Source organism: Nuphar pumila, chromosome 17 (genome assembly GCF_984573655.1).
Source record: "Nuphar pumila chromosome 17, dmNupPumi1.hap1.1, whole genome shotgun sequence".
NCBI classification, from domain to species: domain Eukaryota; kingdom Viridiplantae; phylum Streptophyta; class Magnoliopsida; order Nymphaeales; family Nymphaeaceae; genus Nuphar; species Nuphar pumila.
The window spans coordinates 73,510,665-73,629,257 of NC_143265.1; the positions used below are offsets into that span (position 1 = coordinate 73,510,665).

At 38.6% G+C, this 118,593-nt stretch overlaps 2 protein-coding genes across 5 annotated transcripts; one reads left to right on the forward strand and one right to left on the reverse strand.

Annotated features, from left to right (window-relative positions):
* Positions 1–10,436: 10,436 nt before the first annotated feature.
* LOC149812219 (Late embryogenesis abundant (LEA) hydroxyproline-rich glycoprotein family) lies at positions 10,437–13,341 on the reverse strand. Its single transcript, XM_089993578.1, has 2 exons — positions 12,700–13,341; positions 10,437–10,802 (listed from the first exon to the last, which is right to left on the reverse strand). Exons 1-2 carry the CDS (start codon positions 13,219–13,221, stop codon positions 10,719–10,721), a joined length of 606 nt encoding a protein of 201 aa, XP_089849704.1. The 5' UTR covers positions 13,222–13,341; the 3' UTR covers positions 10,437–10,718.
* A 31,499-nt stretch (positions 13,342–44,840) lies between these two features.
* Positions 44,841–105,331, forward strand: LOC149812220 (uncharacterized). 4 transcript variants are annotated; one of them, XM_089993752.1, is made up of 18 exons: positions 44,841–46,886; positions 49,350–49,435; positions 49,538–49,954; positions 50,883–51,140; positions 68,246–68,300; positions 81,414–81,531; positions 81,697–81,806; positions 81,901–82,167; positions 82,331–82,587; positions 82,671–82,880; positions 82,963–83,175; positions 92,191–92,244; positions 92,419–92,490; positions 92,596–92,736; positions 92,830–92,883; positions 96,251–96,310; positions 104,210–104,614; positions 104,687–105,331. In XM_089993752.1, the coding sequence occupies exons 1-18, from the start codon at positions 45,251–45,253 to the stop codon at positions 104,843–104,845; spliced, it is 4,572 nt and encodes a 1,523-aa protein (XP_089849878.1). In that variant the 5' UTR covers positions 44,841–45,250; the 3' UTR covers positions 104,846–105,331. The 4 variants fall into 4 exon arrangements, with proteins under 4 accessions (XP_089849878.1, XP_089849879.1, XP_089849880.1 ...); XM_089993753.1 differs by having other exon boundaries at positions 81,423–81,531; XM_089993754.1 differs by having other exon boundaries at positions 50,883–51,059.
* The last annotated feature ends 13,262 nt before the right edge of the window (positions 105,332–118,593 follow it).

The window sequence follows — 118,593 nt, forward strand, 5'->3', positions numbered from 1 at the left end:
AGGCGCGAAATTTTTCCTTTCTCCCCGTGCAAAATTTAAACCGATGTCGACGAAGATCGGCTCTCTTTTCAACCCCAGCGTAAGCCTCTCCGACAACGGCGATCGGGGCTTTTACGTCCCCCGCCTGTCGGTGACGTCCCCTAGTGAATACCCTCAGCCAATGAAGGGGCTCCACCCTTCGGCCACTAGCTTCAGAGGCTAGCCTAAACACCGCTAGCGATGGTAGTTCTCCGGCGACCGTGCATCTCACCGGCACCTCCCCGACATACAGTAGCTGGATTGCCGGTAGAGCCGAAAAGCACCCAACTGTGCCAACCTTCTCTGTTCCTGTAATCGACTGCTGCCCCTCATTCCTCAGTGATCCAGTTGTTGTTCAGTCCCCCCCCTATGAATCATCATACCTCTGTCGGTGAGGGTAAGGGAAAAATAGGACCATCGGCGAGACTAAATGTGTGGTTTTTTTTATATATCTGTTTGCAGGCAGCCACCATCCTTCGTCAGATGTCATTGTCATCGGTGGTCGGCTACTACAGCCGATGGCGGGCCAGGCAAGACAAGCGGAGAACCAAGTCGAGAGGGTGTCAGAGAGCGCGCATAAGAGTGCACTGGTTCGGCGATGCACTTTCCTGCGTTGTGCAGAAGACCCTGCAACGGCGGGCCGGGCCGAAAAAGCAGGGAACCAAGTCGGGAGGGCGCTGGAGAGCGTTCCAGAGAGTGCACCAGTTCGGCGATGCACTCTCCTGTGTTGTGCAGAAGACCCTGCAATGGCGGGCCGGGCCGGAAAAGCAGGGAACCAAGTCGGGAGGGCGCTGGAGAGCGTTCCGGAGAGTGCACCGAAGAGTGTGTTGGTTCTTTGAAAAAGACCCCGCAGTGGCGGGTCGGGCCGCTCGGGTGCAACGCATGTGTGGTGCGGTACAAGTCTGACCTATTGCTGCCGAAATACCGCTCGACAGGGAGCAATTTTTTTTTTTTAAAAAAAAAATAGCGATGGATTAGTGACGGATATTATCCTTCGCTAATTTAAAATAGTGACAGACTCGCGATGAATTTTATCCGTCACTAATTTAAAATAGAGACGGACTCGCGATGGATCATGGTCGTCGCTAATCCATCATAAATTAGCGACGGAAGTAGTGACAGATACATTCTGTCACTAATTAGCGACCAAGATTATGCGACGAACGCTATCCATCGTTAATTCATCTTTAATCCATCGCTAAACAGTTTAGCAACAGATTAGCGACGGATAGCCTCTGTCGCTAATCCACATTTTTGTTGTAGTGCTAGTCCATGGCGTATGGGTCGTGGTGAGCTACTAATTTTTTTAGATAACCAAAGAAAAATGGCCTTACTCACTAAGTTCATTAGCATAAAGCTTTAGGAGCTTCGGTCTTGTGGCAAGTGGCACATTGTTGGATTTTGGATCGGATAGAATTCAACTTGAATGTGACCCATATTGACATGGGCACATCAAGGGATATACATGGGAGAGGCTCTTGGGTTTAAGGGGTTACAGTCTATGTATGCACATTATGAACCTCCATGGGTGCCCGACTTTCACTAGATCTCATTATGAATAGGCGATGAGTGTCATCCTCGTATTGTTGGTTGCTCACTATTTTTTGGTTTAAAGGGTTCTCTTCACCTCTCAATATCATGGCTTGGGCTCATTGTGGGCATCGATTGGCTGAGGAGACCCACATCCACAGCAGCGTCGTTCGGATTGTTCATGATTGCATCCGGTAAGTAGCTCTTTTGCGACCCATTTTAAGTTGGCATTAGGTTATGTGTCCACACACCACGCATCCGCTACACATGTATGGGTTGTGGGTGCACTAGCAACCAGGTCGTACATGCCAAAAAAAATTGCCAAAATTCGAGTTTTCAATCGAGGTTATAGAAACCCCCTTAAGGAGCCCCTGTCACCAATGACCTGTTGTCGCAGCCATCGAAAAGTCGGGTCAGGCTATGCTGGACAACGATTAGTCGTCTAAGGTAGACCGTCGTCAGTGGCCACTAAGGTCAGCCCCTTGTTGCATCTACAGTGCATCCTGACTGGTACGGAGACCCAATCTGAACCCAAAACCATTTTCATGGTTTCAGGTGGATCGGCTCTACGCCCAACCCGACTGGACCCAATCTTGACATGGACTCATTGGCAGGACCAGGTAAATCGAATCTGCATCCAACCTGACATGATTCAATCCAGATCCATCAATAGGTTATGGGTGGATCAGGTCTATACCTGACCCGATGAGACCTGATCTAGACCCAGACCCATTGGTGAGACCTGGTGGATCGGGTCTATGCCCGACTCGATAGGAGCCATTCCAGGACCCAGTATCCTGTTTAAACCAAGTCTGAGTCCAACCTAGTGGCGCTATTCTGTTTAAATTAGGTCTTAGACCAACATTGGGTATGATAAGATTTGGATCTAGACCCCGTCAACTATATGGCACTGAATTGGTTCATGAACCGATTTGTCCATCTAGGACCAGTCCAGGTCATTCTTAAATTGGTTTTGGTCCTTTTAGTACCAATTCAATAGATTCTAAAACTGGTTTGAGTGTTCTAAGACCGGTTTGAGGGTTATAAAATCAATTTAGTGATTTCCTAGGCCAATTCAAGGTTTTTATGACCGAATTAGGGCATTTCAAGACTGATTCAATGGTTTTGGAACCGGTTTAAGACTTTCTGGGACTAGTTCATGCTTTCTGAGACTAGTTCAAGAGTTTTCATGACAGATTCAGTGATTTCCTGGATAGGTTCAGAGTTTTTGTGATTGATTCAAGGCCTTTAGTGACCGGTTCTAGGTCTTTAAGGAACTGTTTAGGGCAAACTTTAATATCGGATATGACTAGTAAATGCATGTTTTTATCATTAATCTCATACTTTTGATGACTTTAGCATGATATAAGGTGTGTGTCATACTAATTTTGAGTTATTCGTGATTATTTAAGCATGAGATTATTAATGAAAGCACTATTTTTGTGTTGTGACATGTTTTATACATACTTACGTAAAGATCTCGATCAACTCACTCTTAGAATCACCAAAGTGATTTGAGTTGTGTTGATTGAGGGTTATTTTGGCCATGTTAAGAGTGATATTGCGTACTATGATTGTGCGTGATTTTATGAAACAATGATTCTAACCAAAGGTAAGCCATTCTATTCCAAATTCACATAGAGTATAATAGTAGGTGTATACACCAGTCTATAAGCATGATTGTACCTAAATGTACATTACTGAATTACTTTTGGTTACATGATCAACTAGTTTCACCAAGTGAAGTCAATTCCTTGAGAATTGTGGAAGTAAAGCAACTTTGAGTGCTATTGTTTTCACTAAAGTGAAACGATAATGACTTTATTATGTTTGCCATATAAAAAGTGAATAATAAAGGGTATCACATTCACCTTTTCAATATGAATCTTTTATAAGTAATAATTTAGTATTTTTCCTTCGTACTTGCAATATCAGGTCTCTTGATCACTAACGATTCTAATAATGTCATCATTTTAGACAAATCTAATTTTTATGATTGAAAAGAAATAGTGTTATTCACTTTGGGACACATGGACCTAGATTTAGCGTTCAGAATTGACAAACCTTTCGCTCTATAAATCAAAGTATAGCCGATCAAAAGGCTGCCTTTGAGAAGTGGGAGCTCTAATATGCTTAGCATGTTGCTTTTGTAAATCTAGAGGGGCTAAGAATATTAGAAGCGCCATCCCTTATTGCAGGATAATGAAACAAAATTTAAGAGTTATTGAGACTCAGTTCGTCAGTTCTAATAAGGCTATGGGAAGTACTTTCATGTTCAAATTAGTATTTATAAAATATTACGGAGATAACAACATCCGACAACACATTTTAAAAATGAAGAACATTGCATCTCAATTAAATGATATAAAGATCTCCATTTCCAATTCTTTCTTAATCCATCTTATTTTGACCTCATTTTCTATAGAATACAGACCCTTCAAAATCTCCTACAATATACATAATGATGAGTAGTCTTTTAATAACCTCTTGACCAAGTGTGCTGAAAAGGAAGAAAGATTGAAGGGTCAGAATATGCAGAGTTCATATTTAGATTCTCATCAGGTAAGGAATAGGCTTAGGGCAAAGAAAAGTTCTTTCAAGAAGAAAACTTTTGAGGAGAGTTTTAACTCTTAGGCAAATGTTAAATCCCAGTTGTGAGGTTGTTCTATAAAGTGTTCTTCTGTAATAAAAAGAGACATAAGAAGGTGAATTGTCTTAAGCATAAGAAATGACTTTAAAAAAAAGGTAATAAATCATTTATTTTTCATGAGTACAATTTGATTCATGTTTTATTACATAGTCGGTAGATTGATTTTTGTGTCATGGTACACATTGCAATTTCTTGCATATATTTCTGAACAAATGAGAATCAACATAACATGAAAGAAGCATCTTCTTAGAAAATAACATGTGTTCACATGTAAAGAACGTCAGGACCTGCAGAGTTGTGTTAGAGTCTGGATTCATTTTGAATTTAGTCGATACATTTTATGTTTCATCTTAAAGTCGAAACCATATTTTAATTTCAAAACATGATAAGTTTGGTTTTATATTTAATTTTGAAAACTCCAAGCTTATTATTGTTAAAAATTATATTTCTTTTGGTTCTACATATGTATGTGATGGTTTGTATTGTTTGATAACCAAACTTCATATCCATGAATCTCTCTACATTGAAAATACAGTGATTATCAATAAATATGGTTTAAAAGATGATCGATCATATTTACTTTGGCAATGAAGATTATGACAAATCTCTAAAGGGAGGATTAAAAGACTTCTGAAAGAAGAGATTCTTGATTCTCTTAATTTTATAAATACAGAATCATATGTTAACTGCATAAAGGAGGAAGGCATAGTGTCTCAATATACCATGTCAAGTAGTGACAACCAAAATGATGTAATGAAAGAAGAAATCGTGTGCTTAATAAAATGTTTTGAGTGATGTTAAATCACTTAAACCTTTTCTTGACCTTACAGAGTGAAGCGCTTAGGACAGCAATGAACATATTAAACAAAGTTTATACAAAATATGTTCAAACAACTTTTTATGAGTTATAGACTAGTAGAAAACCTTCTTGATCATATATGCACGTATGAGAATGTCTGACTGAAGCTAAATTGTATAACACACATATAAAATTCTTTGATCCTATGACAACTAGTAGATTTTTTATTGGTTATTTAGAAAGGTTAATAGGTTTTAAGTTTTATTGTTTATCTCATACACCATATTTTGTAAAAATAAATAAAGCGAGATTTCTTGAAAATATTTTTGTTGGGTTAGATACATCTCAAAGTCTTGTATTTGAGGAATTGCAAGATTCAGTTTTTATACCTACGAAGGAAAAAGACTTAGTTTTCTTGATCATTGTCCCTTTGAATAATGTTAGGAAAAATCATGTCAATAAACCTCAATCCCAAGTAGAACAAGTTATTGATGATGATATACAACAATAAGATGCAGGGGTTCAATTTAAACTACCAGTAACTCATGTATGGAGGTTCACGAGGGACAAGAGATTCGCTATTCACCCTAATTATGTAGTATATTTATAAGAGCTCAATGATTTCATAGATATTGAAAATAATCTCTTAACCTTTGCAAATGTTATTGATGGTGATAAATCATCAGATTTAATTAATGTCATAAAAGAAGAGTTTGTCTCTATGACAAAAAATCAAGTGTGAAATTTAGTACCACGACCAAGTGGAGTCAAACCTGTAGGTAGAAAATAGGTGTTTAAGTCCAAAATAAAATCTAAAGGGTGAGTAGAGAAGTACACGGCTAAGCATATTACAAAGGGATTCAATAAGATAAAAGGCATTAATTATAATGAAACATTTTTCTTATGTCTCAATAAAGAATTATTGAGAATAATCATAGCCCTCGTAGCTCATTTTTATTTAGAGCTACATCAAATTGATATAAAAATAACTTTTCTGAATGGGGATTTGAAAGAAGATGTATATATATAACAACCTCCTAATTTCAATGTAGATAACTCAAACAATTTAATTTGCAAATTGAATAAATTAATCTATGAATTTAAACAAGCCTCCTGCTAGTGGTATAAAAAGTTCAATCATGTGATTTTGAATTTTGGATTCACAGAAAACATTGTTATCAGTGCATATATCTTAAGGCTAGTAGGAGTAACTTCATAATTTTGGTTTTATATGTTGATGACATTCTTCTTGCAACTAATGATTTGAGTATGCTATATGAGATAAAATATTTTCTTTCTCCTCATTTTGATATGAAGTACATGGGTGGGGCCACTTATGTCAGTAAAATTAAGATTTATCATGATAAAACTAAAGGTACCATTGGCCTCTCTAAAAAATCATATATCTTTAAGGTTCTTAAAAGATATGGAATAAAGATTTGTTCTCTTGCATCAACACTCATAGTAAAAGAGGATAAATTGAGCTTAAAAGACTTATCTTCCGGATGATATCAAAAAGGCTCAGATAACAAGCGTTATGAATGCTTCGGCGGTTAAGAGTTTGCAATATATGCAGACTTGCATACGACTAGATATCGCATTTGTTATTGAGATGCTTGGTAGATATCAGTTTAATATAGGCATTGCACACTAGAAAGTGACGAAAAAGGTCATGCGTTATTTACACCTATTTACAATAAACAAAAGACTATGTGTTGACTTATAGAAAAATTGATCACCTAGAGGTCGTTGAATACTCTAATGTGAATTTAGGAGGATGTCTCAATAGTAAAAAGTTCACTACTGAATATATCTTCTTATTGGCAGATGGTGTCGTCTCATAGAGAAGCAAAAATTTGTTTACAACTGCAGGTCACACCATGAAGGCAGAATTTATTTCTTTATACAAGACTTCATCTTATGTCATGTGGATAAGGAACTTTATTATAGGTCTTCGTGTTGTGGACTCTATTGAAAGATCACTGAAGATCTTTTGTGAAAATGAAGTTTTTGTGTCATTCTCAAATAGCAACAAAAGTTTCATCTCATGTCAACATATAGAGTTAAATTACTTTATTGTTAAAGAAAGAACTGAGAATCATTTACTATGTATTGATACAATCAGTACGAAAGAAATGATTATGAATCCGCTTACTAAAGGGCTAACACCGGGATTATATTCCCAATATATAATGATGATGGGTCTATTTGATTCCTTGTAATATATGACAATACATTATGGTTATATATGATCACATTTATAAAACTAAATAGATTCTCTATGGTTCTGTGTATTATTGATTTTATGTAAAGTGTCTTTCGTTTTGAAGAGAGAATATCATAATAATAATATTAAAATGACCAATAAGATGGGTTAGAGACTAATGAGTTCATAAATATATTTTTAATATGTTAAACATTGAAAATAAATAATATTATAGTACTGAAAAATATAATATCTCATATAAATGTGTTCATCATCATGACTCGTAAGATTCTTTCTTGTGATACAAGATAGCATGTAAACTCACATAAAAATTGAATCAAGATCATAGCAATAAACCTCAATCAAGTATTTTTTTATGTCAATGGGTTAATTGGAAAATTGTTGAATTTTGGATCGGATTAGATTCAACCTGGATATGACCCATATTAACATGGGCACATCAAGGGACATACATGGAGAGGCTTTTAGGTTTTGAAGGTTACAGGACTATTATGAGGCCTCATAATTGTCCATGTATACCCATTATAGACCTCCACCATTGCCATTATGGATCTCCAGCAGATCTTCCTATAACTATGAGACTTGTAGTAGTGTGATGAGTGTCATCTACGTATTGTCGGTTTCTCTCACTGCTTTTTGGTTCAAAAGTTCCTTATCACCTATCGACATTCTGGCTTGGTCTCATTGTGGGCATCGATTGAGTGAGGAGAATGCCAACCACACACATCTATTGAAAATCGTTTGGATCCTCCATGGCAGCATCCGATAGGTAGCTCTTCTACGATCCATTTTAAGTTGACACACATACCCATGAATTTTGAACTTGTGACCTCATGTCAACTAAGTGGTATCCCAAGGTCGTCCCTACCAAATGAGCAGGGCCGCTCATAGGTGCGAGTTACTCGCTAATTAAGACTTTTCATAATGTTAAGATAAAAAACTATGCAGTACATGACCTAAGACTGGTAAACTAGCCAAACAACCCGAACTTGGCTCGTTAAGGGTACACCCCAGCTTGAGATTGGCTTGTCAGCACGCCACGGGCCGAGCCGAGCCAAGGCAAAGCTCGTTATGATCAGCTGATCATGAGCTAGCTCATTTTCTTTAAAAAAAAAATATTTAAAGTATTTTTTAAGCTTGATAATATATAAAATACATATAATAAATTATATAAAACACATTATATATATAATGTTTAAAACGAGCCTATATAAGCCAAGCCAAAATTGCCACATTCATACTTGGCTCCCTTACCTAAATGAGCTGGCTTGTAGCTCGGTTAGTCGAGCTCAATTTCCAAGCTAAGCCTAGCTGAACATTGAGCTACTCACCCTGTTTCTCAGCCCTAGCTATGATGGGCTAAGATTTCATTAATTATCAAAAATAATGCCTAAAGTTTGAAGTCAGAAAAGGATTGCCAGGGATATGAAACCCGATGTGAAACCTTCTTCCAGATAAGGAAAACGAAAAATAGGGTTCTTGCTTTTAATCGTAGCCCTGTGTTTGTTTTGGTCATGTAGGCCCACATAAACGGTGCATTTCCATAGCACCAAATGCTCTCTAAGGAGCCCCATGGAGTTTGGTGTAGGGCCTTGGCCACTAGACCGGCGGTCAGGTTTCCATTTCCACGGGCATCAGCCCCTTGTACATAAGAAGGGGCATGGGCATTATGTCCCTTACTGATGCCAAAGCAAGGCGACTCCTTCGGGGCAAGGGGTGGACTATAGGTTTACATCGTCGAGAAAGCGACTGTAAGTATGGTAGGCATAGCTAGCACGACTAGGTCTCTGATCTCGGGATTGATTTTTCCCTATGCTGATAAATAGACTCTCTAAGGGGGGCCTTTGAATCACTCATATCTTTGATCCCTAGGATCTCGAAGCAGAGATCACAGGATCTATATCGCTTATCCAAGGATCTCTATACCGACCAACCTCCCATTGTAATAGAGATCCTCAAAAAATGACTGATTTTTAGCCTGTAGTGGGATGATCTCAGACCCTAAACATATTCACAAATATTGACGAAAATACCGTGATTTTATCGCAATATGCTCAAAGGCCACTGCATAATTTTAAAATATCTTTACAATTTCTATGATTTTTTTATATTATTATTTTATAAATACCAATATTTTCTCCAAAACATCAAGAAATTTTTTTATTCAAAGTGAGATTTTTGTCACTGAGATTTTCCCAAGAACGATATTTGTGACATCGAGGCCCATTTGTTCCATAGAAAAATCGACCGTTTTTTTTGTGTGAAAACGGTTTTTCTCCCCGTGTCTGAAAATGAACGCAACCCGCGAGAAAACAAGTTACCCACGTGGGCCCTTTCTGCAATACTCAATGCCTTTTCACATGAAAACCCTTTCATAGCACCGTGAGAAAGCATTTTCCTGCAAAAATAAAAATAAAAAAGCATGGGACCCTTGCAGGCCCATGTTGTTTCTCGCGGGCCGTGCACCATTGAGACCAACGAAATTTTGCGCATGCTCCCCTGAAACAAACGGGGCCCAGATGTCCATATAGTCCAACAGTGGACCCCATTGCCGGAATCTAGTGGGCATCAAATGTGTGTACATGATGTAAACGGTTCAGATTCAGGTCGGAAGTGGCCAATACCATATCCGACTAATCCAATAACGGCTAAAGAGATCTAAATTCATATTCGAATTCTAAAGGTGAAAAAAAAAGTTCATATCATATCTGGTTTTCTCAATGAAACCAGACTCTCAGATATCCATCAAATCCGGATATTTCGATATCAAAAAACCAAAAACCATATCCATAGACAATTATAATTGAATATAGTTTTTGGCTTACCAAATCTGACTAAACAGAATCAGATCCGATCCAATATCGGATAAAATCCCATCCGTTAACATCCCTAATAGTGCGAGAGCAGAACCATAGCAAATTCTCCGGCTTATCCTATTTTGCAAGATAAGTGGGTGCATTGCCCTTAAATCCCAAAATTGATTGGTTGGTTTCCACCAAACGCTAAAGGCTACTGCATCTCTCATTGCCACGCATAAAGTGCCGGTGTACTTTTCCTGACGTTACCCAAATATTTTTTTTAATTACCACATAATCCTCCCCCACCGTACACACGTAGCTGAGCCACACTGCGCTGTCTGGACCTTTACGTAGTGGTCAGAGTCAGCGTATCAATAACCTTACTTAGCCAGCACGGCGTCAAAACCACTCTGAAATGGAAAGCACACTTCCAGTAAAAGCAACAAAATCAAGCCACCTTTCTCGCTGGCAACCACGTGGACAGGAAATTGAAATTTTCCGTATTCGCTGTCCTTTTCTTTCCCGGGCCAAAAAGAAAGAAAGAGAAGAAGGAAGAAAAATGAATACATCAAAAATACCGTTTGCGTTTGGGAACCTCCTCCAGGGTGGGAACTGAGTTCCGGTTCGTTCCTGTGCGTGCCGACTCTGACCAGGAGCCCGCTTCCGATTCTTATTCACGCGAACCCGGTTCGTCTTTCACACGTTCAACCCCAACCCGCACTGCTTGTACGTCACCGACTGCTTCCTGGGGCTGATGACGATCACGCAATCCGCCGAGACCTAACGTTAGCAAACCATCAACCACTGACGTCAGATGAACGTTAAGGCACATCTCAGATGAATGTTTATTTACAAAATTACCCTTACATCCCGATGCGTGTCCAACAAAAGATGAGTAACCACCACCACTGCCGCAATGATTACTCCATGTGGTCAGCAGGGTCTGTATCAAAGCTGAAGACCCAAGATCGAATCCCGCTGGGACTTCAACTCGGAGTTTTACCTCGCATGAAAGCGGCCCACTATGTGACCCGGTTCTCAGTGAGGTTTTCCTTGTTAAAAATAGCGTTGGTAGTAAGCTAATGCCATTCAGTAAATTTCGTAGATCCTATGGGCATGTCTGGGAAGATTTCGTGGCTAGTAATGAGAGTACGACATATTACAAAATAGCCCTTACTCGCTAAAGATGATGACGAGGATGTCCCCGGCGTTTAGCTGCCCGTTTTTCTCTCTATGCATTGCAGCCTTCATGTGGGTTTTTGTTTAGTTTAACGGAATGACGAAAATGCCCTTCCGTAGCCTTTCAACGGCTATTTGCCAGAGCCGGAAAAAGCGAATGGCACCAAGAGAAGCTAAATCCCACAAAAAAAAGGAGCAGGGAAAAAATTGCATCATGAGTATGGCTTTCCGATGAAGAATTTTAAGGGAGGAGGGTGTTTGGATGACAGGCTTATGGGAAAGTTTTTTGAGAACCCAGCTTTTTAACTGGTTCGAAATGCTGGTTTCTGGGAAACTATGAAACTTGGTTTTGCTGTTGCCCTGCTGTTAACATGAAGGTAACTTGGTTATCCAGAAAAGGACATCATATGTTTGAAAACCCCATCTTCTTCCTGTCCAGATTCGAAAATGTAACATTGCCCCCCTCCCCCCAATGTTGAATTTTAACTGTATTATATCTAGAAAAAGTGGGATAAGTTATGAATATTGCATTATGCTCACCAGTTACTGGTAGCATCACACTAGCAGCACCACTAGTCGTTTAAAACATGACAGCGGATTTACAGAAAAAACTACCACAACCAACTAAGGATTATCTAAGAAATTCTAAGAACAGTTTTTTTTTTTCTGAAAAGCATGTGTCGGGTTTACATCAATCGTTCTCACCATCATCGTCAAACATTATTTCAATGTATACGGAGTCTTCACCAGTGAACTGGCATTCAAATGAATTCACTTTATCTAAAGAACCGGGATGGCATGGGATATTGCATTGCAGAGCATAAATCAACATCCCAAACTTACCCTGGATCCTAGTGGAGTGGGTGCTACCAAACACATCCCAGAGTGAACTATACAGCAAGTTTGTTTCCAAAACCAAACCAAGTCAATGGCTATAATTAGTGCAACTAATTTTCCACACTGTGCTCCTTACCAAACGCAGAGAAACAAAATCTTTCACAACTAGAGAGTTACAGAAGACCTTATATTTGGAAAACGGTACTGAAATGGAAATCGACACCAATAAAACCCACAAACTAGAGGCAGCTTTGGTATTCCGAAGAAAACTAGTGAATCCATGGAGACCCCATTTCTTCCCCTTAACCCCTGTACCCTGGGGCTTAAGTTCAATACAGTATGTAAGGGAAAAGGAGGTCTCGTTTGGTTCTCCACCAAGATCACGGAACTCCCACGATATTGAACCATAAAAACCCCACGAAAAGGTTTTGGCGTTTATCCTGAAATCAGGGTAACTTGGGGGGAACAATTGCATTGTGAAGCACAATTGCAATCTCTCCGAATCTATCCCGTTTTATCCGGATATTCGGATGTGCATAACAACAAATTCAAAAAGAAAAAAACCAGAAAAAGGAAATCCCCATTGCCCACAAAAGAAAAAACAAGCAAAGAGAGAGAGAAGCAGGATCTTGGTCGGGACACCAAACGGGGATTTTCTCACCTGGACGTTGGGGAGAGTGATGCCGAGGGCTCGGATCCGGGCGCCGACGTCGCCCTTGACGGAGAGCTCGACCCGATCGTTGACGGTGGCGTCTCGGACGAGGTCGGCTGCTGCGGCCTGCATCACGTTGACCCGCTGGACGCTGAGCCGGATCTCGACCGGGGTCCGGCTGTAGGCGGGCTGGTAGAACCCGGGGAACTCGGCCAGGCCCAGTGGCACCCCTTCGTACATGACGTAGAAGGTAGAGGGGGCGTACTTGATGCCCACCTTGTTTGGGTTGGAGGCCGAGAAGAGCATGCTGATGTTGAGGGAGAGGTAGGCGATCCCCCCGCCGGAGCCCGGCGGCGTCTCCACCAGCAGGTACTGAACGGTAGCCGCCTGCAGGTCCAGCTGCGGCTTGCGGGGCTTTACCGCAAGCAACACCACCACCACCAGTGCCACCACCACCAGCGCCAGGAAGGTCAGCAGCAGGAAGAAGCAGCAGCAGCAGCCCTTCAGCGTCGCCGACGACGACGACGACATCGGTGAAGGAGGCCGATAGTGGTGGTCGCGATTAGTCGCTGTTATGACCGTCTGATTGCTATCCTGGCCGGCGTGAACACATCCCGCCGGAAGTTGGCCGTCTCCTCTCTCTCTCTCTCTCTTCTCTCTAAAGTCTAAAGAAACCGTCCTTTTTGGTGGACAGCCAGTGGTGGTTTTGTGTTTTTTTGCTTTTTAATATTACTATAATACCCTTTACAGAAAGAAAGAGCTTCGGCAGCGCTTTGTTTTGGAAACGGAGGACCTTTTCGTCATTTGTGATATAAGGTAGGAGGTTTTGAGTAATTTAGTGGTGGGCACATTTTAGGATTTAAGGGCACAGTAAGTGCCGTAGTGGGCAATGATCTCTCTCTTAGCATGAGTTCCTGATGTGGATTACATTTACGAAGATTCAAATCATGTATTATGAAGAATCTATGCCATTTATATATCTGGTACAGTCCCCGACCGTTTTTTGTGTTTAAACTCATTTTTTTTACTAAAAAAAAAACAATGACTCATATTACACAAAAGAAAACATCATTAACAGGTAGTCAAGAATTATTATTAAATTGATTCCGTGCAAAGAATGGTTTTTAGTGAATAAGTAACGATCAATGAAATCATCCCTTTGTTCAAGAGTCTGGCTGTGGGCTAAGTTTGCATGCAGAGGTGTGGTGAATCTCATCCTTAAACCAAATCAACAAGAAAAAAATGAAAAGTTGATGAAAATAAGAATGCCAATCGTGACTTGGAAGATGATGAACAAACAGAGATAGATAGAAACCCAAATGAATGAAATATTTTCTTTTTCTTATTGATTATAAGAGCTACTTTTGCGATTTGGCCTAAGGTATTGTTTCTTCAGTGATAAGGTTTGGTGGTAGCGTGTTCATAGAGTCGCAATAAAGCCTTAGTTTATACCCTTTTCAAAAATCATAGTTGGTATAGGACGGTTATGCACTAAGTGGCATAGACTAAATAGAATGCATATTTAAAGATATGTTTGATCAGCTTTCCTTAAACAGAACTGTGCATGAGATGGTATGCGGGGCATGGACTAGATAGAATACACATTTAAAGATATGTTTGATCCGTTTTCGCTAGATAGAGCTACGCACAAGGTGATATGCGGGGCCAATGAAATGATTCAGCACATGAAAAAGTGTTGGTGCATGGCCTTTGGCTGTTAGGTTGGTCAGACTGGGCAGTCTGACGCCATCACGGGTTTACAAAAAATTTTATATCAATGACAAATTGGTATCAGAACAGAAATATTCATGGAGACCTTGTTATTAATTGAGTGCAATATTGAAGGAGGCAATAATGATTTATACTGGTTACTTAAATTTGCACAGCTGAAGTATTGTTAACTAAATACATAAGCAATATGTTGGCAGGGTGGTATGGGTATCTTGTTAATAGTAAGCAGAAGTATACAATTATTGTTCAATTGGCTAAGAGAACGTGGATATGCCAAAGATTTTTATCAGTTGTGCATTAGGCTCACAGTTGGAGCGTAACTTTTGCTTTGTGCATGCAGAGAATGCACGTTGAATTTGACTGAATGGATTTGCACATTTGGGTATGGAAGACTCAACTAAATTTCTATATTTTCTTTCAAGATTGTGGGTTAGTAGAGTGTCCATCTTGAGCAAAATGCTCATTGTTTTGGTTCCTTAAGTTGACAGTTTTTTTGTGGATTGTGTATGCAGAAAAAGTTATTGTTTGTGGCTTGTCGGTTTGGTTCCTGTGGAAATATTTTGATGGCTTCAGATGAAAGTTGCATTATACTGACTTCGGATGAGAGTTGCAGCGTTAGGGCGTGTTGCCCCTTTTGTGAACGAGTGCCCAAGAAGACGCTTTAAGGACTGTTTTGGGGTGATACGCAACTAGGTGTCCCTCACTTGAGGACTAGTTTGAACCATTGAAAAACCGCAAGTTGGTGCCTTAAGAGAGTTGATATCCCTGCGGCACGCATTGGTGAACGTCATTCTCTACGAAGACCACGAAGGGTAGTCTTAACTGATATACACGTTTCTCATTGTACTTATCTTTGGTTTACTTCTTTTCTTTACCCTACTCAGCTTATTCTTGTTTTCATCCTCTATCGCCGCAACCTTTAATATGCCAAGTCTTATTCTTTAATGCACCTCCGATCACTTAGATAACGATCTTTTGTTCCATCAACATCGAGTATTCTTTGCTCGTGGGACCCCAGTGCAGTCCTATATACAAGCGGATCATCCTCGCCCGCAAGACAAACTTATTATCTCCATGCTCATGGCTAGGGTGCCTTCTAACTCCAATAAGGATGGTTTGGGTGGAGGAGAATGTTTCAGACCGAACCTTCAAAATGGGATAGGTGCAGTGTGAAACTCAATGATCGGTGATGTGTGGTGGTAGCACGGCACACGATAGCCAATGGTATCGTCGTTAGTGCATCATTGTATAGCGACACAGACGTGAAGCATTGTTTTGGCTAAATAGTGTTAGCGGATCAGAAGATGTTGCATTTGGAGATTTGGTTAAGGACTTCTCGACTTGCATGAGTTTTCCACGCGTAGCGTTTGGACGCACGGAGGTGCATGTGGGTTAGAGCTAATTCTTCTAAGAATCACCTTAGGTGATTCCAACCAAGTATGGTGACTCGGGGTTAGGCGAGTAAATGCCTAGGTGCCGATGAATGAGTCTGGGTGGTGTTCTTCACTATAATGTCCAATCATTAACTGATCTTCGGATTGAGCGTCGTAAGGTCTTGTTTCTTCAGTAATGAGGTTTGGCTGTAGCGTGTGCATGGAGTCGCACTACGCTCCATGGCATGCAAGGCTAAGGCAAGTTTGTGCTATTTTTGAAAGTGATAGTTAGTATGAGATGACTATGAACTAACTGACATGAATTATATAAAATACACATTTGAAGATGCACTTGATCATATTTCGCTAAGCAGTTGCGCACGAGGTGGCAGAACCAATGAAATAATTCAACACATAAAAAAGTATTGATGTGCGGCGTTTGGCCGTTAGGCTGGCCCTATCGTGAGTTTGCAAAAAAATTTATACCCATAACAAAGACGGTATAGTAGATAAATAGTGTAAGAAGCTACACATTACTCTCTATATTAAATACCAAAAAATAACTCTCTCTCTCTCTCTCACTCACTACCTCTTTCTCTTGCACAAGAGTTCCTGTTTTGGACCATGGAGAATTTGAGTTTGAAATCTTGTAGCATGGATCTATCACCTTAAGGCCTAAACTTTCACGTAGAAAGATGTTCGGTTCAAATCTCGAGCAATATACAAATGTGAGATGAATGCATTATTTCATCAAGGGGCTTATAGCTTAAGATCAATAGCCTATGCACATAGAGTGGACATCATTCGAGATAAATCGGTTCCGGACCCGCAGAGTAACCGTTGCACTTGGCATCACACGGAGAATGATGAAGTCGGTGAATGATGATGGATCTGCCCCCAAAAGCAAGCATCTTGCACATGTTAATCAGAACCATATCCGTTTGGCATATGTTTGAAGTGCTCCACGAGAAGCAACCGAGTTCATCAACTCCAACACCATCTTGGAGTTCATGTAAAAATAAAAAAGTTTAAAAAAAAATGCAAAAGGAAAAAAGATATTGATCTTTTGACTCATTAAGCAATCAATATGGTGCAGCCTTACAGGGACTGCCAGGAGGCCATAGTGACAAAAGTTAAAAACCACAAAATATCGGTATTAAAAAGCTCGTGAGATTTTGAATTTTTTTTTAAATCTCGTGTTTTTTTGGAAGATCTTGGCGATAGAGAATAAATTAAGAATAAAAATTATTTTTATAAGAAAATATAAATATAATTATTTAAAAATAAAAACCATAAATTTTCATGATAAATAGCCATTAAAAAATAAATATCATGTTTAAATCATGATGTATATGTTTTGACCAAAAATCATGATATTTTGAATATATCACAAGAAAATTATGTTTAAAACGTTTAAGTAATTTCTCACAATATTATGGCGAGATTTTCATAAATCTCATAATATTTATACTATGCAAGAGGCTTCACTAAATTTAAAAGAAAAAAGAGAAAAACCGCCTGACTACCCATGTGGTGAGGGGCATCCTGCATATTCAAGATGAAAGCCCAGGATCAAATCTCCCTGGTGCATGAGGGCTGCCTTTTTTTCTAAATTTTCCTTGTATAAATCGGCTTCACTAATTCGGCTTGAATCGGGCCAATTTTATCCTGAATCAATTCACTTGAATGGTTTAAAAAAAATGTATTCATAAGAAATAAAATTGAATAAGAATTCATCTTTGAACAGGTCCATTTCAATTCGATTCAGCGGATTTTATCGTTTTCTTGGGAAACCGATTTTAACAACATTGCTTTTACCATTTCAAATATATAAGAAAATGGGTCCATGCTAAACCCATTTGTGCTAAACCGCATGCTAAATGGGTTTTCGGGTGCTTTTTTTTGCGGTTTTGGCCCCATAAATGTGTTGGGGCATGGTAGATTTACTAAGAATCCAACCCGGATCATGGTTTTGATAAAAAAAAAATTGATGTTTGGAGCCTCCAAAATTTACAAAGATTTTGGACTGCTGATTTTTTGAACCTTATAAAAACCCACTCATGTGTCAGAATCAAACTCTTCAAGAGCTGATCCCTATAAAATCAAGTACATAAATCACATCTTTATGATCAGAATTTTAAAATAAAATGAAAAAAGCTCGAGAAACTCATTTAGCACCTGGTTTAGCACCAAATGGGTTTAGCACCAACCCATTACTATATATATATATATAATAATTGTAAGCCGGCAATTTTTAAATAGGGCATTTTTTTGCTGCAGGTTCACATTGTCAGCCGTTGTTGTAAACTAGCCGTTACTCCAAAACAACAAAGAGTGAAAATAATGATTTTGTTCCTTGAATTCTGAAGGGTAGAGAAGAACAGCCAAGGTGCATATAAGCTTTTTGGTCGGCATATTTTTTTTTTTTTTGCCCTTTTCCAAGTGTACTTTTTCCCTTGGAGTTTACTTTTCAAATGGCCTCCTCTAGTTTTAAAAAAAAAAAAAATGGGAAGCCCTAAACCCCCTTCCCTTTCTTGGAACTTTTCCGTTCTTCCCACACATGGCTTCCTAAAAGTGTAGGTTTTTTTTTTTAGGTTGTGAAACTTCCAGGGCATTTGGTAGTTCCAAGAATAAATGACAAAAGACAGCTCAAATTATCAGTATTTACAAAGATCCACCCAATATTTTTGTTTTGACATTTAACCACTTATACCTTTTTGCATTTCTTTTTGTCATCGACCAGCAAATAAGGGTGGGCATCGGGCCAGCCCGGCCCGATCCATTTACTAACGGGTAAAGTTTTGACCCGGTTATTAACGGACTCGGGTTTGAAGAGAAGCTCATGGCCCCGTCCCATTAGCCCAATGAACCAATGTGAAGCGAGCCAGGTTCATCCTGACCCCAAATCTATTTGTAGGTTATTTTTTAATTAATACAATAATTTTTATAATACCAAAAAAATAAATTAAATGAACTTGGTGGTAAGCAAAACCATCACATATGATACGATACACTTTCTGGACCCATCCAGAGGCAGCAGGACTGGAAACCATCAGAGGCAGAACCATCTGGGCATCAGCCCTGCTATTTTCTAGCTCACTTAATTAGTACAACTAATTAGGTAAATAATAATAATTAACAAATAGCAAGTTCTCATGCAACTAATTAACTAAATAGTAATAGTTATATATAAGTTACTATGTAATAGTTAAATTTTAAAAAAATTATATTAATAAATAACTCAGGCACATGTGTGACGGGCTGGAGCCTGGCCCATGTATATAACGGGCCAAGTTTGGACCCGGTAGCTAATGGGCTCGAGCCTAAAATCATATCTCATGGAGGGCCGGTTTGGCTTGGCCCATGGGGCGGCCTGGACCGTTGCCCACCCCTACCAGCAGTCATTTATTTGGCCACCGTTTGGCCAAACAAAATGGTTAAAACGCCCCCTTTAAAAGAATAAATGATAGAAAGCTCCCCCTAAGTATCAGATATTTACAAAGATCCACTCAGCATTTTGGTTATGTAATTTAACCGCTTAATTTTGGCCTTTTTGTTTCATTGACCCTTTTGAACGGCTTAAAATTAGGGGTGTCAATTGGTTGGGTTTACTTGGACCCGACTCGGACCAAACCTTATAGGGTCCAGGTATAGTGATAAATAAGAAGACCCAATTAAGACCTGGGTTCAAACTCGAAGGTCCGATTAATATGGATTCAAGTATAGTTTGTGATTTTTTTTTTCAATGTAAAAAATGATAAACAATACCATTTTATCGGGTATAATCTGGGTCTGTTTCATGTAGTTTTTATCGGGTTCGGGTATGATTTTTTTTTATAGTAGACCTGATTAGACCTAGCTCCGTACCCGATACTATACCCAAAAATCGGGTCCAAGTCTGGTTTCACTGGGTCTGAACCAAACCCGACCCGTTGACACCCCTACTTAAAATGGTATATACACAGGGAGTAAGTGCTAGGTGTGCACAACTATCCCTGAGCAGGAAAACACACATAATTTTTTACTAATGATTTTTTCCATTTTTTTTTTAATTCTAGCTCTGTATAAATGTGTTCTGCATCAAAAGGTCTTTTTAAGGGTTGAAAATCAACTACCCATCATTTTTAAAATTTAAAAATATTATAAAATCATGATTTTTTCAAATATTTGGGATCTATCATTCAAAAGTATAGAGAAATTGATGGAGATGTAAATCACAGGATAAAGGTTGGGTGGATGAAATGGAAGAGTGCAACTGGAGTGTTGTGCGATCGTAGAATGTCATTGCGGTTGAAAGGAAAGTTTTATAGGACGACTATTAGGCCCGCTTTACTATATAGTACGGAATGTTGGGCTGCCAAGAGACATCATATTCAAAAAATGAGTGTAGTTGAGATGCGTATGCTGAGATGGATGTGTGGAAATACAATAAAAGATAAGATTCGGAACGAGGAGATACGTAAGAAGGTAGGCGTTGCACCCATTGAAAATAAGATGAGAGAGAATCGTTTACGGTGGTTTGGACATATTCGACGAAGGCCTAATGATGCTCCAATTAGAAGGATGGAGAAATGGGAAAATATATTAGTTAAAAGAGGTCGGGGCAGGCCTATGAAGACATGGATGGAGGTGATAAGAAAGGATATGAATGCTTTGAACCTCACCGAGGACATGACATTGGATAGAAATGAATGGAGGAGAAGGATTCATGTGGAAGACCCATAATGATTTTCTTTGTTGGTTCATATCGCCGACCCCAATTGTTTTGGGATGAAGGCGTATTTGTTGTTGTTGTTGTTGTTTGTATAAAATCATGATTTTGCGGCAAAAAAAAAAAAACATAAACTAAAGGCTGGTTACTAGCAAATGGAACATGCTGAACACATTCATATGGTCAAATCACTGAAAAACTGTCTAACACCAGTGCACTAGGGGCCTGCACACCCACTCTTGCTTAATTTATACTTTTCTTCGTAACCAACTAGGGGCCTGCACACCCACTCCGTTTGTTTGGTAGGAGTAGTTAGTGCACGTCACCTTGTGTTGGGACGTTGCAAGTTCAAAACCCAATGGTATGAGTTGTATAATTGGCGGGGTCTGCCTTTCTTCCTAAAAAAAACTTTCTTTATGACAAACAGAAACCCTCTATTTTTTTCTTATCCACTGTCTAGAACTTCATGTGTACTCCCCACCACTCCCTCTCTAGCCTACCGAGAAAGGTCTTTTTGGCTTCAGCTTGCCTAGAAGATGCACCCCTTAGGTTTCGAACTCAGATCATCCCTTCAATTCAAGATAATCGAGTCGCCTGTTAGCCAATTGTGTGAACCTCACGTGGGCTTACTTAATTTGACATAGTCTATATAACTTATTTAATAGAAAACTTGCTTTAGATGTATATCTTTAATGTTTAGAAGTGCTTTTAGAGCAAATGACTCGTATCTCATTAAAACTCGATGGTGAAAAAGAGTGAAATCTTTTGGTTAAGTTGATTTTTTTATATAAAAAGCACTGTTTTTTTAGTACATAAACAATGATAAACACACATTCAGGCTCCATTCAGAAGCCTTGAATCGGAGGTGTTTTGCAGTTTCCCCCGGTAATCCCATGCTCTTTGCTGTTTGAGGGCAGTAGTGTCGCTAAAACACTGCATTGCAGGGACGGACCCAGAAACTTTTATTGGGGTGGGGGGCCAAACATAAACCAAATATTTTTTTTCTTAGGGAGGCCGAGGGGCCAAGAAATAGGCTCCAATATAAGTTTTAAATTCTTGGGCCCCCAGTTCTAACGTAGGTCCATCTCTGCTGCGTTGGGAATGGAGTTGGCAGCTACAACACCATATTTCTGACACCATATTTGCTGTTTCCATCTCAATGCAAGGCTTCCAAACATAGCCTTACATGTTTCGGTTAAGCAAAGAAATGGGCTCTTTGTGGTTGGTAGAAGTTGTTCTCCCTGCTCGTCTCTTTCTCTCCCTGCTCTCGTCTCACACCGAGAATTCGTAAAATCGAACGCTCGGTGGAGAACACGAGCGCGTGGTTCGTCGTGATTCTTTGCGGGATTCGATGAAGAATCGAACGCTCGGGCAACAGAAAAAGAAGCTGAAATTTGTGCCTTCTGAAAGCTCTGCAATGATATTACTCATTTTTTTTACTATAATACTTATTGGAACAACGTAAATGGTGTTTCTTTGCCTTTTGTTTCACAGTTTTAGCTTTCTTTCTTTCTCAGAAGACTTTTTTTTTGTTATTTATGCTCATTGTGGTCAATATTGGGGCAACTATACTTGTGACGTGTTATTCATGCTTAGATGAATTTGGTTTATTTGACCAAATTTTCTTTGATTATGAGTTTGATCAGTGAATAGAGAAAGTGATTTTCTAAGGCAAAATGTGTAGCGTGTTTCACAAGCTGAGCTGAAGGAGCATGGTTGGAAGTACTCGGGCCACACAAAATACAGAAAATCGCTACTGTGTTGCAGTTTTCTGTGCAAAGCACAAAACACAGAAAATCTCTATATGCACAGTGATTTGTCCAGACTTGAAAGGGCAAAGGATGCCAGCGTTAGATAGTCTTGACTCTTGAGTGATTTATATTGAAATTACTATTATTATTATTGTTTAACTTTTGTGTTTAATGTTGTTCATGGAAGTAAAAGAAAAAGAAAAGAAAACAGATCTGAGGAATGTCATATTTTTAGATTTGCTTTTCTGTTCATTTTTTTTGGGTTCTTTTGATTTTATGCTCGAATTTCTTTTTCTTAATTTTGATGAAAATGGTGTGTTAGCATTGCATCCATACTAACGTTTCTTTCATAGCTACTCAACTGCAATTGTGACAGAAAACCTATTGTAAGTGTGATTTTCAACTTTCTGGTATTAGAGCATTTGAGTGATATAGATTAAGACTTTCCTGGATTTTTACTTGAGTTATTATATTGGCAGCATATCAGGAATTATATATCTCCATTTAACTTCATTTAGGATTTTGGAGGATCTCTAGGTAGAGATGCAATTACTGGCGAGGGTCCTCTTTGTTACCGAGGTACTACTTGCTGAGTATGGAAAAGACATTGCATATCTACAATTTGTGATATAGGTGAAGATCCGTTCTTTTCATACCCCTTTCAGTTGTGGTACAATGTAAAGTTGTTCAAGAATTGGCTGACTTACTAGTTATTTAGCATGAACTAGGCATTAAGATTAGGGGTGGGGAACGGGCCGGGCGGCCTGATGGGCCAAGCAAACCTGGCCTGCCATGGGCCGGGTTTGGGCCATGATTTTAGGCTCGGGCTCGTGTTAGGTAAAGGGCCGAAACCTGGCCTGTTAGATACATGGGCCAGGCCCTGGCCGGCCCGCGGGCTACCGGACCAGCCCGATGGGCTTGAGTTATTTATTAATTTATTTAATAATATAAATATTTTATAAATTAACTATTACATGGTAACTTGGATAATTATTATTATTTATCTAATTAGTTGCATGATAACTTGCTGTTTGTTAATTATTACTATTTATCTAATTAGTTGCACTAATTAAGAATTAGGTTTTTGTGTCGTATCTTGAAAATAAAGGAAAATAAATGGGTTTGGGCCGGGCCAGTTCCGGCCAGCTTCACATTGTCTCATTGGGCCAATGGGCCAAGCCATGGGATTTTCTTCAAATTTGAGCCCGTTAAGAATCAGGCCGGCCCGGTGCCTACCCTTAATTAAGATAAAACAGGGGAAGTAATTTTTCTACTAATATAAAATTGTTAGTTTTCTAAGAACCTGTCAAACACATAGTGGAAGTAAAATTGTTAATTGAAGTTCATAAGAGAAGGATAAAACAATGAAAGTTTCTTGTGCTGACCTTCAGATATATCAAAAGGTGCAATAGTTGGAGCAAAAATTTGAGCAAAATGGCAATTGGTTGCTACTAATTTTTTTATTTTTTTTTAAATATGAGTGGTCGTTTCTCTTGGAAACCAGTGAATGACAATTTTTTTTCTATCAATAGTATAACAGGATCAGGCAGAGAAAACCCAAAACTGTTTAAAAGCCTTAGATTCTCATCAACAGTTTATTGTGCTTGCTTATTTTTTCAGGATTTGTTTATTGAAAGCAGTGATTGTAGTTTCAGTTGTCTTTTCTTTTCTTTTTTGACTTTGTTGTGGTGGTTTTGATTATTGTGATTTCAATAGATGATGGTCCCGCCACTCAAAGGGCCTTGACAGAGTATGTTGCAATCTTTAATAACATTCTTCATCATTTGCGGTTTTCCAAGTTTTTTGGCACTCATTAGTGAAAGGTATCATATCTTCACTTGTAAGAGTTAGAGTCTTTTATATCATTAATTGACCTCACTAGTTCGTTGTATTGTTCTTTATTTTGGCTTGTAAGATAATTTTTTGGCGTCCAACTTAAGATTTGCAACAATTGGTTATAAATACCATTTTTAGTTATTCCTAGAATATTGATTCTTTTGATATTTTTATCAATTCACTTCATGAGTTGACTCAGGGATTATTGATAGTTTTTAAGAAAACATTTACTTGACTTGGTGTCATATAACTTGATTGACACAGTCAAGTTCCATATGCAACCTGGCCATCTCTCCTTGGGACTTCATGATGTTATTTTTAATCTGTCTTGCACAATTAAGTCACAATTTTTAAAGCAACTTTGTCGAAGTCCTATCAATTTTTATTAGAATTTATTGTCATAGTTTTAATTATCCTAGAATTTTATGTATCTATTGTAACCTTTGGCGCACCCCTCCTCTCTTTTTCTCTCTCTTTTATATATATATATATATATATATATATATATATATATATTGTTGTGCAACTTTGTCAGACCAGGGAGTATTTATCCGATGATATTTTTTGTTTGCAGGTTTATAACCTATAACGATGAGTCAATTCTCTCTATTATAACCTATAACGGTGAGTCAAGGATCTGACCGTTATATCCTATCTCACCGTTAAAACAACCTCATTGTTAAAGATTCTCACATCGCTATTAATGTTCCCAGTTCTAACATGATTCATCACGGGTGGTGATTCACCTTTTAACAACGAGTTATAAATGATGTCTCTGTTATTACTCAACAAAAGTCATTTTCTTTCGGTGACTTATCGGCGAGAAATATGTCAATAGCGGCGAGATATATCCTTGTAGTGTGTCAGTGCACGTCTCCTTGTGGTGGGACGTTGCATGTTCAAACCCCAGTGGTACGTTGAATAATAACTGGTGAGGGTCTGCCTAAACCCAGCTTGCCTTTCGAAAAAAAAATGATTGCAGCAAGATGTTTTGACCATTTTTAAGCCATCCTTTTTATCATAAATTGTCATCTTAAAAACTGAATGTTATAGCATATTGGACAAGATTAAACCTTTTACATTTTTTTCCGTTACATTTGATGGCTAGATCCATTCAAACAGGAGAGATATATACTAGAGTCCGAAGCCATAATAAAGATTGTATACAGGGAAAATATTGCTATCATCATGGGTTCCTAGCTGATACTCATAGTTGGAAGTTCAATCCAAATCTGACACCATGAATGTGTTCAGCATGGTCAAAATCGTAAGAATCGGCCTCTGAATAATATTTCTTTTATGTAAAAAAATGACTTTTGAGAGTTAAAATTTCAAATAATAAACCATTGATTTTTCAACCCGTAGAAAACCTAACATACTTGTCAGGAAAATATGATCCAAGAGTCTCTTTTCCACTAGCCAAACATGTAGATCTTAAATGTGCAAAAATAATAAGAAAAACAAAAGGTATGCTCCATTAATGGGGTTTGGAACCCACGAGGGTAACAAAAGTTGTCCCTTGCCTGGAATGAACAATAAAATGAATAAGGTGTGTGAATGTAATAACCAAAAAAGTTTGCCACATTTGTATAAATATCTCATAAGGTGGGCTGCTTTTCCACTCTCACATGCATGCATGCATGCATTCATGTCCACATCACAGCCATGTCACTCGGATACTTTTAAGGTGCGATTGGATTCATGTGAGAATTCACTTTCCTAATGCCCCATTGATAATTCAGATTCTTGTGTTTGTATCCAATTGCAGTTTTGGGAAAAAGAATTCTAATTTATTTAAATTCACCTTCTACTGTTCCCACCTCCCCATGTGGGAGAGCTCTAATTCTTGCTCCCACCTGTGGTATTGAAGAACCCTCAAATTTCTTTTCTACAGGACTCAACTCTCTGTATTCACTGCAACCAACAACAGCTAGGTACTCTCTCTCTCTCTCTCTCTCTCTATATATATATATATATATATATATATATATATATATATATTTTATATATATATGTATATATTTCTTGTCATCTCCTTATTTGCTTGACCTCACCCAATTTTTGTACTATAGCCAAATAATGAGAGGGTTCTCAAGCACAAACATAAGAACACACTAGAGGCATTCAAACAAAGGAAAGTTAGAGATCAGAATTTTTTTTTTTTTACATTTCTTTGGATTGAGAATACATCTTTCTATGAGAATTCTCCTCCAAAATATCCAAATACACCCTAAGTTTTTTTCTCTTTTTCATTCCCAATGATAAAGAAACCAAAGGTATGCTCGCGTACCGTCCGATGCCACTCATCCATGTAAATGAACGGCATTCAAAAAACAACCTTTTATCTTTAGGGCATGTTTGAATGCCGTGACGCACTCGAGCAAGGACTGACCAACCGGTCCCTGGCTGTCTCGTGTTTGATACGTGGGAACCAACTGGTCCGTTGTGGACCCGTCCCCTTTATATTTAAAATGGTTGGGATGGAACCATTGAGTCGCACCCCAGCTTGTCATGTCCAGGCCATGTTTGTTCAGTGAAGCAAACACGCCCTCATTTACAGCCATCTATTATGCATGCTCTAGATGCCGTTCATCTAGAGCATGAATGGCCAAGAAGAAAATTGTGGAGGCCCATTTATGAAGTAAGCATTTAAACTGTGGTGTTTTGGATGCTGATCACATGTTTAAACGACATCAGAGGAACTACTAATGATAGGACTTTAAGGGTGCCCCTGATTTGATCCGCTCCATATCAGGAATACCGAAGCAGGTTATATGTTCTCCCCCCCCCCGAACAGGGGAGTTAGCTACATCTCATGTTCGGGGGTCCCAAAGAGCACCACGTATGTAAGCATGTGCGTCTCGTATCCCCATGTTTGTCAGCATTAATTAGCGTTGGGGTTTGATGTGATTGCAAAGACTTAAGTACCCTCTTCTCCATTGGTGCAAAAAAAAAATGATGATTCTTGAAAAAGAGTGGTTGTAAAGACTTAAGTGTCCCGAAGATGATTATTTAAGACCCAGTCTCTACACTGCAGGATTATCCGAGAAAGAAATCTCCTCTGGAGAAGGCCATGAACATCAACTCTCTCACTCTCTCTCTCCCTTCTATTTCTGCTTTTGTCCACATCCAGCAGAAGATCCTACATTGCTCCATCAAGCACCGACTGACCTGCACATTGACTGTTATGGAGCCTGATTCAGAGTTTTTACCCTTACAGGATAAGGGTTTGGGGGCTCATCCCAGCGTGGGTAGCATCATTCAACTAAATGAGTTGTAGATCCTGAATCAGAGTTTTTACCCTTACAGGAGAGGGGTTTGGGGGCTCCTCTCAGCGTGGGTAGCATCGTTCAACTTGATTCGTTGTGGAGCCTGATTCAGAGTTTTTGCCCTTACAGGAGAAGGGTTTGGGGGCTCCTCTCAGCGTGGGTAGCATCGTTCAACTTGATTCGTTGTGGAGCCTGATTCCAAGTTTTTGCCCTTACAGGAGAAGGGTTTGGGGGCTCCTCCCAACGTGGGTAGCATCGTTCAACTTGATTCGTTGTGGAGCATGATTCAGAGTTTTTGCCCTTACAAGAGAAGGGTTTGGGGGCTCCTCCCAGCGTGGGTAGCATCGTTCAACTTGATTAGTTGTGGAGTCTGATTCAGAGTTTTTGCCCTTACAGGAGAAGGGTTTGGGGGATCCTCTCAGCGTGGGTAGCATCGTTCAACTTAATTTGTTGTGGAGCCTGATTCAGAGTTTTTGCCCTTACAAGAGAAGGGTTTGGGGGCTCCTCCCAGCGTGGGTAGCATCGTTCAACTTGATGAGTTGTGGAGCTTGATTCAGAGTTTTTGCCCTTACAGGAGAAGGGTTTGGGGGCTCCTCCCAGCATGGGTAGCATCGTTCAACTTGATTCATTGTGGAGCCTGATTTAGAGTTTTTGCCCTTACAAAAGGGGGGTCTAGGGGCTCCTCCCGACACGGGTTCCGGGTGTCGTGGTCAAAAAATGCACAGGGTGTCGTGGTGAGAAAGACATATGTTTTTTCCAAGCAAGGTTGGAAGAAATCAATGGAAAATCCAAGAAGGAGCATGCCAGAATCAAGATGTGGATGTCAAGCGAGATTCAAAAACACTATAAATCACTATAGCGATTTGTGGAAGACACTACAAATCGCTATAGTGAGATCCAAAAACACTATAAATCGCTATAGCGATTTGCGGAAGACACTACAAATCGCTATAGTGAGATCCAAAAACATTATAAATCGCTATAGCGATTTGCGGGAGACACTACAAATCGCTATTGTGAGATCCAAAAATATTATAAATCGCTATAGCGATTTGTGGAAGACACTACAAATCGCTATAGTGAGATCCAAAAACACTATAAATCGCTATAGCGATTTGCGGAAGACACTACAAATCGCTGTTGAAAAGCCCGATAACACTATAAATCGTTGTGGGGCTCGTTGGAGACCCGAAAATACTACAAATTATTGTAGGAAAGCCCGATAATACTACAAATCGCTGTTGGAAGGCCCCAAAAAAATTTGGTCCGGAGGGCGCTGCCCCCCGAGCCCCCCGTGGACCCCCGCCCGCTGACCGCGCAGCGGGATCCGCGCCGGGGGAGCCCCAGACCCCCCTCCTGTAAGGGCAAAAACTCTAAATCAGGCTCCACAACTCATCAAGTTGAATGATGTTACCCACGCTGGGAGGAGCCCCCAAACCTCCTCTTGTAAGGGCAAAAACTATGAATCAAGTTCCACAACTCATCAAGTTGAACGATGCTACCGTCAGTGTGCAGGTCAGTCAGTGTTTGATGGAGCAATGTAGGATCGTCTGTTGGATGTGCACAGAAGTAGAAAGAGAAGGGAGAGAGAGTGAGAGGGTTGATGTTCATGGCTTTCTTCAGAGAGAACTCTTTGCCTCCCTTGATTTCTTCTCTAGAGAGAGAGAGGGTTTTACAGTGTTTTACGGAGAAAAAAGAAGAAGACTTTGAAGAGTCAACATCATTTTACAACATGTTGGGAAAAAACTGGCTTTCCCACAAGTGTGAATCGATGGAGGCAATACAACGATGACAGTGGAAGAAAGGTAAACCAACAACAGAAACAAAAACATCACACAAAGATTTACATTGTTCCCTCTCAAACTGAGGTACGTCCACGGCGACCAATAGGTCAGCACCTTTCACTATTTTCAAACAGAGTTTACAAAGTAGTCAAAGGACATAAGCCATTACAAACACATGGAGGTGTAACGAAATAAACAATAGAGGATATACATCACTGAAGAACAAGGAACAAATGCTCTAAAGAACTAGCCTCACGAATCTGTCCTGAAAGAAGTGTAACAACACTTCTTGCCTTTGTTCACTACACACTTTCAGTGCCCTAAAAGTGTTTCTCATACTTTCTTCCTGCCTTTTCCAGCTCTCTTTTTCTCTCTCTCATCCATCCCTTAAATAGAAGTCGAGACCCACATTTAATGTGGAAGACTAAACATCTTGCACAACTTACAATGCGCCTGAAATATCTTATCACAAATCGCTATCCAGCGAGTACTACAAATCGCTATTCAGCGAGTATTGAAATAAATCGCTATCCAACGAATACTGAAACAAATCGCTATGTAGCTTAAAGCACTAACCACAAATCGCCATCGACAAATTGCTGGTCCTCAAAACTCTGAACAGCTCGATCGTCATTCAGCTGTGAGAACTTCAACAAATCGCTATCCAGCGAATACTTCAAAACGTCCTCGAGAAGATCAAGCATCGTGCTTGGGAATTCTGCTGCGATAATGAATATGCATCGAACTACTGATGATGCCATAAATGATCAGTTATCATACGATCCATTTCCAAGATAGATGGGTCCCATAAGGAGAGAAACCCAACAATTCTTCCCCTTCCCGACTTATGTGGAGGCTTCGACCATCCCTGCTAGAGACTGACACTTCTCAAGCTTGTCCTTGGGCAATGCCTTAGTGAACATATCTGATGTATTATCATCAGTGTGAACTTTCTCAAGTTGCAGCAATTTGTCATTCAAGACATCTCAAATCCAGTGGTATCGAACATTAATATGTCACTATAATAAAATTGCTAATTAGCGATGGAAATTTATGATGGATTAGCGAGAGAAAACTATCTGACGCTAACATTCGAAATATTTGCAAAATTAGCGACGGAAATATCTTTCTCGCTAAATTCGTCGCTAATTAGCGATAAATTAGTGACAACATTTTTTCATTGCCAAAACACTAAAAAAAATGCTAATTAGAGACGAAATTAGCGAGAGATTTTTTTTTCGCTAATTAGCAACAGATTAGAGACAAAAAAATCATTCGCTAATTTCATCGCTAATTTTCGATTTAAACCGTCCCACCTGAGACGCAAAATTTTCCCTCCCCCCGTTTGAAATTTAAACTGACTAAGATTTAAACTGTTCCACTTACCGGACCGGAGGGCCTCCTTGACTTCTCGAACAAGGACGACTTCGTGGCGGAGGAACGCGAGGAAGAAGAAGAGTTGGGGTCGCCCGTTGGTGCTGGAAGACGAGGCCGACCCAACCTCTCCGGTCCGGTAAGTGATTTTTTTTTCAAGCATGGTTTTCCGTTTTTGGCCTAACGATTTTGTTAAGGGTTATGGTTTCAGGTCAACGGACAAGCATTGCGGGCATCGCAGAAGACCTCGCAATGGCGGGCTAGGTCGAAAAAGCAGAGAACCAAGTCAGGAGGGCGCATCAAAGAACATGCTAGAGAATGCACCAGTTTTGTGCAAAAGACCACACCGAAGAATGCGCTGGCAGGGAGAACGCGCTGACAGAGAGAACGCGTCGGTTCTGTGCAAAAGACCATGCCGGAGAATGCGTTGTTTCTGTGCAAAAGACCACGCCAGAGAACGCGCTGGTTCTGTTCAAAAGAACGCGTCAGAGACCACGTCGGTTCTGTGCAAAAAAAATTGCTCCCTACCGGAGAACGTGCAGGCAGGGAGCAATTTTTTTTATTTTTTTTTTAAATTTAGCGACGGATATTATCCATCGCTAATTTAAAATAGCGAAGAACTCGCGACGGATCATGTCTGTCGCTAATCCATTGCAAATTAGCGATGAAAGTAGCGATGGATAAGTTCTGTCGCTACTTAGTGTCAAAAATTTTGCGATGAAATCTATCTATCTCTAATCTGACGCTAATCCGACGCTAAACTGTTTAGCGACGAAATAGCGTCGGATTAGAGATTGATTTAGGTCGTTGCTAATCTACAGGTTTCTTGTAGTGTGTTTTAATCTTAAATGAAATGAGGAATTTTTACTCAAGTGAATTGCACTCTGGCTATCACAGTAAAGAACATAGCTTTCTTACTTCAAGCTCAACTCTTGCAAGAATTTCTTCAACCACAATAATTCCTTACTTGCTTCTGTAATGGCGATGAACTCAAGTTTTGTGGTGGAGAGAGCTACACATTTCTGTAATTTCGACTGCCATGCAACTGCTCCCCCTGCAAAAGTAATCAAATACCCAGAAGTAGATTTTTTACTATCGACATCACCATCCATATTAGAATCTGTGAACCCATCAAGAATAGGTTTACCATTTTCAAAACACAGACTAGTCTTCGAAGTCCCCTGAAGATACCTTAGAATCCATTTCACTGTTGCCCAATGTTCTTTTCTTAGATTTGATAGAAATTGATTAACAACTCCAACAGCATGAGCTATGTCTGGTCAAGTTCAGACCATAGCATACATGAAAGAACCTACTGTCGAAGCATAGAAAATTTTTTGCATCTCGATTTCTTTTTCATTATTTGCAGAACATTAACTTAAGCTAAGTTTGAAATGCCCTGCAAGAGGACAATTAACAGGCTTTGCTTTATCCATGTTGAACCTCTCAAGAACCTTTTTTATATAATTCTCTTGAGATAACCAGTTCAACCCATGTGATCTGTCACAAACGATTCTTATCCCAAGAATCTGCTTTGCTGGACCTAAATTCTTCATGGCAAAAGTCTCATTCAGCTCCAACTTTAGCTTGCTTATCCTGCTGATGTCTTAGCCCACAATCAACATATCATCCACATAAAGCAAGAGAATGGTAAAGTTACCATCTGAAAATTTCTTCACAAACACACAATAGTCTGTGGAGGTTCTTGAATATCCATACTTAGCCATAAAAGAATCAAACTTCTTATACCACTACCTTGGTGCTTACTTCAATCCATATAAACTCTTCTTCGGCTTGCAGATAAGGTGTTATTTGCCCTTATCAATGAAGCCTTCAGGTTGCTCCATATAAATTTCTTCTTCCAAGTCACCATGCAGAAATACAGTCTTTACATCAAGCTGCTCAACTTCTAAGTTCATGCTTGCTGCTATACTGAGTACAGTTCGGATGAAGGACATCTTCACAACTGGTGCAAAGATCTCATCAAAGACAACTCCCTTTTTCTAACCAAAACCTTTCACGACAAGTCGTGCCTTGAATCTAGGTTGAGCGACGTTCCCATCAGTCTTCTGCTTGAAGACCCACTTGTTCTTCAACACCTTCTTTCCTTTAGGTGGTCTTACCAGATCAAAGGTATGATTCTCATGCAATGAATTTATTTTCTCTTTCATTGCCTTAAACCACTCAGATTTATTTTCATTCTTCAAAACTTTTTGAAAAGTTTTTGGCTCTCCTTGATCTGTAATCATTACATACTCATTTGATGAATATTTTCTTGATGATTGTTTCTCTCTAGTTAACCTCCTTATCGGAGTCTGAGGAAGTGGCTCTTGGGGTGTTGGCTCCCCCTCAATTTCTGTCTCAGCACTTTCTTCCTTTGTATCATTATGAGGAGGTGACATCTCTTCTACGAAAATATGAATAGCCGATGCATCAAAGAGATCTAAGTCAACAAGATCACCTTTACTGAACTCTGATGGCTCAAATTTAACAATGTCTTCAATGGTCTGATCTTCCAAGAAGACAACATCTCAACTTCTAACAACCTTTTTATCAATAGGGTCATATAGTCTGTAGCCAAATTCTTCATGGCTATAGCCAAGAAATATGCTCTGCTTGGTCTTTGGATCAAGCTTGGACCTCTCTTCCTTTGAAATATGAATAAATGCTCTATAGTCGAACACTCTTAAGTGACCATAGGAAGCTTCTTTCCCCGTCCAAACTTTCTTTGGAACATCTCCATTCAGTGAAAAAGAAGGAGACAAGTTGATAAGATCAGTTGTTGTCCTCATTGCCTCACCCCAAAAGGATCTTGGCAACTTAGAGTGTGACAACAAACATCTGACTCTCTAAAAAATGGTGTGATTCATTCTCTCAGCAACCTCATTTTGTTGAGCTGTCATCCTCATGGTCCTTTCATGTTTGATGTCATGACTGATGCAATACTGATCAAATAACTCAATGTATTGGCCACCATTATCCGAGCGAACACATTTCAACTGTCTGCTAATTTCTCTTTCAGCCATAGCCTGAAAATGCTTGAATACATCTAGAACTTGGTCTTTAGTACTTAGTGTATAAGCCAAACTTTCCTAGAGTGATCATCTATAAAAGCCACAAAATACAATGCACCACCAAGTGTCTTGACCTTCAAAGGTCCACACACATCAGAATGTAAAAGATCTAGAACATGAGATTTTCTAGATGCAATGCTTTTATGAAAAGAAACCCTATTCTATTTACCATAGAAACAATAAACACATGGTTCCAAAGATGTACCTTATGCCCCTGCTAGGAGCTCTTTCTTGACCAAGACTTGCAGCCCCTTCTCGCTCATATGCCCGAGCCTTTTATGACATAAGTTTGTGGACGAGCCATTCTTCACAGCATTCACAACACTCTTGTAGATCTTTGCTTGCAAAGTGTAGAATGAGCAAGTCTTTGTTCCTCTTGCTACCACCAAGGAGCCTTTGGTTAGCTTCCACCTTCCTTCACTGAAGGTGTTGTAGCCTTCATCATCCAACTTTTCAGCAGAGATCAAATTTAGTCAGATGTCTGGTACATGTCTAACATCTTTGAGCAACAATTTGCAGCCAACATTTGTTTTCAAACAAATATCGTCTATGCCAACAATCTTTGACACATCTTCATTTCTTATTCGAACATTCTCGAAATCACCTTGCAAATAGGAAGTGAAGAAATCAGCCCGCGAAGTAACATGAAATGAAGCTCCAGAATCAATTACCCAATCAGTCTCTTGACTGATCAAATTGATGCTAGTACCATCACAGAATACATGAGCTCTCCATCTGTGATTGTTGTTGTGGCACTTTGCTTTTCTTCTAAGCTTTTCTCTTTGTTCTGTTCCTTGAACTTGAGCTTCCTACATTTCCGCTTCATGTGCCCTTTCTTGTGGCAATAATAATACCCGACGTCTTTCTTTGAACTCGAGTGTGAGTGACCTCTGGATTTGTCATGATAGTGCGAAGTCTTGCTCTTACTCTTTCTTCTCCCCCGATTTTTAATCACAAGTGCCTCGGAGAGGGAAGGACCTGATGATTTTCTTCTAGTTTCTTCATTCAGCAAACTGCTGATAACTTGACTCATCGTTATCGTTCCATCAGGTGTGGAGTTATTAACTGTGACCACCAAGGTTTCCCAACTCTCAGGAAAGGAACTAAAGAACAACAAGGCTTATAATTCATCATCAAAAGCGATTTTTATTATGGCCAACTGATTCACAATGCTTTTGATCCCATTTATATGCTCTGCAATAGAGCTGCCCTCTTTATATTTGAGGTTCACAAGCTTTCGAAATAGAAATGCCTTATTCATTGTTGTCTTCATGTTATAAAGGCTTTCTAGTTTGGTTCAAAGACCATGCACCAAAGTTTCTGTGGATACATGATGAAAGACACTATCATCAATCTATTGCCAAATGAAACTGATAGCTTTTTTGTCTAGCTTTCTCCATTTGTCATCTTTTATCTCTTCTGGTAAGCCGCTATCACCCTCTATAGGTCCATCCAAATCCTTACAAACTAAGAGGTCCTCCATTTTTGTTTTTTAGGTCATCTAGTTTGTGCCATTCAAACTGATCATACGACCGACGTTGTTCTCCATGATTTCACACACAAATATAACGAACTGAGACTAGAGGAACCAAGGCTCTGATACCAGATGTTGGAAAAAAACTGGCTTTCCCACAAGTGTGAATCAATGGAGGCAATACAACGATGACAGTGGAAGAAAGGTAAACCAACAACGAAAACAAAAACAGCACACAAAGATTTACGTGGTTTCCTCTCAAACTGAGGTACGTCCATGGTGACTAATAGGTCAACACCTTTCACTATTTTCAAACAGAGTTTACAAAGTGGCCAAAGGACATAAGCCCTTACAAACACACAGAGGTGTAACGAAATAAACAATAGAAGATATACCTCACTAAAGAACAAAGAACAAATGCTTTGAAGAATCAGCCTCACGAAGTTATCCTGAAAGAAGTGTAACAACACTTCTTGCCTTTATTCACAACACACCCTTTCAGTACCCTAAAAATGTTTCTCACACTTTCTTCTTGCCTTTTTCAGCTCTCTTTTTTTCTCTCTCTCATCCATCCCTTAAATAGAGAATGAGACCCGTATTTAATGCGAAAGACTAAACATCTTGCACAACTTACAATATGCCTGAAACGCCATATCACAAATCGCTATCCAGCGAGTACTACAAATTGTTATCCAGCGAGTACTGAAATAAATCGTTATCCAGCGAATACTAAAATAAATCGCTATGCAGCTTAATGCACTAACCACATATCACCATCGACAAATCGTTGATCCTCAAAACTCTGAATAGCTGAATCGTCATTCAGTCGTGAGGACTTCAACAAATCGCTATCCAGCGAATACTCCAAAACATCCTCGAGAAGATCAAGCATCGTGCTTGGAAATTCTGCTGCGATAATGAATATGCATAAATGATCAGTTACCAAACGATCCATTTCCAAGATAGATGGTCCCATAATGAGGAAAACCCAACACAACATGTGACAAATGTGGATTGTGAAGACTAAAATTATTCTATACACCAGAAATTAGAATCTAGATAGGTGACATTTCAGGGCAGCAAATAGGAGCTCCTTAGTAGTACCAGCAACACAATAGCATTATTATTTAAAAATTGTATATAGGCACAAACTTCAGGAAAATGATCACCAACCAAGAAGAACCGTGATACTGAGCTAGGGTGCATTAAATAATAATCATACCAAGGCACCTACCAAAGATAATCAACACAATCAGCAACAACAATCATAAGAGAAAAATGTGCTTGCTTAGTTATCATTTGACCAAGATACTATACAGGCTAACAATATGACAATATTCATCAACTTATGGAATATTGCTGAGCAAGAAAGCTGGAAACATGCATATATATATATAGATAGATAGATAGATAGAGAGAGAGAGAGAGAAGTGATTGACTTTCACCTAACAGTAGGAGGGTGTGGACAATTTCAAATTTTCATTTTTTTTATATGTTTTATGGATTATGACCTTAGAGATGTGGTCTACATGGTTCATCTAGTATGAATCAGTTTTTGAACCATCCTATTATGACACGTGAGTAGGTTTTTATAAGGATTCAAATATCAATGGCTCATAATTTTTATAAACTTTAAAGCCCATAAAAACTTTTTTTTGCTGAAAAAGCAAGATCCAACAATAGATTTCTAGCAAATGGATCATGTCGAACATATTTGTGGGGTATGATTTATCGAACATGGCTTGGAACATTGAAAATTAGAACTGTCCACACTGCATGGACAGTTGGGAGGAACCAATTCCTCTCTCTCTCTCTGTTTGGATCTAACCAAATAAAACTCATGTAGCTACAAGATCTGGATAAAAAATAATTTTACCCCATACAAGTACAAGTAGGATAAAGAGTACCAGTAATATGAATCGTAAATTGTGGCTAAGCTCTTGAGATCCTTCTTTGTGAATTCAATTTATGGTTTTTATAAAGGTTAAACTCATGCTATGTGATGCCCATACCACAGCTCATTCCCTAATCTGTGTACAAAACATAAAAAATGGATTATTTATATGGTCAAACACACAGTCATTAGTCACAAATCTTGTTATTGGGATTTTCTCAGCAAAGCAAAATCTTGCAATAAATTTAATTTTTGTTTTTCACAGGAAAATATCATTATATTTAAATTTTAAGAATATATAGAAAATACATAAGATATAAGAAAAAAATGGAAATGAAAAAACATAAATATCTCATTAATAACATGATAATATCAAGATATAAAAAGTGATCTTTTCACTTTTTCGAAAAGATCACATTTTTTTTTACGACTCAGTTTTTTTAAATCTTGTGATAGAATAACGAGATTTTCAAAGAATGGTTGATATTTGTGATCATGGAATATGGACACACGCATAATTTTTGTTAAATCGAAAGTAGTAAAATCAGTAATCGGTTAATCGCCAATGAACAAAAGCAAAAAGTAAAAATTGAAAGTTAGACAACACTAGCTCCTATGAAGACTGTTCCACGATAAATTGCAATCAGGCCATTTCACTACTGTCGTAACAATTATGTCCTTCTTGATAGAAGTGAGGAGGATTTTCCATTAAAAACCCTCTTGTTCCTCTCCAGCCAATTGTCCCACCATTTACAAATGAGTTTTCGATATACAGATTTGTATTGTTGTAGTCCTTTGCCACACATCAATCCAAATTTTGCTACTTAATTGGGGGTGGCACTACCATTAGATATAGAACTGCCATTAACCCAAGGTGGGTTTCTGCACTCACCTTGTCCTACTCCTCCAGCAATCACCAATGTCGTAGTTCCAAAGCCACTCGACCCGCCCAGCCCACCACCACATCTAGCTTAGATGTTTGTTTAATTATAGGGCATTTCGAGAAACATGTCATTTTTGCTATACAATACAGCCATTTTTAGTTGTTTAAATTGAAAAATAGTTCATTGTCCAGTCATTTGCAAGGATAAATGATATATTATGTGGAATTTTTGGCCTTTTCACTATGAAGCTTATAGGTATGCTAATCTATCAATTTTTGTGTTCTTTGTCTTTCTCCCTTCCTTTTCTCTTTTTTTTTCTGTTATAATTTTTTTTTATATGTTTGATCAAGTTAGTGAAGCTAAGCCATTTTGAATAATGGGATAGATACTTTGCTACTTTTATGAGCAAGTGAGCTGACTAGTCCAACATGAAATAGATGTTGGTGATTACTAGAATCATGGTATATTAGTACTTAATCCTAGTTATATTCTTAATCATGCAGTTGCATTAACATTGATTGGTGGTGTGCAATGCTTCTGGTGCCAAAGTTGTTCGTGGAGAATCACACCGCTAATAAGGAGGTGACCCTAGTATATTTTTGCTTTTGAGCTTTTCTGTGATGTGACTTGCTTCTTCAGAATCTCTTGCTTTCGACTTTTGTACAACCGTTAGCCTGTTTGTTGTTTTTCCATTCCATATAGAAGCAGGCTCGAGCCTGGCTTAGCTAAACTTGAGACTGTCCATTAATTTAATTTAAAAAAATAAGTTTATTTTTTATTTTAAGGAGGCACGATTCGAGCCCACCACCTCGTGCGTGGAAGGCAAGCATCCTACCACTAGGAATGCAATAGAAAACCTATATATACATATTACCAAGCTTAATCGGGCTTAACAAGCATAATCTAGATCATTTGCTCAACCAAGCTTGACTCCTTTAAATGGTCAAGTATAGGCTCAGCTCACTTATACCCATGGACGAGATGAGGCTCAAGCTGAGCTTAAACATATAAGAATGAAAAACAGGTTTGGTATGGACATGAGACATGAAAACACAATTTTTTTGAAAAACTAGGACACAAGGACATGTATTTTTTTTTTAATATGGCATATTTAGATTTATATTTTATTGTTTTTAATATACATAAAAAAGTATATTATTATTGAAAAAATACTTTCTATGTATGCATACACAAATTAAGTTGTACATGTTTTTTAATATCAAGGGAGAAGCTTTTAAACCATGATCTAGATGCTTGTTTTAATTTATATATAGCATCTTCAACTTACATAAATAATTGGTTGGATCCTTTTTACTATACCTTTATAGTTGTTTCATTTGCACTTCTTCTTTGTGATATCCATTTCAAAAAGAGTTTTTAATGTGCGGCTAACTTAAGAATCAGTCATGATCCACTGCAAAAAAGAGAACAACTCTGATAGCCCCATTTTTACGACCAAATTAAATATTTCTTCATAATTCAACCCATGTTTTTGAGTGAACATTTTTTCAATCGGCCTTGCTTTGTACCTTTCAATGTTGTCATTTGGTTTTAATGTGTAACTTTCAAGGCATTTTTAATGTGAAGCTGACTTACAAACTAATCATGATCCACACTGCCAAAAAGAGAACATTTCTGATAGCCCCATTTTCACGACCAGATTAAATATTTCTTCATAATCCAACCCATGTTCTTGAATAAATAATTTTGCAACCAGCCATGCTTTGTACCTTTCAATGTTGTCATTTGATTTATATTTTATCTTAAAAATCTACTTAGAACCAACCACATTCTTTCCTGCAGGCTTTCTTACAACATCCACGTTTTGCATTCATATAGCGTTTGTATTTTCTTATTCATAACTTCAATCCACTTGTTGGATTTTGCAGCTTGATTATATGATTTGGGTTCTTCATGTATCATTATAGCAGTTATGAAAACTTGATGTTCAATACTGAAATTTTCATTACTTGCCTAACAGTTAATGGGATGCCACACTCCCTCAAGTCTTCTGGCTGTTGGAACACTTTGGTCATTTGATAATGCAAAGGTTTCCTATTCCACAATGTTTTCTATTGCAGTTTGATCCCTGTAGCTATACATAATACCTTTAAATTTTCAGTATGTCAATATAAAATTCATGTGTGTAGCAACTAACAATATTCTATATCTTTCTGCTTGTCACTAGTCATAACTAGTAAGTTGGTGGTCATCTTCTTATATGCTAAGAAAAATCATCGAGAGTTCATTATTAAGAGAGAATTATTATTATTGAAATAAAATGAACAAAAGTAAGCATCAACTCTATACATTAAAATATTGAAAGCATGCAAAATAAAAAAATATAAATCATTCACAATGAAACAAGAGTAGTTATTCAGATTTCACACAAAAATATACTTTGTAACAAAATATATGGCCATAGTGATGCAATTGGGAAAAGGGTTTCTATGAAAAATATAATCTCATAAGCATGAAGATGTTCAAAATTCATTAGTTACTTCTTAGAAAGAACTATATTCAAGAAATTTAATGATCAAAGGCAAACAATGGAAGCTCATGACCATAATAGATAAACAACCACATGAAAATAAAAGCATATGAAATCAAGGAAACAAAGAAAGAAATAGAGACTCACATAAAAATGAATTAAAAATAAAACAAAATAAGCTATTGAACATGCAAAGATAACTCGATCAGAACCATGCAATTCTTTAACAAAATAACTGATTCATGTCAAACATTTTAAAAAATAATTGAATTACCCTTTAAAGATATATTTACCAAAATATCTTACCGCTAATGATGTCCTGAATGCTCAAAAAATCACTGCTAAAGTGTCTTTGTGCGATAGAGAGAAAACAATAGTGTCAGAGATTCGCTAATTTCTTTTTCCAAGGAAAACACATTGAGGAAAAATGGGTTGGGGACCACAGAACTCTAGTTTAAGTGAAAATAACCCTCAAATGTGAACCATCACTTTTGAAATATGAAGCATCACATTTAATGCTTGTACAAAGATTCATAAAAATATGAGGAGATTTGCTTTAAAGTCTTGAAAAAAATTGTGAATATGATGTCCAATGTACAAATGTTCTGCAAGTCTGCAAATGAATTCAAAAGATTCGTAGATACAGAGGATGTTCACGATTCATCTTGTGAACACCACAAGGACATTCATAAATGAGTGACGACATTCACAACAATATTTGTGAATGTCATATGACATTTGCGAAAATGTGGAGAATATTTAGTTAAAGGAGGTTCACAAGTTTTCTTCACGAAGGTCATACTATATTTATGGATGTGTACTTTATTTGAGAAGGTCAAATCCGAGCGTGAATATTTGGGACATTTGCAAGAGGTTTTTTGAAAGGCAAGCTATTGTTATGCAAACTCCTACCAGTTATACAATGATACCATTGAGATTTGAACTTGCAACATCCCCACACAAGGTAACGTGCACTAGCTGCTCCTACTAGACAAGCGAAGCCCCAATTGGTGAATGTCAACACACATTTGTCAAGCTCCTTGAGGAGTATTTACTTAAAGGATGTTCAAGGTATCTTTTCGAAGGTCATATTATATTTGTTAAGGTTCACAAGTTTTCATCTAAAGGAGGTTTACATGACATGTGTGCAAATTTCGGGACTTCCATAAATGCATGTGGTGAACCAGTCAAGCTAAAACCTTTAAATTGGAGAATGTTTGCATAGGGGTTGCGAACCTGACAAGATGTGTATGCTTGACATGCGAATCTTCTTTGTTGGAATGAAAGTTAGCCAAGTTTGTAAATTTGTTTATGCAAAATTCATGATGTTGGCAAAATGATCATACAAATCTCCTTTATATTGAAATGTTTCAAACTTCCTATAGTGTACATGTACATTGCGTGAACCTTAGCAGGTTCGCTTGTATGATAGGCAAAAATATCTTAAAAAAATAAGAATGATTTTTTTTGGATATGCGAGAGATTTCGGCAAATTGATCTTCATTTTGGGAAGCACATCATTTTACAAGAACAATACAATCATTATGCATATTTATATGTGTGTGTGTGAGAGAGAGTAATGCGCTGGTTCTGCTGCTTCAAAATCATAGATTTTTTTTTGTATTTTTTCTTACATCTTAGATGTTTTGTATAGCGGAAACCTGCTTTTGGATCACTGGAATCAGACCTGTATACAGGTTTTTTCCGTTGATCCAAAATCAATGGCTATGAAGGCATCACTTTTTTTTTGCTCATAAAAATACATTTTGTGGTAAAAAAAATATGATCTAAGGGTTGATATCCACTAAATCGAGCATGCTAAACACATCTAATGGTTCAGATCAATCACAAAACACTTCAAACTATAGGGGAAAATGAGAAAATGGAAACTCATATTTCAATTCTCTCTCTCTCTCTCTCTCTCTATATATATATATATATATATATATATGAAAAAAAGATTATTTATCCTCAATAGTTTCGTGACTTTAATAGCACCAAACATTAACCCTTATAGATACATTCAAGACTCTATTACCAGTTCCTAGTCAAATCCAAATCTAGAACAAGAACCAAATTCAAAAAATAGGATACAATGGGTACAGCATGACTTGACCCATACTGAATCCGAAACTTGAACAGTAGTTCTAGTCCTGGATCTGGATCTGACTAAGATCTCAAAACATAACTGGGGTCCCGCTGTGACTTAACAAGCCTATTTTTTCTTTTAAAAGGCAAGCAGGGGTTAGGCAAACCCCCACCATTTACACAACATACCATTGGGTCAACTTCCCAACGCATGGTGACGTGCAATAACAGCTCCTACCAAACAAGCGGAGCCTCCCGTTGGTTACTTGACAAGCTGTGGGACTAGATGTGCTGAAAATGGGTAAGTTGTGTTGTTTTTCAAGTAAAAAATGCAAAACAAGCTTCACTTGTCAGGCTGGAGCAGTTAGTGCACGTCACCTTGTGTTGGGACGTTGCAAGTTCAAATCCCAATGGTATAATTGTATATCTGGTATGAGTCTACCTAACCCCATCTTTTTCTGTCCAAAAAAAAAAAAAGTAAAAAACTGCAAAACAGATCAAGTTATACCCGATTTCAACCTGGATCTGACCATTTGCATACAGATTCTAGTCCAGATCCGGATAGACCATATTATTTTGGGTCCAACGGTATTAGTTGGATCCAATTCACACTTGGGTCCAGATAGAACATCAGGTGTTCATATACCCAAATGACCAAACATGTCAGCTTGCTTTAGCGCAGCGTGGAATGCTCATGCCTGGAGCCAAATTGCATACAAATGTTACAAAGGCTGTGTGTGCAAGCAGGTTGAATGACACGTTTGATTGGGTCCCAATTGTAAGCCTACTTAATCATTCACCCAAATATCAGATCTGGACTTGGTTAATTTAGACCCCCAAATGATAATGGTTTCTTTTTTTTTTTCTTTTTTTTTTTCCTTTTTTTTTTGTTGATGGCGAGAATTGGGTCGCTTAATGAGCTTGAAGTAACCCCTAGGTGGGTCACCGATGCCGAAGCATTTAAAAAGCCCAGCAGTTAAATACACGTGCACACCCAATGAGAGTCGAACCTTGGACGAAGAGGTCAGCGCCTTTTCTTCCCAAACTCACTACCACTGGGGCAGATGTTGCTGGGGATGAAAGTGGATTGGGGCTAGACAAGGTCTCCACTGACGCCCCGTCTCAAAATCCGGACCTCCATCCCCGCCTCCATCCCCTTACAGGTTTGAATTTTAACCTTCATTCGGGTCCAAACGGGGCAAGATGGGGTGGGGCTTCATTTCTCCTCGGTTCATTGTCATCCTTAGAAGGATTGGAGACAGGACCGGATGGGGCAAGGCAGGGATCGAGATGGGGAAGGAGCGGGAGAAAGCGTAAGTCCATTCCTGCATGGGTTTTGATTTTAACCTTCATCTCTGCCTCTATCTTCGTTTCATGTCCTTCATCCTCAGGCCGAACGGGGCGAGGCGGGGTGGGCCCCGTTTTCCAAGTCCACTGCTTTTCTTAGGTGTTTCCTTTCCCTTTACTATAGGACACAACATGTATAGGGAATGTATGTGTTAAAGATTTTGCAATATTAGAAATTCCATTTATCTTCCGGAAATTTTTGCACATTTGATAATTAAAAATAATTAAATATACAAAATTTTAAAAAAATTCAAAGTGTTTTTCACTTTTTGTCATTTCTAAAATGGCAAAAAAAGTGTATTCTTTAAATAGGCGATATCTAGAAAATATCAAGTCTCGTTGAAATCATATCAGCTAGTGAAGGCACAAAGAAAATTACAATATTTTAAAATATAACTATAAAATCGCTGTATTTTCAAAATATTTGTGACAAGGATTTTATATAACCCAAATGGCAAAGGGATGTGCCGTTTGTGTCTCCTACTTACTCCATCTTAATTTGATAAACATAAATCTGGATCCAGGTCCAAAATCTAAGGATCAACGTTTAAGCTAAATCCAAGTTCACGAACCATGATCCAATACTCCTTGGATTGGATCAGCCATCGGAACCGTTACATCAATATATAAACCAGTTCAAAGCCATGCTCGGATCCAACCACTAATTACTAGATTCGACCGGGTTGGATCCAGTATTGGGGTTGTGTGATTTTTGGCTGTTCCGACCCGATCCAGTATTGGGGTTATGTGATTTTTGTGACGTACCTCAACTTGCCCTCGTGTCTTGTCCCCTCTTACACTGTATCCAAAAACCGCAGAACAATAACGCGTCACGTGTCCATGTGTTGAACCCGTACCGCTCGGTACATATCCGGACCCAAATAGGGTAGGTCAGTGTCCGATCTTATCCGTACCCGAATAGCCCCGCCCCGAGGCATTTACTATTCTCAAGGGCGTTTTCGTCAATAAAAAGAAACTCTCTATACGTCAAACACAATTAACGCCGCAAGAACCTCAACGTCACATCGCATTCGCATCTCTCTCTCTCTCTGCCCACCCCGGATGCGAAAAACTCGAACTTTAAAAATCCTAGCACGCTTTCGAACTTCAGTAATCGCAACATTTTCCGCGATTTTATAACCGAGGTACCCTCTTTTCTCGACCACCGACCTGCAGATATCGCGACATGCCAAACGCGCACCGCGCTACCCATCGTGACGCCCTCGCATAGAGAAAAAAAGAGAGGGAGGGGAAAAAAAGGAGGGAGGAAAAACGAAACCCTAGAAATTTCCGTCCGGCACCGGTGACGTCTCCGTCTCCCGTCCGGTCGCCGTTTTGACGAGGAACATTCGCCGGCGTGTCGTTGTCGTCTGATTCGTTGGGAACTCGGAGAGGGAAGGAAACTAGGGTTAGGGTTTGGAGGACGGACTGGGGGGTGGGGATGGTGGTGGTGGTGGTGGCGCGTGGCGGGTTCAGGGGATGAACGGATGCCATCGGGAGGAGGCGATGCCCCGGGGCGCCGGCGATGGTGCGGCGGCGGGGAAGTCGTGCCTTTCCGCCGGGGCGGTGGATTTGTACGCTCAGGCGCGGAAGGCGCTCTGCGAGCGGTCGCCGTTCGAGACACCGGAGGAGGCCGCTAGGATCCCGTCGCTGCCCGTCCGGCTCTCCGCCTTCTTGTCGAAATTCGCTGGGGAGAACAGCCGGAGGAAGCACCGGAGGTCGCACCACAAGGCCGACGCCGGGGATGGACCTAACGGCGCAGCCGGGTCAGCGAAGAGCATTTGGGCGAGGACGGAGGAGTATTTCCGGCCAGTTACGTTCGGGGACGTTGAGACGCTCGCGCCTTTGTCGAGGGTCGATTTCTCGTTCGCGGACGGCCCCGTGAATCCTTGCCTTCTGAATCCTTCGTCTGGCATTGGCGGCAATCCGCAGGAATTTGATCGAGAGGGCAGCACGGTCAATTCTGTTCAAGGTGTTGTGAGTGGTGCTGACGGGGAGGAGGAGGAGCCCGTTCCAGCTGCGGGGGGTTCTGGCGGGGAGGAGGAGAAGTCCGTTCCAGCCGCGGGCAGTTCGTTGCTGGTTGTTTCAGTTGATGCTGATGCAGAAGAGAAGCCGAAGACACTGGTTCCGAATTCGAACCTGCAAGGAACAAGCTGTGAAGAGGAGAAGGACCACTATCCTATGGAAATTGATACACCAGTTCCAGTGAGAGTGTTAGAGAATGGCAATGCTGATGCGCAGTGCGATGGTGAGGGCGGGGGCGCTCTCGCAGAGGTTAAAGAAGAGCCAGTGTCAAAAACAAGGAAAGGAAGGGGAGGGAGGATAAACAGGAGGAAGCTCAAGGGCGACCAGGCCAGTGTACTTCGTCGCCGTCAGGTTCAGACTCGCTCTATGTCCCCTCGAATGGATTCTGCCATTCCTACTCGTGCTGAAGACTCTGAAGTTGGTGGCATGAGCTCTGGTTCTGTCTGCCAAGTGAGGTTTCTGCAGTCGAGTGATATCGGGCAGCTAGTGAGCTCGAAGTGTAAGGTAATTCCACCGAAGCGTAGCATAAAGAAGCGGAGTCTTTCAGATAGTGATCCCGAAGTGGAGAAGTTGGTGGTTTCGCACCCGAAGAGGGGGGATGATACCTGCACTCGTTGTCATGTCTGCTGTACGAGCACTGGCGAAGAAACTAATCGGATTCTGTCATGCGCTTCTTGCCACCTTGCAGTGCATAGAAAATGCTATGGAGTGAGTGAAGTTCCGGCAGGACGATGGTTGTGTTCTTGGTGTTCGTATGTAGTGAGCTTGCGCGGGAAGCAAGGCGGTAGGCTTAAAACCAGTGGCAAGCTCTTGGCTGAAGATGGTGTAGATTCTTTGAATAGGCCTTGTGTTCTTTGTCCAAACAGTGGAGGTGCCTTGAAACCCATTGGCATGGCTGGTGAAGATCGTGAGAAGTGTGCATTAAGGTTTTCCCACTTGTTCTGCTGTTTGTGGATGCCTGAGGTACACGCCGAGGATGCTCAGACCCTGGAGCCGATTGTGAATATTGAGAGGATAAAGGAGAACTACAAGAAATTACCTTGTGCTTTGTGCAAGGTTAAGTATGGTGCTTGCATCCTCTGCAGTAATGGTATGCGTGATAATGAATAAACTTTCTAGTTGGTAATTCTAGTTTTCCTGCTAGGTTGATGTTAGCATCTTAGGCCACGAACTTTGCTTTGTAACTTCCTGCATTTTAGATTTATTTATGACATGATTTTGAAATTTTCGAAGTTCTAACTGGTCACACAAAAAGCCTATATACGCATGTACTGATAATGTTCACTCGCGCGCATATATATATATATATATATATATATATATATATATATATATATATATATATATATATATATATATATATATATATATATATATATAGAGAGAGAGAGAGAGAGAGAGAGAGAGAGAGAGAGAGAGAGAGAGAGAGAGAGAGAGAGAGAGAGAGAGAGAGAGAGAGAGTAATGGGTCCGTGCTAAACCAATTTGGTGCTAAATCGCCTGCTAAATGGGTTTTTTGGGCCTTTTTCATTTTATTTTTAAATTCTGACTGACTGTACAGATGTGATCTATGTACTTGATTTTAGAGAGATCAGCTCTTGAAGAGTTTGATTCCAATACATTGATGGGTTTTTATAAAGTTTGAAAAATCAACGGTCCAAAATCTTTGTAAATTTTTTATTCTCCAAACATCATTTTTTCCATTGAAAACACATGATCCAGGTGTGGATTCTTAGTAAATCAACCATGCCCAACACATTTATAGGGCCGGAACCACATAAAAAGCACTGGAGAAGCCCAAAAACCCCATTTAGCATGCGGTTTAGCACCAAATTGGTTTAGCACAGACCCATTTTCCTATATATATATACAAGAGAAAATGGTTCCTCTTACTGTAGTGCTGATTTTCAATGTTCTAAGTCATATTTTACAAATCAGACCTCATAGGTGTGTTCAACATGTTTTATTTGCTAGGAAAAGACTGTTGGATCATGTTTTTCTCATAAAAAACTGCGATTTTATGAGCTTTGAAATTTATGAAAATTTTGGGTCATTGATTTTTGAAACCTTATAAAAGCATGCTCACATGTCAAATGATCCAAAAGTCAATTCCTACTGAACTAACCATTTTGATCACCTCCTGAAGGTCAGATTAGAAAAAAAGAACCAAAAAATAAAAAAAAATCACAAATCAAAACCATCCATTCTCTCCTACCAGGGTAGAGAAGGAACCAATCACTCACACACACAAACATATAATGGATTGGTAATGGCCCCGTTACATACAAACAAGTTTGGATCTCTTATGTACAAGTTGTTTTGATCAAACTGGCCTCATGGATGAATTCAGATTTCAGCATGTTCAAAATAGTCAGAACTGGCATTTGGATCATGTTTTTTCGATAAAAAACATGATTTTATGACCTGGGTAAGTATCACACATTGTAGGCAGAAGAAAAGGGGAAAAGAAAGAAGAAAGAGGAGAGAGAGCCGGCTGGAAGAGAGAGAGAGAGGAGGGGAGGGGCGTGAATTCCAAGAGGGAAAGATGCCCCCCTCTCTCTAATCCTTATTATTTATAATCTCAAATTAGGTTTTAAAAGTGTTTAAGAAACTTTTTGGAGGAAATGATTGGAGGAAAAGGATTCATGTGGAAGACCCAAAATGAATTTCTTTTTTGGTTCATATCGCTGACCCCAATTGTTTTGGGATGAAGGCGTAGTTGTTGTTGTTGTTGTTGTAAGAAACTTTTTTAAAACACTTTCCAAATTTTCAACAAATTCATACAACCTCCTTTTTCAAAACTATTTTCTAAAGACTTGTTAGTAAAAACTGATTTTTTCTAAAACACTCAAGTGGGTCAAAATTTGTTCATTTTTCTATTTAATTGAAATCAATGAGTACCCTGCAGGACCATGCCAAACATTAGTTAAACATGGGTTTTTAATGCTCATTTCACACAAAATCATGCATACAGAATGTATATATTATGCATAAATATCACATAAATAGAAAATAAATTCAAAATAAACTAAATACAATCTAAATATATGTGCTATATCTAATATATATTATATACTGAAAATATAATATATAATATTCAGTTTATATACTGAAAATATAGGGCACACAAAATGGCATGTCCGGTACCCGTACCCGTGTCGACATGGGTATGACCTAAAGTGGCGTGTCCCGGTAACATAGTCTAAAATTCAATTACCAATCAAAGAATTTATCTGCACATCAGCCTTAAAGTGGCTTCCATAAATGAGTGCAGTGGCAAATGAAAACATGTAGTTGCTTGCACTAAGGGACAGAATCTGGTGGAATTTGTGTACTGCATTAAAAATGGAATGCCTTTGCTGATGTTTGAGGCACCTGATAGGCTTTTTAGATGCTTAATATCTGATGCATTCTTGGTTATGGTATACATGCTAATGTTATGGAGCACATGTTACTGTGTAATATGATTTTATACCCAAGTATGTTCCTCTTTTTTTTTTTTTTGAAAGAACTAAGTATGTTCCTCTTATTTAATCTGTTCCGCAACATCGCAGCTTCGTGCAGAGCATCTTTTCATCCTTTATGTGCTCGTGAAGCAAAACAAGGAATGGAGATACGGCGGAAGGTTGGCTCCAATGATGTAAGAGACATCCTTTGTATTTCCTTATGGCTCTTGTGAACTTAAATGTTTCATTATAGAGCGACATTCCATCATGCAAGTTTAACTTGATGATCTTTGCAGGTTAAGTTGCTGGCTTTTTGCTCAAGACACTCTCCTGTTCAGGAATTTGGAGCTCCACAGGCAGGACCCTATATCCATGGCACTAAAGAAGACCCATCAGTGGCTAAGCTCTTCTCCAGCTTGTCATCTGCAAATGGGTCATGTAAATCCAAGAACGAAATTAGAATAAAGAAAGCAAAAGTAAAAGGATCTCGATTGGAAAAAGTAATTAATAAGAGTTCAGAGAAGGTAGCTAGAGAACAGTTGTTAGATGGCAAAACCCAGCTAGCTATGGACTCAGATGTTATGACTATGCAACAACATTGTAGTGCTTCTTCAGCGAATATTATTAGGGACACATCTGGAAGTGTTGAAAGAGATAGTTGTGTTGATACTGGAAGACTGGACACACCTGCTTGCATTATGACATCAAAAGAGGTAACTGAAACCTGAAAATTCTAATCTCCTTAAAGATTGCTATAGCACATTTAAGTCCTCATACATTTAAAAACATAATGGAAAATGGGGTTCTCTTAAAACATTTCTTCCAGCCTGATCTAGTGGGTACTTAGTACATATGGATTGGATTCAATTGATATTCATCTGGTTTGGTTGGTCAAAAATTTGGCTGCATTATACAACTGGCCAAGGTCATGAATTATTGAAACTCTGTTAGCTAATATTTTTTGGTGTTCGTTTTGATAGCACAATTTTGCAGTATGTATCATTTCTAATGTTTTGTTTTAGATCAATATTCCAATGAACAACCCAGTAAAAAATGAAACTTGTTCTGAAGTATTCAGATGCCATAAAGGCATAAACCCTTTTTATTCATTGCCTCCAGTAAATCAATGTTTAGTGGGTTAGCTTATGCATGCCCACATGAACTTAGGTATTTCCGCTTCATGTCTTCTCTCTGTTCTACAAATATCCTTATTTTTATATTCTTTTGAACGATTCAATGAGTTTTGTTGGTGTTTTTTTCTTTTTTGCCGTATTTTTTAGTGGTGTATTTTAGCATTATATGTGCAGTGCATTTTGCCTGGTTGAAATTTGGAACTTGAGGTGTCAAATGTCAAAAAGCATTATATCAGTTCTGCTCAAAGTGAGTGACACTCAAAACCATTATGAGTAACATATTTCTTTTCAAAGCGTACTCTGTGGAGACCATGATTTTTAACTTTATTTTCATACATTTGTGTAATGCTCTTTTGTAATTTTGGAAAAGATGAGTGGTTCTAACTTTGTCTGATAATAGGGCTGTATTTTTTCTCTTGGCAGCCTGAAACATGGTTGTATGTCTCTCCTATTAAGTAAAGCATTAACATCTTGTGTTTCTTTTCACATTGCTTTTCTTTCCTGGAAGGCAGCAGATTCTGATGACATAGATGAACTCCCTATTTTGTCCTTACGGCCCAGGAGAAGAAATAAAAGTGGAAAATGGTTTTCGAGGGATAGTGGGGCAGGCAGCTCACCTTTGGAAACAGACATGCAGAAGGTAAACTATGGAAAATTTGGTGACAAAGATGCTGAAGAGACAAGGGTAAGCATTGAATGTGATGGAGATGTTGATAAATCTTGTTGTGTGAATCAAGAATGCCATAACTTTATGGAGCTGGAAGAGGTAAATGTCAGTTTAACTGTACTTGTGTATACGCACGTCAGTTTAACTGTAAATTTGTGTATCTTATTAAGGGGCAATTGGTACATAGGATTGTGTAACTGTAGGTACTGAGATTGATTTTTTCATCATACTTGATGTTCTGTGTACTAGTTTTCTTGTTCAACTTTTATCACATGTTAGATCATGCTTAATTGTGCTATTGTTACTTTCTCATGAAGCGAATTGCCCTGTACTCTTTTGATACAGAGGGCTTACTGCTCCATATTGTGTTGGATTTCTATTTAATGTTAAATCTCATTCTTAATCTGTGGCATGTAATGGATTTTTACACACTTATTTAAAGCAGAAAAATACTGTAGCAAATGGTTTTATTGTTCTGTGATTATTGTTCATACTGCGCCTTGCTAATATTTTATTTAAGTATGTACATGATTTATTGAAAATATAGCCTTGTCTTTTCATTTGTTCCTGGTCTTATTCACTTTCCAAGCTCTTACACTTTTTGCATGAAATTATATGGCAGTAGTGCTTAGAGTTTTAAAAACTAATCTTTCTTCTATGGGGGGTGGGGGGAACGTGATGTAAGTTTTTCTGTTTTTTTGTGTGTGTCCTTTAGATCCTTAGTGTGGAATCTTTCTTGACGAGATTTTTGGGATTTTGGCCTTCTCACTGATAGTGAAGACTTTTGTGTGGAGCATGCAATTCTGTAAGCAATATGTGGAGAGCTTATGCAAAGACTTAGGATTCCTAGTACTTGTGAAGTTGAATATGGGAGAGTATGGATCACCTCTTTAGAAAGTTGTCTTTTTGGCACAGTTGGATGCTTTAGATTCTTTTCTCCATCTTGCTATTGTACATGATCCAGGGGAAAAGGGAAATTTTTTCATGGTAGATTTGCTTTTGCATTCATTCTTGCTGTTTGGAAGGAGTGCAAGTCTTTTTTTTGTTTTGGGGGAGGGAGGGGGGGGGGGGGTGTTGGAATTCTCCAATACATCCTCCCATGAAATTTTATGTTCAGTATGACAAAATAGCATGTGCTAGTCAAAGGTAGGAATTTCAAGAGTACAACTTTTACATGTCAATAGCTCACCATTTTAAACTTTAAAATACCGCGATATTTAGAAAATGTCGTGGTATTTTCATTAAATCATAAATGTCATTTTTTATCACTATAATTTATGTTTTAATCGCGACATTTAGCAAATAACGAAGATAATTAACGGCTTTAAATTATTTTGAAATGCATTGATTACCATCTCTCTCTATCAATACTAATGAAGTGTAGCACAAGTTTTCAAAACATCCAATTTTGGAAAGTGTTGAGAATGGTGAAAAGACATCATTCTCGACTGGGACCCAATTCATCTTGTTAAAACACATGCTCATTAATGGCATGTTGTAATTTTAGTATATTATGTAATGGGTATTTTTGTACCCTAATTACTGTACCTGTGCATATTTAATGAGAAGCAAAACCGCAGACCCTTATTGGGTTTTCTCTGCAGCCATCAGAGCCTCTCTCTCCTCTCTCGACACTTTCTCACATGGTATCAGAGCCAAGATCCCCTCTACAACGTCTTCTTCCAAGGTATTCCTTTTCTTATTCTTCTTGAATCTATTGAATCTCTTAGCCAACGTATTCTTCAATCTCTAATCTCAGCCAACCTCTGCAGAATATTTCTTTCCAGTTAACATATTCTATTTTTCCCTATATCTAAAATCTGCATCTTATCTCTAACCTCTCTCTTTCCATTTAATCGTCACCCACCATTAATCGTCATGCTTCTTAATCTAAAATTTGCACTTTCTAAAGTTTGCTTCTCACATCTATTTGCATTTTCCTTTTCCTCTCACACTGTTTGACGTGATTTCATATGGTCACACAAGAGCAAATCCTTTGCGTGATTTCATAAGTTGTTCCTCATTTTCTTCAGAAAAGTAAGGACAAATTCTGATCTGAGTAAAATATCAGATTCCTTTTCTTTACATTCTAGAATAACGTTACATCCAAAAAAAAAATCAGATTCAACTCTTTGCATTTTTCGAAAAGAAAAACACGTTACAATCACATAACGTGTTTCTGTTTTGCATTTCATTGACTGATCTTTATTCAGATCAGTTTACTGCATATCTTCATTTTTCTGTCTCGGGTGTGTTGTAAACAGTGTTTTAAAACTCGCCGAGTCAACTCGTTGACTCGGCTCGGCTCGCCCCTCCAGCGAGTCAACCCGGCAAGGCAAACTCGGGCTTGACTCGGCCTGACTCGGCTTGACTCGGCCTGACTCGGCTTGACTCGAGCGAGTTTTGGGATGTTTGAAATTTGTTTTTTGAGTTTCAAATTACAGTTTCGAAATATATAAGTACATATATTTTAACAAGGGTTACCCCCAGATTTTGTATAAAAAAGAAAATAAAAATCATTTAAAGATAAAAAAGCATTTAAATCCATAGAATAAAATCGCCATGTTGTTCGAAATTTCGAACTACTGTTCATCCTGTGTTATCAACTTATTCTAGCAAAATATTTTAAAGAAATGATTCTCACTATATATGGCGGGTCAACTGTGCCTATGGGAAGTCACATTTAGGTTTCATCATCCATTTGTTATGTGAACAAGCATTGTACATATTCAAATATTAGTAGTCTTTTTATAGTTGTTTGTGCCATTAATATATTTCTTGCATAGTTTTATACATAAGAAAATTGCTTATTTATGTTGATATTGGGCATTCTGTAAACTTTCAATATGCACATATATCCCTGTTTTACATTTATGGATTTGTTAGAAATTAAAACTTTTAAAACAAGCTAGCATATATGATTGGCCATTTTAGGAACCTTAGGTAGTAGCAGACTGAACTCATGGTGACCAAATCCTCTAATTCAAGTCATGAATTAGTCAAAGTGCTTGTATAGATATCAAATTCAATTATTAAAGCAAACCTCTATAGCTCTTTGCAGTTGTTTTTATATTCTTACAGACATTTGGAGACTATGTTTACTCAAAAACATGGTTTCAGACAAATTATATATTGTTTTTCTTTTAAAATCAAAAGTTAACAAAACCGGTTCGAGTCACCGAGTTGACCCGCCGAGTCACGAGTCAATAAAGAACGAGTCGAGTTCCGAATCACGGGTTTTAAAACCTTGGCTGTAAAAAAAAAAGGCAGCCGAGTTCCGAGTTCTCTGAAATTACGTATTGGTTTTGACTTTTATTTTGAGTTTTATTTCTGACTTCTTTTGTTCCACTCCAGTATTGTTTCTAATTCTATCTTGCTTCCGCCTTTAATCACCTATGGATTCTTTTTCTTCCTCTTAATCTGTCATTTCTTCCAACTTTCTTAGCTAACTCGTATCTGAAAAACTGAACAACTCCAATTTTCTCACCTGAAAAAGACAAATCATCCTATTCATAAGAAGTCAGGATCTTTCTGGACATCTCGATGGCTCTGTTTCTATTCCTCCAGAGTTCATATCATAAGATGGCAAGACTGGAGAGGGCGACACTTCCATTACCTTTGTCAGAAATCCAGAATATATATCCTAGATGAAGCGAGATCAGGCTTTGGTTGCCTACATCACTTCCACCCTATCACAGGAGGTGCTTGTGGCAATCCCAAATGACTCCACAACTATGCAGTTATGGCATCGTCTTGTTCAGACGTATTCTCAGACTAGAGTTTTATTTTTAAAGAAAGAATTTCAAATGCTGAGAAAGGGCTCCATGGCTATCATGGAGTACTTAAACAAAATGAAAACCATCACAGATCAGTTGGCCATTGTGGGTTGCACGGTCAGTGACAAAGATATGGTGCAACAAACCTTGAGCGTGCTGGGACCCGATTATCATATGATGGTTACTTCCTTGTTGTGTTTGCCAAACTTACATACATTTGAAGATCTCCGTGCTAAGGTCTTACAGTATGAGATGACTTTGAAAGGATTCTCTGAAGGTAATCACAACCCCATTGGAGCCCACGACGTTCTTGCCACAGGAGTCACCTATGGTCGAGGACGTGGCAGGTATGAATCTCGAGAAAGAGGAGGTCAAGAGAGGAATGGACAAGGAGCCCGTGGAATATTACCTACTCCCAGTATGCCTCCTAATCTGCAAAGGCAAAGGCCAGTACATACCTGCTTTATCTGCAACAAAAAAGGACACATAAAGACAAATTGCTGGTTTAACTCGCAAAATAGAGGAAAGCAATTGGAGACAAGAAAGGGAACATATACATTGAAAAATAGTGGAGAAGTCAAATAACTGCTATTATCTGCTTTGGCTGAATTAAATATCAAACAAAATGATCAAGGCACTTGGTATGTTGATTTTGGTGCAGCCACTCATGTCATTGGTGATGCTGGTAAGCTCCTAAATCTTGTTCCTTATGTTGATAGAAATAGTATAGTCACTGAAGATGGATCTCACCACCATATTTCGCACATTGGAAATTCTGTAATTCCTATGTCCAAATCTTCTCTTGCTCTTTCAAATGTCATCCATACTCCTAATATCAAGAAAAATATTGTTTCTGTCTCTAAGCTTGTAGATGACATTAATGCTTCAGTTGAGTTTACTCATTTCTTTGTTTGTGTTAAGGATCTTCACACGGGGAAAACGTTCGCTGAAGGAAAATGACAAGGGAATATGTATGTATTCCAAGAGAATTCTTCCTCTCGTGTTCAGTCTGTTGGTTCCACATTGAAGCTCACATCATCATCCTTAGTTCCTCCTGACAGTGTTCTTAATCTTTCTGAATGTATTGAGCCGAATCTTTGGCATGATCGTCTGGGTCATTGTAGTAGTCGTTTTATTGATAAGCTTGTTTCAAGTAGTCTTATTCCCAAGTCCAGTCTAAATTTAGACAATAAAAAATGTTCTAGTTGTCTTCAGTGTAAAAGTCATGTTCTTCCTTTTCATTCCATTAATAAAAGAGCTTAAAGACCATTTGAGATTAGATGTTCTGATGTTTGGGGTCCGACTCCAGTTTCTTCCATATCCGGCATTAGATATTATCTCATCTTTGTTGATAGCTATTCTCGATATACATGAATCTTTTTTATGAAAAGTAAATATGAAACCTTTAAGTTATTTCAGAACTTTCATTCCTTTGTTCAAAATCAATTCTCTGAGAATATCATTTGTTTCCAATGTGATGGAGGGGGTGAATTCTCTTCAAATGACTTTATTAGTTTTCTCCAGACAAATGGGATAAGTAGGCAGATGTCTTGCCCTCATACACCTCAACAGAATGAGATTGTTGAACGGAAGCATCGCCATATTGTCGAGAGTGCAATGACCATGATGCATGATAGTAATCTTCCAGTTACCTTCTGGACAAAAGCCGTTCATACAACAGTCTATGTCATAAATCGATTGTCCATGAACATCTTAGAGAACAAATCATCCTATTTCTCTTTGCATGGTGTGCATCCAAATTATCATGATTTGCGTGTATTCGGGTGTGTATGTTATGTTCATGTTTATAGTTCAATGCGGCATAAGTTTCAGGATAAGGCCTTAAAGTGCAGATTCGTTGGGTACGCTGATGATTACAAAGGCTACAAATGTTATGATCTCATAAGCAAGCACATCAAAATATTCAGAAATGTTGTGTTTGATGAATCAAATTTTGGTCATAATGCTATCACTCCTCCTGAAATTGAAGTTTATCACCCTTGGTTGAACTCAGATCTCTTTTCTAGTATTGATGATGTTTGTTCCTCTAAATGTCATCAAAGAGATGAAGGAAATGTATCTACTGCTGAGCAAAGAACTCAGGAAAGTGTGATTTCTGAGTCACTATCGTCCCAGAAAGGTATAAAGGCATTGTTTACTCTCGACGTGAGAAGGAAATACCCCTCAGCTCTAATCAGGAGCAGAATCCTCTTTCTGTTTCCATTCAATCATCTGTTCACAGAAGGTCTACCCGATTTCGACATCCAATTGATAGGTGGGTTAGTTATGAGAATTTTACGATGGATTTCCAACTCTTCTTAGCCTCTTTGGGCAAGGAAGACCAACCCACAACTTTTTATCAAGCAATAAATTCTAAGAGATGGAGTGAAGCTATGAACGAAGAAATGAAGGCTCTTCATGAATGTGGCACTTGGGATATTGTTCCCAGACCACACGATCGAAATGTGGTTGGGTCAAAGTGGGTGTATAAGATAAAGTATAAGCCAGATGGTACTATCGAGCGATACAAGGCTAGGCTGGTTGCCACAGGAGCAAGGACAAGACTATGATGAGACTTTTAGTCCGGTCGTGAAAATAGACACTATTCGTATCATACTATCATTGGCTGTTGAGCACCAGTGGACTCTCAGCCTACTGGATGTGAAAAATGCGTTCCTACATAGAACTCTAAAGGAGGAAATATACATGGAGCAATCACTGGGTATGGAGAAGGAAACTCTAAAGAATACGTGTGCAAGTTAAAGAGAGCTATATATGGTCTTAAGCAAGCATCTCGATCTTGGTTTGACAGTGTTTTGCTTGAAGTAGAAAAATATGGCTTTATTCGGTCTCTTCTTGACCATTTTCTTTTCATATTCAAATGCAAAGATGTAGTTACCCTGTTATTGATATATGTTGATGACATTATCATTACAGGTAACTCTAATGAACATATTGAACATGTTAAAAAACTTTTGAATCATAGATTCAAGATGAAGGATCTTGGTAAACTGCGATACTTTCTTGGAGTAGAAGTTGACAGGACTGCTGAAGGCATGACACTTACTCAACATAAGTATACCATTGATGTTCTGAGCAAGGCAAGTATGACTGATTGCAAGCCTCTAAGCACACTCAGTGTACTTCATCAGAAACTCAGTTCCCAAGATGGAGATTTGTATGAGGACCCTACAGGATATCACAGGACAGTAGGAATGCTTCAGTATCTTACCTTCGCTCGACCTGATATTGTCTATTCTGTCAATCAGGTATCTCAGTTCATGCATGAACCAATATTGGGCATATGGAAGCTGTTAAACGCATTCTTCAATATTTGAAGTGAACTATTGGAGATGGTCTTCTGTACAGAGAGAGTATGCATGGCCATCATATGCATGAACTTCTTACTTACACAGATGCAAATTGGGCAGGAGATCCAGATGAGCGTAGGTCAGTTTCAGGATACTGTATTTTTATTGGCCTAAATCTTGTCTCCTGGAACAGTAGAAAACAAAAGGCCATAGCCAGGTCGAGCACCGAAGCTGAATATAGATCAATGGCAGCGGCTACAACTGAAGTAACATGGATCAGACGTCTATTGACGGAAGTAGGATAATCGATTTCTAAAAGCGTTCTCTTGTGTGATAATCAAAGTGTTATTAATATATCATTCAATCCCATCTTACCACAATCGTGCCAAGCATATTGAAATTGATCAACATTTTATAAGACAGAAGGTCGAAGAAAAGGAAATTGAACCAGAATACGTTCGGACTGCTGATCAAGTTGCTGACTTGTTTACAAAAAGACTTATCAAGGACAAATTTTGGATGTTAAAAGGCAAGTTGTTCATGGTTCAAAACCATGTACAACTTAAGGGAGGGTGAAAAGATGTCATTCTCGACTGCCAATTCATCTTGTTTATTAAAACACATGCTCATTAATGGCATGTTGTAATTTTAGTATATTATGTAATGGGTATTTTCGTACCCTAATTACTGTACTTGTGCATATTTAATGAGAAGCAAAACTGCAGACCCTTATTGGGTTTTCTCTGCGGCCATCAGAGTCTCTCTCTCCTCTCTAGTCTCTTTCTCACAAATGGAAAACAATTTCTTATACCTGGAAAATTAAAAGCTTTTAATGTGTTGGCCATTGAGAATATAAAACAGTTTCCCAAAATCCATTTAGAAATTAAAAGCTTTAAATGTTCTATTCTATGTCACATGGGTGCGGGTGTGGGGATTCGGCACTTCAAAAAAACCCGGGTGGAGGGGTGCGGCAGGGGCAAAAATGTAAATATATATATATATATAAAGGGGGTCCGGGGTTTATCCTATTGCATCCAATTTTGAAAAAAAAAGTAGTTTGCAATTGAGCCAGCTGAGTGTGGTTCATTCAACTCATGCTTGTCATGAGCTCAATCTTGATCGGATTGCTGGAGTTATAAGCTGAGTTTGAACACCCCAAGCTGGGTTGTTTATGAATACTGGTTGCTGATAATAGTGACGTTATGTGGGCTATCAGCTTGGGTCCTTTGCACAATAAATGGTGGTGATTAGGGATGTTAAGGGGAGTAATATGCAGGCGGGATTTGGGTCATGATTTTTGTCATGTACCTGACCTGATCCAAGTATAAAATGCATTATTTATAATAAAAAATCTGAAATTATGCAGATCTGAATCTGGAATTCCACTTTTGTAACCCGATAAAACCCGAACCTGAACTCGAGCCTGTTATTTGTTATTTGGGGGGGGGTCAGATATACCCTAATGGGTCGTGTACTAAACCCGTTGACAGCCCTAGATGAAGAGAACAAACGGGTGATGATCTCATAAAACCGATTTGGCAAATCAACGATCTACTCAATCGCAGTTAAATGCAAATAATTAAAGTTTAAGTTGCTTTTGTAAATGTTAGATAAGTTTTGGGTTTATTGAATTTACTTTAGAAAAAACCCGATAAATTTACTGAAAAAAATAAAACTGGAATAAATAAAGAACGAAATATCCGCTCCCGTCTTCCCGCAATTTTTCCTCTCTCTCTCTCTCTCATCGATGCATCCCCAAACCCTAAGATTTCCGATCGCGGAGAGCCCCATTCCGGTCGACAATCATCTCCGCTTCTACCCATCTTCCCGATTTCGCGTATTTCCCGGTTTTTTCAGGACCAATTTCACGAAATCCCCCAGTTTCCCATGCATCAAGCATGGGCTTCCCGCGATCAGGAACTGTGAAGATCTAGGCTCCGCCAACCCGAAGAGGATCGACTCCGACCGCCAGCAATCGACGGGAGCTCGCGAAGCCAGCGACTTCGAGGCGAAGAACGTCGACATCGCGACGCTCGGGAGCCTCTGCGTCGACATCGTCCTCGGTGTGCTCAGCTTGCCACACGCTTCCTCCAAGAATGGACCAAAATGACCCTGAGTGCGGTCAACGCACCCAGGGTCGGGTTGACCGCACCCGGTGCCGCACCTGAACCCGAACCCGCGTCGAGTCGCGTCGACGCGGGTGCGGCACCCTGCTAGCCGAATCCCTGTGACATAGGTTCTATTTATGTTTGAATTTTGAACAAAGACCTAGAATGGGTGGTTATTTTCTAAAATTTCTATTTTGCCCCATATTTTTTAAATATAAACTTATTTTACTTTTAACCGATATTTTTCCAAAAAAATGCTAGATAAACAAAATTTTTCAAAATTTCACGAGAAAAATCTAAACGATGAATTGGCGTTTTAAACTTTTGTCACAATGGTTTGCCTGTCATTGTCTCCCTTAGATCTATTAGCTAAGCTGCATGGGGAACCCTTCATGTCGATCCCAAGTAAAGGTTCTCTCTGTACACATCTATATATATCTATGTCACACGGACTCGGCTAAGGAGGTGCCGCACCCGAGTCGACACGCCCCGACACGGGTGCGGACTCGGGTGCGGCTTCGGACTCGGCCCGGACTCGGTCAACGCCGAGTCGGACTCGGTCAACGAGTCCAGGCCGAGTCCGTCCACATTTTGGACTCGGTCAACTTTGACCGAGTCCAAAAATGTCCCTAAAAAACCATTTTTTTTATTTTTTTTTGCTTAAAAATATATATAAAAAAAGGCACAGTGCAGACTGTGACTGTGCTGCCTGACTGTGACTGTGCACAGTCTGTGCAGTGTGCACAGTCACAGCCTGTGCACAGTCTGTGCACAGTGCACAGTCTATGCCTGTGCCTGTGCACAGTGCTGTGCAGTGTGCACAGTCACAGCCTGTGCACAGTGCTGTGCCTGTGCACAGTGCACAGTCTGTGCCTGTGCACAGTGCACAGTCTATGCCTGTGCCTGTGCACAGACACACAGACTATGCTGTCAGCTGTGGCATTTTAAAAATAAAATAAAATTATATATATATATTTTTGCCGAGTCCCCGTGTCCAAAAATTTTAAAATTGTGCCGCACCCGTGTCGCACCCGCACCCGCACCCGCACCCGCACCCATGTGACATAGATATATATGTATGTATTAGACTGAGTACACTTGTGTTTGTACTTAAGGTTTGGATCCGGGTCCGGATCCAAACTCCCCTTATGTAACATGTCTAATTGATATTGGACAAACTTGTAAATGCCCTAACTTATTAGGGCTATTTGTGTCATATAGCCATGTATTAGGTCATGTATTAAGTTTTACATTATAAGTATTGAAGAGATCACGATTTTTCCATAATGAAAAAACGTGATTAGTTGCAGCCCCATTCACTTTCTTCTTTGCGGCTTCTTGTTCATCGACTCTGGACTATTCTCACGTGGTATCAGAGCGACTCTGATCCAAGGGCTGAAGTTTTTTCCAGCAGGTACGTTCCTAAGAGACCTAACCCTCCTCCTTATCTCTCTTCTATTCATTTGCTGTTCTGTGTCTTTAATATTTACTTCCCATTCTATTCTTCTCCAGTTTTCTCTGGATTACGATTCTGTTCTTCAGATCTGTAACTGAGTTGGGTTTGTGCTAAACTAGTTTCACGATACCTTTGCCTATTGAAACTTCTCTGGGTTTGCGTCAAATCCATTTCACGACAACCATATTTCCTGAAACTGATTTGTTCTTGCACCAAATCAATTTCACGTCATTTTTTTTGGGTTGTTTCATTTGATTCCTTTCACGTTATTCTTGCATATCGGGTTTGTCTGTTGGATCGGGTTTTATTTTCCCAGATCTGTGCATCAGATCCGATAACTGGCTCGAATCAGATCTGTAGTCTAAAATTTCCTTTTAGACTTACCTTTCTTCATCTATCTTTCTTCCTTAATCCTCGATTTTAGCCAGCTGCCTCTTTACATTTGTTACTGTTGTGTACAATCTTACGTATACAACTTTGAAATCAGATTGGATCTGTACACCAGATCTATTATTTCTCGTTCAAGTTAAGTACTCGAGTTAAAAAAAAAGGGGAGGGGGGGAAACCGAGACTTGTTGCATCGTGATCTGCAGGTACCTTCATTCTGTTCTACTGATTGCACATCCCTAAAAAAAAAAAAAATTTAGCCATGGATTCTTCTTCTTAGTCATTTCTCTCATCTAATTTTCTCGGTCAACTCATTTATGAAAAACTTACCAATTCCAATTTCCTGATTTGAAAAAGACAAATTCTTCCTTTTATTAAAAGTCAAGGTCTCTCTGGACATCTCACTGGATCAATCCCAGCTCCTCCAGAATTTATCATACAAGAAACTAAGAATATAAATGAGGCTGATCTCATACAACAAATTCCAAATCCCCAATATGAGATTTGGATGAAGCGTGATCAAGCTGCGGTTGCTTTTATCATCTCCACTATCTCTCAAGAAGTATTGGTGGGAATTCCAGATGAATGCTTAGCAAAAGAATTATGGGACAGACTAGTGAAGATGTACTCTCAGATATCAGAAGCTAGAATTTCCTTTCTTCAGCGTGAATTTCAACTCTTGACTAAGGGTTCCATGTCCGTCATGGAGTACTTGAATAAGGTTAAGATCATCACTGATCAACTTGCAGTTGTAGGGTATGAAGTGACAGATAAAGACAAGGTCAGATAAACCTTGAATGGATTGGGATTGGAATTTCATGTTCTCTCGACTTCCTTGTTATGTCTGCCTGATCTACCATCATTTGAAGACTTGCAAGCCAAATTACTTCAATATGAGATGACTCTGAAAGGGATGTCTCATGAGACTGGTGGACAGGTTCTTGCTACTGGGGTTTCTTTTGGCCCGGGACGTGGTGATAATAATTTTGGTGGTGGCAGAGGACAAGGACGAGGTACTTCAGGGGGACGTGGACTATTACCTACCCCGAATGCTTCACCTCTCTATAATGTAAAAAACGTACCCACCTGTTATCTTTGCAACAAGCGAGGCCACATAAAAGCCAATTGTTGGCACAATTTGCAGAACAAAGGAAAGTTCCAAAGGGGTGAGAGCTCGTCAGGACGAAAGGAAAACTCTTCAAAGTTGGTGGCGATGTGAAAGAGCTTCTCTTGGCAACGTTGTCTGAACTTGATCTGAAGCGTGATGATAAAGGAGTGTGGTATATTGATTCTGGAGCAGCTACTCATGTCACAGGTAATGCGGGTAAATTCTCTACTTTAACTCCCTATTTTGGAAAAAGTAATATCGTTACTGGAGACGGGTCCCACCATCCCATCACCCACATTGGAAATGTTTCTATCCCCTTGCCTAATCCTCACTTCTTCTGTTCAATGTTCTTCGTGCCCCAGATATTACAAAAAATATTGTTTCTGTTTCTAAGCTTGTTGATCATACCAATTCTTCCGTTGAATTTACTCCATCTTTTGTTTATGTCAAGGATCTACAAACGAAGGAGACGTTCGCTAGAGGGGAACGATGGGGAAATATGTATGTCTTCCAGGAGGATCCTTCTACTTGTGTTCGACCTACCTTGAAGTCATCTCCTCAGTCTATATCGTCAAAGAATATTCATGTGTTCAGTTTGCAATCTTCAAATAAATGTAATAAGCCTGATTTTTGGCATTTGCGTCTTGGTCATTGTGGTCGAGTCTTTGTTGAGCGACTAGTATCTGATGGTCTTATTCCTGAGTCTAGCTTGATTTCTAGACCAGATAATAAAATGTGTTCAAGTTGTCAAATGTGTAAGAGTCATGTTCTTCCTTTTCATTCAATAAATGAGAGAGCTTCAAGGCCTTTTGAAATCGTCTGTTCCGATGTATGGGGACCGGCTCCTAATCCCTCTAATTCTGGTAGCAAATATTATGTTATTTTTATTGATAATTTCTCCCGCTTCACTTGGATATATTTCATGAAGAATAAATAAGAAGTCTTCTCTATTTTTCGTTGTTTTCATGCATTTGTCAAAACTCACTTTTCTTGCAATATTTTACATTTCCAAAGTGATGGTGGGGGGAATACTCCTCCAGGGATTTTACCAATTACCTCCAAGATAATGGGATAACTCGTAGAGTATCTTGCCCGCATACGCCCCAACAGAATGGAGTTGCAGAACGGAAACATCGTCACATTGTGGAAAGCGCTATGAGCATGATGCACAGAAGTCGTACTCCCATAGGACTCTGGACAGAGGCTTTTCACTCTGCAAGCTTTTAGAAAATACATCACCTTATTTCATCCTATTTGGGAAACATCCTGATTATGATGAATTAAAATTTTTTGGCTGCATGTGTTATGTTCATATTGATTCTTCTCTGCGAAACAAGTTTCAGGTTAAGGCATCAAAGTGTAGGTTTGTCGGATATGCCGATCATCACAAAGGGTACAAGTGTTATGATTCTGACAGCAGACGAATCAAGATATCTAGGAATGTAGTTTTTGATGAAAATGATTTTGGAGAAGGAGAATCTGTTTCTGCCCAAACCAATATGAATGCGCTATTTTATGATCCATGGCTCAGTGCAGAGCTATTTCCTGCAACCAACAATGAGTGTTCTTCTTCCTGTGCTCAAGGAACATCCTGTCAAGATGGAAATAGTGGCATACAAGAACTTGAAATAGAACATCCTCTGGAGATTAACAAGTTTGCTGGGCAAGTTTATAGGAGAAGAGAAATGGACTCACCCTTGACTCCGGATGATATTGAACAAGAAGAGCCTATGCTTCATTCATCCAATGACATTACTTCTCCAATTTCTAATCCAGTAGCCATTCCGATCAGACGATCTGAAAGAGCTCGACATCCCATTGAAAGGTGGGTCAGTTATGAGAATTTCACCATGGATTTTCAGTTGTTTTTGTCACAGATTGAGAAAGAGACCGAGCCTAGACATTTTCATCAAGCCATTAACTCCAAAAAATGGATTCAAGCTATGAATGAAGAGATGGAAGCCTTGTACCAATGTCAAACATGGACAGTTGTCCCCCGACCTCCAGATAAGAATGTTGTTGGGTCACGATGGGTCTACAAAATCAAATACAAACCGGATGGGGTTGAACGATACAAAGCTCATCTTGTAGCAAAAGGATTCACCCAAGAGTTTGGACAAGACTCTGATGAAACTTTTAGTCCAGTTGTGAAAATGGGCACAATTCGCATTGTTCTTTCATTGGCTGTAGATTATGGTTGGAGAATAAGTCAGCTAGATATGAAGAATGCTTTTCTTCATGGAGATTTGAAGGAAGAAGTATACATGGAACAGCCGCCAGGCTACACAGAAGGAGATTTAAAGGAGTATGTATGTAGACTAAATCGAGCACTCTATGAATTGAAACAAGCATCTCGATCTTGGTTTGAGAGTTTCTCCCTAGAAATTCAAAAACATGGTTTTTATCGATCACAATTGGATCACTCCCTTTTTATTCTTCGAGGCAAGGAGTTTACTACCTTCTTGCTGATATATGTTGATGATATAATTATTACAGGAAGCAGTGAGAATCATGTTCAAGAAACTAAAGATCTCCTGAGTCAAAGGTTCAAAATGAAGGACCTTGGAAACCTTCGGTACTTTCTTGGAGTAGAGGTGGATAATCAAGGAAATAAACTTACTTTGACCCAACATAAATACACCCTAGATATGTTAGAAAAGGGTGGAATGCAAGATTGCAAGCCTCTTGCTACTCCTAGTGCGCTTAACCAGAAACTAAGTATGCAAGACAGAGACTTGTATCATGATCCCACCAAATATCAGAGTCTAGTGGGAATGCTTCAATATCTTACCTTTACCAGGCCCGATATCACATATTCAGTCAATCAAGTTTCCCAATTCATGCATGAGCCAAGGACGGGACATATGGATGCTGAGGTACTTGAAGAGTACTGTTGGAGATGGACTCTTGTACACCAAAAGCAGATCCATGAATACTGCTCATGACATCATTGCTTATTCAGATGCGGACTGGGTCGGGGATCCTGATGATCGAAAGTCAGTTTCAGGGTATGGTGTTTTCATTGGTGCCAATCTTGTTTCTTGGAGTAGCAGAAACAGAAGGCAGTGGCTAGATCCAGCACAGAAGCGGAATACAGAGCGATGGCTGCTGCTACGGCAGAAGTGACATGGACTAGACATTTGTTAACAGAGTTAAAGGAGCCGATTGTTGGTTGCTTTCTTTTTTGTGACAATCAAAGTGTTATTCAAATATCTCTTAATCCTATTCATCACAACAAGACCAAGCACATTGAGATTGATCAACATTTTATCAGACAAAAAATTGAGGAGAAAGAGATGGAGCCTCATTATATTAGAACAAAAGACCAAGTGGCCGATTTGTTCACCAAAGGACTCACAAAGCGCCGGTTTTGGTTTCTAAAAGGCAAGTTGTCCATGATTTAAAATCATGCACAACTTGAGGGAGGCTATTAGACTGAGTACACTTGTGTTTGTACTTAAGGTTTGGATCCGGGTCTGGATCCAAACTCCCCTTATGTAACATGTCTAATTGATATTGGACAAACTTGTAAATGCTGTAACTTATTAGGGCTATTTGTGTCATATAGCCATGTATTAGGTCATGTATTAAGTTTTACATTATAAGTATTGAAGAGATCACGATTTTTCCATAATGGAAAAACGTGATTAGTTGCAGCCCCATTCACTTTCTTCTTTGCGGCTTCTTGTTCATCGACTCTGGACTATTCTCACAGTATGTATATATCACTATCACCAATATCGGTGATATTTTGAAAATATAGAAATACCGATATTTTAAGGTAGCTAATATTAAAGGTAATATCTCGTGATATTTTCAAAATATCTCCAGAAGACAAAATATCGTGGTATTATCACGATAATATCATGATATTTTTGGGATTTTTTTTAAAATTTTAAGTTTGCATTTCCTATTTTTTATTTTCTATTTTAAAACCTTTAAAACATGTTTCTTTATACTTTTTGAAAGAAAAATAATGAAAAACTTATTATTTTATTAGTTTTTTGTTGTTATATATTTATTTATTCAAATTTTTAAACTCGCAAGATTTTCCCAAGATTTTTCAACCTTTGAAAAATCTCTCCGAGAAATATCCTCGCCGAGATAATACCTTGAACGATATAGGTGACTATGGTATATATACATATATGTATGTATGAATATATACATAGATACCCCACTCTCTTCTCCTTCTCAGGTCGCTAGTATGGTGTTGTCACCATTTTCTACGTAGCATTCATGGGATCCATCAAGGTTATCATGGCATGCACACATATGTTGGATGTGATTCACTTCTTTGTTTAGGTTTGCCGTTGTGCTTTCAAGTGAGTTGTTCCACTGATAAACAAACAACATAGTATCTCCATTCCTCAAGTTATTTATTTATCCTTTTGTCTTTGTCTATTGATTTGGAGAAACAATTATATGATTCAGGTGTTCCCATTTCCTCCCTTCTCACTAATAATGATTGGAATGCTATTTTAAAGAGAGAATCAGTATGCTACTGAGAGAAAACTCTTTTCTTGTCGCTCTTCCAACAGAGTCACAGACTAAATTCCTTCTTCTGCAGGGTTTCATGTTGAGAGAAGTCTTGTTCTTGTCCTCTTCCAATAGACAAAATTCATAGTTCTAGATGGCTTAACACTTAACAGCAAATCTTTGTGCACTTTTCCCAATATGTGTGGTTGGACTTTCCTTTCTGAAAAAAGAACAATATGTATGGTTGGGCTTAGTATGTTATTCCATTAATGTTCATATCAATTCATATGTAGTAGCCTTATGATATTGTTGAGGGCATGACTTAACAGTCTTTTGTTGGTCTTTTTCCAACTAAGATGCTTGAGCGATGCTTGATGTAGAATGGGATGCTTGATGTAGAATGGGCGTATTGTGTTTTTCTCGCTTGTTTTTTTTTGTTGAGGTTTTCTTGGATTGATTTACTTGATTGTTGTCTAAGATTTACCAAACCAACACAGCATCTACATAATATATGCTAATCCTATGATTTTCTACTTTATTTTGGCACCAACAGACCTATAACTTTGTTCGTCTTGACAGATGGGCCATGTATCATCATTGTCTGGGAATCCAGATTCAATTGTTGAACGTGAAGGTATGTATTAATTAATTGACAGAAGACTAAGGGTTGTGTTTGTTTATTTTTCATGTGGATGCAAGGGCCTTCTATTTTTATTGTAAAAATTCATTGTGCAACATGTTAACCAGGTGAATTTGGATATGTTGTAGAAGCAGAGGAAGTGATTTTACTCTCTCTCTCTCTCTCTCTTTACTCTTTCTTTCTTAATCTTCCTTTTTCCACCCTTAAATAGGGCGGGTGTTCCCTCTTGTGCGTTCCAAAAGGTGGTCGTATTATATCATGGTTGGATGACTTTTTGTATTCTTAGATTTATCACGAAACATTGTATTTATGTGACCTATATGATTAAGGATTTGTCTTTGTTTCATTTGTCATTCTGTTGATGATTCTCCTGCCATGGCCTTTCTTGTGCAAGCTAAAGCTGTCATGCATGTTCATGTTTGTTTTTTTATTATTTGACTTTTTAGGTTGAACTTGCCAAAGACATTTCATTTCCTGTTGAATTCAGTGTAATTTTTGGCACTTTAATAGGCAGAAATTTCCTCCAAAACATTTTATTCTTATCTTATGCATATATGCATAATTTATTTGTGATCTTTATCATTTTTATGATGTGCATTTTGTTAAGAGTTGTATGTACATGTGTACATATATATAAATATGTATACACATATATGTATACACATATATGTATATATATAGATTGTATCTAGGTCATTTTGTACTTTTTGTTTTTTATTTTGTTCATGGGAATTATGGTCTTTTGACCAACTTAGCCATTGGGAGCTCCCAACGGCTAAAGCATGTATATATATGGGATATTAAGGTCCCAATTCTTCAATGCATTATATATTAATAAAATATTTATTTTTATATTGTGAGTGTGTGTCTTTGTGCCTCTTGAAAGCTCTCCCTCTGTGGATTGTGTTGTGTTATTACCCTATCTTCTTTGATCCTTGGAGATCTCATTACCTGGTATTATAGCCATTGGCTCTTGGGACCTTTTTCTTGCAATTGTGATCAAGAATCAATGGCATCTACCTTTTTAAGTAATTGTGGTGCTCGTGTTCAAGTGTTCGTGGTGCCACTCTTGTTTGTGCAACCTTCATCCTTCTCTCTCCCTCCTTATTTTCTTTTTCATCTCCATGGTCGAGAAGGAGGTTGTCACCTTTCCCATCAAGTTAGATGGGAATAACTACAATAGATTGGCCACGATGATGAAGAGATTCCTTGTTAGAAAAGAACTATGACACTTAGTGGATGGTTTTACATTGGAACCCTAACTTGTTCTTACCAAGAATGTAAATAGAGTGGAGGAAGCTCTAAAACATGGTGAAAAAGAGAACACTATGTTTGATTACCGAAAAGCTTTAAGAGATTTGAAAGTAGTCTGTGCTTAGGTCCTTTCATGGTTCATGAATAGCATGAACCATTATCCATGTGATAACATCTTGAGCTTTGAAAAGGTCGATGAAGCATGGACATTTCTAAAAGTGATGTATATTCAAAAGGATGTCGCCTATTTGTAGGTGCTTAGAGATAAGATTCATTCATGTATGCAAGGTGATCAATCTCTGAGAGAATATTATGTCAAATTAAAAAGATTGTAGGATGAGATGACTAGGCGTGATCCCATATGGGATACACTTAATGATGCCAAACAATGGAAGAAGCGTATTCAAGAAGAACAATTCTTTCAATTTATAAAAGGGTTGAGACTTGAGACCTGAATATGAACAAGTGTGTATTGCCTTATACAAAGACAAAATACTCATGAAATTCTCACTACCTATGTCACAAGGATTCGGCCAACCAGGTGCCACACCCGCGTCGATGCGACGTGACGTGGGTGCGGCACTCGGTGCGGTACACCCGACCCTGGGTGTGGTCAACACACCTAGGGTCATATTCGTCCAAATTTTATACTTTAAAAAAAATATTGCCCGATGAAATGGGCTTGAGCTTGAGGATTAGGGCAAAACTGTTTTTCCCTCTTTCCTGTCTTCCAAGTTTCGACGCTGTTGAGCTGCTACACCTCGACGTCGGCGACGCTTGCTACCGTTTGGCGAGCGCGAACTCAGTCTCCATCTCCAAGGTACATTATTCTCTCTCGTTCTCTCCTTCAATCTATCTCTCTCTCAATCTCAATCTCTACTCGTCTCAATCTCTCGGCTACCTCTCTCTCTCTCTCTCTCTGAGAACACGAACCATCAATCCTCCTTGTTGGCCTCATTCTCCGCAATGTTGAAGTACCTCATCTCATAGACACTCCGGTCTTTGTTGGATGCAATTACATGCAACCAATCTCTTATATTGTGTTTCTTTAAGTACTTCTTTGTCAAAATAGGAACCAAAAGCTACCACTATCATGTATTGAAACCAAATGCACTGACCATGCTATATCTTGAAAGAAAGCGTTTAATAAAGGGAATTTTCTAAAGGTTCCCTTCTTACTTGCATAATGCGACTGATACAGTTCTTTTGCTAGACTGTTTCGTTTTAATTTGGGCAATGCACACTAAGATATAGGGCATTACCCAAGGTTATTTGCATCAGACCCGTGAAGGTCAGCTTGCAATTCTTGTGGTTTGATAGAATTGCACACACACATGCAACTCTATTTCCCAAAATTTGCAAAGAATATGTTAGATTTATTTCATTTTTCATGAATATATTTCTCTTCCTTCTTCCAAGAGAAAGATCTTTATTTTTGCTTCATTTTTTCAAGTCTTGGATACGTTTTTTGTCTATTGAAAGTAATCTTAAGTAGGATACTTTTTCAAGTTTCAACACAAGACTCAAAAGTAATGAATAAAATAGAATTGTAGATTGTTAATTTGATTTATTGTATGCATAATGATGAATTGATTTGATGATATTGTGATAATTGTTTTTTATTTCATTAGTGTTAGTGTTGTTAACTGTTAAAACTTAAAAATTATATATATATATAATATTTTTGCTGCACCCCCGCACCCAAGTTTTTTGAAAGTGCCGCACACCCGCACTCGCACCCGCACCCGCACCCGCACCCATGTGACATAGCTCACTACATGAAATTTTGGTGGAAGTGTGTGGAGGAAACAAGACTCAAGTCTTATATGAAGCCAAAAGAACCCAAGGAAACCGTGCTAGTCGTGTCTAGGCTCGGTTCCAATTTTAAAGCCTCGAAACCTCCACACTTCAACAAATTCCAGCAAGATGGTGATGGCAAGAAAAAAATTATTTACCATTTTTTATAAAGAACTGGAGCACATCAAATCTTATTGCCTCAAGTTGAAGAACGTGAATGAGAAGAGGGTGACTTCGGTTTTTTCCCAAGAAGAAAAAATGAGTGGATTCGATGATGGTTCCAAAACCATTGGATCTCTTTTTGAATCAATTGGTGGAGGCTCTTCAACCACTACTTAAAGCTCCATCGACCACCACCAGTGTTGTGGTCTCCATCTCTTCCCCTCTTGGTATGAACTATTGGCTCTTGAATTCAAGAACATCTTTTCATATGACCCTAAATGTTGATCTTCTTTCATATTGTCGCACCAATTTAAATGACTTTTGTCTCTACAACTGATGGAACTTCTTTACACATAAATGACATAGAAAACATTTATAAAACTCTTGAAAATTCAAAAAAGTTTTTTGTTTCAATTGTTAGGCATATTTCAAAACTAAATTTAAACCTTCTTTTCGTTTCTCAAATATCTGGCCATCGGTGTGATATTTTCTTTTTATCGAATGGTTGTTGGGTGCATGATCACTGGTCAGGGAAGCTGATTGAGAAAGGCCATAGAGAAGAAAGCCTCTACTACATAGACTTTATTGAATTGTCTAAATTTTTTTGTACTATTGCGAAACATAGTGATTATGAAATTTGGCATAAACATTTAGGTCATCCTTGTGTATCCAAAGTTTCATAGTTTCCTTGTTTGAAAAATTTTTGTAATGAAAAAAAATCTTAATTGTATTGAATTCATACTTGAAAAAATGAAATCTTCCTTTTGCTAAATGCAATTTCATTTCTTCTTGGTCTTTTGAATTAGTTCACTCTAACATTTGGGGTCCGACCCCTATTGCCTCAAAGGGTGGTTTCTCTTATTATATTGTGTTTGTCGATGATTTTTTTAGATATACTTGGATTTATTTTCTTAGACATAAATAAGAAGCTTTCGATTATTTAAAAAAAATTTATGCTATAATAAAAAATCAATGTAATCATATATATTTTTTGAACTGATTCATGGGGAGAGTAATTTTCAAATGATTTGAAAAATTATCTTGATTTAAATGGTATTTTTTATCAAAAGTCTTGCCCTTATACACCTAAAAAAATGGTTTAGCAGAAAGGAAACATAGGCGCATATTAGAAACTGCTAGAACCCTTTAGATTTCAAATGATGTTCCAAAATATTTGAGGGCCGAAGCTGGTTTCAGTGATGTTTATCTTATAAACCAAATCCCATCATCTTCCTTGAAAAATCATGTTCCTTGAAAAACATTACCCCTGATGAAAAGCTTTTTGGTGTACCACCAGATTATAGTAGGTTGAGAGTTTTTGCTTGAGAGTTTGCCTCCCTCGAATATCTCGGGTCATCTTTATATCAACAGTTAGCTTTAACATGACCTGACTTCTTGCAGATATAACAAGTGGGAATCCTTCTATCTCAGTAAAGAATGGGAGGAGTATTAGGAAGTGAAAGCACTCCATGACCTCTCTGATTTCCTCCTCCCCCTCTGCCTCATCCTCTTTTACTTCTTCATCTTTCAAATTGGGTATTCAAAGTAAGCACCTGATTATCTGCATGACTTAAATTAACTTTCAGTTGTACTTGTCAAGCTCATTTTGAATTGGAGAAGTTTTGGCCGCAAGGCTTCCAATGTAGTGAGAGTATCAAAACAAGATAAAGTAGTATAAATGACACTATATTCAGATCCTAATCCGTTTAGGGCCTCCTGCACCTTGTCCTTATTGGGGACCTCATATCCTATTATGTCCAGTAATTTCTTTCATCTTATTAAGGTACTGCATAATGAACATAGAGCCTTTCTTAAGATTCAAAAATTCTTTCTTTAAAAACATCACCCTTGCCTCTTAAACTTGTGAATATGTCTGCTGAAGCTTACCCCGTAGTTCCATGGCTGTGCAGTTATCAGTTACTTTTACCAAAACTTTTTGTGATGACATAGACATGATATAAGCAACTAGTGCTTGATCACATTTAATCTAAGTAACAAAATTTTGATTTTGAATATGCACTGCGGCAACCACAACTCCTTTTTCATCCTTTTCTTCTTGCAAAATGAACTCTGGTAGGGATGGCAATGAACCGGGGCAGGGGCGGGGGACATGGTCTCCACCCTCGCCCCGTCTCAAGATTAGAACCTCCTGTTAGAATCTGCACCTTCAAGCCTTGGAGATCTGCCTTCAACCTGAAAATACAAATTAGGGAGAAGAGAAGAGAGAAGAGGGAGAGAGAAAGAAAAGGGATGCTGAATGGGAAAATAGGGTACGTGATATCGATACCCTCTTTGCTGTATGTATTTATAATAAAACAACACAGAAATTACAAGTATGCCACATTCGTTTGGATCTGTTCGGATATGGATCCTGAAATCGGATCCATATCCAATACAGATATAAATCTAACATCCCCCCTCAAGTTGTGCATGATATTTCATCATGCCCAACTTGTTCTTCAAATACCAAAACTGTGATCCAGTAAGTCCTTTGGTGAAAAGATCAGCAACTTGTTCAGAAGTATGTATATACGCAGGGGAGATTTCCTCATCTTCTATTTTCTGACGGATGAAATGTTGATCAATCTCAATGTGTTTGGTACGACTGTGAAGGATGGGATTGAATGAGATTTTGATGGCACTTTGGTTGTCAACAAGCATGTTAGACTGAGCAATAGGAAGAGACAATTCCCCAAGAAGATGACGAAGCCAAGTAGCATCGGCTGTGCCAGCAGCCATGGCCCTATATTCAGCTTTTGTGCTGGATTTGGCAATGGCGCGTTGTCTGCGACTACTCCAACACACAAGATTAGAATTAAGAAAGACACAATAGCCAGAAACAGAGCGGCGTTCATCAAGATCGCTTCCCCAATCAGCATCAGTGTATGTAGAGATAATATGGCCATCCACAGTAGGAGAGACGCGTTTATAAGTAAGTCCATCGCCAATGGTCCCCTTGAGGTAACGTAAGATACGCTTGACAGCTTCCATATGAGCATCTGTGGGAGCATTCATAAACTGGGAAACCTGATTGACGGCATATACAATGTCGGGACGAGTGAATGTTAAATATTGAAGTTTCCCAACAATACTGCGATAAAAAGTAGGAACAGGATATGGAGGACTGCCATCTGAAACGTTCAACTTTGTATGCAAAACACTGGGTGTGTTAGTGGGCTTACAATCAGTCATACCAGAGGATGTAAGAATATCAAGGGCATATTTGTGCTGAGAGAGGGTAAGGGAATCCTTAGTCCTGTCTAATTCAACCCCCAAAAAGTATCTGAGGTCCCCAAGGTCTTTCATTTTGAAATGTTGTTCTAACACTTCTTTGATCTGGACAATATGAGAAGAAGTATTACCCGTGAGAATAATGTCGTCCACATATATCAATAACCAAGTAGTGATCCCTCCTTTGTGATAGATAAAAAGAGAATGGTCAAGGGCGCTCTTCTGAAAACCAGCTTCTTGAATGTGAAGAGAGAACCTTTCAAACCATGAACGAGAAGCCTGTTTTAACCCATATAATGACTTGTGCAACTTGCACACCCATAAATTAGGATCACTAGTAGCATATCCTGGTGGCTGTTCCATGTAAACATCCTCTTTGAGAAAACCATGAAGAAAAGCATTTTTGACATCAAGTTGATGTAATGACCATCCAAAAGTAACTGCAAGAGAGAGAATAACCCGGATTGTACTCATCTTAACAACAGGGCTGAAAGTCTCATCATAATCTTCCCCATGTTGTTGAGTGAAACCTCTGGCTACAAGACGAGCTTTATACCTATCAATACTTCCATCTGGTTTATATTTGATTTTATAAACCCATTTGGATCCAACAATATTCTTATCCTTTGGTCGAGGAACGACTTCCCATGTTTGACATTCATTCAAGGCTTCCATTTCTTCATTCATGGCTTCAATCCAACGGGAATTGTGAGAGGCCTGAGAATAACACTTTGGTTCAGTCTGTTTATGCAAACTGGTCATAAAAAGTTGAAAATCCAAAGTGAAAGAGTCATAGCTTATCCATCTATCCACGGGATGTCTTGCTCGAGTGGACCTTCGTGAATGAGAAGGAACAATGGCAGAGTCAATGGTAGGGGCAGGAGTGCGACGAGAATAAACCAAGCCAGAGAACCTGTCTAAAGGAGGATCATCCATCTGAGCATCAGACATGTCTGCTTCATTATGAGTACTATCCATCTGGGCATCAGACATATCTGCTTCAATGTGAGTACTGTCAGAAGAAACTGGAAAAACAGTCGGTTGAATTCCACCACTTAAGATATTTGAACACAGCCATGGATCATATAGTCTAGATGCTGAATCATGAACGGCCTTGGATGAAGTATGAAATTGCAATCTGAGTTCATCAAAAACGACATGTCTTGAAACATGTATACGACCTGTAAGGGGATTATAGCATCTATAGCCTCGATAATGATCCGCATAACCCACAAACTGACACATTATAGCTCGTGTCTGAAATTTGTTCCGGATGCTGGAATCAACATGAACATAGCAAATGCATCCAAAAACCCGAAGCTCATCATATTTAGGATGCTCATTATTCAAAAGAAAGAAAGGAGATTTCCCAGCGAGAAGAGCTAGAGGCAGTCGATTTATAACATAAACAGCTGTGTGAAATGCCTCAGTCCATAGAGTCATAGAGAGATCAGTGTCATGAAGCATGCTTAAGGCAGTCTCTACAATGTGTCGGTGCTTGCGTTCTGCAATGCCATTTTGCTGTGGTGTGTGTGGACAGGATATCTGTCTAGTGATGCCATGATTCAGCAAGTATTCGGTAAATTCAGATGATAAATATTCACCACCACCATCACATTGAAAATGCACTATGTTGGATGAAAATTTATTTTGGATGAGGGCATGAAATTGGGTAAATAGATGAAACACTTCAGATTTGTGTTTTATGAAATGTATCCATGTATAGCGAGAAAAGGAATCAACGAAAATGACATAGTATCTACTGCCAGAAGGAGATGAGACAGGAGCTGGTCCCCAAACATCGGAGTATATCGTTTCAAACAATTTAGAAGCTCTTTTATTTATGGAATTAAAAGGAAGAGCATGACTCTTACAGAGTTGACAACTTGAGCACATGCCTGACTCACTAACAGATTTCAAACTGGATTTGTGTAACAATCCATTATTAACAAGACTGGCAATAAAAGAATGACTACAATGGCCTAATCGATTATTCCAAATGGTCGGCATATCAACTTGAGTCAAATTGACTTCATTCGGATCAACTGAAGGAGAAACAAGCGGACTGGACTTGGACACTGGAGGAGCTTCCTTAAGGACGTACATGTTGCCTTCACGAATTCCTTCAGCGAATATCGTCTTGGTGAGAGGGTCCTTGACAAAAACAGAGGAAGGAGTGAATTCAACTGATGTGGAAGAGTCATCAATGAGTTTAGATACTGAAATGATGTTTTTCTTAACATTAGGAACAACTAAAACATTTTGTAAAGGAAGAGAAGTATTTGGCAAAGACACATGTGCATTTCCAATGTGAGTGATTTTGTGATGGGTGCCGTCACCTGTAACTACAGAACCTCTTGCTAAGTATGGAGAAACACTAGATAGTTTACCTGCATCATCAGTCACATGAGCGGCAGCACCGGAGTCCACATACCAGACACCATCATTGTTTTGCTTGAGATTCAGATTAGAAATCGCCGTCATTAGGAGTTGTTGAGCATCAGGTGTGAAGGAGGAGGAAGACGATCTAGGAATGGCAGAGGGGTTTGGCCTGTGATCACGTCGACCTCCCTTAGATTTGTTCTGAGGATTGTGCCAACATTCAGATTTAACATGTCCTCTCTTGTTGCAATAAAAACATGTAGGGATGCGCTTCGGCAAGTTAACATGAGTGCTGCCCTGAGGAGTAGGGAGAATACCCTTTCCTTGTCCAGATGTATGACCCAAGATGTGTGCCCGCTGCCCTGACGTACCATGTGTAGAGGTGACTAAAATACTAGCCGAAGTAGGAATAGAAGCATCATGCCTGTGAACTCTACTAGCCTCATGCTGAATCAGTTTTGCCTTTAAGTCTTCAAAAGAGGGTAAGACAGGGAGAACCTCTAGGGCAGTGCAAAATATATCAAACTCTGACCCTAGACCACTAAGGGCCTGCTGGACTTTATCCTTGTCTGAAATAGGATGACCTATAACAGCAAGTTGATCGCTTACATTTTTAATTTCATAAAGATACTCAAGTACAGATCTAGAGCCTCTATTGATACTTTGAAATTGACGCTTCAATTGAAGATATCTAGCTTCTGAAACTTGAGAGTATGTCTTTGCAAGTGTATTCCATAGTTGTAAAGCCGAGATATCATCATCAATGCCTGCAAGTACTTCTTCAGAGAGAGTAGAAGTAATATAAGCCACTAAAGCCTGGTCATGTGCCATCCATACAGCATATGCTGAGTTAGGGATATTATCTGTAGCGGTCCCTGAACTGGTAGCCTCCTTTGTTTCACCCAAGATGAATTCAGGCGGGACTAGGGTGGAGCCATCAATGTGACCATACAGACAATGGCTCTTAATGAAAGGGACTATCTGACGTTTCCACGTCAAATAGTTGGAATGGGTTAACTTTTGGGAAATGAGTTGGGAAAGAAAACTCGAAGAGAGGGTAGACATTATGATGCTGATATAATATTGCCCTTAAAAAAAAAAAATAATACTCGGCCAAAAAAAAAAAAAAATGAGAAGTTCAATACTCAGCAGACGTGGACAGGCAAGGATGCTCGACTGCTAATGCTCAACTGGAGTGAGATAGTCAATGCTCAGCAGTCATTGACAGGTAAAAATACTTGACTGCGTGTCCACAGATGCTCGGTGGAACGAGGTTTGATCGTGATGTTGCTCGGTGAAATGAGATCTGATTGGCAGCTGCAAAGAAGAAAAACCAGCGAACCAGCGAGGTCTGATTGACAGGCGTGAAGACTATCTGATCGTGATCAGTCGTGGCTCGGTGGAGCGAGGTTTAATCGTGATCAATCGTGGCTGAGAGGCTGAAGAATGCTCGCTCGATCGCAACAGGCGTGAAGACTCGCTGCTCGATCGCGACGGGCGTGAAGGCTCGCTTGATCCTGCAGAATACTCGTTCGATCGTGAAGAGGACTTGCTCTATCGTGACAGGCGTGAATACAGGGAAAAGATCGATCACGGATGCTCTGATACCATGTTAGAATCTGCACCTTCAAGCCTTGGAGATCTGCCTTCAACCTGAAAATACAAATTAGGGAGAAGAGAAGAGAGAAGAGGGAGAGAGAAAGAAAAGGGATGCTGAATGGGAAAATAGGGTACGTGATATCGATACCCTCTTTGCTGTATGTATTTATAATAAAACAACACAGAAATTACAAGTATGCCACATTCGTTTGGATCTGTTCGGATATGGATCCTGAAATCGGATCCATATCCAATACAGATATAAATCTAACACCTCCATCCCCGCACGGGGATAGATTTTAATCTCCACCCCCGCCTTCATCCCCGTTTCATGTCCTCCATCCTCGGTTCAAACGGGGATGAGGCAGGGCAGGGCCCTGTTTCCCCATAGTCTATTGCCATCCTTTAGAAGGACTGGGGATGGGGCGGGGCTAGGCGGGGATCGTGGCCTGGACAGGGCGGGGCGGGGAAAAGTGTAAGTCCATCCCCGCCTCCATCCCCGGACGGGGATGGATTTTAACCTTCGTCCCCGCCTCCATCCTCGTTTCATATCCTTCATCCCCGGTCCAAACGGGGCGAGGCGGGGCGGGGCAGGGCCCCGCTTTCCCCCGGTCGACTGCCATCCCTAAACTCTGGTGGGATCTTGACAGATCTATCCAGGCATCCAGAGAGATCTTTGCTACAAATAAAAGGAGTTGTTTGATGTTTTCTTCTCAAAAAAATTGATGTAGTGAATTTTCAAAAACTAGCTGATTAATAAAGCTAGCTGAGAGAACAAATGAAGATGAAGAATCCATGTATGAAAATTTCAAGTAGAAATTGCTGCTGATACCCACAAGACTTACTACATTTTTTTTTTGCAGATCACAGTTGATTACAAATAATAAATGTTATCAGCCACAAACAGGTAAGAAGATAATAAAACAATTTCGAAAAGGTTTGTAACGGAAAATAACGAAACTTTGGGATAATGAGAAAGATTTGATTCAGATCTTAATAAAAGATTTGGTTCAGATCTGAATAAAATAAAGACACCGAAATATTAGATTCAGCTAAAGAAAATACTGATTTTTTTTATACAAGGAACAGAATAAACTCAAATCGAAAAAGATCTGAATGACATCACAATAGAAGAGATCAAGAAAACTCGATTTGAAGTTATGATGATCAAAAGAAAAATGGGTAGAGTTTCTCTAAAGAAAATAGGAAAATAGAATCTAGAAGGAAAGATGAAGAATAGAAGAAAGAAGATATTAGAAAAATAGGAGAAGAGATACGAGATGAGAGGACAAGAAACGAAGGAAGAGGCAAATATTTTTCTGGTCTTACCGTGGTGGAAGATCGAGACCCAATAGCTGCTCTGATACCATGTAAGAACGGAGCATCACCAAGAGCAGAGGGAGAGAGGGAAGATGAGAGAAGGGAGAAATAGGGCTGCAGCAAAACTGATTCCATGCAGCCCATTGTGGGTCGTGGATGGCTATTTATCAATGACATTGAACTGTTACAAAAATACCCTCATTCAATATACATGTGAATACACATAAGATAGGTGCAATAAAGGAAAGATAAAAGTAATTAAACACATGATTATTACAAGCATTATAAAAATGTCATCATGGGTCTGGATCCAGGCCCGAAACCTCATGTTCCATTGCCTGTGTCCAACACCGACACCTGTGTTAGTGTCCAAGTAACATAGGTTGAAAAGAATTAGCAAAACTTTCAAGAATTTATTATGTGATCTAAGAGTTATACACCTGTGGTTACAATCATGATTATGATTACTTGCAATACTTTCAAGAATTTATTATGTGATCTGAGAGGTATAGACCTGTGGTTACAATCATCATTATGATTACTTGCTTGAGAGACATGGTGAGGCATAGTTATTGATTAAATTGGTTCACTCAGGATCGGTTTCAATATAGGCATGTTGTCCCTTCGTATTTGGTTTCTTTTTATATCCTCTTTTGTTGTGGGGTGATTGCTCATCACCTTTGGATTTTTCTTGTTATTAAGGAAAGTCTATCTTTCCTTTAAAAGAAACAAGAACAGATTATGTCCCTTTCAGAAAAAACGGTGTATAATTTTTAGCAACACTGAAGCAACATGGAGTATGAAAATGCAAGTGATTGAAGCTACCTCTAGCCATGAAGCTTTTTTCGCTGAAAGTGCATTAGCCTTGCATCCATCTGAAATTGTACAGTTAGGGTTTGTGCCTGATATCTGACAACCCAAAGCCATGTAGTCAAATTTGGTAAAGGAAACCAACTCCCATAATCCCATTAATAATCAGATCTGTATTCAGTTCAGATCTTTCTATCGGAATGCAAATCCGAATGACATCCGAATCGGAATACATGTGAAAGGCATATTTGAGAAGTCGCTAATCTGATTTGGGCTCGGTACTAGCTTATTTCCTATTGGTCGTGATCCTAATCCGATTAGGCCAGAACTGATCATGCCTGATTCCTAACTGAATCAAACTTGTTTACATTGCTACTGGTAGAACTCTCTTGCTTACCTTGTATTCACTTTGTATTTCTCTACTGTGATCTGGAGCAACATGGGCAAGCATCATCATGGTTTGGTGTGAATGCTCGTTGTCAGTTCCATTAGTTATTTTTTTTTCTTACCAGGTGATTTGGTTTCTGATCAATAATTTTGGTTTGCATGTAGTGGATGCAGACAAAAATTCCTCATTTACCAATGCAGGTCCAGAAGGACCACTTCAGTCCATAGTAGAAGCTAACTCATTCTCAAGCTATGAAAATTCTGATTTCTTGCATGATCTCAAGTGAGTATGACATGATCTATTCAAATTTTCACTTTAAAGAATGACCTTGTATGCTCATGATATGTTGCTGATAAAGGGTTATGTTTGCCTTTTATGGTATGCCTAATGTTTTCTGTTCTAAATGCTGCTTTGATTTTCTTTTTTCTCTTTTTTGTGGTTGTGAAGCACCAAATCGTCTCATTCATCTCATGTACATCCATTTATCCGTATGAAATTGATGCAAATGCAGAAGGCATTAGTTTCCGGGCAGGAAAATTGCCAATTACAGAACAATAGTAAAGTCCTGTGCTATCTTTACTCTGAAATAGTTGGTCATTATTGCTCTGTTGATATTTTATGTAGCTCATACCTTATTGGGTACTTCTGTAGTAATATGCTCCTTGCCAGATCAGAGTGACCAAACCATGTTTGACCCAAAAGTAGTTTCAATTGGAAGTTCTTGCACCAAACAGCAACATAGGCAATTTGAATATGGTGGAACAGATCATTCATCAGATTTAACAAAATGCAGACAGTTGGATAAGGCGAGGAAGATGGGCATTCTGGATCTTTCACCAGCAGATGAAATAGAGGGAGAAATTCATTTCTTTCAAAACAGACTTCTTGAGAGTGCAGTTGCCAACAAGCATCGATGTGGTATTACCATCTTGTCCTATTTCGTCTTTCGTCATTTTTGCAGTATCTTGACCATAGGTTCGATGAAATGTTTCTGTAGCTTATCTTGACTGTGTTCTTTTTTTTCCATGCTGGGATGTTGGATGTTCTTGCAACTGTTACATCATTTCAAACATTTATGCAGAAGATTTAGTTTTCAAGGTTATTAAGAATCTCCCAAAAGAGCTGGAGTTACTACGAAGGCAAAGGTGGGATGCCCTGGTTGTCAACCAGTTTCTTTGTGAGGTTAGAGAAGCAAAGAAGCAGGGGAGGAAGGAGAAAAAATATAAAGAAGCTCAGGCTGTACTTGCAGCTGCTACTGCTGCTGCTGCCGCTTCTTCAAGAGTTTCATCCTTGAGAAAAGATGCACACGAAGAGGTTAATCCTGAGGATACTCATGAGGTGTGGCATCTATTGAGTCTGATGATTCTACTTTATCTTACTAAATCTGTTAATTAATGGCTTGAGATTCTTAATACCTACAGGGTCCTCTAAGGGTTACTTTTACAAGCGGTAGGACTGGTTCTTACTCTCAATTGGTTCCTCGTGCGAAGGAAACTCTGTCAAGATTGGCTGTTGCAAAGTTTTCATCAGATAAGCACTCAGAATTCCGCAAAGAACGTCATATGTTCTGTAATATTTGTAGAAGACGTGACAGAGAATCGAACCGTGTCTCTGTTTGTGTCAGCTGCAAGGTTCTGTATTGTTTATGTAGGAAGCTTGTCTGTATAAGTGTTCTTGGTGGCATTTATAATTAAGAGATGATTTCATGTGCAGGTTTCTGTTCACATGGATTGCTATCGTATTCTCAAAAACTATGTTGCTCCATGGTACTGTGAACTGTGCGAAGAGTTTTATAGGCAGTACAGAGGATCCACGCATGTCAACATGCGAGAAAGGCCCGATGTTCAGTGCAGTTTATGTGGTCGACTAGGTGGTGCATTTCGAAAATCAACTGATTCACAGTGGGTTCATGTGATTTGTGCTGAGGTATTAAATGTCTTCATTATTTTAGTGCATGCATGTGTTCATGTTGAGAGAGAGAGAGACTATGGTTTACTTATTTATTTGTTTTGTAGTGTTTAGGTGGCTTTAGGAATGTAAAGCACATGAGAGAAAGTGAGTGAGAGAGCATCCATCCACTTATTATTTTAACTTTTATTTTCTCTTGTTTGTGGTATTAGGTGTCTAGCAATATAAAGCACATGAGGGAGAGAGGTTAAACCTTTAGGATTATAGTGTCATTATTTAATTTTTTATTTGTGGCATTTAGGTGCCTTTAGGATTGTAAATCACATGAGAGAGAGTGAGAGAGCATCCATCCACTTATTATTTTAACTTTTATTTTCTTTTGTTTGTGGTATTAGGTGTCTTTAGCAATATAAAGCATATGAGTCCACATACTACTATTTTAACTCTCCTTTCTCTTCTTTCTATTTTTTACTATATATTAAAATCTCATATATATATATATTATTTATTTATATGTACATGTGGTACACCAAAAATCCATAAGTTTGAGCTTTATATGATCAGTTTGACTCCATAGATGCACTCATCATGTTTCCTTTATTAGGAATCACTGTGGCCGATATTTTGAAATATCGTTATATTATCACCATTTTCAGCTAGGCTGACAAAAATGGCAAAATATCACAATAAATATCTAAAAAAAAAATTATTTTTATATATTTTGACTTTAGTTTTTCTATTTTTTGGTTTCTTTTGTATTTTAAAAACCTTAAAACTTGTTGCTTTATATTTTTTGCAAGAAAAATAATAGAAAACCTATTATTTCTCTATTTTCTTATTATTATTCATATTTTTTCAATTTTTAAAACGATCGATATTTTCTCAAGAAAAATCACTTTTTGAAAATATCCCCGTGAAAAGCCCTCGCCAAGAAATTACCTTGAATGATACAAGTGACTATGTTAGGAATCACATTTTTGATCTAGGGATGTTAACGTAAAAACACCTATTTCATTCGTGAAATTTTAATGAGGCTCAGTCATTGATCTGCCATTTCTTGAAAGTTCTTTGATTTTGTGTAGTTGTGGGCAATTAATTTTGCAGCTCTTAAGAAACCTGTTTATGCGGCAGAATCAGATGTTCCAAAATATGTTGTCTTTTGACTAAAATAGCATTGAGGCATAGCGAGGCACAAGATTCACTCAGGAAGTGTGGCGTAAGCCTTGAGGCATAAAGATCAAGCTTCACAAAAAAAATAAAAATTTACAAAATAAAAATAAACACTGCATTACTTATGAACCAATAATGAATAATTGAATATCAATTAGAGAATCAGAATTTATGAAGGTTTTAATTACATTGGCAAACCATTTTCCTAGCCATATCTAAACTAAAAATCAAAAGAATTTAGTAGTTCACATACAACTTTCATACATTTCAAAAGCAGAGTTAAATAAATTCTGTATAGAGGTCGCCATGCTATAAAAAAATAAAAATAAAATCTAAACTACCTCTGTTGACAAGGAAAAAAATGAAAAAACGGTCTTGAAAAGAAAAGAGGAAACATGTTACCATGAAGGGGCGGAAAAAGAGGAAGAAGAAAGGAAAAAATGAAAAGAAAAGAAGAAGAAGAAAGAAATAAAAGAGAAGAAGAGAAAAGAAGAAAAAGAATGAAAAAAGGAAAGGAAGAAGAATAGAAGAAAGGAAAAAATAAAAGAAAAAAAAAGAAAGGAAAGAAAGGAAGAAGAAGAAGAAGAAGAAGAAGAAGAAGAAGAAGAAGAAGAAGAAGAAGAAAAAGAAAAAGAAAAAGAAGAAGAAGGGGAGGAATGGAAGAAGAAGAAAGAAAAAAACAAAAAGAAGGGTTGGAATGGAAGAAGAGACAAAAAAGGAAAAGAAAAAGAAAAAGAAAAAGAAAAAGAAGAAGAAGAAATAAAAAAGGAAAAGAAAAAGAAGAGCGAGAGTTCTGTTGTCTGTCGCTGGAGAAATGGAGAGCGAAAGAGAAGGGTAAAGGGGTTGCCCTAATCGGGACAACCCCAGCCCTCACCAACACTTACACCTTTTTTTTTTCTTTTTTTAAGATTGTTGACCCCATTTGACTTGATGCCAATTAAGGTGCGTGCCTCATGTTTGAGGCGCACTTTGAGGCCAAAACATGCCTCAAAGTGCATGAAACTCATGCTTCACACCATTTGCACTTTTTCCTAGCAACTTCAATCTTTTCTCGGTGCGCCTCACTTCACACCATTTACGCCTTGAACCATACTTTTAGCAACGCTGGACTAAACAAACAATGTAGGTGATATGCTTCATCCTGAAAAGTCAAGAAAATGTGAAAAACAGGTGGTCTCTACTAGAGAGTATCATCATGCATAGCCTTTATATATTTTTGCGGCACAATCAGACAAATATGTCTTTTGACTAAACTTACCATCTAGGTGATATCCGTGGTGCTTCATCCGAATAAAATCAAGAAAATGTGAAAAAACAGCTGGTCTCTATAGACTGGTTTATGTATGGTCATGTGTAACCTTTGATTGACAGTTTCTATGATGAATCGTACACTGGATGGGTTGTAAAAGTGCAATCTATTGTGGTTGATCAAAATATCTGAAGTGTGAACTTGTGGATCTATGTGTGTGTGTGTGTGCAGGGCGGGTGCGCATGCGTGTGCGTGCACACTTGTGTGTGTGACATGCTGTGAAGTCGTACCTTCCTCCAGTGAGTTGGGTATGATTCTGATGTAGGAGCTTATTAGGATGCATACTGATATAGTGTAACTTAAGTGATACTCCCATTATCGGTATCAAACCAATAGCGATTCGAACTGAACTTGAACACATTACCCGTTGATGATAGTCACAGATATCAGCTATATTTTGAAAATATTGCCTATATTAAATGTAAAACATTGTGAAAGTTTCAAAATTCATGTTTATTATGATATTATTGCGATAATATCGTGATATTTTTCAGTCGCTTTTGCTTTTATATTTCTTTTCTACATTTTAAATATGTTTTTCTTCTTTTTTTATATTTTATTTTTTTTTCAATTTTTTATAACTTTTATTTACATTTCTACAATAACTTTATTGTCTAAACGTATTATTTTCTTACTTATTTTTACTATTTGTTATATTTCTTTAGTGCCGAGATTTTCCCAAGATTTATCAATGCAACCTTTATTGTTGCAAGATTTGGCTTGCCGATATATAGCTGACTAATTTGTTACTATGGTGTGTACACCGATCTTAGGGGTCATATTTCCATCTGTAATGAAAAAGGGCGGAAGCACCAATAAAGCAAACCACTCTTGAAGAGTGGTGCCAAGAGCCAAGAACACAAACACTAAAAGTGTATACAAAACCCACTAAAGGGGAAAATGATTAAAAGTCATAAGTTGAATATTATTGAAGAAAGAAAGAAGATGGTGAAAAACCCTTGCTAATACAAGAGAAAGCCTCCTCTATTTATAGAGGAGGAAACTAAAGAGGAGGGACCACAAGGGGGCTCCCATCTAGTCGTTGGGAGCCCCAACGGTCATAAATATGATCATTGGGGCCCCAACGACTAGATGAGTGGGGCCCCTTGTAGTCTTACAATATGTAAAACAAAAAAAGGAAAAAGAAAAAGAAAAGGTAAAAAAAAAAGAAAGAAAATGAAAAATACAAAAGAAAAAGATTACATGGGGATTTACAAAAATACCCCTATCGGGTTTTTGGGGTACAAGAAAACAAAAAAAAAGAAATATGTATATATATACTTATATATATACGCATGTATATATATATAAGTATATGTATATATGTATTTATATATACATAATGTAACACGCCTCTTCAAACTTTACGGGGAGAAGACCGAAAGTTTGCTAAGAAGAAACATAAATTGTGGAGTTGGAAGCGCTTTGGTGAAGAAGTCAGCCAGTTGATATTCTGAACATATGGTAATGTGATAGTTCCTCTGAGATATTCGTTTCGAACATAATGACAATCTATTTCATTATGCTTTGTCCGCTCGTGAAAAGTATGATTGCTTGCAATGTAGATCACACTTTTGTTATCACAGCAGAGCTTGGTGGAGGAGGAAATGAGGACGCCCATGTTACCAAGTAGACTTCTAAGCCATACGATTTTCATAGTTGTCATTGCCATGACCCGATATTCAGCTTCAGTGGATGATAGTGAGACCTTTTGCTGCTTCTTGCATCTCAACAAAATGAGTGATTCACCTAAAAAAATGCAAAGACCAGTAGTTGAGATACGATCATTGGGATTTCCTCCTCAGTCAGCATCAGTAAAAGCAGTTAATTCAAGAGATGAGGAAGAGGATAAGAAAAGCCCTTTGGAGATGGTATTTTTGATGTATTGCACAATTCGCATCACGACAGCCATGTGAACTGAAGTAGGTGCATGCTGAAACTGGCTTGCAGCATGAACCACATGAGCTATATCTGGACGGGTGATGGATAAATAGGTAAGAGATCCAATTAATTGATGATAGGGGGTTGGATCCTCAAGTAGAACACCATCCTCAAGTCTCAGTTTTGCATTGATAACTTCAGGAGTCTCAACTTTCTTTTCATCAGATACTCCTGACTTGGTACAAATGTCTGCTGCTAATTTCATTTGAGATAAAATATATTCTCGAGAGGAGTAAGCCACTTCAATACCTAAAAAATATCTCAAAAATCCAAGGTCAAACATATCAAAAGTTTTCTTTAACATGGACTTAACATAATTTACCCCCTTTTTGTCACTCCTAGTGATGATCATATCATCAACATACAACAGTAGAATAACAATGAAATCTCCTGTTTTCTTAAAAAAAAAGCAATGTCAGTATAACAAGAAGTAAATCCCAAATTGATTAATACATTACTAAACTTGTCATACCAAGCTTTAGGAACTTGCTTAAGTCCATATAAAACCTTTTTTAATTTTAAAATTTTACCATTCAAATTCATACCCGGAGGTGGTTCCATATAAACCTCTTCACTCAAATTTTCATTTAAAAAGGCATTTTTAACATCAAGTTGAAAAATTGGTCATTTTTTAATAGAGGCTATTGCAATAAGAGCTCAAACACTAGTCATTCGAGCAAGTGGGGCAAAAGTTTCATCATAATCCACCTCATATTCTTGGGCATATCATTTGGCTACTAACTTAGCCTTATATATTTCTAAGGGTCATCACTCTTAGTTTTTACTTTGAAAACCCATCTACATCCAATGGGTTTCTTGCCATTGGATGGATAAATAATTTCCCAAGTTTGTGCCCTTTCAAGTGCATTAAGTTCCAGTTTCATTGCTTCATTCCAATGAGCATATTGTTTAGCATCATTATAATGAGATGGTTCATGGAATGAGTGAAGGGCTAGCAGACATGCTCGAAAATTTGGAGAAAAAGAATCATAAGACACAAATCTATTTGGTATTTTAGAAATACGATTTGATCTTCTTTGAGAGGATTCTTCAATCGACTCGTTTTGAGAGATTTTTTCAAGGGCACAAGGAGGATTACTTTCATTCCTTCTAGAGTAAACTTGTGTTTGACTTGGTATATTTTCTTCTAAATTTTCATGTTGGTCATGTTGCCCATCATTTGGAGGTTCAAAATGATCCTCTACGAGAGTTTCACTAGATTCAACATAATCATCTATAACCTTTTCTTGGGGTAACAAGTCAAATAAAAAAGGAGTAATCAATATTTTCATTTAGTTTATGCGGAAAACCATTTTCTTCTTCTAAGAATATGACATCTTTTGAGATATAAAGTTTGTTTTTAAATACGGCAAAATATCGATAGCGTTTTTGTTTTTCGCCATATCCTAAGAAAATACATTCAATTGCCCTTGAAGAAAGTTTATCATTTTTGTGAGTTAGAACAAAGCATTTACACCCGAAAATTCTTAGTCTTTTATAATCTGGCGACATATTGTAAAGTTTTTCAAATGGAGAAAGATTTTTCAAAGAAGATGAAGGGGTTCTATTGATAAGATATGTTGAGGTTAGAACCGCTTCGGCCCAAAAGGATTTTGGAATGTTCTTTGAAATTAATAAAGTTCTTGTGGTTTCTGTTATGTGTCTATGCTTTCTTTCCGCAAGACCATTTTGTTGCGGAGTGTTTGGACAAGAACGTTGATGACAAATACCATTTTCTTTCAAATAGATTTCAAATTCATTGGACATATATTCGCTTCCCGAATCAGATCTAAGAATGGATAGGTTTCCTAAAAATTGATTTTTAACCATTGCATGAAATTCTTTAAAGAAGGAGAAAACTTCGGATTTGCGACTTAAGAAGTAAATCCATGTAAATCGAGTGAAATCATCAATAAAGACCACATAGTACGAAAAACCTCCTGTGGATAAAATAGGGGAAGGTCCCCATACATCGGAATGAATAAGTTCAAAAGGCCGAGTGGTGACATAATTTCTTTGAGGAAATGGAATAGCTTTAGATTTCCCAAAAATGCAATCTTTACAAGTCATGTGTTTGTCTTTACAAGTATTGTTCAAAAAAGGAAAAAGAGACATCTTTAAAAAATTTGGATGACCAAGTCTCTCATGCCAAATTCCAATACTTTTGTCCTTTATAAGATTACAAAATGACTTCGATGGAAGAGTCAAAAAGTCCATAAAATAAAGATCACCCCTTCTATGGCCTTGCCCAATCAACTTCCCTGACTAGAGATCCTGCACGGTGCAATCTTTAGGTGAGAAAGAGTCTTGACATCCATGATCGGTGATTTGGGAAACGGAAAAGAGATTTAGATTAATTTTTGGAACGACTCTTACTTTAGGAACGAAAAAGTTTTGAGAAGTTTTAAAATCAAGTGCTCCAATACTTTCAATTTTTAAAGATGTCCCATCGGCCGTTGAAACATAAGAAGATATGGGTTCAGAAAAACATTAGGAAGAGAGTTTTTATGAGATGTCATATGAAAAGAAGCACTAGAGTCTAGTATCCACATACCTGGAGGTGATGAAGAATAGGCGATGATGGCTCCTGATGTTGAAGATGAAAAAGTCTTGAGAAGATGTTGGAGAACTTCAGAGATATGATTAAGAGTTTCTTTGATATCTTCTTTTTTGACACTTTCTTCTTCCTTCTTTGGAAAATTTTCTCCAACCGCAGCCACTTTTCCTTTAAGTTTTGGGCAAACCGGCTTGATATGTTCCGGTTCATTACAATAGTGACAAATCACTCCCTTTCTATATCCATTATTTTTGTTAAAGTGGAGAGGTCTATATGCTTTTACATTTGATCCGGGCCTAGTAACGGCCAAAATTTCATCACTCTTAATACTTATGCCAAGACGAGTTTCTTCTTGGCATACTTCGGCACGAGCGTCTTCAATGGGTAAGGCTTTACTTCTTTGGAGAAGGGGTGCCCTAACTTGTTCAAATTCCGGCCGAAGACCGTGGAGGAATTGAAAAAAATGCTCCTTTTCAATTTGTTCTCTTCTTAACTCAATATCTTTCGGAGCCACCCATTTGGGCTCAAGAAGAACAAGCTCATCCCAAAGAGGAGTTAAAGAACTAAAGTAATCACGAACACTCATATCCGCTTGTCTAGTAGAACAAATTTTTTCTTGACAAAAAAATTGTCTAGCTAGATTCTTTTGAGTATACATACCCTTAAGAAAGAACCATGCCTCATTGGCTCTTCTAAACTTAGCAATGTTGGCACAATTTTTGAGGTCAACATTGTTCATAAGCCATGTTAAGATTTTGGCATAGTTATTTTCCCAATCCTCAACTTTGGATTGATGATCATTGATAGCTTTGATGCGCTCATCGCCATCTAAAGCTTTTTAAATCCCACTTTCAATTTTAGTGAGAACAAGAGAGGGTTCGGGAGTAGTTCCCATAACAAAACCCCAAAGTTTCTTACCTCTTAGATGATTTTCCATAGCGGAGGCCCACATAATGTAATTGGATCCATTGAGCTTAAAAGAGAGCTCTACTTTAGATTCGTGCTCCATAGGTACCAAATAACCTTCCTTTCTTCAAAAGCTTGAGAGGCACACGTCCCAAGACACCAAAAAAGAAGAGAAGCCCGATCACCAACCTCACTTTGATACCATGTAATAAAAAAGGGCGGAAGCACCAATAAAGCAAACCACTCTTGAAGAGTGATGCCAAGAGCCAAGAACACAAACACTAAAAGTGTATACAAAACCCACTAAAGGGAAAAATGACTAAAAGTCATAAGTTGAATATTATTGAAGAAAGAAAGAAGAGGGTGAAAAACCCTTGCTAATACCGGAGAAAGCTTCCTTTATTTATAGAGGAGGAAACTAAAGAGGAGGGACCACAAGGGGGCTCCCATCTAATCGTTGGGAGCCCCAACGGTCATAAATATGATCGTTGAGGCCCCAACGACTAGATGAGTGGGGCCTCTTGTAGTCTTACAATATGTAAAACAAAAAAAGAAAAAAGAAAAAGAAAAGGTAAAAAAAAAGAGAGAAAAGGAAAAATACAAAAGAAAAAGATTACATGGGGATTTACCAAAATACCCCTATCGGGTTTTTGGGGTACAAGAAAACAAAAAAAAGAAATATGTATATATATATACATATATGTATAGATATACTTATATATATACGTATATATATATAAGTATATGTATATATATATATATATTTATATATACATAATTTAACATATTCCTTCTCCACCCAACCAGTACACCATCCACTTTTTTCTTGGCTTTTGGTCTGCAAAATGATATCACTTGTACACATAAACATGGGATTCACTTTTCCTTGTTTTGGAATTAAGCGTTGAGTTTTTTTTCAGACATTATTAGCCGTTTTATGTATAGTATGCACCTCCTCAATGCTTGGCACATTCTTTATTGCGCCTGTGTTCAAAATTTTATGCAGGCCTTTCTGAGTTAGATCCATGTTCTTGTAGCTAATTCATGTTCCCTTGTTCCATGTTCTTGTAGCTAATTAATATTCCCTTGTTTTAGTTGTACCAGCAGTAGTGTTACTCAAGCTGTTGATTTAACTTCTTTTGTGTTACAGTGGTTGCTGGAATCTACATATGTGAGGGGACAACCAAACCCAGTTGAAGGAATGGTATGTATGGATTGCTTGCTTGATGGATTTTCCTATGTATGATTTGCTGCTTGAGATTTGCGCATCTCATTGGTATAATCACTTAATCTGGTTCATCTCTCTCTCTCTTTCTCTTCATTTCAAATGCAAGAGTACTGGGGAACCAACTTATGTGTGTCCATTGTCTTTGTGCAGGAATCCCTTTCTAAAGAAAGGGATTTGCATATTTGCTGCTTTTGCCGTAGTAAACAGGGCATGTGCATAAAGGTTGGAGCTGATACCTGCTGTACTGTTTTGTGATGTGACTGAGTACAAACATGTGGACTAACATTGTTTGTTTGCTTCTATATTGTTCTTATGATTGTCTTGCAGTGTAGTTCTGACGACTGTGACAGTACCTTTCATGCTTCATGTGCCAGGGAGGCCAACTTATATATGAGTGTGAAGGTTATTGAGGGAAAGATTAAGCACAAAGCTTATTGCAGGGCACATGGTCCAGACCAGATGGAAAAGGTTCTGGCTACTTTGTTTTTCAACTATGCTACTGAGATTTTATGTGGACTTTTCTACATATAATGCTTAATTGTTTGCAACTGAAAACTGCAGGTTGAGCCTAAATTCCATGGACCAGAAGAGCTGTCCATCATCAAACGGATGCGGGTCCGGGAAAACTCCCAACTTTCTTTAGTTTACATGTCTTCCCAAGGATCTGTCTTTCCATTGATATGTTTGTTTCCTTTGTCGTGTCAAGTGTTCATGTAGTTTTGGCCTTGCTATACTTCTTTATTATATATTTTGATTTTAATACGTGGAAACAGATTGTGGCACCATTCCTTTCTCGTAGAAGTTGGTTTAAGCGTTCACCATTCATGAAGAGTTGTTCTGTTGCTTCATTTGTTTTCTAGCGGTTTGGTATTTCTTCATTTTGCCTCATTGTTGCAGTCTTCAAACTTTTAGGCTGCTTTGAGATTTAAGAATTCCGAAATGTTAGGTGGTGTATGATTTTCTTGTTAGAAATGCTTTATAGTTGATTTTAAGGTATATTTTTAACTTAAGTGATTGGTGCCTATGTTTATCAACATGTAGTCTTTGTACATAAAAGAGCATGCCTCCTTGCAAAAATGAGCACACATGTGCACTCTATGTAATGAAATATGCGGAAAAGCAAAGAGTGCACTAAGCACTTACAACATCTACTAATGAACAAACAAAGAAGGGCTAATACCCAAACCCACAAGAGACAACACAACATAAAAATATAAATGCCTCTTATTGAAAGAGTGAGAGCTCTCAAGAGTGAGGAATACAAGAGGGGTTCACCCCTATTTATACACAAGAGAAGGAGAGGGAGAGGGAGAGGGCCAAGAGGCCTTAAAAGGAGAGCCACCTAGGGGGCTCCCCATGTAGTCGTTGGGAGCCCCCAACGGTCACAAATGTGACCGTTGGGGGCCCCATCGACTACATGGTGGGGCCCCTTTTGTGTGAGCAAAAAACAAAAAAATAAAAAATAGATTTTACAAAAAATAAAGAGAAAAATAAAATAAGAAAAACAAGTACCCCTATCGGGTACTTGTGAAATGACAAAAATACCCTTATCGGGTATTATATATATATAAATATATATATATATATATATGAATTACATATATTTTAACACTCTAGTGTGCACATGCCCACACATGCACACACACACATATGCATGACTCAGCTGAGGTGGCTCACTACATGACCCAGCCCTTGGATGAGCTTTGGCAAAGACCTGCTCAACCTACTGGATTGACCAGGTCTAGCGATACAGTAGTGTGTGGGTGTGGGTGTGTGTGGGTGCGTGTGCATACATATGAATGCATATTGTCATTCCCCAAAACAGACCTATGATCATGACTAAAGATGTGACTGTTGGGCCATTTATATCTGTTGTCGGGTTTTTTTATGAATCAAGTGAGCCCAACAGAGCTTTGAAAAAAATAACTTAAAACACTATTCAATAACTAAAGCTTTTATTAAATCCTTATCTTATAGATAATGACAATGGCTTTTAAAAGGTAAAAACTAACAAAATTGGTAACTCTACAGTCTATGCTAGATTAAGACACGGTATTCTTGCCAGTATATTCTCATTGAAGTATTCGTTGTGCATCTTTTAAAATTCTCACTACCTCTATCTAAATTTTCACTCTGAAACAATAGAAAATGATTAATCTCAGGACTAAGATTAACTGGGCTTGTAAAACCCCTATGATAAGTCTGAGGGACTGAGTAATACTCCAAGATCAGTGGTACAGAAATCTCCTGTAAGGTCCTAAGAGGAATAACATACGATTAAGGCCCTAAGAGGGATAACATACCATTGGGCCGACAGTCAACTTGCATTTTTTTAATAAGACATACTTTAGAATTGTACGTACTTTAGTTCAATGTGAACAAACTCCTTTCAGAATTATTCATTACAAATTTTCTAAATTCAGTTTTCATTTGGTTTTCGTTGTTAAATATGTTTTTTTTATAACAAGGTGAACTCAAAGAAGATAAAATAAAAACTAAAATAACGTGCATAAGTTGAAAGAATAACTGATCCATGGGAGATGTAGCTAATTACCTTTTTAAAACAATAGGTATTGCTCTGGATTTGGAGTCAGATATATACAAAATCAAATTAATTTGAGCAAGGTTGTTAAACCAATTTCAATAGTTTTGTGATTTATGGAAAATCAATATTTTGAGGAAATAATCCAACGAATATGAAAGTTGTAATCAATTTTTTAGCTACTAGTTTTGGTTGCTAATTACGTACTTAATGAGAAGATATACTTCAAAACATTCAAGTAGAAGTTACTCAAATTTAAGAAAGTCTTACTGTAAGTACACTAAACTAAAATTAATTAATGACAAACTTTATTCTAATTATTAAAAAGTTCTGATTATCATTGTCACAAAACTAATTTAAGAAAATTTTGCTCTAATTATTGAAACTATAATTAAGTTACTTGCTTAATGACCACAATACTTCTGGGACCTTTCTTGTGCCTCTGCTCCTTGTTTTGTCTATCCTTCTTTCTTTTCCTCCCACTGGCTTAGAGGTATTTTTAGAGGAGCTAATGAAGTGCCTATGTTGGTTTTTAATAATTTATTTGTTTTATAATTATAATTTGGATCCCTGGCCGTGTAATTTATTTATAGTAGCACCATTTAAGTGAATATTACACAAATAATCAAATGGCCCTTATTTTAGTTCATAAAAAAAAGTTACAAATTCAAATTCTTAATGAATAGACAATTCCAAGGTTTTAGCATAAATTTCATAAATCTAGAATTCGTCCGAGATTACACATCTAAAGCTTAATTCTTGATTTAAAATTTTATTTTAGTATATTATTACTTTGTTTCAAAAGTTCTCGATTTTTTTTTGATAATTTGATTGTTAAAAATTGTTTTCTTTTATGAGCATCCTTTACAATATGGTAGGTCTATTATATTACATAAATATTTATATTCTTCTCAGTATCAAAATAAAAATTAACATGATCCCAGCTGAGTCGCCTAATTGGCCCGGCCGAGGCCAGAATCAGTCATAACCAAATTGAGTCACAAGCCAGTGGATTGTCAATGCCAAGGGGGTGGATTTTTACCTTGGACAATCATCCTTTCAATGGTGATCAGCTCTTGAAGCAGCAGTATACGGGCGGGGATATGCTCTTTGTTGATATTGTGGTTGCAACTGATACTTTCAGCTTTTGCTTTTATTTATGCTAATCCTCGCAGTTGAACTTGGTTGGTGTCTTAGATACCAAGTTCTTACACAATCTGTTGAAGTTCTACTTTCTGTGTGCTGTAGTTTCCTTTCAAGTTGACGTAAACTAGTGAAGGCAGGTTTACGCATAGCCGAATAAATATTTGCTTTGTCAAATTTGGAAAATAGTCCCTTTTCTAATTTCTGTATCTTGTCAAAAAATTTATGCCTGTATCCGTTTTGTTTCAATTGTCAAAATTATTATGTAATGCTACTCTGAAATAGTATGTGTTACAGGTTGATTTCGAGCAGCTACGTATCCTCTGTGAGCGTATTATCAGAAGAGAAAAGTTAAAGGTGAGTTGGTCTTGGTTATATATTGTTATATACTGCAATTATGGCAATATGTGGCTTTCTTTTCCTCTCTCTTGATTAATGATTGATCATTGTGCATGTGTCATGTGTTCAGTCCTCCACATACTCTTACTCTATCTGCGTTCTTACAGATTGGCTTGAATACATGCTAGTATTTAGTCATGCATGCACACATGGGCTGGTTATGTCTATGCTGGACCATTATTCTTTTTGAAATGGAAGAACTTCATGAGGAAAGAGAGGGCATATCCCTGTATGATATGGAGATCCCAATTTTTCAATTTCAAATTAGCTCTAGTGAAACCAGGACACAAATGCTGAATCTTGAAGCTCCCTTTTCTGCATGTTCTTGTCTCAGGATTCGATTGTCAGTTGTGATAGGAGAATGACACTGCAGAGTGCAGACTATGACGTTAAGCAGTTATCCTTTTCCTGGGTCTGTCCTTGAGAACATGCAAAAGTTTTGTGCTCTTGGTTATTGGCATGATTGTTACTTTAAACAAAAGCAGGACAACTAAATACTACTATTTTCTCTTCTGCTGTGACTTTACATTCATAGATGGACTACTCAATGCTAAGCTATGTCACATGGGTGCGGGTGTGGGTATGGGTGCGACGGGTGCGGAACAATTTCAAAATTTTTGGACACGGGGACACGTCTATATATATAACAATAATAAGATTGTAAATTTTAAAGCAATAAGTTGACTGGTCAAAGTTGACAAAATATATACATAACAATCATAAATGGACAAAAATAGACTCGATCAAAGTTGACCGAGTCCAAAATTAATTTTAATAAATAGATAAAAATAGACTCAGTCAAAGTTGACCGAGTCCAAATGTGGATGGACTCGGCCCCGGTGCGTTGATTGAGTCCGACACTTCGTTGACCGTGTCCGCCCTGTGTCCGAAGCCGCACCCATGTCGGGGTGTGTCAATGCGGGTACGTCGACCTTTTAGCCGAGTCCGTGTGACTTAGATGCTAATCAATATCTGTTTTAGTCCTTTGGTTAAGGACTGCATCTACTGATATGTTGATGAATTAGAAGAGTCATCTTCGCTTGATTTTTGAACCAAATCTGGTTCAGTGTTGTTGGCTGGAAAACTACACTTCAAAAGAAGCTTATGTGCTTTCATTGGGTGAGACGTTGTAGTGGCCTGAGAATGGGTATTAGGCACCTGTTGTCCTTATTATCCGATTGATAATTTAATATAGAACATGAAGAAAAATTCTAGTTCTTAATGTGGATGCAAGGGATTTAATTGGGATTATGAGGGAAGCTATCTTTTTTTCTTTGGGTTGTTGTCTTGGGGGTTGTGGGATTCATTGTTGGGATAGACTTGCTTAGAAGTCCTTTTTAAAGTTCTAAGAGAGGACATTTTTTCGCTTATTGTGGACTTCATTCTGGTTAGGATTTCTGTATGTAGGAGTATTAATCATTTGTGCTTATGGATAGGGGATTGGACAAGTTCTATATATGTGATAACTTTTAGAACTGCAATTAGTTTCCAACAAAGGTTATTGCCATGCAGCATGGACAATGTTTAGTTATACAACAACAACAACAACTACGCCTTCATCCCAAAACAATTGGGGTCAGCAATATGAACCAAAAAAAGAAATTCATTTTGGGTCTTCCACATGAATCCTTTTCCTCCAATCATTTCTATCCAATGCCATGTCCTCGGCGAGGTTCAAAGCATTCATATCCTTTCCTATCATCTCCATCCAAGTCTTCCTAGGCCTACCCTGACCTCTTTTAACTAATATATTTTCCCATTTCTCCAACCTTCTAACTGGAGCATCATTAGGCCTTCGCCGAATATGTCCAAACCACCGTAAATAATTCTCTCGCATCTTATTTTCAATGGGTGCAACACCTACCTTCTTACGTATCTCCTCGTTCCGAATCTTATCTTTTATTGTATTTCCACACATCCATCTAAGCATCCGCATTTCTGCTATACTCATTTTTTGAATATGATGTCTCTTGGCAGCCCAACATTCCGTACCATATACTAAAGCGGGCCTAATAGTCGTCCTATAAAACTTTTCCTTCAACCGCAATGACATTCTACGATCGCACAACACTCCAGTTGCACTTTTCCATTTCATCCACCCAACCTTTATCCTATGATTTACATCTCCATCAATTTCTCAATACTTTTGAATGATGGATCCCAAATATTTGAAATAATCATTCACCGGTATTTCTTGCTCACCAAGCTTCACTACACTCCCATCACTACTTTGTTGCTTACTAAACCGACATTCCATATATTCAGTCTTACTCTTACTCAACTTAAAACCTCTAGCTTACAATGTCTGTCTCCATAATTCTAACTTAGCATTAACCCGAGCTCTAGACTCATCAATCAAAACAATATCATCAGCAAACAACATACACCACGGTACATCTTCTTGAATTGATCTCATAAGCTCATCCATCACTATCGCAAATAGAAAAGGGCTTAAAGCAGATCCTTGATGTAACCCAACCGTTATCGGAAAATTGGTTGTCACCCCTCCACACGTGCGGACATTGGTTACTACTCCTTCATACATATCTTTAATTATACTAATGTACTTGAGAGAAACACCTTTCTTCATCATTGTCCACCAGAGAACGTCCCTAGGTACTCTATCGTATGCCTAACCTAAATCAATAAAAACCATATGCAAATATTTGTTCCTCTATATCTTTCAATAAGTTGTCTAAGAAGATGTATAGCTTCCATAGTTGATCTTCCAGGCATAAAACCAAATTGATTCTCCGATATCATGACAACCTTCCTCAACCTAGACTCAATCACCCTCTCCCAAAGTTTCATAGTATGACTCATGAGTTTTATACCACGATAGTTTGTGCAATCTTGTATATCACCCTTATTCTTACATAAAGGCACCAAAGTACTCTTCCTCCACTCATTAGGCATCTTATTTGTTCGCCAAATCAAGTTAAAAAGATTTGTCAACCATTCTAAACCTTTCTCTCCCAAGCATTTCCAAGCCTCGATAGGTATACCATCTGGGCCAACTGCCCTTCTTGATTTCATTTTCTTCAAAGCCTCTGCAATTTCTTGTTTAGTTATATGATACATTATTCACACTGGTAATTCCTGATCACCTCATGTTGGTATGTTGATGACATTAGTTTTACTGACGAGTCTGAGCTAAATTTTTATGCCCTAGATTAAATACAAGCTATTGCTTTTGTCAGGGAAGCTGGTGCAAGTTTGTCAACTAAATTTGTAATTAATATGTTTTTGACCGACGGGTTTTACCAATACAAACAGCGCAATAACTACATATTACAAAAATTGGCTTTTTTATGTCCAGTATTGGAATTGGATATGGAACTATAGATGCATCATGACCTGATGGCATAGGAAGATTTGGAATCTGAATTTGTTTGAGTAGACCTAGGAAATAACATTTTATAATGTACCTGAAAACTGTTGAATATGAGAAAATAATATGTATGGATCATCGTCACGAAGATTGATATTTTCTTCCCTTTATTCCTGGAATCTGCACTTCATTTTTTCGTGAAAAGTGAATTTTCATTAATTACAGCAATTTTTTTCTGTCAACAAAGATAAAAAGATTACTATTGCAAATATAATAGTGTGAAATATTGGCACTAGTTTCCTTAATGGTTATCAATAACAAAAGTTACTTTATTTTTATTCTCTCTTTCTCTCCAAAATATGTTAGAAATTGATATAGAAAGTATTTTATTTTGGTATGTATCATTTCCTCCATGTGCCATGATAATGACACAGAAATATCACGATTGTACGCATTTGGACTTGCTATTTCGGGTGCAAAAATCGGCCCTCCGGTTATTTATTCCTACCTCTTCGATCTGCGTAGCCCTCTTTCCCTTCTTGGTGAGGTTTTTTATGTTTTTAAAAATTTCCAAAACTTAAATTAATGTCTTCATGATCTTGTTTCAATACTTTTGATATTCTTCCAATGTTTCCCATTATCTCTAAAGAGATTGCTGTCTTTTTTGCATTCAGTTTGCTCTTTTTTCCAATCTTTCTGAGTTTTTCTAATATATTTGCAAGAATCTAATTTCTTTCGATAAATTACTTTGGTGGAAAGTTTCCTTCATGAATGTTGGTATCTGTGCTCTCTCTTGAGCTATGGATGTCTCTTTTTGTTCGGCACATGTTTTCATTGCTCACTCTATTTCTAGCCACAGTTTTTTTGTATTTCAATCCATCTCTAGGTGCCAAAAATATACATCACTATGATAGAGGAATGAAATATCATAATCAAAAGCCCATGAGCAAACTGACTCTAGTAGAAGCTAATCATTTGTTATCTTCCCATGCCGCTTTCAAAAGTGGATGTTGATAAGAAAATCAAAAAGGAAAAAAATGAACCGAGTTCAGGTGGAAGGCATGAGAATAAGCATCAAAAGGAATGTTAGCTAGAGATATTGAGAAAGAGGATGAAAAGAATTATTTTAACCTAGCTGGAAGAAAATAAGCATAATCGTCAAACATAACACAGACGAAATACAGTGAAAGGAGGATGGCGTTTTAGGTTGGAGGAGGCTCAGGTATGTTGGGTTACGTGTGAAATAAAGCAAACGAAAGAAGCATAATTTTAAAGGCACACTAATTGTTAATACATATATGGCATTTATGTGTAATAAGTTAATAACTAATTCTCTAAGGTGTTACTCGTGTATGCATTATTATTTTTATGGACATACATGAGGTCAGCAACGTACATCGATGCCACCACAGACCTATGTCAGCTGGAACTTCACTTAAGGCTTTATGTGCTTGCACCAACATGACACTGACATGGTCTTCTACTTGATAAACGGGCATGATATGACTGACATTTCTTGGCACAGTAAACAATGTACACAATCAACACCGTGTCTTCTATTTCACATTTGCTTGTTTTATCCTGATTGTTTAAGTTATTGCTAATTGTTCTTTTTATGTTTATAATTTTTCAGGGTTCATAGCAATTTTGAGTTTTTATTTCGTAACTTATCATTTTTCAATAGGAATTTGGATTCTTGTGGTGCTCTCTCTCTCTCACTCTCACACGCAAACACATACAGACACAAATATACCCATCCTATTGATTAAGTGAATAAATATATAAATGTATGCCTGGTTTTTACATTTATAAAGTTGCCATGTTTGTATCCAGTGTGCAGTGTCTGCATTCATGCCCATGTAATATAACTAATTTCAACACATAAAGCTATTGCATGTAATTTAGTTTTTTCAGAGTTCATAGACATTAATGGCTATAAATGATGGCCCACCTACAATAAATATGACATGTAACAAGCTAGTATCTTCATAGGCAAATTTCGAAATGGTGGACAGTGCAAGGGGACAAAAACTTTCTTTATTATCCTAAAAATGTTAGGAACGTTTGAAATAGTTGAATTAGAAAAGAACATAAAAGAAATCAATAAATTTCTTTTTTCTTTTTGTTGCTAAAAACTGAAGTTCTTGGAAAAGCAAAAAAGAGCTCCATGGTACCGAAGATGTTACAAAATTTTTGAAAATCTCGTATGCTCTAAAAACTAGCACCATTTGGATCATATTTCCCTTTTGATTCTTAGTCCATTCACTATCTGTAAAATATACATTTGGTGTCTTGTTAACTTATAATTATAAGCATTCGTGTGTGATGTGCAAGCTATCATACAATATTAATTGGTTTTGTGATTACCATTAACTTTTTTGTGTACTTTTTTTTTTTTAAGAATGTCCGTTTAAGTGTGCCTTGAGTATCTAAACATCGGGCACTTCTTGTTGCTTTTGTGTTAGCTTCTATAATATATGGAAAACCACCATCTCTACTTTGGTTGTTTGGCATGAATCCCACCATAACATCCTCTTCAAATGTACCATCATATTGCAAAGTAGAGCTCGAGTCCCAATATTATGTGGAAATCCTGATTGTCGTCTACCCCCTTTCCCCTTCTTTCAACAATGAACATGTGTGTGTTTTTTGCTTCCAAAATATTGTCTAATAGGTGATACATTTCGACTTGACACTAGATGGATCAAATGCTATATCATTTTGGCAGTCTATAAATAGATATCATTTTGGCTGTCTATAAATAGATATACCAAGCCAGTGGAAGAAGCATACGCAATATAAGACACACCAATTAACAAGAAACTTGACTAAGAAAATACCACCAGTAAACCGTTGCTGTTGCTGATAAGGGCATTTAAGTTATTCCCCCAAATGCATGTGGTTTTAGTTGAGTTGGAAAGGATTCCTGGTTCATCTTTCAGACATGATGTATAATCTACATGATCCTTTTATTTCCCATGAGTCACAGGTTGAACTGTTGAAATCAAAGGATCACTTTGTGCCTGTCACATGGATGTTGCTTACCATATGGGGATATGGCCATTTTTACCAAACATTTAATATGACTAGTATATACGGAACACAATACCGGGGCCAAAAGGAGTATCCGTGTGACATAGCTTTGTGCTTCTATTTTTTTCATTTTATTCAAGAGGGACCCTTGATGTTCTGGCCACCTGGAATGCACAATAGAAAAAAAGTCTTTCAGGACTATTACTTTCAAAAGAGTTCTCCACGTAGCTATTGGGTGCCTAGCATAGTGAGTTTCAGACAGGCATACTTCTGTTATCAAAAGCATGTGTTTGGTCAGCAATAGGTGCTGCATTTTCTTTTGTGGCCACAAAACAATAGATAAGGTCAGAGAAGTGGACATGCACCTCTATAGCCTATTTGCCCATGCACATTGTAATGAGATTAGCGAAAAACAAATACAAGCCAACTAAGGGCATACAAACACAATACAATGTGCACAACCACAAATCCACTTAAGGATAACACAAAAAGCGAACTAGGACTTGCAACACAATGTAAAAATATAGATTTTATTGATAAAAATGCTTAGTGAGAAGCATAAAATAAATGGGGACAATGTGTCCCTATTTATACACAACACCCAAGAGAGAGGGAGCCTTGGGAGCTCCCATAGACGTTGGGAGCTCTCAACGGCTATATCTATAGCTGTTGGGAGCAGCCCCGACATCTCTATGGGTAATCCCCATAGAGCCCCTTAAGGCAATAAAAATACATTTATTTAAAAAAAAACTATGTAACTAACCTATTCCTATTGAACTAACCTAGTTACATAATGTGAAATGACCAAAATGCCCCTGTTGAGCATTATATATATTCTTTCATATTTAAGAATATATATATATATTATATATATATAAATACATATTTTAACAGCACATAGGGTTTCATACTTGACCCCTGAAAAATGCTGGTAAATTTTGGCCAATCGTTGTTTGCTTAGAGGCTCATTCAAGCTTGTCATGTAAACATGGTGAGCTCAAACAACCAGTCTGAATGAATTTGAGCTATGTCTTTCATGGTTCAGCACACCACACATGCACAAACTCTTATGTGAGAAAGATTAAAAGCTTCAAGATGTGAGGCTTTAGTGGGGACCTTTTTCATGTGATGAGATGATTTTATCTATATCTTCCTTTTAAATCTTTGTATATGGTCCACCTAGTTAGTTGTTCTCATTTATTATATAATGCTTTTGCATGTTTGTTTTTCAAAAATCTTGTGATTGGGTGGAATCTATGTGCAGTGGGATTTGGTTGTGTTTTCATGAGCACATCTCATATGAGAGAAGAGATTAAAAGCTTCAAGATGTGAGGCTTTAATGGGGACCTTTTTCATGTGATGAGATGATTTTATCTTTATCTTCCTTTTAACTCGTATGATAATCTGCCTAATTACTTGTCCTCATTTGTTATATAAGGCTTTTGCATGCTTGCTTTTCGAAAATCTTCTGATTGGGTGGAACCTGTGTGCAGCGGGATTTGGTTCTGTGTTCACATGACATACTTGCTTCAAAAAGGGACTGTGTTGCTTTCTCTGTTCTTTACAACAGTTCCTTTCTCCCACCTGATGTGAGCTCTTGCTCGGTGACTACATCACTTCGGGGATGTACTGATGACAACAAATCCTGGAGTGAAGTAATGCAAAGATCTGATGACGTAACAGTAGACAGCACTCTCTCTGGTGTCCGTAGTTATTCACATCCTGTCCACTTGGATATGGAAATAAAAAGCAGTGACAGATCTAAATCAGAAAAGCCTTATGCAAGGAAGAGAGCTGATGAAATGCCAACTGCAGGCAAACACCTTCCTGAACAATCTGTGTCTGCTGGTTTCTGGAGCTCAATGGATGAAAGGGGTCAGAAACTTAAGTGTAGGAAGGTAACATCCACTGTTTGTTAGTTTTGTCTTTCTTAATTAGGGCAATGGCTGATCTCCTGCATGTTTTTTCAGCACACAGAAACCCTTCAGAAAGAGGTGGTGATGACACCAATTGAAGCCTCGATGCAGAATCAGCGATTGCCTAAAGGTTTCGCTTATGTTCCTGTTGACTGTCTTTCCAAGGAGCAGCTGGCCAGCCATGAACCTGAGGTGCATGACTCCCATAGCTAGAAGAGTTCATCGTGCTGGTAAGATATCTTTTTGAATGCTTGCAGCACTATGTTCATTGCTCTCGAACAGAAGCCATCCATCTGGGTGTAAATTTGCTCCAGTGGGAAGTGGTTGTGTTTCCCTTTATGAAGGACATAATGGAGCCAGAGAATGGATGGCGTGATGGTTGGAAATCAAGGATGCTCTGCTCGGCATATCAATACCACACACACTTCGGTTCAAACAATTTTGGAGATACACTTTGTATATCTATTGTGAGAGCAAAAATGTACAGAGGGTGAGAATTATCTTCCACCAATGTATGTATCAGGGTTGACTGGCTGCCCATATCTCTCTTTAAAAGGGATGAGAGGATGCTTGCCTCTTCCCATGTAACTATATAAAAATGTATAAGAATTTCTGCTTTGCAGGTTTTGTATGATTTTTGTTCATTTTCATATCTTGAAGTTCAGGAAATTGAGGCAATAGTAAAAAAAGTTTCAGAAATTCTCTTTTTCTCCGGATGCTCATAATGTTAGTCATGGTGGTGAGCGTGGTCTTTAACTTGTGTGGTAACCTTATGCTTCTATATAACATGTTAGTGGTTTTGTCAGTTTTTTGGTTGGTTCATTGCGGCTCACTAACATCCTAGGTTTCAGAGTTTTCAGTTGAGAGTTGATTCTTTGTGGAGTTGTAAGCTGCTATCTGTTTTGTTATTGTTTACGAGTCTGCAATGGGTGTGGGTGTGTGCCTGCATGTGTCTGTGAATATGTATGTAGTAGAATGTCTTAACTGTGTATGTGTGTGTGTGCACGCGCACGTGGTATTGGTGGCAACTGAAAACTCTCACTAGCCCAAATTTAGAAAGATGGTGGCGTCGGTCAAGCAGAACAATAATCTACTTGTAAGTGATTGACCTTGGTAGGAGAATTTTGTTGAGCTGATTTTATTTGTATGCTGTTATTTCTTTACACACGTACTTTCCTTTTCTACAGGTGAAACCGTAATGTTGGAAGGTTAAGATTGTCCATCACAGTGAAGCTTGATTTCTGTGCTAGTCTATGAGTCTGTGTTGGTTGCCTTTGCTTGAGGGGTTGCCTGTGGCTGTTCCTCCTCTGTCCAGTGAATTCAAGGTGATTTGACCTTGGCTTACTTCTTTGTGGAAAGCAGGAGGATATGAAGCTATATTTTCATTTCAGAACACACTGATTGTTTGCCTGCGCACTCGGTCTTTGCAGTTGCAAGGGGGTAAATTATGCAACTTCGCTTTGAATATGATTACTCTTTTTCTTTCTGTCTATATCTGGAGACATCATCATTTGACCTTAATTTGCTAGGATTTTTATTTCTCAGTAACAATCTGTAATGAATGTATCGGAGACTACTCTGCTTGAATAATTATAATAATTGGGTTTTTTGTTTCCCCAGTCTTATAGACTGCCTGTTTCATTTAGGCGTGATACCTGATTTGCAGACCTCTGCTTGAACAGGCTATTCTTTATCTGGCCTGCATGGTTCTGCTCTTTTATGATGTGAGATGATTCCAAAGCCAAAACCCGTCAAAATTTGCAATTGGTGACATCTGATACGATCTTTTACTACTTTCCTCTTGGACATGGTAATGAAGTTTCAGTTCGGCGTGTTGTTTAAACAAAACTCTGTTAGGGCTGGCATATGATATGTTATGGTCATATAGGGATTCGTTTTCCTCATGCAAGTTACATTGGTGAAGTAGCTTTAGATCGAGGGTCATCGCTTGGTTTTCTGGTAAAAGCATGGTCTGCGTGCATGGTAATGCGGATTTAAATTGGCCCTGTTATTTGTCTTTCATCTTATTGAGGATCACTCTGCCCTGAGGGATTTATCAAATTTTAATTCTGTTGATAAGAAGATGAAGAATGTTGCGGATGGGGAGTGGTCATTTGGGTTCTGGGCAGCTAGGGCTGATTATAATTTACAAGGCCCTATTACAAAAGGTGCATTCTGACCTCAATGAGGCGCCTCTCTGCTTAATAACCATTTGCACGGAATTGATTGGATTTTCTCTTCTCGATTTGGTTCATCTATTAGTGGGCACAATGTTGTGGAAACATTCTACTCCTTTCTATTGTCATTATAATGAAGAAAACAAAAAAGGTGTCTAGAAACAATCTGATTTGTGAGCAGCTGGTTTTGTCAACTCAGTGATCATTTGAAATACATGCATTAGTAGTCAGGATTGCAAAAGGCCATCCAAGCCATCTCTTCAAAGGCTTGGCCTGACCCGACGTGACCAAGGTCTGAGTTAGCTAGGTCTACCTACTAACTATTGCTTGTGGTCAACTGCATCCTGCAGAGAGAGAGAGAGAGAGAGAGAGAGAGAGAGAGAGAGAGAGAGAGAGAGAGAGAGAGTAATTTGAAGCAATGTCGATGGGATTTTATCCATATCGGATCTGATTATAATCAGATGCGCTTTTGATTTTGTGCTACCGAATCTGACAAATATTAAAATTTGATGGATACGGATATCCAAATTCGCTTACACGTAAATAAGTGGATCTGGTATGAGCTTTTCACCATCCAAATTTGAATCAGAATTTTAATCCATTTGGCCATCCCAGTAGTTGAATATGGTATTGGCTACATTTGATCCTAATCCAAATTGTTTACGTCTCTTGAAATTTCTTATGCTTTAATCTTTAGTCACCCCTCCCATCTACTCTCTGTGATGTAGTTTTTTTTATTTAGGACTAACCTGCGTTCATAAATGAATGTTGCGTGTGTCCCATACTGATAGAATCAAAATTTATCACGTCTCTATCTCTCTCTCACTCACATACACCACATTTTCACATAGTAGGCGGATGATCTCACTGTTTGAAACTGATGAAAAAGTAAAAAAATTGCCCCCGTTTCCTACTTTTCACAAAAGTTTAGAACTTGCAAGTCGAACCCATGTCACGTGTCTTCATGTCTACGTATCTTTGCGACGTAGCGTATGCATCAGCACACGAGCAAACTTGCCTTACCATGCGCACAAACAAGCATACCGTACTATCTACTATAAAAGCGAAGTGCCTTCAGCTGCACAATGTGTGTGTGTGTATTCCACGGCAGAAGCTCCACTCTCAACCATTAGACCAACAGGCATGATCAACAAGGAGCCGTTGAAAGTTTCAAATAACTGTTTAAATAGGGCTTTTACATCCAGTTTTCCCAAAGTTTACTTGCCATCTAAAAACCAAAGATGTCTTGAGCAGCAGAGATCTATCGGCATCTTCATAACACTGTCAGTGGGCCTCTTTCTATCAGATCCAATGGAGTTTGTAGTTGAAGTTTGTTCAGGGAGCGGTTTCCAAACCTTCTCTTCCACAAACTGCTGCCATCATCTCCCTGCACTGCATCCTTTGGACTCTGCAGTGGCGGATCCATCCGCATACTGCATGACCCATATTTTCCTCTTCCGTTGCCGTTCTCGCGGGTGAACCCCCTGTTCTCAGATTCTTTTCTGCGCGACCACTGGCCGGAGAGCGCCTTCTTGAGCTTCTCCAGAGCACTGTTCTTTGCATCTTTGCTTGAGCTTTGCTCTTTGATGGACTTAGAGAAGGTCTGGTGGCATCTTATTTGGCCCATGCAGCCTACTTCAGGCGAAGTGGGCTCCGGGTGGGCTGAGCTGTTGTTGGGGAGTTTGAAGTTCTTCCGTCTTTGGATGGTACTCTTTCTGCCTGCTACATCTCTTCTTGGGCTGAAGTAAAGCGATTGAATTGCTCCGAGCTGGTATTGGTCACCCGAATATCTGTTGCTGATGCTAGTCACCGTTGGTGCTGAATCTTTTGTTACCTTCTTCATCTCCTTCATCATGCCCGCCATGAGAGAGAGAGAGAGAGAGAGAGAGATACAAGCTTTTTCTACCTTGTGAACAATCATGATATATTCAAAGATGGCGACTAGGGGTGTGGTTTTCTTTCCTTTTTTTTGTTTGTTTTCCAAAGGTTTTGCATCCCCTAAAGATTTTACAGAATGGCAACTACATACCTAGATGGTGGAGTGGAAAAATCAAATTGCATAAGGGTATTTTTAACTTGGTGGTCGGTACGCTAAATTATGCATAATTAACATGCCTAAAATGCCTGGCTAAATTTTGGAAAATAAAGATGCTTTTATAATTTTAGCTTACCTGTAGGGAGACGTGTTTGGAGATTCTGTGCAGGGAAGATGACCAGGTTAGCGGGTTCATTAGATCTAGTAGGTCCAGTTTCCTGTTTGAATTCAGGACGGATATATTTGGTTTGGAACTTGTTTCCTAGATTTTGGTTCTCTGTTTTTGGGTCTGGATTCTGGTTCACAGTTTTGGATCTTGGACCATTTTTTGGCTGTCCCATATCCTAACTGATCCGACTTCACAACGTAGTTTGGAAGCCGAAATCTGATCCGTTTACATCCATAGTTTCATCCTGTCATCCAAACACAAGCATTACCATGTTGACTAAATTTTGGTCCCGGTTAACTACCGAGAATCGTGAGCAGATCCAGTGATATAAGTGTTCGGGGTCCCCAGGGCAGTGGCTGCCCCCTTATTAAAAATGGGGACCCGACGCCCCCCTCCCTATCAAAAGGGGTGAACACTTTACAAGTGTTGCCTTGATCACCTAATCAAGTTAGCTTGGCCTGCCATCACGAGGTGCCTTAATTTAGTTAAAATTCACAAATTACATGGAATCTCATGGCTATGCCTCTAATAACCTGACCCAAATACACTCATCCCTTCATTTTTTTTAGTTAAATTCACATATTTCATTCATTCAGGAACGATTGACTATAAAACTTATTATACATTCATACACACTACTATATCTCTTCTTTAAGCCCTCTATAACTGAGCCAGTATCATCATACTCAACACTTTGAGTGCGTTGTGCCCTCTTTTGGAGATACAATTTTAGTAGTATTATTGCTCCCTCTTTGCACCACGATCAAGTCTTGTACTCTTGAGGCAGGAAAAAAAAAAGGATTGGTCCACTCTTTTTAGTGATCACACAGTCTGCTGGACCCACATCATGAAACATAGTCAATGTTGATAAAATCGGTTCACCAGGTGAATTGGTTTCTTTTAAAAATACAATTAAGAATCCAATAGAATTGTTTGTGAGGCAACTTTTTATCATCAGATGACGTGTCATTAAACAATAAACAATAAAAAATAAAAATACTAAACAATTCTTTTAACCCCCTTAAAAATATTAGAAAATGAATTGAATATGTTTTGCATTGGCCTCTTTTGAAACTTGGGCCGATTCAATCTGAACCCGCTAATTCAGGCCGATTCACACCGATTTTAACATTTAACATAGCCCACAAAAGTTCATATATTAGGGTTGCCAACTTTCTTCATTCAATTTTTGTTAAATTATCAACGTGGGCTCGAAGTTTCTTTCAAGTGGTACATTGCTACACGAACAAGCAAATAAATACATGGCGATTTCTTATTTTACGAAACCATAATCAGAATTAAAATGGTTTCTGACTTTTACTTCCATAACCATTTTGATCGTACCAGTCTAACTACAAGTCTCTCTCTCTCTCTCTCTCTCAATGCTTGATAGGGATGGCAGTCGACCGGGGGACAACGGGGCTCTGCCCTGCCTCGCCCCATTTGGATCGGGGATGAAAGTTAAAATCTATCCCCATGCAGGGATGGAGGCGGAGATGGACTAATGCTTTTCCCCGCCCCATTCCCATCCCAATCCCCTACTAGCCCTGCCCCGTCCCCAATCCTTTAAGGAATGACTATAAACTAAGGAAAATTGGGGTCCCGCCTTGCCCCGTTTGAACGGGGGATGGAGGACATGAAACAAGGATGGAGGCAGGGGTGAAGGTTAAAATCCATCCCCGTGCAGGGATGGAGGTTCGGATTTTGAAACGGGCCGGGGTGGAGATCTTGTTCCCCGCCGGGGTCCACTGCCATCCCTAATGCTTGATGATGATGATGATGATGATGATGATGAATGAGAGTGAGTGCTATTCTAACAAATTGTCAGGTTCAAACAAAAGGCAATACGCGGAGAGAGAGAAGCTTTAATTTAAACCGCTAATTTTGGGGACGTAAGGCAGGGTGGTTGGGAAGCAGATCAGGTCATGCTAAACATGAGCGTTTTTTCTCATGCCAACATCGTGGCCGTCTGATTTGTATTTTGAAAAGCTAAAAAGTCAACAAAACTACGCGGCATTCATCCAAAATGCAAACAGACGGTCACGATGTTAGCATGAGCAAAAACAGTCATGTTCAGCAGGTGGTTGTGTTCTCAACTCGGCCTTTTACCTCGAAGGAAAGCAAGCCCATTAAGTGACCCGGTTTTCAGTGAGGGTTTTCCTTGGTCATAAAAAAAAACACCTAAACCGTTGATTTGGCAACTGCCGATGCCTTTCATCTAGAAAATCAATGGTATTGAAAAGACTTTTTTGTTTTTGTTTTTTTTCCAAAGGCAGCGTTGAAAAGACTTATGAGACCCATCTAAGTATAAACCTTCAATTTGGTGGGTTTCAGCGGGTTGTTCATCACAGTGATGAACGGTACGTCCCTTGGACTTTATCCTCTCTCTTAAACTTTGGACGGGTATGATATGCTCTCTATCTACCAACGGGTGCTCTGGTAAGAGCTGTTAGTGCACGTCACCATGTGTTGGGACGTTGCAAGTTCAAAACCTAATGGTATGTTGTGTAACTGGTGGAGGTCTGACTAAACCCAGCTTGCCTATCAAAAAAAATGATATGATCTCTCTACCAATACCAATACCAATACCAATACCAATACCAATACCAATACCAATAGCCAGCTTATTTGCATAAATGACTTTAACTCCAATAATTAGGTTGATTTTTAGACAGAAGTTGTCCACTGCCACCAAGTGTATCATGAGATAAGGAAAGATTCAATCCTCTAATGGAGAAAAAAATCCATCCTATGTCAATCCAGCCCTTGAAAAAGGCCAATCTTGACAGAGGACGGATTTTGTCTCCTGTAAGAGGATCGAATCCTTTTTCGTTGGGGCATACTTCTGTTTCTCCCGTTTTTATGTATATACAATCAAGTACGTAGATCACATTTGTATGAGCAGAATTTAAAAATAAAACAAAAAAAAACCTAAAAAAATTATTTGGCATGTTTGAATAACTCATATATAATGATGTAAAGATGCTAAATGAGTTTTTTTGGCTTTTCAGTGTTTTTTTTTTTTGCAATTCTGACACAATAGATGTTTTTAGCGTGGTCAAGTACTAGGAATCAACATCCAGATCGTGTGTTTTTCGATGAACAAAATAATATTTAGAGCCTCAAAAATTTATAAATATTTTAAACTGTTGATTTCTCAAACCTTATAAAAACTCACCGAACTATCCAAGAGCTGATTCCTATAAAATCAAGTATGTAGTCATAATTTACAAATAAAGTGAAAAAACCCTGAAAAACCTATTTAACATATTTCATTTAGCATGTTTACATCACTAATATAGTGATGCATGAAAATGGGTGTTTTGGTTTTTTAGTTTTTTGGTGTTTTTTTTACTATTTGACCCCATAGACATGTTCGGTATAGTCGATTTACTAAAAGTCAACATCTGAATCATGTGTTCTTAATTAAAAAATGATATTTTGAGCATTAAAATTTTATAAAGATTTTGGGCTGTTGATTTTTCAAATCGTATAAAAACTCATCCATGTGCCATAATTGAATGCCCCAAGAGCGGAGACTATAAAATCAATTACATAGATCACATCGATATGGTTAAATTTTAAAAATAAAATAAAAAAAGACCAAAAATCCTATTTAGTATATATATATATATATATATATATATATATATATATATATATATATATATAGAGAGAGAGAGAGAGAGAGAGAGAGAGAGAGAGATGTGCTCCAAGGACTTGATGAAGTCTGGCAGTTAATGCGTCATGTACCTTAATCAACCCTGCAGTTTGAGTAGGAAAAAAAATAACATAATTGTGACTCTCAAATCAATTCTACACCAAAATATACTCAAAGAGGCTTAGCACTTGGGCCTACCAGGTTGATGCAGCTGAGAGTACTCCCGAGCTCTCCTGAGCTGCGTGGGCCTGTTGTTTTAGAACCCAGTGACTCATCACTTGGCTCGTCCTTGAGTGACTCATGACTCGGCTGGGTCATGTTAATTTTATATTTTATATAAATTATATAAATATATGTATATATGATCTATATTTTATAGTATTTTATCAATATATTATATATTATATGATAATTTTTATAATATATTTAATGTATTAATTTTATTAATGCATGTATAACCATATTTTTATATATATTATACATAATATTTATATTATATTTCATATAATATATATAATTATATATAAAATATATTATATATGTATATATGCATGACTCGGCCGAGTCAACCCATGACTCAGCCAGGTTTTGTTAATAAAAAGTTCAGCATATTTTTTGATCCGGTGATTGGGCAATCCGGGCCGAGAACCAAAGTCACCGCACCAAGCCGGCAAGTTTTTAAACTATTATCGCCAAAATAAAGAATACCAAGTGCTATTGCACCTAGCTAGGGGTGGCAATCGGGTCGGGTTGGCGGGTTGGTGTGTCAGCATACCTCAACCCGAACCCGACCCGTTTATTAAACAGGTCGGCTGTGGCAAACACGAACCCGACCCGTTTAATAAACGGGTAACCCGACACGACCCGCCAACCCATTTAATAAATGGGTTGGGTCGGGTAAACGGGTTTTCAGGTTGGCGGGTCGGGTTGGCGGATCGGGTTGGCAGGTTGGCGGGTCGGGACGGGTTGACGGGTCAGGTTGGCGGGTCAGGCAGACGGGTTGGCGGGTTGACCCACCCGCCTAACCCGTTTATTAAACGGGTCAGCCGGGTTGGCATACCCCCAACCCGAACCCGACCTGTTTAATAAATGGGTTACGCGGGTCGACCCGTTTATTAAACGGGTTGGCTTAAGCCCAACCTGAACCCGCCTAAGAGGCGGGTTGGCGGGTCGGGTTGGCGGGTCGTGTCAGAAATTGCCACCCCTACACCTAGCATTATAACTTTTAGTTAGAGTAGAGGAGTTGAAATGTGGATGGTGAGGGGCCCTCTAGTTATTTGTTAGCCTATATATGGTTTGCTTGAAATGGGTGGTCAAGGAAACTATTATTTTTTTAAGTGGCATTACGAAATTATTTTTGAATGCAGCATGACATGTGGTGGCACTAGGGGTGTCAACGAGTCGGGTTTACCTGGGCCTAACCCATACCAAACCCTATAGGGTCGGGGTTTGGCGATAAATAAGAAGACCCAATTAAGATCCTGGTCCGAAACCGAAGGTCCGATTAATACATGGAGCTGGGTATAGTTTGTGAAATTTTATACTTGACCCGACCCCAATCTGAGTTACGATTATGACCCACAATTTTTCAATTTAAATATTATTTTACCAGGTATGGCCCAGATCTTGTTCATATAGTTATTGGATCTGGGTATGGTTTCTCTTATGGTAGATCTGATTAAATCCGAGTCTAGACCTAATACTATACCCGAAAATCGGGGTCAGGTCTGGTTTCACCTGGGTGAGAACCAAACCTGACCAGTTGACACCCCTGGGTGGTGCCGTCCACTCCAAGAAGAAGGAGACTGTTTGGATGCAATTTTCCCCCAAAAATTGTCTGATATTTCTAAGCGTTGACACCATCGCTACTGAAAGACTTGCAGTACACAAATCTCCTTGGTGAGTTTTAATGTAATTATTTAAAATATTTGGTGCCCTGCAGATAATATTATTTAACATAAGTATCTTAGTAAAGGGCAAAACGTTTTTATTTTAATTAGGAATGTGTTGATGTGTAAATTAGAAAATATTTTATCATTGTGGTCCCTAATGGTACTTATTATCTGCACCCTTTGGTAATGGGCTTCCCTAAGTGGACTATTAATTATATATAAACCACTGACTAGACCATCGATTTTTAAGATGGGTGCTCCACAAAGGTATTACGTCTACCAATAACCTTCACAGCTGGCTGTCCAAATTCTTTTTTTTTGAGAGAGAGAGAGAGAAACAGTAAAATTCATTAATTAGAATACAAATCTTATTTTGAACGACACTTTATGTACGGTTAGGAGGAACCAATTTTCATATAAGATTGACATTCCCAAAAAAATGATAGTGAAGTCATGGTTTTTGGATTTCGTACGGAGTTAGTATGGGAAGCAACATCTTGGGAAATTTAATTTCAACTTTTTCTTTCTTGTTTTTCAAGCAATAAAAAGTCAATCTGTGATGCTTTATTTCTTCTCTTTCATCAGTTCCATTTATGCTTCTCATGCAATCAACCTTTCTGAGAGAGGGAGAGCTTTGAAGTTTTCTTTCTTCTCCATCTGATCCATTTATACCTCTTAGGAAGACCTTTACTTCTTGCCATCCTTTCATAAAGAGAGAGAGACGAACGAAACATCATCATCACTAAGACAAAGGGTCAACAAACGTATAGCCCGCGAGCAAACAAACAGCAGACCCAAACCAAGGGCCGAAAACACGAAAGCAAAAACAGAAAAACATAAGGACAAAAGGCCCCAAAAACAACAAAATTTCGACAAATTCAGCCACAGTCCGGAGGAAGAGAGGGCGACTTAAGGTGGTAGAGACCAGGGCAACAAAGGCACAAAATTGCATATACATTAGCCAAGATGCAATGCACGAGCTTATTGAAAACAACCAGAGTTTGACAGAATATTGCATTGTTGCGAGTCATTCAAACAGCCCACCAGGTAACGAGGAGCCAAGTTCTCCAGATCAACCACCAACTCTTGCAACTGCGCACCTGCGGCGGGCCTCACAGAAGATCGAGCGTGAAGGAGTTCTGTTGCACGTTGACATAAAGTTTATTTCATGTACTCTTGAAGAGATCCACAAAGATGGGGCAAGCCCAAAACAGATGATAGGGTGGATTCTTCTGTCGTATTGCACAGGACGTACAGACTTGAAAGCTAAAAACCCACTCTTTTGTGTAAGCTGTATGTCTGAACTCAATCATGTAGAATCAACCAAGCTAAGAACCGAGAATGCAGAGTTGGGCCTTTAGCCCATAACAAATGCTCAGGTAGTCAGTCAGCTCCAAGAGGAAGAAGATACCGATAAAGAGATTTGGTGCAGAAAATGCCGTTAGGCGCAAATGCCCGATGCAAAAGCTGAGCGGCAAGGTCGGGATCACCCTCATTCATGAGGACGAAAGACATGGCTTTAAGCCACATGCGATGCAGGTGCGAAGTAGAAAGCCCGTGATGACAACAATAAAAAAAGAATGACTCAAGGAAGCCATATTTAGCATGCAGTAAGGGAGTGCACAGATTCCCAAGACGGTGCACCATCCAACATTGCTTCACAATGAGAACAATACTCTTAAGTCTCAGAGCAAGAATCCTCAAACCCGCCATACACCTAGGGAGCAACAGAGAATTCCAACCCACCAGGTGGCACTTAGTCTGAGGATGACAACCAGATCAGAGGAAATCCACCATCAAATGGGAGAATTTCTTGTCCACGCTCGTGAGCATTAAAAATAGACATAAGGAATTCCGAGATAGAGGATAAAACATGCTTGATGAGGGCAAGTCTACCTGCGATGGAAAGGTAGGAAGCCTGCCAGGAAGAAATTTTGGGTTGGACTTTTTGAAGAGTGACATTTCAAGCAGCTAAGGGGATGCATGTAAGTTGCAACGAAAGACCCATATAGAAAATAGGAGGATCCGAAGTAACGCAGCCAAAAATCTGCTGCCTAATGGCCAACAAGGAAGGGGTGTCATTAAATATATACAAGCAACATTTATTGTCGTTCAGACATAAACTCGACAAAGAGAGGAAAAACTGAAGGATGAGCTAGAATCTCAATATTTGCTGCACGGAGGCACGACCGAAGAGAATCATATCGTCAACGTAGGTGAGAATATGATGGGGGAATTTCTGGATGTCGAGGGGATCAATAAAGCTAGAATCTGCCTCCCTCTTGAACAAAATCACGAGGCCCTCAGCAACGACGTTAAATAACAAAGGAGAAAGAGGGCAGCCTTGCCGAATACCGCACCCAAGCTTGAACTGCGAGCCTCTAACTCCGTTGATCTTAATCATAGAATGAGCATTAGAAACTAGCTCGCGCACCCATCAAGAAAAATGATGACCGATACCGAAGTTGTCAAGCATATGGAATAAGAAAGGCCAATGACCGAGTTGAAGGCTTTATGAAAGTCGAGCTTGAGATAGAAACAAGGTTAGTCGTTGATATTCAAAGAGTACAGGACTTTTGATGCCAAGATGAAGGAGTGATGAATTCGCCTAAGGGAGATAAAAGCGAACTGGAAATCCGAGAAAATCTGAGAAGCGACGACTCTGAGTTTGTTAGCCAAAACCTTAACAATAATGCGATAGAGCCCCCCCAAAACCGAAATAGGATGGAATCTCAAGATATCAGAAGGCGCCACGTCCTTAGGGATGAGAGAGACAATGGCTAAGTGCGTGTGGACTGAGAGCTGACATTTACGATGGAACTCAGCGAAGACTTTGATAACGTCATTCATAGTGCAGGACCAAAAGATACAGAAAAAGTCCACGGGAAAGCCGTCGAAGCCAAGAGCTTTCCAACCTGACAGGTCTTTAATAGTCGAAAAGATCTTGTCAGTGAACGGAGATTGCATGGATCTGGATTGGGCTAGGTCAATAGTCTGAACGAGGAGAGGACCAACAGATCCACCAACGGAGGGTTGGGCAACATAAAGGGCCTTGAAGTAGAGAGAAACTGCGGGGATGACATTGTCGGCAGAATAGGTTACGCCATCAATAGAGATAGAAGGGATAACGTGCCTCCTATGCCGGTGTGAAGCGAAGACGTAAAAAAATCTGGTATTGCCGTCACCAGGGCAAGCCAATGCACTCTCGACCGCTGCTTCCATCGAATTTCATCCTTGATTCGTCAGGATTGCAAAAGCAGAGAAAGCTCAGCAGATCTGACTTTTAAGCTTTGAATAGAAGAATCAGATAGGGAGTCCGAGAACGACAAAGAGTGATGAATTATGAGAGAGAGAATTCCCACGAATGGGAGGAAGACAGAGTAACAAGAATCAATCTTTAGTAAACACGTTTGAAGATAAAGGAGAAGAAGCAGAGGGAGAAGGAAGAAATGGAGGGAGAAAGGAAGAAGATGGTGAAAGAAAAAAAACCAAAGAAAGCATTGAAGATGTTGAAGAGGGATAAAGGAGAAGAAGATGCCTCCTTGAAGCAGAGCTTAAACCAGGATGAGGTAATTACTTCACATACAATTGTCCATCAAGCACACATAGAAGGGGTTTCTGCAACCAATTATACTTGCACCCCACAAGGCACCTCTTTGGCCATGACTTCCTCTATATCCACCTCTAGGGTGGACAACTTTGAGTCCTACGATCCACTATCCATCTCCAAGATGAAATTAATGTGCCTCTAATGGACCTCCCATCCCTAGATATCATCACCATCTCAAGCCTTATCCCAACTACATGTGGTCATTTTCATAGGATATGGCTAGTTTCACTGCCGTTTGCCACTGACACCAACCCTCCTCTTTTATCCAGGCTTGGGACTGACACTAGTCTGGTGACCCCCCCCCCCCCCCCCCTAATGACAGAGTTCCCATCCCTAGACATGTGGTATTAAATTAGTACACCACTATTACAAACTCAAAATCTTCTTTTTAAATTAATTAAACAGGAAAATCTTCTT

What these genes read in the sequence shown, in the direction of transcription:
- LOC149812220 (XM_089993752.1), top strand. Translation starts at nt 45,251, where the DNA reads ATGAACGGATGCCATCGGGAGGAGGCGATGCCCCGGGGCGCCGGCGAT. An exon ending in TTCATGTGATTTGTGCTGAG is followed by an intron (nt 83,176 to 92,190) that starts GTATTAAATGTC and finishes TTTGTGTTACAG; the next exon opens with TGGTTGCTGGAATCTACATA. An exon ending in CAAACCCAGTTGAAGGAATG is followed by an intron (nt 92,245 to 92,418) that starts GTATGTATGGAT and finishes GTCTTTGTGCAG; the next exon opens with GAATCCCTTTCTAAAGAAAG.
- LOC149812219 (XM_089993578.1), bottom strand. Translation starts at nt 13,221, where the DNA reads ATGTCGTCGTCGTCGTCGGCGACGCTGAAGGGCTGCTGCTGCTGCTTC. An exon ending in TCACTCTCCCCAACGTCCAG is followed by an intron (nt 10,803 to 12,699) that starts GTGAGAAAATCC and finishes TGCTAACGTTAG; the next exon opens with GTCTCGGCGGATTGCGTGAT.